The sequence below is a fragment of the Amblyraja radiata genome, chromosome 11 (assembly GCF_010909765.2).
Source record: "Amblyraja radiata isolate CabotCenter1 chromosome 11, sAmbRad1.1.pri, whole genome shotgun sequence".
NCBI lineage: Eukaryota > Metazoa > Chordata > Chondrichthyes > Rajiformes > Rajidae > Amblyraja > Amblyraja radiata.
The window spans coordinates 6,432,541-6,576,719 of NC_045966.1; the positions used below are offsets into that span (position 1 = coordinate 6,432,541).

At 46.0% G+C, this 144,179-nt stretch overlaps 1 protein-coding gene across 2 annotated transcripts; it reads right to left on the reverse strand.

The window, feature by feature from the left end:
- Positions 1-8,165: 8,165 nt before the first annotated feature.
- On the reverse strand, positions 8,166-102,443 carry gabrg2 (gamma-aminobutyric acid type A receptor subunit gamma2). 2 transcript variants are annotated; one of them, XM_033029235.1, is made up of 10 exons: positions 102,157-102,442; positions 96,850-96,998; positions 96,667-96,734; positions 84,111-84,331; positions 80,553-80,635; positions 77,948-78,085; positions 26,719-26,871; positions 18,872-19,077; positions 16,312-16,335; positions 8,167-9,054 (listed from the first exon to the last, which is right to left on the reverse strand). In XM_033029235.1, exons 1-10 carry the CDS (start codon positions 102,261-102,263, stop codon positions 8,779-8,781), a joined length of 1,425 nt encoding a protein of 474 aa, XP_032885126.1. In that variant the 5' UTR covers positions 102,264-102,442; the 3' UTR covers positions 8,167-8,778. The 2 variants fall into 2 exon arrangements, with proteins under 2 accessions (XP_032885127.1, XP_032885126.1); XM_033029236.1 differs by lacking the exon at positions 16,312-16,335 and having other exon boundaries at positions 8,166-9,054; positions 102,157-102,443.
- Between the last annotated feature and the right edge of the window lie 41,736 nt (positions 102,444-144,179).

The window sequence follows — 144,179 nt, forward strand, 5'->3', positions numbered from 1 at the left end:
TAATGTTCACAATATTTACAACACCAACAAAGAGTGTGCAACTTTAAAAAAAGACAAATCTTGAATGTGTTTCATCAATGAAGCAAAGAAAAGCTTTAATTACTATGATTACAGAGATAATTATTGCCATTTAAATATGCTAATTTGGATAGTAAATATCAAAATTTGTTCTCTCTAATTATGGATGGATGGCTTTATTGTTATTCTGTAAAGCCTTTGTCATGAAAGGCATATGTGAGATGTCTGAAGGAAATTATACTGTAAAGAATTCCACAACTATAAAACTATTATATAAAAAAATGCTTTGAAAAGAGTCATTTGATTACAGGGAATAAGTGGGACAATGTTATTTGAAGAGCATTGTAATCTTTATTTACATGAACTTTATACCTTTCAAAGTGAATGAGTTCAACACTGTACAGTATTAAACCTATTGTCTCTGGCATTGAAGGTGATGTGTAGATGGGAATCCAACAGATACTTGGATTGTTAAAATTAATTGAAAGATACAGCATTGAAAGTCAGACTTCGGCCCAACGAGTCTGTGAAGAAAGCAGTGGAGATCAAGTCAATGGATATGTTTAAGGCAGAGATAGAAAGATTCTTGATTAATACAGGTGTCAGGGGTTACGGGGAAAGGGCAGGAGAATGCGGCTGAGAGGGAGAGATAGATCAGCCATGATTGAATGGCGGAGTAGACTTCATGGGTCGAATGGCCTAATTCTGCTCCTAACACTTATAAAATTATAAGCTCCATTCACCTCAACACTGAGGGCCTGTCCCACGGTACGAGCTCATTCCAAGAGCTCTCCTGAGTTTAAAAAAAATCAAACTCGTGGTAAGCACGGAGAATGAATGTAGCGGGTACGTCGGAGCTCGGGGACGTCTCTTAGCGACTCGTAACGCTAACGGCAGGTACTCGGGAAGACTCGCTAATGGCAGGTAAGCTCGGGAAGACTCGTGAAGATTTTTCAACAGGTTGAAAAATGTCCACGAGAGCCCCGAGTACCGACGAGTGGCCATTACCGTAAATCCTCGAGTTCGAATCAGGGCAAACTCTGGAGAGCTCTTGGAATGAACTCGTACAGTGGGACAGGTCCATTACTTTTAAACTAAAGGTGATATAATCAGTTGAAGAGGAATAGTAACAATTCAACTAACACAAGGGTAATTGGAGTGGTGAAGCCTACCATATTTCTAACACAAGTTGTATTTATTTCTGCCTCACGTTGACTCCATCTACACCTCATGCTGCCTCGGCAAGGCCAGCAGCGAAGCCTCGCGACGATGGGGATGGGTCGACCCACGGTCGACAGTCGATGAGAGGGTGGAGAACTACCGACAATAGACAATGGACAATAGGTGCAGGAATAGGCCATTCGGCCCTTCGAGCCAGCACCACCATTCAATGTGATCATGGCTGATCATCCCCAATCAGTACCCCGTTCCTGCCTTCTCCCCATATCCCCTGACTCCACTATCTTTAAGAGCCCTATCTAGCTCTCTCTTGAAAGCATCCAGAGAAACAGCCTCCACCGCCCTCTGAGGCAGAGAATTCCATAGACTCACCACTCTCTGTGTGAAAAAGTGTTTCCTCGTCTCCGTTCTCAATGGCTTACCCCTTAATCTTAAACTGTGGCCCTTGGTTCTGGACTCACCCAACATCAGGAATAGGGGACAATGGACAATACGGGGAGGGGGGGGGGGGAGACAAAGGACAATAGGGACCCGGTGTGGGGAAACCGCTGTGGGGGGGGGGGGGGATAAAAGGGGGAGCCTTCGTGCTTTGTAATCTTGTCAGCGCCGTAGGTGGCTGCTATTTGTACACATTGGGTATGTAAGCAAATAGTCTCACTGAGCCTAATCACATGTGACAATAAAGTATTCCTATTCCTTTAATCAATAATGAGTTGCACCCCTGGCCACTCCCTCTTCTCCCCTCTTCAATTAGCCAAGAGATGTAGAATTGTGAAAACGCACACCTCCAGGTTCAGGAACTGTTTCTTCCCAGCTGTTATCAGGCATCTGAACCATCCTACCCACAACTAGAGAGCAGTCCTGAGCTACTATCTACCTCATTGAAGACCCTGGGACTATCTTTAATCGGACTTTACTGGACTTTAGCTTACACTAAACATTATTGCCTTCATCCTGTATCTGGACACTGTGGATGCCTCGATTGTAATCATGTATGGTGTTTCTGCTGACTGGATGGCGCGCAACAAAAGCTTTTCACTGTAGCTCGGCACACGTGACAATAAACTGAACTCAAACACAAACTCCATTGGGCAACCACTGATTAACTTGCCCTGGTGGCGACTTGGAAATGTCAGCAGATTATAAACCTGGCGACATCTTTGGTTTGCCAATACATCTGAACCTTTGTAACACTTAGCTGGCAAAACGTACCTGAAGATGTGATGGCAGCAGCCGTGGTCCTTGTTCCTGTGAGTAGAGGTATGGTGGACATTTCTAATCTCGTTCATTCTGAGTCTGCGTTGCACCATCTCCACATTGAATGTCAAATAGATCATTGCTACACTTTCAGCATTGTTGATTCATTCGGGTCCTTCGCAACATGTTTATCATTACGGGAATGTGCAGGAAGGAGCTGCAGATGCTGATTTAAACCGAAGATAGACATAAAAGGCTGGAGTAACTCAGCGGGACAGGCAGCATCTCTGGAGAGAAGGAATGGGTGACGTTTCGAATCGAGAAGAAGGGTCTCGGCCCGAAACGTCACCCATTCCTTCTTTCCGGAGATGCCGTCTGTCCCGATGAGTTACTCCAGCCTTTTGTGCCTATCATGATTACAGGAAACTGAGTTCCATGTTAATAAGGTTTTAGTTTAGTTTAAGTAAGTTGAGTGTATAGAGATACAGCATGGAAACAGGCTCTTCAGCCCACCGAATCCAAGCCAACCCGTGCACTAGATCTATGCTATATTCATTAACGCATTCAGCACACTTGGGGCAATTTACCAAAGCCAAGTAACCTACAAACCTGCACGTCTTTGGAGTGTGGGAGGAAACCGAAGCCCCTGGAAAAACCCACGCGGTCACAGGGAGAATGTACAAACTCCATACAGACAGCACCAGTAGTCAGGATCATACCCGGGTCTCTGGCGCTGTGAGGCAGCAACTCTACCGCTGCTCCACCTTGCTGCACCGATAGTCCCGGAAATACACAGAAAATCTAGAAGGAAAATGGAGCCTTGACGGAAGCAGGAGAGATCCAGGGATTGTTTTAAGCTGTCTCTGTAACAATCACTGTCTTGAAGAGAAAATAGATCTTTATGAGATGCCTTTAGAAGAGCTCGATGTGTCAGATCCATTCAACAGATCATTCACTCCCATCTTGACAAATAGAGACCAGGATCAAACTGAAAGTCTAGTTAGAAACAGCTAGACATAATACTTAGGTACAAATAGATTTAAAGACTTTTAAAGCATATCTTTATCCATGAATTTTGTTAGGGGGGTAGATTTGGATTTAGAGCACAGATCAGCACTTCAGGCTAACACCCATATAGATGATAAAGTTTGCAAATGGTGAAACATGGAACCATGGAGGTTCACAATGGGGCTGATATGGTGAGAAATATGTCATGAATTTTACAGGACCGAGGAATGTTTTGATTACAATTATTAAATCGGCGCGGCGTCCGGAGCCTGGGATCCATCGTTGGGGATCCCCGGAGAAGAAGAACTCCGACCGCCAGACCGCGGCCCACAACATCTTGAAGCCGCGGTCTGCGGAGCTTCTAGCCACGGGCGCGGCGTGGACTTACCATCCGGAGCGGGATCCCCGGAGAAGTGCTCCGACCCGCCGGCCTGCAGCCTACATCATCCTGAAACCGCGGTCTACGGTAGGGAAGCACCAATTCGGGACTTACCGTCCCGACGAGAGGGCTTATACATCTGGCCACCCGCAATGGCGACTGCGGAGTTTTATGGCCCTGACCATGGGGGAACAATGGAGGAGGACTGACTGTACTTTGTGCCTTCCACCACAGTGAAGAATGGTGGATGTCTGTGTTAAATTTTTATTCTATATTGTGTGTTCTTTTTTTATTGTACCGCTGCTGGCAAATTCATTTCACTGCACTTCATTGTGTATGTGATGAATAAATCTGATTGATTGATTGATTGATTGATTGATTGATTGATTGATTGATTGATTGACTGATTGATTGATTGATTGATTGATTGATTGATTGATTGATTGATTGATTGATTGATTGATTGATTGATTGATTGATTGATTGACTGATTGATTGATTGATTGATTGATTGATTGATTGATTGATTGATTGATTGATTGATTGATTGATTGATTGATTGATTGATTGATTGATTGATTGATTGATTGATTGATCCCCAATGTAATGTGTAACCTATCCCTTACTGGTGTTATACTGGCATAGCAGGTGCTAAACTACCTATAACGTTATTATAATTATTAATGGAAATGTTTCTTTATTAGAACGGGATGGCGCAGCGGTAGAGTTGCTGCCTTACAGTGCTTGCAGCGCCGGAGACCCGGGTTCGATCCCAACTACGGGTGCTGTCTGTAGGGAGTTTGTACGTTCTCCCCGTGACCTGCGTGGGTTTTCTCTGAGATCTTTGGTTTCCTCCCACACTCTAGATGTACAGGTTTGTAGGTTAATTGGCTTGGTAAATGTAAAACAAAATTGCCCCTAGTGTGTGTAGGATAGTGTTAATATGTGGGGAACGCTGGTCCGCGCGATATCTCTAAACTAAACTGAGCTAAACTAAACTAAATGACTATTTATGAGAAGTATGGAATGAGTCTGTGGATTTCAGTGCCTTATTGTGTCTGTACAGGGCCCTAGTGAGACCACACCTGGAGTATTGTGTGCAGTTTTGGTCCCCTAATTTGTGGAAGAACATTCTTGCTATTGAGGGAGTGCAGCGTAGGTTTACAAGGTTAATTCCGGGACTGTCATATGCTTAGAGAATGGAGCGGTTGGGCTTGTACACTCTGGAGTTAAGAAGGATGAGTGGAGATCTTATTGAACATATAAGATTATTAAGGGTTTGGACACGCTAGAGGCTAGAGGCAGGAAACATGTTCCCGATGTTGGGGGAGTCCAGAACCAGGGGCCACAGTTTAAGAATAAGGGGTAAGCCATTTAGAACGGAGATGAGGAACCACTTTTTCACACAGAGAGTTGTGAGCCTGTGGAATTCTCTGCCTCAGAGGGCAGTGGAGGCCGGTTCTCTGGATACTTTCAAGAGAGAGCTAGATAGGGCTCTTAAAGATAGCTGAGTCAGGGGATACGGGGAGAAGGCAGGAACGGGATACTGATTGTGGATGATCAGCCATGAATGGCGGTGCTGGCTCAAAGGGCCGAATGGCCTATTCCTGCGCCTATTGTCCATTGTCAGTTGTCTTGGTAATGTGCCTGGTGTTCTTTGCAAAACAAACTGATTAAAGGCAGAAGGGTAAACAGTGTAAAGGATGGGGAGGCTTTGAGATGACGGAGAGAGAGGAGGGTTACAAGAATGATGCCCATATTAGAGGCATAGTAGCTCTAAGGAGAGTTCGGACAAACTTGGATTGTTTTCTCTGGATCGTCGGAGGTTGCGGGGGAGACCTGACTGAAGTAAGTAAAATTACGAGAGACACAGATAAGGTAGACAGTCAAGACTGGATTAGTCTATTCCTTTAATATTAGTATTATCACCATAAGAGGCAGCTACAGTTGTTGAATTACAGATATTGTATAAAACTTTACATTAAACCGTAAAGGTGTGCATCAATATGGTTACAGTGCAACGCGCAAGTTTCATGTGTGCAAAGAATTCTTGAGTCTTTGTCTCAAGTCGTCTCAAAACAGGAAGTACATTTGTGTTACTTTCATTAGCGCTCTGACACCAATAGTGATGTGTACAATATTGGTGCTAAGACAGATACTTGGAACCTCTGCTGATACAAATCAAGTGTCAATATGTGTTAGCTGTGTCGTTAGCTGTGTCGTGAACTATTTCAACTTCAAGCAACGAAGCTTGTGGGAAAACCTTTTCACCCAGAGAGTTGTGAATCTGTGGAATTCTCTGCCACAGAAGGCAGTGGAGGCCAATTCACTGGGAGTTTTCAAGAGAGAGTTAGATTTAGATCTCAGGGCTTAACGGAATCAAGGGATATGGGGAGAAAGCAGGAACGGGGTACTGATTTTGGATGATCAGCCATGATCATATTGAATGGCGGTGCTGGCTCAAAGGGCCGAATGGCCTACTGCACCTATTTTCTATGGGACATGGATGGGAATACTAAGTACTGACTGGGTGAGGAACAACCAGCTTTGGAGTCTTCTTCCACAGATGCTGCTTGACTCGCTGATTTCTTCCACATTTTCTGTTTTGACCAGATTAGGTCCATACATTTCTTGCCCACCTGTGCACCTGGGTCTTAGTGCAGGACAGGCAGTGGAAGCCTGGGAACAAGGTACCTGCTTGTTCCCATTAGATGGGCAATGGTCCATTAAGTGCAGGAGATCCAATTGAGTGGGGAAACATCAAATTAATAAAGGCAAAGTCTCAAGTGAAATATGGTAATCGCAAACTCATTGTCAATCAAGCTGTCTCCCTATCAACCACAACTACTTCTGAGGAAGGATGTGTTGGCTCTGCAGAGGGTCCAGAGGAGGTTTGCGAGAATGATCCCAGGAATGATTGGGTTAACATATGATGAGGAGCGTTTGACGGCACTAGGCCTCTCCTCGCTGGAGTTTAGAAGGATGAAGGGGCACCTCATTGAAACTTACAGAATGGCGAAAGGCCTGGATAGAGTGGAGAGGATGTTTCCACTAGTGGGAGACTCTAGGACCAGAGGTCATAGCCTCGGAAAAAAAAAGTGTACCTTTAGAAAGGAAATTAGGAGGAATTTCTTTAGTCAGAGGTTGGTGAATGTGTGGAATTCATTGCCACAGACGGCTGTGGAGGCCAAGTCTGTGGATATTTTTAATCCGGAGATTGCCATATAATCTTGATTAGTACGAGTGTCAGGGGTTACGGGGAGAAGTCAGGAGAATGGGGTTGAGAGGGGAAGATAGATCAGCCATGATTGAATGGCAGAGTAGGCCCTTGATGGGCTGAATGGCCTAATTCTGCTCCTATAACTTGAGTTTCTGAGGAATTCGTATTGAGGCATGATCCAACAAGCAAATATCATTGATCCCTGTGGGCAAATTGACAGAAGATCTCATAACAAGGAAATAAAAATGAAATTGTGAATAGCATGCAGGTCTATCAGACTTTGAACTCTAACTATCGCCAATGCTGTCAATGCTGATGAAGGGTCCCCTATTAATTTAATCATTTTCTTGAGAATCCAATGTGCTGTTTAGTGATTCATGATGTAATTTTAAACCCGTGGCATAAGGACATAATTCACGACTTCTGCCGAGTTTGCCCTTGACTCATACTCGCAGCATGGTCGGCACGAGGTCATAGGTAGGTCATCGGTAGGTCGTGATGCTAGTCGTAGGTACTCGTGGCATCAAGTGGGTCGGGGCGTTTTTCTCGCCCGATGAAAAATGTCCACGAGTAAAAACGGTCGTGAATTAGGTCGTGAAAGTGGGTCAGGCCCTTTACTACACCCCACAGAAAGAGATTAGAGTCATAGATGTGATACAGCGTGCGAACAGGGCCCCACTTGCCCACGCCGGCCAACATGTCCCAGCTACACTAATCCCACCTGGTCCATATCCCTCCAGACCTGTCCCATCCATGTACCTGCATAACTGCTTCTTAAACGTTGGGAAAGTCCCTGCCTCAACTACTTCCTCTGGCAGCTCGTTCCATACACCCACCACCCTTTGTGTGAAAAAGTTACCCCTTAGATTCCTATTAAATCTTGTCCCCCTTCACCTTAAACCTATGCCCTCTGGTCCTCGATCTACCCAATCTATTCCTCTCATGATTTTATCTCAGCACCTCTATAAGATCACCCCTCATCCTCCTGCGCTCCAAGGACTCAGAGTCCCAGCCTACTCAACCTCTCCCTATAGCTCAGTCTTGGTAACATCCTCGTAAACCTTCTCTGTCTGTACCTGTAGATTAGTATCACTGTGGCTCCGCTCACAGGCTTATCAGAGAGCTCTCTATCTCTCTCTCTCTCTCCCTGTTAGACTAGTAGTATGCATGCTGAGATGAAAGCTCTTTGAGTTACCTGTGCAATGTTGCTAATCACTTTGTGTGAGTCTGATCATTATCCAACAGCACCCTTTCCAGCTTGTTCAATATCCTTTATTGCAATGGGTATGCTGATCATGACAACACGCATATATTTGAAATCGTGAATAGATTGGGTGGCTGAGGCTTGTGTTATCTCTCCCTTCTTGTTCCTTCAGCAGGAGGATGTGGCCCTGGGCAATGATCCAGCCTTGGGTACCCGGCACATGAATCCCGTGCAAACCTATCTCCAAAGTGCTGTACTGGCACTTTAAGTGCCGAGAGGACAAATTAGTATGTAGAATCGGCAAGAAAAGAGTCGAGTCAGCGAGTTTCCGTTGCCGCACCGTTTCCATTCATAATAGTCCTCCAGAGACGCAAAATAAAATTTCTTTGTCGAAAGAAAAAGTAATTCATAGCAATTTTGCCGCAGAAATAAAAACATGCACGGCTTTTTCAATCACCGATCTCTGTCAGACATACTTAAAAGTGTACACGTTTTTGCTGTTTAGTGTTTTTACAAGTGGTCTTAGTGGATCAGCAGCAGGTAAGGCCTATGTTACTGTCTGCTCGTCCAGGTCTACAGGTAAAGGTAGCCTACCCAGTAGACCAGGTTGAACAGACCAAAGGCGGTGGGGAAGAAGATGCGGGCGTACGAGTCGATCTTCCTGATGCGGATGTGTAGCCTTCCCTGCCTCCACGCTCCCCTGCGGCAGTCGTCGAAGCAGCAGAAGAAACTGGTGCAGTCCTTGCCGTCCAGACACTCGTACCCATACTCCTCATCGCGCTCCTGCTGATGCAGGGAATTATTCATCTGGACAGCAGACGAACGAGGGCGAATTTCAACTGTGGGTGCCTACAAAGCATTTCAAGAAATAATCTTTCGTTAGGCATTGTGAGAAAGAAAAAACAAAAAAAAATAATTGAATAGACAATTAGACAATAGGTGCAGGAGTAGGCCATTCAGCCCTTCGAGCCAGCACCGCCATTCAATATGATCATGGCTGATCATCCCCAATCAGTGCCCCGTTCCTGCCTTCTCCGCATATCCCCCGACTCCGCTATCTTTAAGAGCCCCATCTAGCTCTCCCTTGAAAGTATCCAGAGAACCTGCCTCCACCGCCCTCTGAGGCAGAGAATTCCACAGACTCACAAGGCTATTCAGAGCACCAGCCTAAGGTAGACACAAAAAGGTGGAGTAACTCAATGGGTCAGGCAGCATCTCTGGAGAAAAGGAATAGGTGAAGTTTCGGGTCGAGACCCTTCTTCAATCCATTAGGTTAGAGAATATAATCTCCTCGGAGGAGACGGAAAACTCCAAAGAAGTACAGGTTTGTAGGTTGATTGGCTTGGTATTAGCGTAAATTGTCCCCAGTGTGTGTTGGATAGTGTTAGTGTGCGGGGATCACTGGTCGGTGCGGGCCGGGTTGGCCGAGCGGCCTGTTTCCGCGCATGCAAAGGACATTTCACTTGAGTTCTGTGATATTATAAAGAGGCATAGAGCTATATAGTATGGAAACAGGCCCTTCGGCCCACCGAGTCCGCACCAACCAGCGATTCCTGCACACTCACACTATTCTACACACACTATGGACAATTTACAATTTTACTAATTAACCTACAAAAACCTGTACATCTTTGGAACGTGGGAGGAGACTGAAGCACCCGGAGAAAACGCACGCACGTCACATACAAACTTGCATACAGGCAGCACCCGTAGTCAGGATCAAACCCAGGTTCATATGACTTTCATATGAAGAAAGACTGGATAGACTCGGCTTGTACTCGCTAGAATTTAGAAGATTGAGGGGGGATCTTATAGAAACTTATAAAATTCTTAAGGGGTTGGACAGGCTAGATGCAGGAAGATTATTCCCGATGTTGGGGAAGTCCAGAACTAGGGGTCACAGTTTAAGGATAAGAGGGAAGTCTTTTAGGACCGAGATGAGAAAATCATTTTTTACACAGAGTGGTGAATCTGTGGAATTTTCTGCCACAGAAGGTAGTTGAGGTCAGTTCATTGGCTATATTTAAGAGGGAGTTACTGTAGATGTGGCCCTTGTGGTTAAAGGGATCAGGGGGTAGGGAGAGAAGGCAGGTACAGGATACTGAGTTGGATGATCAGCCATGATCATATTGAATGGCGGTGCAGGCTCGAAGGGCCGAATGGCCTACTCCTGCACCTATTTTCTATGTTTCTATATTTTCTATGTTTCTAGTGCTGTAATGCAGCAACTCTAATACTTGCCACCATGACTTTTGAAAGACATTTAGATAGATATTGGTGCAATGGGCCTGTCCCACTTACGCAACTTTTTCAGCGATGGCCGGCACCCGTCATAGGTCGTTGCAGGTTGCCGAAAATATTCAACATGTTGAAAATCCAGCGACGACCCGAACAAGGTACGTCTCTTTGGGTGACTGCTCGCGACCATACAGGCTTCACCCCGCCACATGTCCCCAGGTGTCGCCTGTGCGGTCGTGAGTCTTCTCCTCAGCTGCCCAAAGAGTCGTAGCGTCTTTCTGGTCGCCACTGGATTATCAACATGTTGAAAATTCTCAGCGACCTGCAACGACCTAAGACGCCGAAAAAGTCGCGTAAGTGGGACAGGCCCATAAGGTTTAGAGGACTCGGGGCCAAATGCAGGCAAATGGAACTAGCCCAATAGCCCAAGGACACGACGGGCTGAAGGGCCTATTTCCATTCTGCTTTATAATATATGCTTCTATATAATATCACAGAACTCGTGAAATGTCCTTTTCAGGCTAATAAATAAATTTATGAAAGTGACTAAAAAAGGTATTGCTATTTCTGATGCTATTGACACAGGGATTGCAAATACCGGATTAATTCTATCTAAAAGCGACTATTGACTGATGATGGTAACACAAAAACAACTGGGATGAGAAATGGTATTAATTCCCCAAATCAATCAGCAAGATTCAAGAAGCTGTTTTCGCAGTTTCTCTTCGATCTGACCTAATGGATATTTGTAGCCTGACATTTTTCAAATCGGTTGGAAAGAGTAAATTCATCATGGGGACACGTCAAATGGAAGCATATTCAGTAGACTTCCCCACCATCGAAGGGATTCTACACAAGTTGCTGCCTCAAAAAGGCAGCCGGCATCATCAGAGACCCGCACCACCCTGGCCACGCTCTCATTTCACCCCTGTCATCGGGAAGAAGGTAAAACTGTAACGTCCAGGTTCAGGAACAGCTCCTTCCCTACATCCAATTTTTTCGCCGACTCTCAACAGTCGCAGCAGGGCGCCGAAAATTTTCAACATGTTTAAAATCCAGCGGCGACCAGAAAAAGGTACGACTCTTTGGGCGACTACTCACGAGCACACAGGTGACATGTCGCGGGGTGACGCCTGTACGGTCGTGAGTAGTCACCCAAAGAGTCGTACCTTGTTCTGGTCGCCGCTGGATTTTAAGCGTGTTGAAAATTTTCGGAGACCTGCTGTGACTATGACGGGTGCCGGCAGCCGCCGAAAAAAATCATGTAAGTTGGACAGGCCCTTGAGGCTATTAAACGTCACAACCTCTAAATAGGCTCCAAACTATATAGACTTGGGGGCATTATTTTTGAGTTTGCAATATTATTGTCTAGTTATATGTTGGTTTGTATTTTTGTTGGTGTTAATCAGGAGTTTATCGGAGTACTATGGTTACATATCTGTTGTGCTGCTGCAAGTAATAGCCCTGTCCCTCGGTGCGAGTTCATTCAAGTGCTCTCCTGAGTTTAAAATAAAACAAACTCGTGGTAAGCACGGAGAATGAACGTAGCAGGTACGTCCGAGCTCGGGGACGCCTCTTAGCGGCTCGTAACGCTAACGGCAGGTACTCGGGAAGACTCGCTAACGGCAGGTAAGCACGGGAAGACTCGTGAAGATTTTTCAACGAGAGCCCCGAGTACCGACGAGTGGCCATTACCGTAGATCTCCAAGTTCGAATCAGGACAAACTCGGGCGAACTCTTGGAATGAATCTAAGAATTTCATTGTTCCGTTTCGGGACATATGATGATAGGGCGGGGGATGGGGGAAAGGAGCGAATTAATAATGTTAATATAATATCAAGGGGGGGTAGGTTAGTGCATGTGCGTGACGCCGCAGGGTGCTCCCCCCCCCCCCCCCCCCCCCCCACTCCGGAACCGCACGTTGAGGGGACGAGACCCTACGGGTCCTACTTGGTCTAGTATGACAATAAACACTCTTGACTTGACTCATTACTCTTGATTCTTGACTCATTTATTTTCTGAACATTTAAAGAGAATATTTCAAAGTGTAGTGAAATGTTTGTGAAGGTGTTTAAAACAATTGTCGTACCATGTAAACGTTTTATAATTTAGCTGAAATGGGCCACGCTTTTATTTTAGATTAGTTTAACTGCTCAGATCTACCAACTAAACTGGAAACTGCAAAAATAATGTGAAAGTTGTTGGATTGACAGAGCCCAGTAGATAAAATTAAGATTGTTGTGGCATTATAGACAATAGACAATAGGTGCAGGAGTAGGCCATTCGGCCCTTCGAGCCAGCACGGCCATTCAATGCGATCATGGCTGATCATCCCATTGATAGGCAACTAGTGTTACTTCAATAGGTTTAATTTAGTTTAGTCATACAGCACAGAAACAGGCCTTTTGGCCCATCGAGTCCGCACTGACCAGTGATCCCCATGCACTAGCACTGTCCACTAAAGACAATTTACAATCTTTACCGATGCCAATGAACCTACATTACAAACCTGTACGTCTCTGGAGTGTGGGAGGAAACCGGAGCACCTGGAGAAAACCCACGTGGTCACGGGGAGAACGCACAAACTCCGTACAGGCAGCACCCGTAGTCGGGATCGAACCCAGGCCCCTGGCACAGATTGTTCAAAAGGGAACTGCAGATGCTGGAATATCGAAGGTACACAAAATTGCTGGGGAAACTCAGCGGGTGCAGCAGCATCTATGGAGCGAAGGAACCTTCGCTCCATAGATGCTGCTGCACCCGCTGAGTTTCCCCAGCAATTTTGTGTACCCTGGCACAGATTGTTTGGATTTGAAATGGGATTTTCCTCTGTAATATCTACTGGTTGTGTCTTTATTGGAAGAGACTCTATACAGATATTTTTTATAAACTTATTAAACTCTCTTTCCACTCGAGATATGCCGTGCCAATAACCCATAGACTTTAATGAGACCGTTATATCTGGATGTACAGGTTCATAGTCTAATTGGAGGATGTATAAAAGGTTTCCGCGAAGGTTGGAAGAATAAACGTAACTGTTCTGTCTGCAGTTCCTGCTGTTCAAAGCCATTATTGCATTCAAACAGTGACTACATCTCAAAAAGCAATTCATTGATTTGTAAACCACTCCCAGACGCCCTGAGGTCAAAAACGGCACTCACTTTGTTGCAAATCCTGCCTTTTTGTACCAGTTATTCATTCCCACTATGAATCTTGTTGTTGGTTTTACAAGTCCATATATTATAAGGTACTTACAGCACAGAATCTGACCCGACGGGTCCATTCTAGAGTTTGTACTGCACACGAGAATGATCCCATGGAACATGAGGCATTCATTGTATGCCCAATGTACACCTTTGAACGCAAGTTGATTTTTTCCCCCCATTGAGATGCCATCCATATATGCTTGTGTCGTAGAGTCGTACAACACGGAGACAGGCCCTTCGGCCCAACTTTCCCATGCTGCCCATCTATAGGGGGGTTGCACGTAAGGTCACTGGGTCATAGGGCTTGACGCACGGAGCCGCTCAATCCATCTGGAGGACATCCGTAACTTCCAGTATATGTTATTAATGCAAGAAACGCGTACTTTCCTACCTGTTAAAAACCGCCAAAATGTTGAATTTTTGCGCTGAAAAAGTTTGTGGAGGTCGGGGTAAGTGTGAGAGACATGTACCCAACTTCAGAATTCCAAAAGTGAAGCGAAATGAAGGTATAGAGAAGCGAGAGCTGAAGGGACAACAGCAGCTAAAGTGCTTGGTGAACATTGGCCGTGCAGATATCGGAATTGAAAATATTGGGAATTATGGCGTTTGCTCACTGCATTTCATCAACAGTAAGGCATTATTTGTGTTTTTTCTTGATTCCTTTGGTATCTAAAAAGTCTCAGAAGTGATCAATCTGCCTGTAAATTTTTCTTCAGATGCATTTTCATTTTGTATGTAAAAACCCACTTGAGAACCATGGGCGATTAAAAAAATTTACAGCCAGATTTATCACTTCTGAAACTTTTTAGATGCTAAACGAATCAAGAAAAAACACAAATAATGCCTTAGTTGATGAAATGCAGTGAGCAAACGGCCAATGTTCACTAAGCACAACCTCCGGGAACCGCACGGAAACCTTGGGTGGGGCGCAAAGTCTCCAGAGGTTTCCGTTCAGGATTCCTAAGTGGGACAGGGGCATTACAGGCCGCCAGGGGTGGTGGTGGTGGAGGCAGATACGGTAGTGGCATTTAAGAGATTTTTTGGGTAGGCACGTGGATAGGCAGGGAATGGGGGGGGGGGTATGGATCACTTGCTGGACGAGGAGAGTTGGCCTTGGCATCATGTTCGGAAGTGACATTGTGGGCAGAAGGGCCTGTTCTTGTGCTGTACCGTTCTATGTACCATAATCGTGACAGTTTGCGGAATATGGATTTTTAGAACTGAATTGCAAGATGAGGTAACCAGAAGTGATTAGGATTTAACATTCGGACTGGGGTAACAATCCCTGGGGGATTAAGAAATTACTTGATGCTCAGAAGGAATGGCCCAGTGGGAATATAAAATAGTGGAGTAGAATATTATGACATTACTCCTATCATTACTCCGAACATGGACTGGTTATATTAGAAACATAGAAGCGTAGAAAATAGGTGCAGGAGTAGGCCATTCAGCCCTACAAGCCAGCACCACCATTCAATATGATCATCGAACATTAGTACCCCGTTCCTGCTTTCTCCCATATCCCTTGATTCCATTAGCCCTAAGAGCTATATCTAACTCTCTCTTGAAAACATCCAGTGAATTGGCCTCCACTGCCACCTGTGGCAGAGAATTCCACAGATTCACAACTGTGTGGGTGAAAAAGTTTTTCCTCATCTCAGTCCTAAATGGTCTCCCCTTTATTCTTAAACTGCGACTCCTGGTTCTGGGCTCCCCCAACATCAGGAAAATGTTTCCTGCATCTAGCCTGTCCAATCCCTTAAGAATTTTATATGCTTCTATAAGATCCCCTCTCATCTTTCTAAATTCAAGTGAATTTAACACTACCTGTTGAAACGTCCCCTATCCATGTTCTCCAGAGATGCTGCCTCAGCTGCTGAGTTACTCCAGCATGTTTTGTCTTGTTTATGTAAACCAGCATCTGCAGTTCCTTGCATCCTTCCTTTAACTAACTGGGGCAGTAGCAGTTGTATGATTTAATTACTAATAATTTAGAATTCTTCAACAAGGGCCATGATTTTGGAATAAAATAAGAACAGTTTATCTGACCCACCAGAAAAGATTTATGAAGATGTTGCCAAGACTCGAGGGCCTGAGCTACAGGGAGAGGTTGAGCAGGCTGGGACTTTATTCCTTGGAGCTCAGGAGGATGAGGGGTGATCTCATAGATCATGAGAGGAATAAATACAGTAAATGCACAGAGCCGTTACCCAGAGTAGAGGAATCGAGAACCAGAGGACATAGGTTTAAGGTGAGGGGGCAAAGATTTCATAGGAACCTGAAGAACAACTTGTTTTTTTTAACATAAAGGGTGGTGGGTGTATGGAACGAGCTGCTGGAGGTAGTAGTTGAGGCAGGTACTATCACAACATTTAAGAAACATTTAGGCAGGTACATGGATAGGACAGGTTTAGAGGCATATGGGCCAAACGCAGGCAGGTGGGACTAGTGTAGATGGGGTATGTTGGTAAGCATGGGCAGGCTGGGCCGAAGGGCCTGTTTCCAAACTATATGACACTATGAGCTTATGGTGACTGCTCAAAAACAAATTAACCATACAATTGAGATCAGGAGACACGCGTTCAAAGATAAACAGTTTTTACAGAAATATCATCATACATTGTAAAAGTATTTTTTGTTATAAATTATCAATATGAAGTACCTTTGATGAAAACATCCGTAGCAGCTTTTGTAAAAAAAGAACACAATAGAAAAATGTTTAAAGGAACATATTGTGAATACAGACAATAGATCATAGACAATAGGTGCAGGGGTAGGCCATTCAGCCCTTCGAGCCAGCACCGCCATTCACTGTGATCATGGGCTGATCATCCCCAATCAGGGCAAACAGAGCAGCAGAAAGTACAGACGCAAATTAAAGGGACAGGCAAGGGTGGCCATGGTGGTTCAGCGGCAGAATCGCTGCCTCACAGCAACCAGAGACCCAGGTTCGATCCCGACTACGGCCGTTGCCCGTACGGAGTTTGAACGTTCTCCCCGTGACCTGCGTGGGTTTTCTCAAAGAACTTTGGTTTCCTCCCACACTCCAAAGACGTACAGGTTTGTAGGTTAATTGGCTTGCTATCATGTAAAAAATTGTCCCCAGTGTGTGTAGGATAGTGTTAGCGTGCAGGGATCGCTGGTCGGCGCGGACTCGGTGGGCCGAAGGGCCTGTTTCTGCACGGTATCTTTTAACTAAATTAAACTAAGATTTAAAAATTAATTTAAAAACTCAGAAATTTTATTTATGGATTGCATTAAAGCTATTTGGAAATGGTTTTGAGAAGAAAATTTAAATGTATCTTGTTTATACTGTGCATAAATAACTGATTGATTGATTGAATTGAAAGAAACAGCATGGAAACGGGCCCTTCAGCCCATCGAGTCCGTGTTGTTCACACTGGTTCTCTGTTATCCCACTTTCTCATGCACACAATGGGCAATATACAGAGGGCCAATTAACCAACAAATTCGCACATCTTTGGGACGTATGATGAAAATTGAATACACGATAGAAACGCACGCAGACACAGGGAGAACGTGCAAACTCCACACAGACAGCACCCGAGGTCAGGATCGAACCCGGGTCTCAGACGTTGCAAGACAGCAGCTGCACCACTATGCTGCCCAATGTTTCTTTGTGATATGGATATAACACATGCACATAAATATACTTGGAATGCAACACTACCGCTTGGCTGCACGGTGGCACAGCGGTAGAGACCCAGCGCCAGCGCCAGAGACCCAGGTTCGATCCTGACTACGGGTGCTGTCTGTACGGAGTTGATACCTTCTCACTGTGTCCTGCGTGGGTTTTTTTCCGAGAACTTGGGTTTCCTCCCACACTCCATAGATGTACAGGTTTGTAGGTGAATTGGCTTGGTATAAATGTAAAAATTGTCCGTTGTGTAGGATAGCGTTAGTGTGCGGGGATCGCTGGTCGGCGCGGACTCGTTGGGCTGAAGGGCCAGTTTCCGTGTTGTATCTCTAAACTAAACCAAACTAAACGGTAGGATGGCCTGATTTACTCAGCATTATCTAGTTACTCTGCTCAATTGACAGATACATGTGTCGATTCACACATTGACGACTGTAATGAAGGTTAGGCTCAGCTGTGGGTTTGGTAGAGGTATGAAGGGCCTGTCCCACTTGACGATTTCTTCAGCGACTGCCGGCATCATTGAGTGACGTATCAGGTCACCGAAAAAGTCACGGCATGATGTGGCGTGGCGATGTATTGGATGTACGGGTGGAATATAGCGGGGAACGTATGGACAGTGCACACGGGCTAATGGGATGAACAAATTCATTCTGTGTTTCTAGAGAATGGCAATGCTCATTTCATTCTAAACCGCAGAAGAAAAAACTATCAAGAAGCAAATAAAAGCAGAAGATACACTGACAGATTTTTGCACAACTAACAATTTTTAAGAAAGAATGAAAATGCAAAATAGCACCAGGGTCTTTCAAAGAACCCATGCTAACAAATGAGGCAATGGCTCAGCTTTAGAAAGAATGTTTAGAGATAGAGGTGGAGGTTGAGATACAGCGTGGAAATAGGCCCTTCGGCCCATCGAGTCCACACCCACCTTGTACACCAGCACTATCCTACACAATTTTCAATCTTTACAAAGCCAATTAACCTACAAACCTGAACGTCTTTAGAGTGTGGGAGGAAACCAGAGCACCCGGGGAAAACCCACGCAGGTCACGGGGAGAACGTACAACCTCCGTGCTGACAGCACCCGTAGTCGGGATCGAACCTGGGTCTCTGGCGCTGTAATGCCCCTGTCCCACTTAGGAAACCTGAACGGAAACCTCTGGAGATGTTGTGCCCCACCCAAGGTTTCCGTGCGGTTCCCGGAGGTTGAAGGTGGTTGCCGGAGGTTGCAGGTGGTGGAAGCAGGTAGGGAGACTGACAAATACCTCCGGGAACCGCACGGAAACCTTGGGCGGGGCGCAAAGTCTCCAGAGGTTTCCGTTCAGGTTTCCTAAGTGGGACAGGGGCATTAGGCAGCAACTCTACTGCTGTTCCACTGTGTAATACTGCTAAGTGCTGTAAACAGTGCCAGACTACAACGTGCCATGAATTGGCCGTCACCAAATTTACACATGTACGAACGTACTCCGGGCGTTTCTCATTTAACCCTTGAAGTTCAGAACTTTAGCCTCAGGTGAACCAGGGAGTGTATGCTTGTATATGACCATGGGAAGGTACGTACTCTGTTCCGCTTCTTCTTGCCTTTGTTTTTGCTGGGCTTTCTGTTGCTGACGAAATAGTGCAAGGTCCCGTATTCGATCAAAGCGGCAAACACGAAGAGGAAACACACGGACACAAAGAGGTCAATGGCGGTAACGTAGGAGACCTTGGGGAGGGACTTGCGAGCAATGGTGCTGAGTGTGGTCATGGTCAGGACAGTTGTGATGCCTGCAACGAGATAGAAACCGTGAACAAAGATGTGATCAGTCTTATTACACAGTCATAGAGTGACACAACGGGCCCCTCGGCCCAACCTGCCCGTCCCGGCCAACATCACGGCTACACCAGTCACCACCTGCCTGCGTTTGGTCCATATCATAGAAACATAGAAAAGAGGTGCAGGAGTAGGCCATTCGGCCCTTCGAGCCTGCACCGCCATTCAATATGATCATGGCTGATCATCCAACTCAGTATCCTGTACCTGCCTTCTCTCCATACCCCTGATCCCTTTAGCCACAAGGGCCACATCTAACTCCCTCTTAAATATAGCCAATGAACTGGCCTCAACTACCTTCTGTGGCAGAGAATTCCACAGATTCACCACTCTCTGTGTGAAAAATGTTTTCCTCATCTCGGTCCTAAAAGATTTCCCCCTTATCCTTAAACTGTGACCCCTTGTTCTGGACCCTTAAACTGTGACCCCTGTGATCCCTCCAGACCTGTCCTATCCATGTACCTGTCTAACTGTATCTTAGAACTGGCGCATCGTTAGAGTTGCGGCCTTATGCCCCTGCCGCACTTAGGAAACCTGAACGGAAACCTCTGAAGACTTTGCGCCCCACCCAAGGTTTCCGTGCGGTTCCCGGAGGTTTTTGTCAGTCTCCCTATCTGCTTCCACTACTTGCAACCTCCGGCAACCACCTGCAACCTCCGGCAACCACCTGCAACCTTGGTTGGGGCACAAAGTCTCCAGAGGTTTCCGTTCAGGTTTCCTAAGTGGGACAGGGGCATAAAGTGCCTGTCCCACTCTCACGACCTAATTCACGACCTCTGCCGAGTTTGCCCTTGACTCATACTCGCAGCATGGTCGTCATGAGGTCGTAGATAGGTCGTAGCAGGCCGTGATGCTAATCGTAGGTACTTGTGGCATCAAGTAGGTCGGGGCGTTTTTCTAGCCTGATGAAAAATGTCCACGAGTAAAAAAGGTCGTGAATTAGGTCGTGAAAGTGGGACAGCGTTTACAGCGCCAGAGACCCGGGTTCGATACCGACTACGGGTGCTGTCTGTACGGAGTTTGTACGTTCTCTTAGTCACCACGTGGGTTTTCTCCGAGAACTTCGGTTTTCTCCTACACTCGAAGGATGTATAAGTTTGTAGGTTAATTGGCTTGGTAAAATTATAAATTGTCGCTAGGAAAGTGTTAATGTGCGGGGAGCGCTGGTCGGCATGGACTCGGTGGGCCAAAGGGTCTGTTTTCATGTTATATCACTGATTAAACTAAACTAAAATCTACACTAGTCCCACCTACCTGCGTTTGGCCCATGTCCCTCCATACCTGTCCTATCCATGCACCTGTCCAAATGTTGCAATAGTCCCTGCCTCAACCACCTCCCCAGGCAGCTCGTTCCATACACCCACCACCCTTGGTGAAAATGTTACCCCTCAGATACCTATTCTTATCCACGACTTGAAACTCTAATTTGCTACAGAAGATTCGAAAAGAAGGTTTTCACACATTTTCTCACTTTGCCTTAAACTGAAAGTTAGAATGATTCTAAACAAATAACACTTTAGTGCAGGAATACACCATGGTATTTTATACTTCAGGAAGGTACATTGCAAGGAAATAATTCCCTACTCATGAAACACCTCAAATAGAGAATCAGCTGTTGTGTACAAGAATGGTGTTTCCTTAACGTAACAACAAATGAGATCCTTTAAGAGCTTTAGGTGTTAAAATATGTGAAATAATTACACACAAATATTTATTTTATAGACAATAGACAATAGACAATAGGTGCAGGAGTAGGCCATTCGGCCCTTCGAGCCTGAACCGCCATTCAATGTGATCATGGCTGACCATCCCCAATCAGTACCCCGTTCCTGCCTTCTCCCCATATCCCCTGACTCCGCTATTTTTAAGAGCCCTATCTAGCTCTCTCTTGAAAGTATCCAGTGAACCTGTCTCCACCGCCCTGTGAGGCAGAGAATTCCACAGACTGATATTTAGGGCAAACTGGTTTCTGCAGCTATACAGGGCGGCACGGTGGCGCAGCAGTAGAGTTGCTGCCTTACAGCGCCAGAGACCCAGGTTTGAACCTGACCACGGGTGCTGTCTGTACGGAGTTTGTACGTTGTCCCCGTGACCTGCGTGGGTTTTTACCAGGTGCTCTGCTTTCCTCCCACACTACAAAGACGTACAGGTTTGTAGTTTCATTGACTGAGGCAAAATTGTAAATTGTCCCTGGGGTGTGTTGGATAGTGTTAGTGTGGGGGGTCTGCTGGTTAGTGTGGACTCGGTAGGCCGAAGGATCTGCTTTGGTGCTGTAAACTTCACTAAACTAAACTAGGGCTGCCACCTCACAGTGCGGGAGACCCAGTTTACATCCTAACCTCAGATGCCATCTGCGTGGGTATAGTTTGTACGTGTGGGTTTCCTCTGGGTGTTACAGTTTTCTCCCACATCCTGAACACATGTGGGTTTGCAGGCTAATTGGCCCTATGTAAATTGCCCCCAGTGTGTAGGGAGTGGATGAGAAAGTGGAAGAAGATAGAACTCTGGTGGCACAGTGGCGCAACGGTAGAGTTGCTGCCTTACAACGCCAGAGACACAGGTTCGATTCTGAGTTAAGGGCCTGTCCCACTTTCACGACCTAATTCACGACCTTTTTTACTCGTGGACATTTTTCATCATGCTAGAAAAGACGGCCCGACCTACTTGATGCCACGAGTACCTACGACCTACCTACCACCTCGTACGACATCCTGACGACCATGCTGCGAGTATGAGTCAAGGGAAAACTCGGCAGAGGTCGTGAATTAGGTCGTGAAAGTGGGACAGGGCCTTAAGGGTGCTTCTTGATGCCATGGTCATGATGCCATGATCATATTGAATGGCTCGAAGGGCCGAATGGCCTACTCCTGCACCTATTGTCTATGTTTCTATGTCTATGTTTCTATGTCTGAACGGAGTTTGCACGTTTTCCTTGTGACTGCTTGGGTTTAGTCCAGGTGCAGAGTTCCCTTAGTTCCTATCAGACTGTAGAAAGCCTTCCCATAAAAGAACTGATTTCTCATCTTAAATATTATTGTCAAATTATTTGAACTACAGATGAACAACAGATGGTGCATTATATAGTGTACCTATTATTTTTAATATTATTTGTTTGGCTGCTGTATTTTTCCTAGTATTTTACAGATTATTGCTGTCAATTCACATGGCTGTACGGTGGAGATGCTGCCTCACAGCGCCAGAGATCTGGAGTCGATCCCGACTGCGGGTGCTGTCTGTACGGAGTTTGTACGTTCTCCACGTGAGCACGTGGATTTTCTCTGAGATCTTCGCTTTCCTCCCACACTCCAAATACGTACAGGTTTGGATATTAATTGGCTTGGTATAAATGTAAACTGACCCTCGTGTGTGTAGGATAGTGTCAATGTGCGGGGATTGATAGTCCATGAGGCCTCGGTGGGCCGAAAGGCCTGTTCCGCGCTGTATCTCCAGATTAAACTAAACACAAGAAGAGTGCAGACTGGAATTTGAAGTTGCATCTTGCAATGATGACATGCATATTCTTTGATAGACTTGTGTAAAGCGCGTTGCTTTTTGGCTGCGTTGCTTTTTGGCTGCGTGTTCAAAGGCAATCAATGAGCTTAAATATCTGTCAATGTTTTAGCAGCACAGGGAAATGTAACTACCCATTTGGACCTCACTGTGGAAGCTAAAAATCCATCTGTAAAAGATCCCAAAGGATGAAACTGATCTCATTTTGGGATGTACTTGCTCACGGTTCATCACTAACTACAATGTCCTCAAAGCTTTTAGATAAAGGATGTGTACTGTCGCGGTGGTCATGGTGGCGCAGCGGTAGAGTTGCTGCCTCACGGTCGAATGCAGCGCCGGAGACCCGGGTTCCATCCCGACTACGGGTGCTGTCTGTACGGAGTTTGTGCGTTCTCCCCGTGACCCGCGTGGGTTTTCTCCGAGATCTCCGGTTTCCTCCCACGCTGCCTCAGAGGGCGGTGGAGGCAGGTTCTCTGGATGCTTTCAAGAGAGAGCTAGATAGGGCTCTTAAAAATAGCGGAGTCAGGGGATATGGGGAGTAGGCAGGAACGGGGTACTGATTGGGGATGATCAGCCATGATCACATTGAATGGCAGTGCTGGCTTGAAGGGCCAAATGGCCTACTCCTGCACACATTGTCTATTGCCTATTGTCTAAAGACATGCAGGTTTGTAGGTTATTTGGCTGGGTAAATGTAAAGATTGTTCCTAGTGGGTGTAGGATAGTGTAAATGTGCGGGGATCGCTGGTTGGCGCGGACTTGGTGGGCCGAAGGGCCTGTTTCCGCGCTGTGTCTTTAAACTAAACTAAAAAATGAAACTACTGGAGGGTGGCTTGGAACTGACATTAATCTCATGAACTCTGGTTAGTTTAGTTTAGTTTAGTTTAGAGATACAGCACGGACACAGGCCCTTCAGCCCACCGAGCCCACGCTTTGTGGATTCATGCGTTCAACAGTGATAGGAGCAGAATCAGGCCCTTCAGCCGATCAAGTCTACTCCACCATTCAATCATAGCTGATCTACTGTATCTCTCCCTCCTAACCCCATTCTCCTGCCTTCTCCCCATGACCCCTGCCCCCCATACTAATCAATAATCTATCTATCTCCGCTTTAAAATAATCCACTGTCTTGGCCTCCACAGCCTACTGTGGCAATGAATTCCACAGATTCACCACCCTCTGACTAAAGAAATTCCTTCTCATCTCCTTCCTGAAAGAACGCCCTTTAATTCTGAGGCCGTGGCCTCTGGTCCTAGACTCTCCCACCAGTGGAAACATCCTCTCCACATCCACTCTATCTGAGCCTTTCACTATTCAGTAAGTTTCAAGCAGGGGTCCCTTCATCCTTCTGAACTGCAGTGACTACAGGCCCAGTGCCAGCGAAAGCTCATCATAGGTCAACCTACTCATTCCTGGGATCGTTCTTGTAAACCTCCTCTGGACCCTCTCCAGAGCCAGCACATCCTTCCTTAGATATGGGGCCTAAAACACCTGGCAATACTCCAAATGCGGCCTGACCAGCTCCTGATAGAGCCTCAGCATTACATCCCTGTTTTTGTATTCTAGTCCTCTTGAAATAAATAATTCTCGTGTTACGTTTCCTATGATTTTCTAAAGCAGATTTGATGGCAATTTTTACCTGTCTGCATTGCTCCTGTTATCCTTATTCCATTCCAGCCATCGCTCACCAGCCTGTACCTTAGATGTCCACACCCCCCCCCCCCCCCTCCTCTCCCACCTAGCCCTATCTGCTCATCAACCCCACCTCACCTGGCTCCTCCCATCACCTACCTGCCCTGGTCTCACCCCTCCCTCTCCCCTCTTTACACCAGTTCTCTCCCCTCCACAGCATATCTGATTGTTAAGGGCTTGGACACGCTAGAGGCAGGAAACATGTTCCCGATGTTGGGGGAGTCCAGAGCCAGGGGCCACAGTTTATGAATAAGGAGGAAGCCATTTAGAACGGAGACGAGGAAACACTTTTTCTCACAGAGAGTGGTGAGTGTGGAATTCTCTGCCTCAGGGGGCAGTGGAGGCAGGTTCTCTGGATGCTTTCAAGAGAGAGCTAGATAGGGCTCTTAAAGATAGCGGAGTCAGGGGATATGGGGAGAAGGCAGGAACGGGGTACTGATTGGGGATGATCAGCCATGATCACATTGAATGGCCTAATCCTGCACCTATTGTCTATTGTCTGCACTCTCTCTGGAAACAGGCTCTCAGCCCAAAACATCGACCATCTCCTCGCCTCTACAGATGCTGCTCACTTCACTGAGTACTTCCAGCAGTTTGATTTATGCCTGAGGTTAAATTATGGTTTGTATTAAACTGATTTGACGGCGCAGTTTCAAGAACCCAAGCAAATTAACCCAACTATTACATTTTTTTTTATTGCAGCAACTTAAATTTTACTATTGAATTTAATGTTGAAAAATGTATTTTCTTTTATGATATCCAATTTATAACCTTTCAAGTTGAAGGTATTTTCAGGTTATTTCTTGTTGTTTGAAAGCAGTTCATATAGGCTACTTCTTAGACAACTAAAGCACCAAGGTATATCTTGAAGGCATAATATCTTGACTTCATGTCTAAACTCTATTGCCACTGCTGACAAAACTGAATATTAAACTTCTGACTGAAGTTCTTACCATTGTTGAATCTAACATTGAGACTGTTTCACGCCAATTACTTGCTGACTACTCATTTTTTCACCATGTCATAGAGTCTCACAGCGTGGAAACAGGCCCTTCGGCCCAACTTGCACGCACTAACCAACATGTACCATCTACACTATTCCCACCTGCCTGCGTTTAGCCATATCCCTCTAAACCCGTCCTATCCATGTACCCATCTAAATGTTTCTTAAACATTACAATAGTTCCTGCCTCAACTACCTCCTCTGGCAGCTTGTTCCATATACCCATCATAGAAACATAGAAACATAGAAAATAGGTGCAGGAGTAGGCCATTCAGCCCTTCGAGCCTGCAACGCCATTCAATATGATCATGGCTCATCATCCAACTCAGTATCCTGTACCTGCCTTCTCTCCATACCCCTTGATACCTTTAGCCACAAGGACCACATCTAACTCCCTCTTAAATATAGCCAATGAACTGGCCTCAACTACCTTCTGTGGCAGAGAATTCCAGAGATTCACCACTCTCTGTGTGAAAAATGTTTTTCTCATCTCGGTCCTAAAAGATTTCCCCCTCATCCTTAAACTGTGACCCTTGTTCTGGACTTCCCCAACATCGGGAACAATCTTCCTGCATCTAACAGTATCTAGGAACTGCATCTAGAAGTATCACCCAGAATTAGAGAGCAGTCATGAGCTACCAGCTACTTAAGTGGAGACTATCAGACTATCTTTAATCAGACTATGCTAGACTTCACCTTGCACTAAACGTTATTCCCTTTATCATACATGTACACTGTGGGGGCTTTCTGCTGACTGGTTAGCACACAACAAAGACTTTCACAGTACATATGACAATAAACTAAACTAAACTAAACCTATATCCGCAATATTTCAATTCAATCTTTTATATACATATATTTTTTTTGAAAGCAGAGTTTTTACTCCCATATTGAAAAGTGTCCATGGAAATTAAAGATGTCCAAGGAATTAACAGACATTCCTTTAGGAAGGAGATGGGGAGGAATTTCTTTAGACAGAGGGTGGTGAATCTGTGGAATTCATTGCCACAGAAGGCTGTGGAGGCCAAGATAATGGATATTTTTAAGGCAGAGATAGATAGATTCTTAATTAGTGTGGGTGTCAGGGGTTATGGGGGGAAGGCAGGAGAATGGGGTTGAGAGGGAAAGATCAGCCATGATTGAATGGCAGAGTAGACTAGATGGGCCGAATGGCCTAATTTTTCTCCTATCACTTGTGAAAGGCGTGAGAGATTTAATAATCTCATAGTCTTTTCTGGGCAACAACAGAAGATCAAATAGACCGGGGAAGCCAGCAACTGAATTACAATGTGTTGTTATAAGAATTACAATGTCTTTTCGTGAGAGGATAATTTAGATACGTATGTCCTGCACATAAAACTAATAGTTATTGGTGCCAGCACTTTGTTACCTAATGACGTTCTTGCAGGTACTGCATCCTTATTGATCCAGAATGAGACCCAGGATAAAACCACAGTCAATGTGCAAGGGATATAGGTCTGAATGGTGAAGTACCCCATTCTTCTACTCAGATCGAAGTACACTGCCATTACAACGTAATCTCCTGTAGAGGAAAAAATGAAAACATAAAATCAGTCCTTCACTTATGAAGAAAACTAAATCAAAGCAGATAGTAACATATTTAAGGTGCTTGCAATTCATTGTGCTTACAGCTGTCCACAGAGTCATAGAGTCAGAGTAATACAGTGTGGAAACAGGCCCTTCGGCCCAACTCGCCAACACTGTCCCAGCAACACTAGTCCCACTTGCCTCCCAACACTGCTCTCTCTCCCCATCCCCCACACTCGCAACAAGGGCAGAGTCCCCCTAGTCCTCACCTTTCACCCCACCAGCCGTCACATACAACAAGTAATCTTCCGTCAGTTTCGCCACCTCCAACGTGACTCCACCACTCGCCTCATCTTCCCATCTCCCCCCCTGTCTGCCTTCCGCAAAGACCGCTCCCTCCGTAACTCCCTTGTCAATTCTTCCCTTCCCTCCCGTACCACCCCCTCCCCGGGCACTTTCCCTTGCAACCGCAAGAAATGCAACACTTGTCCCTTTACCTCCCCCCTCGACTCCATTCAAGGACCCAAACAGTTGTTCCAGGTGCGACAGAGGTTTACCTGCATCTCCTCCAACCTCATCTATTGCATCCGCTGCTCCAGATGTCAGCTGATCTACATCGGTGAGACCAAGCGGAGGTTGGGCGATCGTTTCGCCGAACACCTCCGCTCGGTCCGCAATAACCAACCTGACCTCCCGGTGGCTCAGCACTTCAACTCCCCCTCCCATTCCCCATCCGACCTCTCTGTCCTGGGTCTCCTCCATGGCCAGAGTGAGCAACACCAGAAATTGGAGGAAACACCTCATATTCCGCTTGGGGAGTCTGCGCCCTGCCTATTTCCTTCGCTTCATAGATGCTGCTGCACCCGCTGAGTTTCTCCAGCTTTTTTGTGTACCTGCCTCCTCTGGCAGCTTGTTCCATACACCCACCACCACCACACTTACATTACAGGGCTTTTCAATGGCAGTTTACAGCCATTAAAAACAAATCGCTCTGTGAGTTCCGGAGCCCTCCCGGTTTGTGTGAAATGGAATGCTTCTGCAACTTAAGGTAGACACAAAATGCTGGAGTAACTCAGCGGGACAGGCAGCATCTCTGGAGAGAAGGAATAAGTGAGACAATAGACAATACACAATAGGTGCAGGAGTAGGCCATTCGGCCCTTCGAGCCAGCACCGGCATTCAATGTGATCATGGCTGATCATCCCCAATCAGTACCCCGTTCCTGCCTTCTCCCCATATCCCCTGACTCCGCTATCTTTAAGAGCCCTATCTAGCTCTCTCTTGAAAGCATCCAGAGAACCCGCCTCCACCGCCCTCTGAGGCAGAGAATTCCACAGAGAATTCCACTGAAGTTTCGGGTTGAGACCCTTCTATAATTGTGTTTTTTACGACTTTCTCAAAATCCAATTTCGATGGCCATTAATAATCGGAGATGATTTGAAGGTATAGCCTAACGCACTCACGACACACATAAGGCAGCAAAGATGAATCTTCCAGACGTCGTTTCTTGATTAATTAGTCGTTTATGAAAGTAATACAAAACAAAGAAATAACTCATAACTTTCCGCTTTTAATCGCTGTTCCATTCACTTCATATAAATCAGATAACGGCTTCTGCTTATGAAGGTATTTCGTCTCATAACATACGTGTCGTGATCATGGTAGAAAACTATTTCCCCTCATACTCCGACACGAAACTAAAAGCTTCTAATCTGCGAGTCTGCGCGAGACTCCTCTAACAAAAGAACACACCGTTACTACATATGAAATCCCACCTACAAAAATACAGAGAGATAAAGACTAAAATATAAAAAATGTTAGGCATGGCTATAATATACTGACTTAAGCTCAATGGCTCCTACACCTTCTTCAGACTCTGTCTGCGCCCTTTATGTGGTGACTCTTTGCATACATTGGTTGTACAAAAGAAAGAATATCACTTTGAAGGCCCTGTCCCACTGTACGAGGTAATTCAAGAGCTCTCCCGAGTTTAAAAAAAAATCAAACTCGTGGTAAGTACGTAGAATGTACGTAGCGGGTACGTCGGAGCTCGGGACGTCTCTTAGCGGCTCGTAACACTAACGGCAGGTACTCGGGAAACGCGGTAAGCTCGTGAAGACTCGTGAGGATTTTTCAACATGTTGGGTGTATGGAACAAGGTGGGTGTATGGAACAAGCTGCCAGAGGAGGTAGGTACACAAAAAAGCTGGAGAAACTCAGCATGTTGAAAAATGTCCACCAGAGCCCCGAGTACCTATGAGCGGCTATTACCGTAATTCTCTGAGTTCGAATCAGGGGAAACTCGGGAGAACTCTTGAATTAGCTCGTACAGTGGAGCAGCCTCTTGATTTGTCACTTGTGACAGTGAAGTAAAGTATCATTCAAATATTGTATCTCTAAAACCAGTCAAACTTTACTGAAATATACACCTAAACCAGGTAGTGCAAGTATTTAATATATTTTATATACCTCTATTAGCAATTAAAATCTCAAGGAATGAAATTCCACACACACACATAAAAAACAATTTATCAATGTCAACGGGATGGTATAGTGGTGATTAAGACCATTAATTATTCACTTACTCCAAAATAAACCAACCTCTGTTGATCTTTTCTGCATTGTTTCTAGAGTGTACCTCTTGTGCACACTGAAGTCATAATAATAGGCAATAGACAATAGACAATAGGTGCAGGAGGAGGCCATTCGGCCCTTCGAGCCAGCACCGCCATTCACTGTGATCATGGCTGATCATCCACAATCAGTACCCCGTTCCTGCCTTCTCCCCATATCCCCTGACTCCGCTTTCTTTATACCCCTGTCCCACTTAGGAAACCTGAACGGAAACCTCTGGCGACTTTGCGCCCCACCCAAGGTTTCCGGGCGGTTCCCGGAGGTTGCAGGTGGTTGCCGGAAGTTGCAGGTAGTGGAAGCAGGTAGGGAGACTGACAAAAACCTCCGGGAACCGCACGGAAACCGCACGGAAACCTTGGGTGGGGCGCAAAGTCTCCAGAGGTTTCCGTTCAGGTTTCCTAAGTGGGACGGGGGCATTACGAGCTCTATCTAACTCTCTCTTGAAAGCATCCAGAGAACTGCCTTCTGAGGCAGAGAATTCCACAGACTCACAACTCTCTGTGAAAAAGATTTTCCTCATCTCTGTTCTAAATGGCTTGCCCCTTATTCTTAAACTTAATGTGAAGAAGCTGGAAATTTGAGCAAAACACTAAATGCTGGAGTAACTCACTGGGTCAGGCTGAGGACATGGATAGGCGCAAATTCAGGCTGAGTCCCTTCAGAGTCTGAAGAAAGGTCACAATCTGAAACGTCACCTAACCATGTCCTCCAGAGATGCTGCCTGACCCGCTGAGTTACTCCAGCACTCTGTGTTTTATGCCAAGCTAGAAGTGGAACGAAGCTTGGTTGTTAAGGGCTTGGACAAGCTAGAGGTAGGAAACATGTTCCCGATGTTGCGGGAGTCCAGAACCAGGGGCCACAGTTTAAGAATAAGGAGTAAGCCATTTAGAACGGAGACGAGGAAACACTTTTTCTCACAGAGAGTGGTGAGTCTGTGGAATTCTCTGCCTCAGAGGGCGGTGGAGGCAGGTTCTCTGGATGCTTTCAAGAGAGAGCTAGATAGGGTTATTAAAAATAGCAGAATCAGGGGATATGGGGAGAAGGCAGGAACGGGGTACTGATTGGGGATGATCAGCCATGATCACATTGAATGGCGGTGCTGGCTTGAAGGGCCAAATGACCTACTCCTGCACCCATTGACTATTATCTGTTGAAGCTGAAAATAGAATCTTGAACTGAACACAAAGTGCTGGAGGAACTCAACGGGTCACCCAATCAGTCTGAAGAAGGGTCCTGGCCCGTAAAGTAATCTGTCCATTCCCTCCATGGATGCTGCCTGACCCGCTGAGTTCCTCCAGCAATTTACTCTGGCAAGCGCTGTCTTTGATTCCGTGCGCAATAACCGTTTTGATCATCTCCCCTACAGTACCTCGACTAAACCTCCGTCCACTCTCCTGTCCCCCTCTGACCCCCAACCCTCACCCTTGTCGTGCTTTCACCACCCCCCCTAACCTCCCCCTTTCCCATAAAACAAACCCAGCCAACCAACTCTTTCACCGCGCTGACATTAAGGGCCAGGTTATTGGCCCCACTCCGTGACTCGAGGTCCTTGATCACTTTCCTGCACTTTGTCTCATCACCATCACGGGCGGCACGGTGGCGCAGCGGTAGAGTTGCTGCCTCACGGCGCCTGAGACCCGGGTTCGATCCTGACTACGGGAGCTGTCTGTGCGGAGTTTGTATGTTCTCCCCTCGACCTGCGTGGGTTTTCTTCGAGATCTTCGGTTTCCTCCCACACTCCAAAGACGTACAGGTTTGTAGGTTAATTGGCTTGGTATAAATGTAAAATTGTCCCTAGTGTGTGTAGGATTGTGTTAATGTGCTGGGATCGCTGGTCGGCGCGGACTCAGTGGGCCAAAGTGCCTGTTTCCGCGCTATATCTCTAAACGAAACTAAATTGTTGTAGATCCGGCCGCCAACGGTGGAATCATTGGAGAACTGGAGCCTGTAGAAAGGTTTCAGATAATTAAATCTTTATTTAAATGCTTGGCCAAATTGAAAGGGTAAAAAATAAAAATATCCAGCATACAAAACATGGCACAAATTCCCGGGGCGGGCACTGTGGTGCAGCGGTAGAGTTGCTGCCTTACAGTGCCAGAGACCCAGGTTCGATCCTGACTACGGGTGCTGTCTGTACGGAGTTTGTACGCTCTCCCCGTGACCACATGGGATTTCCCCGAGATCTTCCGTTCCATCCCACACTGCAAGGGCATACAGGTTAATTGGCTTCGGTAAAGAGTGTGAATTGTCCCTAGTGTGTGTAGGATAGTGCTAGTGTACGGGGTGATTGCAGGTCGGTGAGGATGGTGGGTCGACCTACCCGTATCCACGCTGCATCTCTCAACTAAAGAATTAATTTTAATTCTTCTCTATCAAGTCAAGTCAAGTTTATTTGTCACATACACATACAAGATGTGCAGTGAAATGAAAGAGGCAAGGCCTGTGGATTGTGCATAAACTATAGAATAGAACAGAATAGAACAGAATCAGTATTTACATATTAGGGAAAAAAACAGCAATTTTAAAAAGACAGTAAATGTGTCCCTGGTGAGACAAGAGCTTACAGCCCTGATGGCCTGTGGGATGAAACGCCGTCTCATCCTCCCTGTTTTCACAGCATGACAGCGGAGGCGTTTACCTGACCCTAGCAGCTGGAACAGTCCATTGCTGGGGTGGTAGGGGTCCCCCATAATGTTGCTGGCTCTGGATCTGCACCTTCTGACAGAACATCCGAGTTATTTTTGTAGATGTGCTGGATTTCTCGATGCGGACAAGTTTCCAATTACAGCCAGTATCAGATGGTAATGGCAGTGCAGTAGTGGCTAACTGATGGTTTCACATGCACCTACTCCATCCGCGTTTCATACATTTATTTCTCTATCTTGGATATTAAATGATGAATCAGTCAAAGGTATACTTTATTACAAAATATAATGATTTAACAACTAATTTAGGAAAATGCTGTATTTAGTATTTGAAACGTGGAATCTGAAACAGCTTGCTTGCCTTTTCTACTCATCTCAACTGATATGAAACTACAATGATGAAGTGTTCAAATGTAATATTTCACAGCCACACAAATTCTTGTTATACAATTCCATAAACCAAATGGGATAAGTCCTCGTATTTCTTCTCTGCACTCTTTCCTGCTTGAGGCAGGGTGACCAAAAACAAAGAAACATAGAAACATACAAAATAGGTGCAGGAGGAGGCCATTCGGCCCTTCGAGCCAGCACCGCCATTCATTGCGATTATGGCTGATCGTCCCCAATCAATAACCCGTGCCTGCCTTCTCCCCATATCCCTTGACTCCAGTAGCCCCTAGAGCTCTATCTAACTCTCTCTTAAATCCATCCAGTGATTTGGCCTCCACTGCGCTCTGTGGCAGAGAATTCCACAAATTCACAACTCTCTGGGTGAAAATGTTTTTTCTCACCTCAGTCTTAAATGGCCTCCCCTTTATTCTAAGACTGTGGTCCCCTGGTTCTGGACTCGCCCAACATTGGGGACGTGATTTTCCATGTGCAGCTCCACAAACGGATTGTACAACTGTAACGTCATGCCCTGATTTCTATACTCATCACTGATGATGGTCAGCGTGCCAAATGCTTCCTCACCACCCTATCTACCTGTGATGCCACTTTGGAACGATGTGCTTGTACACCTAGAATCCTCTGCTCTGCAATACTTCACGGGCCCGAACCATTCACCATGGAGGCCCAGCCCTGCTTTGACTTCCCAAAGTCCAACATCGCACACTTATCTATCTATATTTAAAACTGTGTGTGTTTCTGCCTGTCTTGTGGGGCTCTTGGTTTTCCCGTTGACCTTTCCTTCCTGATCCCCAACCCTTTCATGATCATCTCTCTCAATTCTCCACTACGGACATCCCACCCTCTCAAGATCAAGGGCGGAACGGTGGCGCAGTGGTAGAGCTACTGCCTTACAGACCCGGCTTCGAAGCGGACTACAGGTGCTGCCTGTACGGAGTTTGTACGTTCTCCCCGTGACCTGCGTGGGTTTTCTCCGAGATCTTCGGTTTCCTCCCGCACTCCAAAGACGTGCAGGTTTGTAGGTTAATTGGCTTGGTATAAATGTAAAATTGTCCCTAGTGTGTGTAGGATATTGTTAATGTGCGGGGATCGCTGGTCGACGCAGACACGGTGGGCCGAATTGCCTGTTTCTGCGCTGTATCTCTAAACTAGATTAGATGAGGATGATTCAGCCGCAGAAATCATCATCATCATAAAGTGAGAAGAGGTTTCAGGGAATAAGCCCAAAGGCAGCAAGGTACTTTGTTTACCCGCAGCAATAGGGCGCCACGGTAGTGGTGTGGTAGAGTTGCTGTGTCACAACTCCAGAGACCCGGGTTCGATCCTGACCACGGGTGCTGTCTGTACAGAGTTTGCACGTTCTCTGTGTGACCGCGTGGGGTTTCTCCGGGTTCTCCGGTTTCCTCCCACATTCCAAAGACGTACAGGTTTGTAGGTTAAATTGGCTTCTGTAAATTGCCCCTAGTGTGTAGGCTAGAACTTGTGTGCAGGTGATCGATGGTCGGCATTGACTCGGTGGGCCGAAGGGCCTGTTTCCCCCCCCACCTCCCGTACCTCTAAACTAAACTAAACATTAATATACGGTCATTTTTCCCGCCTGCATTTGATGACGATTGTTTCAGACGATCACGGGGTCAAATAGTTGAATCCGGATTCAATCTCATTATTGGAAATTGACAATCCAGCCATTTGACCTGTCCTTAGAAACATACTGCAATTGTACAGGGTCTTGGTTAGACCACACCTGGCGTATTGCGTACAGTTTTGGTCTCCTGATCTGAGGAAAGACATTCTTGCCATAGAGGGAGTACAGAGAAGGTTCACCAGACTGATTCCTGGGATGGCAGGACTTTCATATGAAGAAAGACTGGATAGACTCGGCTTGTACTCGCTAGAATTTAGAAGATTGAGGGGGGATCTTATAGAAATTTACAAAATTCTTAAGGGGTTGGACAGGCTAGATGCAGGAAGATTATTCCCGATGTTGGGGAATTCCAGAACTAGGGGTCACAGTTTAAGGATAAGAGGGAAGTCTTTTAGGACCGAGATGAGAAAATCATTTTTTACACAGAGGGTGGTGAATCTGTGGAATTCTCTGCCACAGAAGGTAGTTGAGGCCAGTTCATTGGCTATATTTAAGAGGGAGTTAGATGTGGCCCTTGTGGCTAAAGGGATCAGGGGGTATGGAGAGAAGGCAGGTACAGGATACTGAGTTGGATGATCAGCCATGATCATATTGAATGGCGGTGTAGGCTCGAAGGGCTGAATGGCCTACTCCTGCACCTATTTTCTATGTTTCTAAACTTAGGTGGGGAATAAGATATTGTTGAGGCCAGTGAAGGTTTGTGGCATCTTAAAGTGAGGGCACTACTAACTATAGCTACAAATATAGATCCACCACCGATTTTCCAGCGCCCTTGGTTCCAGAGCCTTTCTGTGGATTCTCCGTTTTGCCGGACAAACTGAGATCACGGGTTCCGAGAGGAGTCCAACTGTGTAGGAAAGAACTGTGGATGCTGGTTTAAATCGAAGATAGACAAAGCATGCTGGAGTAACTCAGCGGGACAGGCAGCGTCTCTGGAGAGGAGGAATGGGTCGAGACCCTTCTTCAGACTCGAGTCTATCTTCGAGAGGATACCAGCCCACAAAGTCGGCCTTGGAAGTTGGCTGTGGGAACGGATCTGCCAGCTCCATCCACCAGTTCCAGAGCCCAGGCCACAGAGGTCCCGATGAGGGACATTTTCGAGGGGGGGGGGGGTGAACCTCTGGGAAGGGATTTCAAGTGCTCTCTTGTAAGTTCACATGCTGGAAATTTTTCTGAAGTCATGAAGTTTGCAAGAAAGTTCAGAATTTTCAAGATGAATATATGCAGAAATATTTCGTTCAATCATCTTCATTATAAACATCAATGGGCACGGTGCCTTACAATGCTGTGTACGACAGTGGTCGCAACTGAAGTGTGGATGGCCGTTGGCTCGCTAGGAGCTCATCCGCCCTTTGACAGGTCTTGTTCTTGGTCCTGCTGGGGGTCCACAGCCCCATCCTAATAGCCCTGTCCCACAGTACGAGTTCATTCCAAGAGCTCCTCCGAGTTTAAAAAAATCAAACTCGTGGTAAGCACGGAGAATGAACGTAGCGGGTACGTCGGAGTTCGGGGACGTCTCTTAGCGCTAACGGCAGGTACTTGGGAAGGCTCGCTAATGGCAGGTAAGCACGGGAAGACTCGTGAAGATATTTTAACACGTTGAAAAATGTCCACGAGAGCCCCGAGTACCGACGAGTGGCCATTACCGTAAATCTCCGAGTTCAAATCAGGGCAAACTCGTGAGAACTCTTGGAATGAACTCATACCGTGGGACAGGGGTTTCACCTAGCAAACCAGGTGGGGGAGACGGTATAGTGGCCGACTATCCGACCATGGAGCACGGGATGACATGGTACCCGTGGCGGTGGGAACTCCCCCCGACCTGATCTTCCTTTCAAAGTCACATTTTGTTCTGCACGTGAATTGCAAAGTTCAACCATCGATGCAAATAAACGACCCCAGACTTGGCGACTGTAGATGAATCCATGCCATTTATAATCTCCACTACACATATAAGCGTGCCCCCCCATTACATGGTATTACAGTACTACACATCTTTACACTAACATGGTCAGCCGACTCTCACACAAGCCGCGCCCAGCTGGATATGAATGGCCGGCAGTTTAAATGTTCCGGATTACTTATGGAATAGAGATGAATCTTTCACTATGTGTGTTGTCGTGGATCATTTACAAACAGCGACTTAATGAGAGGCCAAAGTCTGCCAATACAGTAATTTGAAGGAAACTGCTGCATATTTCGACAATAAAATCGTGGGGTTTTTTTCTGCAGTTTAATCCATTAAAATCTCAATAGAAATACTTCAAATTGACAACTGGGACAGACACAAACTCATTGTCCTTTATCTGGAAAACATAATTTAATTCACAGTTTTGCATACTGTTTTCCCACAAAAAAACCTGTTGATGAAATCTAATTACTCCGTACTTGCAAATACCATTGGTTCACAGTATGATCTGAATGATTTCACCGAGATCATGCCATGTTGCAAGCTGTCCAATGTTAATTATCTCCTCCTGATTTCCTTTTCAAGGGAATTATTTATGATTGACGGGAAGAGGCAGCATGGAAACAGGCCCTTCGGCCCACCATCCATCTGTTCACACTAGTTCCATGTTATCCCACTTTCACCTCCACTCCCCACACACTAGCAGCACCCGGAGAAAACCCACGCGGTCACGGGAAGAACGTGCAGGCAGCAGCCGTAGTCAGGATCGAACCCGGGACCCCGGCGCTGTGAGGCGGCAACTCTACTGCTGTGCCAATGTGCCACTGTGCCACCTTCTTGAACTTGCCACCTCAAGTTTAGTTCAACCTAATAGCCCTGTCCCACGGTACGAGTTCATTCCAAGGGCTCGCCCGAGTTTTAAAAAAGTCAAACTCGTGGTAAGCACGGAGAATGAACGTAGCGGGTACGTCGGAGCTCGGGGACATCACTCAGCGGCTCGTAACGCTAACGGCAGGTACTCGGGAAGACTCGCTAACGGCAGGTAAGCACGGGAAGACTCGTGAAGAGTTTTCAACACGTTGAAAAAAGTCCACGAGAGCCCCGAGTACCGACGAGTTGCCATTACCGTAAATCTCCGAGTTCGAATCAGGGCAAACACGGGAGAGCTCTTGGAATGAACTCGTACCGTGGGACAGGGGTTTTATGCTACTCTTGCCAGCACATGAATAGATGAAGTCACTCGTTCCACTGTCCTCCTGATTAAATATTACTGATTGTTTGCCTCGTTGTCACCTTCCCCTCAGCTGACAATGAACCCTTCTACATTTCCTTATCGCCATCTGCATTGATCTGTCACTTTCACACCTCACCCTTCCTTATCTCTAGATTTCCTCTCCCCTGAATCTGTCTGATAAAGGGTCTCGACACGAAAAGTCAGCTATTCTTTCTCTCCAGAGATGGTCATCAGTCAAAGGAGCAGAATTAGGCCATTCGGCCCATCAAGTCTACTCCGCCATTCAATCAAGGCTGATCTATCTCTCCCTCCGAACCCCATTCTCCTGCCTTCTCCCCATAACCCCTGACACCTGTACTAATCAAGAATCTATCCATCTCTGCCTTAAAAATATCCACTGACTTGGCCTCCACAGTCTTCTGTGGCAATGAATCCCACAGATTCACCACCCTCTGACTAAAGAAATTCCTCTTCATCTCCTTCTTAAAAGAACGTCCTTTAATTCTGAGGCTATGACCTCTAGTCCTAGACTCTCTCACAAGTGGAAACATCCTCCACCTGGAGTATTGCGTACAGTTTTGTCTCCAAATCTGAGGAAGGACATTATTGCCATAGAGGGAGTGCAGAGAAGGTTCACCAGACTGATTACTGGGATGTCAGGACTGTCTTATGAAGAAAGACTGGATAGACTTGGTTTATACTCTCTAGAATTTAGGAGATTGAGAGGGGATCTTATAGAAACTTATAAAATTCTTAAGGGGTTGGACAGGCTAGATGCAGGAAGATTGCTCCCGATGTTGGGGAAGTCCAGGACAAGGGGTCACAGCTTAAGGATAAGGGGGAAATCCTTTAAAACCAAGATGAGAATAACTTTTTTCACTCAGTGAGTGGTGAATCTCTGGAACTCTCTGCCACAGAGGGTAGTTGAGGCCAGTTCATTGGCTATATTTAAGAGGGAGTTAGATGTGGCCCTTGTGGCTAAGGGGATCAGGGGGTATGGAGAGAAGGCAGTTACGGGATACTGAGTTGGATGATCAGCCATGATCATATTGAATTACTCCAGCATTTTGTGTCTATCATCGGTGTATACCAGCATCTGCAGTTCCCTCCTACTCACACTCACACTCTCTCTCTCTCTCTTCCCTCTCTCTCTCTCTCTTCCCCCTCTCTCCCTCTTACCCTTCTCTTTATCTCTATCTCTATCTCTCTCTCTCTCTCTCTTCTGTTGTACTTTCTCTAATTTTCGGCCAAAATCCAACTGTGCGCAGTGGTAGTGGCCCTTGTACAACCTACCAACAAGATTCTACAATCTTTGAAACACCTGTCATGATATAACAACTGCTGGCCTCTTCCCTGAGGGATCTGGAACAAAATGTTTTCATCTGGCAGAGAAGGTGCTTGGCACATCATTGCGTAGGAGACAGCTCAAACTGACAAACGTCAGCTGGGGTAGGCTGCAAGGATCCGGGAGCGTGGAGATGTAACTTGGTGAAAAGCTTCACCGTCACAGAGCTGTCTGGGAGACGGAAGTTCTCCAGGGTCACACGTCATTGCTGAAGAACATCAATGACAGTGTGCTAGGTGAGGCATAGACATTGAGCCAGGTTTTTGCAGATAAAGATAGCTTTAAAAAAATGTTGATCTTGGGTTATAAAGCTTCTGATAGAATGGTTCCTATCTCCTTACGGTGGTATTTTATTTCTTGCATGCGCCGAGGTATAGTGAAATTCATTTTTGTATACAAGTTCAGCATGTATCACTATACATAAGCACTTAGATACATCATAGATAAGCATCTCAGATACAGTACAAGTGTATAGGGGCAGTCACGGTGGCACAGCGGTAGAGTTGCTGCCTTACAGCGAACGCAGCACTGGATATCCGGGTTCGATCCTGACTACGGGTGCTGTCTGTACGGAGTTTGTACGTTCTCCCCGTGACCTATGTGGGTTTTCTCCGATATAGAAACATAGAAAATAGGTGCAAGAGTAGGCCATTCGGCCCTTTGAGCCTGCACTGCCATTCAATATGATCATGGCTGATCATCCAACTCAGTATCCTGTACCTGCCTTCTCTCCATACCCCCTGATCCCTCTAGCCACAAGGGCCACATCTAACTCCCTCTTAAATATAGCCAATGAACTGGCCTCAACTACCTTCTGTGGCAGAGAGTTCCAGAGATTCACCACTCTCTGCGTGAAAAATGTTCTTCTCATCTCGGTTCTAAAGGATTTCCCCTTTATCCTTAAACTGTGACCCCTTGTCCTGGACTTCCCCAACATCGGGAACAATCTTCCTGCATCTAGCCTGTCCAATCCCTTAAGAATTTTGTAAGTTTCTATAAGATTCCCCCTCAATCTCCTAAATTCTAGCGAGTACAAGCCAAGTCAATCCAGTCTTTCATCATAAGAAAGTCTTGACATCCCAGAGTCGCTGCCTCTCTACGCCAGAGACCCGGGCTCGATCCTGACTACGGGTGCTGTCTGTACAGCGTTTATATACGTTCTCCCCGTGACCATGTGGGCTTTCCCCGGGATCTCCTGTTTCCTCCCACACTCCAAAGACGTAGGTTTGTAGGTTTGTAGGCTACGGTAAAGAATGTACATTTTCCCTAGTGTGTGTAGGTTAGTGCTCATGTGCGGCGATCGCTGGCCGGTGCGGACTCGGTGGGCCGAAGGGCCTGTTTCCGTGGTGGATCTCAAAACTAAACTAAACTAAAAACTCTTAAATTCATCATGGTCACACTGGCCAGCTTGTCCCAGCTACGCTAGTCCCACCTGCCTGCATTTGGCTCATATCCCTCCAGACCTGTCCTATCCATGTACCTGTCTAACTGTTTCTTAAACGTTGGGATAGTCCCAGCCTCAACTACTGAACCTCCTCTGGCAGCTTGTTCCATACATCCACCACCCTTTGTGTGAAAAGGTTACCCCTCAGATATGCTATTTCTGAAAATGATCAGTCCCGTCATCATCTTCCTCAAAACCTCGTCTGTAACACACCTTCTCTCTGAAAGTAGTTTTAATTTGAACTGCGTCGCTGAAAAATCTACTCAGAAATCCGTTCAGCCATGAATGAGCTAAACCACACTGAGGTTTACCGGTGTCCACTCAATATACCAACTCGGTTGGGAACGTGTGTAATTCTTGGCATGAAGCAAAATAAATGAATGAAGCAGTTTCCTTCTGGCAAGTCACCTATCATTTATGTCTTAATCTATTCATTCTTCAATGAGGTTTGACAGTCCAATATCAACTTTCACAAACAGAAAACAGTCCCATCGTAGTTTCCTGAATCAGGGAAAGGGCTGTAATTTGACGAGCTTTTTTTTTGCAGGCACTTGCAAGCAATGATCAATACTCACGATAGACACAAAATGCCGGAGTAACTCAACGGGACAGGCAGCATCTCTGGAGAGAAGGAATGGGTGACGTTTCGGGTCGAGACCCTTCTTCCGACCAAGGGTCAGGGGAGAGGGAGACACAGAGATATGGAGGGGTGAGGTGCGAAAACGGAAGATCAAAGGGGCCGAAGTTCAAGGAAAGGATTCTTCTTTAGTCAGAGGGTAGTTAATCTGTGGAACTCATTGTAATGCAATGTAAATGCCAGCGCCCCTTGAGGCCAGGAGTACAAGCTGGTGAGTTGGCCAGTGCCTCGTGATTGAGGTCGTGACCTTCTAGAAGTTTCTGTCAGTGTGGGAAATAAACGTTTCTTACAAGATGGTCGTTGGTGTCGGGCGTTTCATTGTGCTAGCCACAACAGGGACATACAGCAAACATAACATGGTGTCAGAGTATAAAATGGAGGGACTCAAGCCACCAGGACCACTCTCCATCCAAGAAGAAGAAGAATGAGTGGCTGAGGGCCGAAAAAGACTAAAAAGAAGAAGAAAGTTTGGAGTGATCTGAGGATGGTCAAAAGCAGCGGAGGGCCAGCCGATCGTGGCTTCCGCAAGGGGAAGCCCACCCTCCTGCGTGACAGACGATCGGGCGGGGGAGACGGCGAGGAGGTCGCCCCCCGTTACGGCCAGAGATCGCCAGGTGGGATCGGGATCACCAGCGAGGAAAAGATGTCACGATTCCCCGAATCCCCGCGATCGACGGAGGAATCGCAGGTTTCCATAGACGGCCTCTCCCGGAGGGAGTAATGGCCGCCATGGCCACCTTCCCACCACGCTGCCCCGAACCATCACCCGCGCCCGCGTGCAGATAACGACCGACGCTGCCGCCATGTTCGAGAACTTCAAGGAGCCAAGCGGAGCGCGCAGCACGACCTGAGCAGCAGTTTTAAAAACGCTAAGTGACCAATTTAAAGAAGTGAAAGTTAAGAAGCCAAGAAGTACAGATGATTTGCCGAAGTTTCTGCAGGAGCTGAGTTATTATGCAGGAAACAAAAGAGTAAAAGCATTGCTTTTAAGTTGGATGAAGTACGTACCAGCAACAGAAATCGAAAGAGCAACAAACGTTTCTTTTGAAGGGGGAGTCCACCTCCCAGATGGAGCAAGTCTCCGAGCCGAGGCGGAGAGTCAGCTCAGGACAGAGCCCTGTAGCCCAGGATAGAGACCTTTAGCCCAGGTAGAGACCAGGTAGAGCCCTGTAGCCCAGGATAGTCCCCTGTAGCCCAAATAGAGACCTGTAGCCCAGGATAGTCCCCTGAAGCTGGGGATATGCCACATGAAGCCAGACGCGGCGAGAAATCTAGATGGAGGAGCCAGTCTCCAAGACGCAGCGAGAGGCAACGAGACAGAACGCTCGAGTTTCTAGGTTTTGAGGTTAAAGTGTAAACCAGCAGCAGTCTTTATTGATTCTAATGTAAAACTTTATGTGTATATTAAAGATCATAAGCAGAATTTAACAGCAGCGTTCTTTATTGATTCTAATGTAAAGATTTATGTGGATTTAAGTCCATAAGCAGAATTTAAATCAAATGCAAAAGAGTATTGAAGGAAAATATATGGGAAATGTACAAATGTCCTGCTGAATAAATGAAGCCAACTCTAAATGGCTTTAATAGTACTGTATTGTCATTTATATGCCGTGGATGTCCATTTAAATTAAACCCCAAAGTTGAAGGGGGGGATGTAACGTTTGTATTTGTCATCAATATTAATATTGAAAATAGTTTGTTATCCACAATAAATTGATTCAAGGTTAAATTTATTAGTATTGAAAAAATGGTGACCCCCAGAGTTGAAGGGGGAGATGTAGTGCAATGTAAATGCCAGCGCCCCTTGAGGCCAGGAGTACAAGCTGGCGAGCTGGCCAGTGCCTCGTGATTGAGGTCAAGTGACCTTCTAGAAGTTTCTGTTAGTGTTGGAAATAAACGCTTCTTACAAGATGTCGTCGGTGTCGGACGTGTCTTCATTGTGCTAGCCACAACAGGGTCATACAGCAAACATAACATTCATCGACACAGAGGGCTGGGGAGGTCAAGTCGGGGGATGTACAGTGGCTTGCAAAAGTATTCATACCCCTTGAACTTTTCCACATTTTGTCACGTTACAACCACAAACGTAAATGTATTTTATTGGGATTTTATGTGATAGACCAACACAAAGTGGCGCATAACTGTGAAGTGGAAGGAAAATGATACATGGTTTTCAAATTTTTTTACAAATAAAAAACTGAAAAGTGTTGTGTGCAAAAATATTCAGCCCCCTTTACTCTGATACCCCTAAATAAAATCCAGTGCAACCAATTGCCTTCAGAAGTCACCTAATTAGTAAATAGAGTCCACTTGTGTGTAATCTAATCTCAGTATAAATACAGCTGTTCTGTGAAGGCCTCAGAGGTTTGTTAGAGAACATTAGTGAACAAACAGCTTCATGAAGCCCAAGGAACACACCAGACAGGTCAGGGATAAAGTTGTGGAGAAGTTTAAAGCAAGGTTAGGTTATAAAAAAATATCCCAAGCTTTGAACATCTCACGGAGCACTGTTCAATCCATCGTTCGAAAATGGAAAGAGTATGGCACAACTGCAAACCTACCAAGACATGGCCGTCCACCTAAACTGACAGGCCGGGCAAGGAGAGCATTGATCAGAGAAGCAGCCAAGAGGCCCATGGTAACTCTGGAGGAGCTGCAGAGATCCACAGCTCAGGTGGGAGAATCTGTCCACAGGACAACTATTAGTCGTGCACTCCACAAATCGGGCCTTTATGAAAGAGTGGCAAGAAGAAAGCCATTGTTGAAAAAAAGCCATAAGAAGTCCCGTTTGCAGTTTGCCACAAGCCATGTGGGGGACACAGCAAACATGTGGAGGAAGGTGCTCTGGTCAGATGAGACCAAAATTGAAGTTTTTGGCCTAAATGCAAAACGCTATGTGTGGCCGAAAACTAACACTGCACATCACCCTGAACACACCATCCCCACTGTGAAACATGGTGGTGGCAGCATCATGCTGTGGGGATGCTTTTCTTCAGCAGGGACAGGGAAGCTGGTCAGAGTTGATGGGAAGATGGATGGAGCCAAATACAGGGCAATCTTGGAAGAAAAACAGTTAGAGTCTGCAAAAGACTTGTGACTGGGGCGGAGGTTCACCTTCCAGCAGGACAATGACCCTAAACATACAGCCAGAGCTACAATGGAATGGTTTATATCAAAGCATATTCATGTGTTAGAATGGCCCCGTCAAAGTCCAGACCTAAATCCAATTGAGAATCTCTGGCAAGACTTGAAAATTGCTGTTCACAGACGCTCTCCATCCAATCTGACTGAGCTTGAGCTATTTTGCAAAGAAGAATGGGCAAAAATGTCAGTCTCTAGATGTGCAAAGCTGGTAGAGACATACCCCAAAAGACTTGCAGCTGTAATTGCAGCGAAAGGTGGTTCTACAAAGTATTGACTCAGGGGGGCTGAATACTTTTGCACGCCACACTTTTCAGTTTTTTATTTGTAAAAAAAATTGAAAACCATGTATCATTTTCCTTCCACTTCACAATGATGCACCACTTTGTGTTGGTCTATCACATAAAATCCCAATAAAATACATTTACGTTTGTGGTTGTAACGTGACAAAATGTGGAAAAGTTCAAGGGGTATGAATACTTTTGCAAGCCACTGTATATATATATTTTTTTTAAATTTATTTGAAGTAAGTACAATACAGTGGTACCTTTTTACAGGTTCCGAAAATTATGTTAACATACTACATTCTCTGTATAACTTCCTTTTTTTAAATTTTTTTTAATTTTTTTTTTAAATTAATTTTTAATTTTTAAATTTTTTTTAAAAACATTAAAAAAAAAAAATAATATTTTTAAGGCAGAGATACACAAATTCTTGATTAAAACGGGTGTCATGGCAGGAAGGCAGGAAAATGGGATTAGGAGGCAGAGATCAGCCATGATTGAATGGCCAAGCAGACTCGATGGGCCGAATGGCCTAATTCTACTCCAAAAACTGGTGAACGTGTGTGAAAATGTAGAAAATGTCATTGTTAGCTAAGGGAAGGCGAGGCTGGGTTAAAACATGCTTGCAGGGCTGGAGAGCAGGAAGAATCACAGAGAGAGAGGGTGTTGCAGAACCCTCGTCGGGGAGAGGAGGAGAACTTCTTCAAAGTTGACAAACCTTGAAGAGATTTCGCAGTGGAGCAGACAAAATGTATAGGAAGGAACTGCAGATGGCAGTTTAAATCCATGATAGACTAACAATGATACATTTTCCTTGATCTTCGTCCACTTTGACATCTCGTTTTCACACCTTACCATTTACCATATCCCTGCGTCTCCCTCTCTCCCCTAACTCTTGCTATTGAGGGAGTGCAGCGTAGGTTCACAAGGTTAATTCCCGGGATGGCGGGAATGTCATATGCTGAGAGAATGGAGCGGCTGGGCTTGTACACACTGGAGTTTAGAGGGATGAGAGGGGATCGTATAGAAACATATAAGATCCCGATGTTGGGGGAGTCCAGAACCAGGGGCCACAGTTTAAGAATAAAGGGTAAACCATTTAGAACGGAGATGAGGAAACACTTTCTCACACAGAGAGTTGTGAGTCTGTGGAATTCTCTGCCTCGAACAGCGGTGGAGGCCGGTTCTCTGGATACTATCAAGAGAGAGCTAGATAGGGCTCTTAAAGGTACAAGGGATATGGAGAGAAGGCAGGAACGGGGTACTGATTGTGGATGACCAGCCATGATCACATCGAATGGCGGTGCTGGCTCGAAGGGCCGAATGGCCTACTCCTGCACCTATTGTCTATTGTCTCAGTCTGAAGAAGGGTCTCGATCCGAAACATCACCCATTCCTTCTCTCCAGAGATGCTGCCCGTCCCGCTGAATTACTCCATCATTTTGTGTGTCTATCTTCGGTGTAAACCAGCATCTGCACTTCCCTCCTGCACATCAACACTCGAGATGGGGCTCCCTCTGTCACTGCTGGAGCTCAGCTCCGTGCTGTGCTAAGTTGCCGGTAAGAAATCATTTGCTTCTTCTGCGACATCAAACGGTCAGGGAAACCGCAGGGCATCAGCGAATGTGAAAAGCCAAATGAGAATTGGGACACAATGCTGACAGAAAATCAATGATCCTTTTTATTTGCTTGAAAATTGCCGGCAAGCTTTCCATGTTTGGAAATGTAGCCAATTCTCCAGCCACTCCTGCAAAGGGCTCCAAGGAAACTCCCAACAATATTCTCGCATTCACCCATTAGGTACTTTGCGTGGAACTCATTGCCACAGAGGGCTGTGGTGGCCAAGTCAATGGATATTTTTAAGGCAGAGATAGATAGATTCTTGATTAGTACGGGTGTCAGGGGTTACGGGGAGAAGGCAGGAGAATGGGGTTAGATTGATCCGCCATGATTGAATCGCAGAGCAGACTTGATGGGCCGAATGGCCTAATTCTGCTCCTAGAACTGATGAAGTTATGAAAAGATATATCCTATTCCTATTTAATAGGAACCTGAGGGGTAACCTTTTCATACAGAGGGTGGTGGGTGTATGGAACGGGCTGCCGGAGGTGGTAGTGGAGGCAGGTAGCATCGCAATGTTTAAGAAACATTTGGACTGGTATATGGGTAGGACAGGTACACAAAATTGCTGGGGAAACTCAGCGGGTGCAGCAGCATCTATGGAGCGAAGGAAATAGGCGACGTTTCGGGCCGAAACCCGGATAGGACAGGTTTAATGGGATACAGGGCAAACGCAGGCAAGTGGGACCACTGTAGATGGGACATGTTGGTATGTGTGGACAAGTTGGGGCGAAGGGGCTGTTTCCACGCTGTATGACTCTATGACCTATATTTATGACTCAGATGCCCCTGTCCCACTTAGGAAACCTGAACGGAAACCTCTGGAGACTTTGCGCCCCACCCAAGGTTTCCGTGCGGTTCCCGGAGGTTGCAGATGGTTGCCGGAGGTTGCAGGTAGTGGAAGCAGGTAGGGAGACTGACAAAAACCTCCGGGAACCGCACGGAAACCTTGGGTGGGGCGCAAAGTCTCCAGAGGTTTCCGTTCAGGTTTCCTAAGTGGGACAGGGGCATAAGACTCTATTTCTCCCTCTGGCTTCACAATTCATTTCTCCTCTTCTCTCCTGATGGAACATGGAACAAACAGCATAATTTTGGGCACTTTGGCCCACAATATCTGTGCTGAATACAATACCAAGACCACCTCTTAGAATCACCCGCACACTAGTTCTATCCTGCACACTAGGGACAATTTACAGAAACCAATTCACCTACAAACCTGCACGTCTTCGGAGTGTGGGAGGAAACCGGAGCACCCGCGTGGTCATGGGGAGAACATGCAAACTCCCCACAGGCAGCACCAGTAATCAGGATGGAAGCCGCATCTCTGGCTTTGTAAGGCAGCAACTCGACCGCTGCACAGCCGTGCTGCTCTGAAGGTGTTCCACAATCAGCCTGCAACAAGTGTTGAACAAGTGGTGCGGCACAATGGTGCAGCGGTAGTGTTGCTGCCTCACAGCGCCAGTGGCCCAGATTCCATCCTGACTACGGGTGCTGTCCGTGCGGAGTTCGTGCATTATCCCTGTGACCTGCGTGGGTTTTCTCCGGGTGCTCCGGTTTCCTCCCACACTCCAAAGACGCGCTGGTTTGTAGGTTAATTGGCTTCGGTAAAAATTGTAAATTTGGCCTAATGTGCAGATTAGTGCCGGCGTAGAGGCGATCGCTGGCCGACATGGACTCGGTGGCCTCTAGGGGCCCGCTTCCGCGCTGTATCTCTAAACTATAAAGCAAAGCAATCGGTTTCGCAACAGAGAAAAAAAATCTACTCAAAAGTTCCCAGTCAAGACAAGCACTTTCTGACCTCCACAGACATGGGGCAGGAAAGAACACGGCCTTTAAGATGCACTTCCAAATAGTTTGTACTCATAAATTGTTCCCTTTCAACCTGTTTATTAGCCCAGTTGGTGTCGCCTAAATGATTTGCCTTGGCAGCATTCGAGGCGGCAGTGCCCAGGAGAGGAGACAGAACTTCATCTTTTTGCCAAAAGGACTAGAAATAAATCCTTTAGATTATGGAAAATATCCAGCGCAAACCCATCAAGTACACTCACGGAGAACAAGTGGTTGATGCAATCGCTGGTGGCAATATGAATGGTGGCAAGTCACTTTTAAGATGATCTTCGAAAGAAGCTGAACATTCAAATTAATGCTTCTATTCTTCCTCATCAACAGACCACAGTCTGTTCGAATTGCCAAGAACACTTCTTCCTCAATAACGTTCAAGAAGGAACTGCAGATGCTGGAAAAATCGAAGGTAGACAAAAATGCTGGAGAAACTCAGCGGGTGAGGCAGCATCTATGGAGCGAAGGAATAGGTGGCGTTTCGGCGTTGAGACCCTTCTTCAATAACAATAGGTACGGGAGCACCTCGAGGCTGCGTGCTCAGCTCACTCACTCTATGCTCATGACTGTGTAGCCGGACACAGTGCAAACTCCATCTTCATGTTTTCCGACCACACCATGGTTGTTTTAGTCGAATTAGAGATGGTCAGAGCATAGAAGTGAGATCGATTGGCTGACCAAATGGTGCCAGCACAACATAGAAACATGGAAACATAGAAAATAGGTGCAGGAGTAGGCCATTCGGCCCTTCGAGCCTGCACCGCCATTCAATATGATCATGGCTGATCATCCAACTCAGTATCCTGTACCTGCCTTCTCTCCATACCCCCTGATCCCTTTAGCCACAAGGACCACATCTAACTCCCTCTTAAATATAGCCAATGAACTGGCCTCAACTACCTTCTGTGGCAGAGAATTCCACAGATTCACCACTCTCTGTGTAAAAAATGATCTTCTCATCTCGGTCCTAAAAGACTTCCCTCTTATCCTTAAACTGTGACCCCTAGTTCTGGACTTCCCCAACATCGGGAATAATCTTCCTGCATCTAGCCTGTCCAACCCCTTAAGAATTTTGTAAGTTTCTATAAGATCCCCCCTCAATCTTCTAAATTCTAGCGTGTACAAGCCGAGTCTATCCAGTCTTTCTTCATATGAAAGTCCTGCCATCCCAGGAATCAGTCTGGTGAACCTTCTCTGTACTCCCTCTAAGGCAAGAATGGCAAGAACAACCTGGCTCTCAATGTCGGTAAGACCAAGGAACTGATTGTGGACTATGGGAGAGGAAGGATGAGGACCCACAAACCCGTCTATGTCGATGGGACGATGGTGGAGAGAGTCAAAAGCTTCCAATTCCTGGGCATGCGTAATTCTGAAGATCTTTTCCTGGACCCAGCACACTGATGCAATAATAAAGAAAGCACATCAACGCCTCTACTTCCTAAGAAGATTACGGAGATTCGGTATGTCAGAGAGGATTCTCTTGAACGTCTACAGGTGTACAGTTGGAGAGCACATTGACTGGTTGCATTGCGGCCTGGTTCGGCAACTTGAACGCTCAGGAGAGAAGAAGACTGCAAAAAGTTGTGAACACTGCCCAGTCCATCAACGGCTCCGACCTCCCCACCATCGAAGAGATTTACCAGTCGCTGCCTCAAAAAAACAGCCAGCATCATCAGAGACCCACACCACCCTGGCCACACACTCATTTCACCCCTGCCATCGGGAAGAAGGTACAGGAGCCTGAAAACTGTCACATCCAGCTTCTTCCCTGCAGCCATCAGGCTATTAAACACTAAAACCTCCAAATAACCTCTGAATTAGATAGATTATTACTGTTATCATTGTTAATCCTGGCTAAATTGGACCAGCTAGGACTTCAAAATGGGGTTAGGTTTCATGGATGCTGGGAGATTTGGTCAAATTGGAATTACTCTCTGAAGAGCTGGGACAGGTTGCGAAGAGGTGCCAGAGAGTCTGGAGCTTAGATACAATTTGCAAGCAAAGAATGGGAAGCCTTGCAAACCCTGTCAATCTGGTGCTAAATGCATAGAATGGATTGGATGGCTGCAAACCAGACATACACCTTGTAAATAGCTTGTAGATAAAGTTGCAGAGTCTGGCTTTGCTAAGTGTTGATTGGATTGCGTGTTGAGCCTTGTCAGGGTAAATGTTTCCATGTTGACTTCATCTCGAAGTCCGTTTTGAGTATAATGTAATCAACTGTGGTATTATTGGGTTCTGTTCTGGTCGCCGCTGGATTTTGAAAATTTCAAAACTTTTCGGCGACAGTTGGCTTGACGCCCATGAGCGTAGCTTGAAGTCGGTGCTGTCATAGTTGTCGCCAGGTTAACGTAGGTTGTCGCCGGTGCTGACTTCATTTTTGTTGGTGTTAAAATAATAGCCCTGTCCCACGGTGCGAGTTCATTCCAAGAGCTCTCCTGAGTTTTAAAAAAATCAAACTCGTGGTAAGCACAGAGAATGAACGTAGCGGGTACATCGGAGCTCGGGGACGTCTCTTATCTGCTCGTAACGCTAACGGCAGGTACTCGGGAAGACTCGCTAATGGCAGGTAAGCACGGGAAGACTCGTGAAGATTTTTCAACACGTTGAAAAAATGTCCACGAGAGCCCCGAGTACCGGCGAGCGGCCATTACCGTAAATCTCCGAGTTCGAATCAGGGCAAACTCGGGAGAGCTCTTGGAATGAACTCGCATAGTGGGACAGGGCTATAATGATTCTATTTCAAATTTTATGTCGTAGGGGGTGTCCAGTCGCCGGTCTTTCGGCGACCTGCTCCGACGATGACAGTCGCCGGCAGTCACGTAAAAATAGCCTAAGTGGGACAGGCCCATTACAGTGCGAGAGACCCGGGTTCGATCCTTACTACGGGTGTTGTCTGGATGGAGTTTGTACGTTCTCCCCGTGACCTGCGTCCGAGAACTTCTGTTTTCTCCCACATTCCAAAGATGTACAGGTTTTTTAGGTTAATTGGTTTGGTGCATTAAAAAAATGTAATAATTGTCCCTAGCGTTGGATAGTGTTAATGTGCGGGGATCGCTGCTGGTCAGCGCAGATTCGGTGGGCCGAAGGGCCTGTTTCAGCGCTGAATCTCTAACCTAAAGATGCAGCTTCACCTGCTGAGGTACTCAAGTTACTCCAGCACTTTGTGTTTTGTTTGCGGTTGTATTGAGTCAGATACATTAATGGTTAATTCTCTGCACAGAGACCTGATCTATTAACACAGAGATACAAATTTCAATCCCAGCAAGCAATTAAAATAAATTGAAATAATTTGCAATAAATAGCTAGTGTCAGTAACGTTAACAATAAAATGACTGATTATTGTAAAAGGCCGTTTTGTCTGCTAAGGGCCTTTGAGAAAGAAAATCTGTCATCCATGCAGTGTGATCCACAAGTAACAACAGCCTACCCTTAATCATTCATCATGCTTCTCCACAGATGCTGGTATAAACCAGCGTTTGCAGTTCCTTGTTTCTGCAGACACAGGTGATTCCAAAGACGTACAGGTTTGTAGGTTAATTGGCTTTGGTAAATGTGAAAATCGTCCCTAGTGGGTGTAGGGTAGTGTTAATGTGCGGGGATCGCTGGTCGGCACGGACCCGGTGGGCCGAAGGGCCTGTTTCCGCGCTGTATCTCTAAACTGGCTGCGGCGCGGCGGAGACTTTAAATCTTCGACCGCCGGCCTGCGGCCTACACCAACCAAAGCCGCGGCCTCCGGTGGGGAAGAGCCGACTCTGGACTTACCTGGACTTTTGCCAGTCTGCACATCTGGACGCCCGCAGCGACGGCTGCAGAGGGTTGAGGTCCCGACCACGGGGGGAAATGGAGGAGGACTGGCCAAACTTTGTGCCTTCCACCACAGTGATGAAAGCCGTGGTGGATGTTTGTGTTAAATTTTTATTGTGTTTTTGTGCGACCAGAAAGTAGCCGGTTCGAATCCCGCTTGGAGTGCATACTGTCGTTGTGTCCTTGGGCAAGACACTTCACCCACCTTTGCCTGTGTGTGAATGTGTGTGAGTGATTGGTGGTGGTCGGAGGGGCCGTAGGCGCAGAATGGCAGCCACGCTTCCGTCAGTCTGCCCCAGGGCAGCTGTGGCTACAGAAGTAGCTTACCACCACCGAGTGTGACTGAGGAGTGAATGAATAATGCGATGTAAAGCGCCTTGAGTATTAGAAAGGCGCTATATAAATCCCATCCATTATTATTATTATTGTATCGCTGCTGGCAAATTCATTTCACTGCACTTTATGTGTAATGTGATGAATAAAACTGTATTGTATTGTATTGTATTGTAAACTAAACTGTCCTCTGAAATAGAGTGGGAAACCAGTTTACAATGGAACTGGGAATGGGCCAACAATGCAGACTTTTACAATGAGGGTGGATTTGGAGAGACGTTTGGATAGGCACATGGATATGGAGGGATTGGGGAGGTATGGTACATGTGCAGCAGATCAGAGTTGGTCTTGGCATCACTTTCAGCACAGACATAGCGGGCTGAAGGATCTGTTCCTGTTCTATGTTCTAAATATTTAAAAAGAAACAGCGAGGAGAATGATTTAATAGGATCTTGAGGGACAACTTTTTCACATGAGGGTGGTATGTATATAGAATAAGCTGCCAGAGGAGGTAATTGAAGCAAAGGTAGACAAAAATGCTGGCGAAACGTCACCTATTCCTTCGCTCCATAGATGCTGCCTCACCCGCTGAGTTTCTCCAGCATTTTTGTGTGCCTGTAAAATTTAGTTTAGTTAAGGGATACAGAGTGGAAACAGGCCCTTCGGCCCACCGAGTCTGCACCGACCAGCGATCCCCATACCAGCCTACACACTAGGGACTGTTTCACATTCATACCAAGCCAATTAACCTACAAACCCGCACGTCTTTGGAGTGTGGGAGGAAACGGAAGATCACGGGGGAAACCCAGGTGGGTCACGGGGAGAACGTACAAACTCTGTATAGACAACACCCGTAGTCAGGATCGAACCCGGGTCCCTGGCGCTATAAAGCTGTAACTCTACCGCTGTGCTACCGTACCACCCATCGATAGCAACGACGAGTTGCGCATTTCTCGATCGTGATGTGAATCCTGCAGAGTTATGATGACCAATGAGATAGGACATTCTTGCTATTGAGGGAGTGCAGCGTAGGTTTACAAGGTTAATTCCCGGGATGACGGGACTGTCATATGCTGAGAGAATAATAATAATAATAATAAATTTTATTTATGGGCGCCTTTCAAGAGTCTCAAGGACAAGTCTCCAGAATGGAGCAGCTGGGCTTGTACACTCTGGAGTTTAGAAAGATGAGAGGATATCTCATTGAGACATATAAGATTGTTAAGGGTTTGGACACTCTAGAGGCAGGAAACATGTTCCCAATGTTGGGGGAGTCCAGAACCAGGGGCCACAGTTTAAGAATGAGGCCATTTAGAACGGAGACGAGGAAACACTTTTTCTCACAGAGAGTGGTGAGTCTGTAGAATTCTCTGCCTCAGAGGGTGGTGGAGGCAGGTTCTCTGGATGCTTTCAAGAGAGAGCTAGATAGGGCTCTTAAAAATAGTGGAGTCAGGGGATATGGGGAGAAGGCAGGAACGGGGTACCGATTGGGGATGATCAGCCATGATCACATTGAATGGCGGTGCTGGCTCGAAGGGCCGAATGGCCTACTCCTGCACCTATTGTCTATTGTCTATTGTCAATGAGTTTTGACCTGAATTGATATTCTGAGGAAACAATTAATTCTGACATGTGTTATTAGTAAATCGATTGCCAGTAAATTTGATGAATTATTTACAGGGAGAGAATCTGGAGTCTCCATCAAAAGTATCAATCTGTTCTTTCTGCAAATTCCACTTCAGTGCTTAGGTGATGCTTGGCCAACGAGAGAGAATATGTGGATGAAAAACCAGCGAAATAAATATTTAACAAATCTGACGGCAAACAACCGTGTCTGAACAGCATCTGCAAAAATCAGCACGCACGAACAATTAATAAAAATAATCACTGATAATTTAGCCAGTACTCTAATCATCACTGCAATTTGTGTCTGATTATACTCTGCTGAATTTATAATTGAGAATTAAAGACTTGGAGAGTGTCTGAAGGTGTAATTCACCACGGTGCCCCACACAACAAATATGCGCGCGGCAAGAATAATCTAGGACACTCGATAAAAATATGCCACCATTTACGTAAACTGCGCAAGAGAGCAAGGTGTCTATTGGTGACCCGACCTCTTATATCACAGTAAGAGATGTCATGCATGACAACCCAGTGATAGGGTGCAGAGGAGGGTTAGAAGAAGGACGACTTCTGAAGAAGGGTCTCAACCCGAAACGTCACCTATTCCTTCGCTCCATAGATGCTGCCTCACCCGCTGAGTTTCTCCAGCATTTTTGTCTACCTTCGATTTTTCCAGCATTTGCAGTTCTTTCTTAAACAAGGGTTAGAATAACGTTGCCTGGATTGGAGGGTATTAGCGACAGGGAGAGGTTTTCTCTGTCTGTCAGAGGTTTGCGGGGAGACCTACTAGAAGTTCATAAAACTATGAGAGGCATCGATAGACAAGACAGATATACCCTATTTTTCCAGGGTGGAAAAATCAAAGGTGAGGGGGGCAAAGCTCAAAGGAGTGTGCAGGGTAAGTTCTTTTTCGGGGAATCGAGGACCAGAGGACGTAGGTTCAAGGTGAAGGGGAAGAGATTTAATAGGAATCTGAGGGGTAACTTTTTCACACAAAGAGTGGTGGGTGTATGGAACAAGCTGCCAGAATATGACAGGTCATGAATAGGACAGGTTTGGAAGGACATCGACCAAATGCAGGCAGGTGAGACTTGTGTAGCTGGGACATGTTGGCTGGTGTGGGCAAGTTGGGCCGAAGGTAAAATTGTAACTTGTCCCTGGGTGTGTGGGATAGTGCTAGTGTACGGGGATCTCTGGGCTCAAGGGCCCATTTCTGCGCCTTATCTCTAAAGTCTAAAGTCAAAGAGGATAGATGACGTTTCGGGTCGTGATTTGTCAGGTTTATAAAGGGCCTGTCCCACGAGCATGCGACTGCATGCGGCAAGCGCGACCAAATCGGAAGCGGGGGCCGCACGGAGGTCGAGTGATCCCGTACGAGTTGACGTGAAGTTCTAGGGAAGCCCGCGGGAAGTTCGCGCTAGGCGTACGCCGTCAAGATGCTGCGTACGGCGTCAAGACGCTGCGCACGCCCGTCGAGGCGGTGCGTACGGCCTCAATGCGACTGCGGGCCGACAGGCAGTTGCCGCGCGTAATTTTTGGACAGTGTCAATTTTTCGGAGCCCCGCGCGATGTCGGGACCAGCTCCGCACAACTCCATACGGCTCCGGCGATCGAAGTGGGACCGGCCCCGCGAGGCCGTACGGCTCAAGCGACCACGTTAGGTCGCGCTTGCCGCATGGAGTCGCGTGCTCGTGGGACAGGCCCTTTAGCATTGTTCTGTTGTGCGGAGACGCGAGGCTGAACGATATCCTTCTGTATCGTATTAAGTAAAATATCTCTGCAGTAAAGCATATCAGTCAACACCTACTCAAACCGCACTTGGTGGTGACAGTGAATGATAAAAATCTTCAATCAATATCTCTGTTTTGGAGTGATAAATCTGGATTCAAGAAACACTGCCAAATAATTTTCTCTTATGGAAATAAATCTTTGCTTGTTTTTCTTTCGTGACTCAGAGCTAGGCTGTTTGATAATTTTAGGAAAATTGCCTTCTTTATACAATTATAAGGCATTGCCTGTCAAAAATAAACTTGTCATGAAGTTTGAAGGATTTCAAAGTACTCTCCAGAAACAAGCTGTGGTAATAGCATGACTTACAAACTTTAACTCGCTGCTATAATTTACCACCGCCATCCACGCTTACGGCATCTTTGCATACATCCATTAGGGTTGTCAGGGTTAGCAACCCCACACTAGAGTCTGCATCAAAGCTGTCAGATGAAACACTCACTAACGCAAATGTACTCAGAAAGCAAAGAACTGCGGGCTGTTTCAAAATCAGAATTTAAAAAAAAAGAATACCATAAATATCCAACGTAGACAAAAATGCTGGAGAAACTCACCCGCTGAGTTTCTCCAGCATTTTTGTCTACCTTCGATTTTTCCAGCATCTGCAGTTCTTTCTTAAATAAATAGCCAACGATTCATCCAGCGCCTGAACAGAGAGAAACAGAGTTAACATCCACCAGTCAGAGTATTGAGTATAGAAGTTGGGAGGTCATGTTGCAGTTGCGTAAGACGTTGGTGAGACCTCATTTGGAGTATTGTGTTCAGTTCTGGGCACCAAGTTACAGGAAAGATATTGTCAAGCTTGAAAGGGTTCAGAGAAGATTTACGAGGATGTTGCCAGGACTAGAGGGTGTGAGCTATGGGGAGAGGGTGAGTAGGCTGGGCCTCTATTCCTTGGAGCGCAGGAGGATGAGGGGGTGATCTTATAGAGGTGTATAAAATCATGAGAGGAATAGATCAGGTAGATGCAAAGAATCTCTTGCCCAGAGTTAGGAGAATCGAGGACCAGAGGGCATAGGTTCAAGGTGAAGGGGAAAAGATTTAATAGGAATCTGAGGGGTAACTTTTTCACACACAAAGGGTGGTGGGTGCATGGAACAAGCTGCCAGGGGAGGTAGTTGAGGCTCAACATTTAAGAAACAGTTAGACAGGTACATGGATAGGACAAGTTTGGAGGGATATGGGCCAAACTAGTGGTAGCTGGGACATGTTGGCCGGTGTGGGCAAGTTGGGCCGAAGGGCCTGTTTCCATGCTGTATCACTCTATGACTCTATTTACAGCAGGTTGATACTTTATTTCTCTCTTCACAGATGTTGACCAACCAGCTGAGTATTTCCAGCATTGTTAATATTGAAAGTTCAATACAATGCTTAGCTTGACTGCCGACTTTTTAAAGATGTATTTTATGAAAGGTTATATTTTATTTTTTAAGAACCACCTTACCCAACAGACATGTAGTTGTGATCACTCTAAAGAAGGGTCCCGACCCGAAACAACACCTATCCATGTTCTGCGGAGATGCTGCATGAACCTGGAGCCATGTCTCCGTGATCCCAACTATATCATAGTCATTAATAGCTATCTGCACATTCAACTCATCCACCTTATTACGAATGCTCCTTGCATTGAGACACAAAGCCTTCAGGCTTGTTTTTACAACACTCCTACCCTTATACAATTATGTTGAAAAGTGGCCCTTTCTGATTTTTGTCCTGGTTTTGTCTGCATGCCACTTTTACTTTTCACCTTGCTACCTATTGCTTCTACCCTCTGTCTCTATGCTCACACATTTAAGAAACCCTTTCCCTTTAACTCCATCCTCCACTATCCCATTCGACGCCCCACCCCCCTTATTCCAAGTTACTCCAACACTTTATGTCCTTTTTTTTTTGCAACTCACCAACTGCAGTTCCTTGTTTCAACTGTTTATATGGGGTGGGAGATTGCAACCTTCACCTGGTCCACCCTGTTTCGACGAATGCAATCAACCCGGCGTGCACAAACAGAAGATCAAACAGAACAAGTTGCCTTACAACTTTAGCCTGTGCACGCCATACGCAAGAAGAAGAAGACTGTTTACAGCATGTTCAGCATGGACATTGTGGGCTGAAGGGCCTGTTCCTGTGCTGCACTGGTCCGTATTCTATCTTCTATGAATTCTAAGCCACACAGAGATGAACAACTGACGTTGGTCTAACTGCACCTCTTCATTAATGAAAACAAACTCTGATCGAGTTTTATTCTGTAGGAAGGAACTGCAGATGCTGGTTTACACCGAAGATAGAGACGAAGTGCTGGAGTAACTCAGCGGGGCAGGCAGCATCTCTGGAGGAAAGGAAAAGGTGACATTTCGGGTCGAAACCCTTGTACAGACCCTGGTGTCTGAAGAAAGGGTCAAGACCTGAAACGTCACCTTTTCCTTTCCTCCAGAGATGTTGCCTGATCCGCTGAGTAAAGGGCTTACCCCACTTTCACGACCTAATTCACGACCTCTGCCGACTTTGCCCTTGACTCATACTCGCAGCATGGTCGTCACGAGGTCGCAGGAGGTCGTAGGTAGGTCGTAGGTAGGTCGTGATGCTAGTCGTAGGTACTCGTGGCATCAAGTAGGTCGGGGCATTTTTTCAACATGACGAAAAATGTCCACAAGTAAAAAAGTTTGTGAATTAGGTCGTGAAAGTGGGACAGGCCCTTTACTCCAGAAGGAACTGCAGATGCTGGTTTAAACCGAAGATAGACACAAAATGCTGGAGTACTCCCAGCGGGCCAGGCAGCATCTCTGGAGAGAAGGAATGGGTGACGCTTCGGGTCGAGACACGTCTTCAGACCTAGTATATCTACCACATCACAATAAATGGAGTTCAGCTGCTTCCTGAAGTCCAACCATTCTCCCGTTCAGTTTAATGATCAGATAAACGTTTCCCTGATGTATTGTTTTAGTGCCATCGTTTTACCAACTTTAGGGACTTATTCCCCCCTCCTCCTGTAAAATGTACATTGTTTTATTTATGCTCCAAGTAATTAAAAATCAGATAGAGTTAGCAGCCAGTTATTTCCCAGCGTCAAGATTCTCATTTGCTTTAATAATCTATATGAACTTTTACCTTGATGGTCAATAATTTTATAAACTCATTAGCGTAATTCTCCGTGAAATCAGATGTTTGAATCTAAATTGAATCAGTCTTCCACTTAATTGAAATGTAATATCTTTGTGATAAAATGTCCCATTCTGTTCTGTTCTGTATTTATAGATGCCTACTATATTGTGTTGTGCTGAAGCAAAGCAAGAATGTCATTGTCCTATCTGGGACACATGACAATAAACTCTATTGAATCTTGAATCTTGAATCATTATTAAAAGCATTACAATGTCCATATTATTTCTACTTGGGCGTTCGGATAATATAAAGTGCTCTGTGTAAAACTCATAAGCCTGCAGGTTCTTGATTTATTTCCAGGAACTTACGACAAGGGGTCTGTGAGACCCTTACTCAACGCCACGCCGTTTAGTTTAGTTTAGTTTAGAGATACAGTGCGGAAACAGGCCCTTCGGCCCACTGAGACCGCACCGGCCAGCGATCCCCCGCGCACTAATGCTAACCTATATTTTATCATTAATGTTTTATTATTAATGTTTTATTATTATTATTAATGTTTAGTGTTTTCTGAGTCATTCGTAACTGTCACTGTATGTCATGTTGTTACTTGTGGGCAGAGCACCAAGGCAAACTCCTTGTATGTGAATACTTGGCCAATAAACTTACTTACTATAAAACTTGCTTAATATACACACTTGGGGCAATTTACAATTATACAGAGCCAATTAGCCTACAAACATACACGTCTTTGGAGTGTGGGAGGAAACCAGACATTCCGATTCCGGAGAAAACCCGCACAGGTCACGGGGAGAACGTACAAACTCCGTGCAGACAGCACCCGTAGTCAGGATTGAACCCGGGTCTCTGGCGCTGTAAGGCAGCAACTCTACCGCTGCGCCACCGTGCCGCCTCTGTGGTCCCTGCTGCTCTCCTGAACTACGACCATGTTCTGACTTTCGAACCCTCCCCCCCCCTCACCTGTTCAAACTAGTTTATTGTCGTCACATGTACCGAGGTACAATAAAGAACTTCTGCGTACACCTGGTCCAGTCAAATACTATACATGAATCCAATCAAGTCATCCACAGTGCACAGATAAAGGTTAAAGACAATAGACATTAGACAATAGGTGCAGGAGTAGGCCATTTGGCCCTTCAAGCCAGCACCGCCATTCAATGTAATCATGGCTGATCATCCCCAATCAGTACCCCGTTCCTGCCTTCTCTCCATATCCCCTGACTCCGCTATTTTTAAGAGCCCTATCCAGCTCTAATGTAGGGCACAACATTCAGTACAGGATATAACATTGGAGTCCGAAGTCTGATTAAAGATAGTCCAAAGGTCTCCAATGAGGTAGATGGGAGGTCGGTACTGCTCTCTAGCTGGCGAGAGGACGGTTCAGTTGTCTGGTAATCGCCCGGGAAATACTGTCCCTGAATCTGCAGGTATGTTTTTACAAACTTCTGTATCTCCTGCCTGATGGGAGAGGGGAGAGGAGGGAGTGACCAGGGTGAGACTGGTCCTTGATTATGCTGGTGGCCTTGCTGAGGCAGCGTGAGGTATAAATGGAGTCAATGGAAGGGAGGTTGGTTTGTGTGATGGTCTGGGCCGTGTCCGTAATTCTCTGCAATTTCTCGCGGTCTTGGATGGAGCCGTTCCCAAACCGTGCTGTGATGCGGCACGATCAAATGTTTTCTATAGACAACCTGTTTCCTCATCACTCAACCTATCTACCTATCACTCACTGCCGCCTCCACCACAATCAGTCAGAAGGGACCCGACCCAAAATGTCACAAATCCATGATCTCCAGAGATGCTGCCTGACCAGCTAAGTTACTCCAGCACTTTGTATCTTTTTTTTTGTAAACCGGCATCTGCAGTTCCTTGATTATCCGTTTTAATAACATATACATTTCTTTGTATTTAATTATTTCTTCTGTGTTGCTGAAAACATTTGCTGTGGCTTTACATTTACATGCGTCAGAGGATCACCTGCACCTCCTCCAACCTCATCTATTGCATCTGCTGCTCTAGGTGTCAGCTGCTCTACATCGGTGAGACCAAGCGCAGGCTTGGCGATCGCTTCGCCCAACACCTCCGCTCAGTTCGCAATAACCAACCCGATCTCCCGGTGGCTCAGCACTTCAACTCCCCCTCCCATTCCCAATCCGACCTCTCTGTCCTGGGCCTCCTCCATGGCCAGAGTGAGCACCACCGCAAATTGGAGGAGCAGTGCCTCATATTTTGCTTGGGTAGTTTACACCCCAGCGGTATGACCATTGACTACTCCAATTTCAGGTAGTCCTTGCTTTCTCCCTCCTTCCCCTCCCCCTTCCCAGCTCTCCCACAGCCCACGGTCTCCGCCTCTTCCTTTCTTCTTCCCGCCCCACCCACCCCCACATCAGTCTGAAGAAGGGTCTCGACACGAAAGGTCACCTATTCCTTCGCTCCATAGATGCTGCCTCACCCGCTGAGTTCCTCCAGCATTGTGATCTGCCTTCCATTTAACCACAGTTCGGTGAATCTTGTTGTCTGACACTTCCTATTATTTTAAACGTTGCTGAATTTTCTTTATCTGCTTCATGACATTTATTATTCTCGGTCCTTTCTCCTCCCACATAAACAAGCTTGTAAATGATATCAACTTGGGAGGTGAAGTTCGCAGCGTAGGCTGGGAAATAAAACTGCAGAGATATGTGGACAGGTTCAATGAATGATTTAAAAGTGGAATTAGAGAGTCATAGTCATACAGCGTGGAAACAGGCCCTTCGGCTCAACAGCATCCATCATGCCCCACCTACATTATTCCCACTTGCCAGAGTTTGGCCCTTATCCCTCTAAACCTGTCCTATCTATGTACCTGTCTAAATGTTTTGTAATAGTTGCGGTAGACCCTGACTCAACTGTCGCCTCTGGCAGCTCGTTCCATGCATCCACTGCCCTTTGTGTGAAAAAGTTGCCCCTCAGATTTCCTGACCCCCGAAGGAAAAACGTTCCCGATCTTGGCAGGGGAGTCCAGAACCAGGGGGTCACAGTTTAAGAATAAGGGGTAGGCCATTTAGGCATGAGATGAGGAAATACCTTTTAACCCAGAGAGTTGTGTATCTGAGGAATTCTCTGCCACAGAAGGTGGTGGAGGCCAATTTACTGGATGTTTTCAAGAGAGTGTTAGATAGAGCTCTTTGGGCTAACTGAATCATGGGATATGGGGAGAAAGCAGGAACGGGGTATTGATTTATGATGATCAGCCATGATCATGTTGAATGGCGGTGCTGGCTCGAAGGGCCGAATGACCTACTCCTGCACCTAGTTTCCATGTTTCTATTAGTATCAAATCTTTCCCCCTCACCTTAAACCTATGTCTGGTGGTTCTCGATTCCCCTATTCTGGGCAAGAGACTCTGTGCGTCTACCCGATCTATTCCTCTCATGGGGGACCAGGCCTCCCGTCTGGGCTATGGGTGAGTGGTGGAACATTGCAATGGGGGAACGGGTTACGTTGGGGGAGCGGGTGAGTGGTGGATTCTTGCGTTGAGGGAACAGGTTACTTTGGGGGAACGTGAGTGGTGGAAATTGGTTGCGTTGGGGGAATGGGTGAGTGGTGGATTCTTGCGTTGGGGGAACGGGGCCCAACGGGTCCCACTTGATCTAGTTACTATTAAATCTTCCCCCCTCTCCCCCCCCCACCTTAAACCTATGTCTGGTGGTTCTCGATTCCCCTACTCTGGGCAAGAGACTCTGTGCGTCTATGCGATCTATTCCTCTTATGATTTTATACACCTCTATAAGATCACCCCTCATCCGCCATGCATGCAATCAGGAGCGCATTTACTTTCGACCCAGCAAGACACATCAGAGGATTTTCTTACCAGTGAAAGGCTCGGAAGTGTGTAGGAGCAGAAAGATTAAGATGTCCTTGCACACAAATCACTGGGAGCCCGAGCGGAGGAACAGACATGCAATCAAAAGACTAATAGATGTTCGCCTTTATCGTGTGTGCGTAGAATAGCAAAGGGAGAAATGTTCTTCAAACCTTAATAATACTATCCTTTGAGAGGGACTGACAAATTTCTAGGTGTTAAAGGCTTGAATAGAGGAAATTGTGCTTGTGTTGCCCTTAGAATTCAATTAAGTAAAGGAAATTGACCTAATTAAGGTGATTAAACTGATGAAAGATCGCAATGCAGTGGTGAAGACATATTAGCTCTATGCAATCGAGATCAAGAGGGTATGATCTTAAAAATAGAGACAGGCCATCCGGAACGAAGGCAGAATATTGATTCATTTTGCGTGACAAATGTTGCGAAACGGATTAAATGAAAGGTTTCCAATCTGCCATTGAGAGATTTGATTTGATCAGGGCATCATGGATTAGAGACAAGCCAAAACAGGGCTGACAAGCTGACGGCTACAAGCTAATTAAAAGGTGGACAAGGATTAAGGAGCTAAACCAGCAATCCTATTTCTGATATTACAGCAGCCCAATTTTTGGAATATTTCAGTTTGTGCAGCGTTAATCTCAAGATATTCCACTTTCTTTTTTTTTTAAATTGCAAAAATTCATCGGGTTTGGAATGTTCAAACTGCTGTTCAATCCCTAATTTTCCGATTTGAATTTGGGAATGACAATTCATGAATTCCTTACAAAAGATTTGTACAAAAGGGTCTCGACCCGAAATGACACCTCTCCATGTCATCCAGTGATGTTGCCCGACCTGCTGAGTAACTCCAGTGCTTTGTGCCCTTTTGTGTAAACCAGCGACTGCAGTTCCTAGTAGCTGGAGTAATTTAGCAGGTCAGGCAGCATCTCTGGAGATGATGGATAGGTTATGATTTGGGTCGGGAATGTCACCTATCCATGTTCTCCAGAGATGCTTCTTGATCCACAGAGCCACTTTGGGGCTTTCTTGTTAAACCAGCATCTTCAGTTCCTTGTGTCTATACAAATAAGAACTGTTGCCTTGCAGTGCAAGAGATCCAAGTTCAATCATGACCTTGGGTGCTGTCTGAGAGGAGTTTGCACGTTCTCCCTGTGAACGCATGGGTTTCCTCCCACATCTCAAAGACGTGTAGGTTTGCAGGTTAATTGGCCCTCTGTAAGTAGCCCCTAGTGAGTTGGGAGTGGATACACATGGGATAAGATAGAACTAGTGTCTAAAAAAAGGAACTGCAGATGCTCATTTACAAAAAAAGACTCAAAGTGCTGGAGTGACTCAACAGGTCAGGCAGCATCTCTGGAGAACATGGATAGGTGATGTTTCATGTTGGGATCGGGATAGTCTGATGAAGGGTCCCGACCCGAAACATCACCTATCCATGTTCTCCAGAGATGCTGTCTGGCCCACTGAGTTACTTCGGCACTGGGGCAGCACGGTGGAGCAGCGGTAGAGTTGTTACCTTACCAGAGACCCAGGTTCGATCCCGACCACGGGTGCTGCCCGTATGAAGTTTGTACCTTCTCCCCGTGACCACGTGGGTTTTCTCCGAGATCTTTGGTTTCCTCCCACACTCCAAAGACGATTAGGTTTGTAGATTAATTGGCTTGGTATAAGTGTAAATTGGTGTAAGTGTAAATTGTCCCTAGTGTGTGCAGGATAGTGATATGTGGTCTGTGCGGTGGAGAGCCGGAGGGCCTGTTTCCGCGCTGTATCTCTACACAAAACTAAACCAAGCACTTTGTGTCTTTTTAATCGAACTGGCGTGAATGTGTGACTGATGTTCAGCATGGACTCGATGGGCAGAAGGGCCCATTTCCACACTACATCTTTCAAGCAATCAAACCCAAATGAACTGACAATTTTATTTTTGTAAGAATTTCAGTTACATGCAGTTGCATGGTCCAACATCATAATGTTAACTGTGATCACACTGGCTCCATTATCCACCCACTTTATATCATAAATATAACACCAACGCTTCCCTGGACAGTAACTTATCTGATGCACCACTTGTTTTCTTAATGTACATTAATCCACTGTGGTGGCATCACGCTATAGAAGCAGAATATTTCACTTTTATTTACAGTCATAATGAGCCAGAAAGTTGGAATGTTGCTGATCAAACAATTATTCCCAAAGAATAGATTTATCCCAAAAGAAATAAAGAATTTAGCAGGGAGAAGTGTCCATCAATTCAAAACTCAATTCTTAGCTTAAAGGGCCTGCCCCACGTACGCGATGTTTTTCAGCGACTTGTCGGTACCCGTCATAGTCACGGCAGGTCGCCAGCTTGAAAATCCAGCGGCGACCAGAAAAAGGCACGACTCTTTGGGCGACTGCTCACGACCATACAGGCGTCGCCCCCCACGTGTATAAGATCATGAGAGGGTTAGATGGTGTAAATGCACAAAGTCTTTTAGCCAGAGTAGGGGAACCAAGAAATAGAGGACATCGGTGAAGGGGGAAAAAAATTAATAGATATTTTGGACTTTAGCTGTTAGAGGCACAGTGTAGAAACAGGCCCTTCAGCCCATCATGTCCACGTCGACCAGCGATCACCGCGTATAGCAACCAACACACTCGAGGGACAATTTTACAACATACCAGAAGCCAATTAACCTACAAACCTGCCCGTCTTTGGAGTGAGGGAGGAAACTGGAGCACCCGGAGAAAACCCACACGGATACAGGGGAGAACGTGCAAACTCCGTACAGACAGCACCCGTAGTCAGGATCGAACCCGGGTCACTGGCGATGTAAGGCAGCAGCTATCAGCTGAAACCACTGTGCCGCGCTTCTTAACAGAAAGGATAGATAAGGTGGCCATAAGGAATTTAAACTGAATGTAGAATAAAACTCAGGGGGAAAAAGACAGAAATATGATTGTAAAACGAACGAGAGGGAGAAAGCAAAAATGATTCAGAAATTCTATTTTAGGTTCTGAGGTGAAATGGAAAAATAAAATATGCGAATGAATGAAATCAGTGGGGAAAAAAAAACAAATCCACGCGTAAATTGTCAGAGCAGCGGGAGCGATTAGCGCGTGGCCTAATAACTGTTCTGTGTAAAATGTACAAAAATTAAAAAGAACATATTGAATTAATTCAACTTACAGCACCTGGGATTTTCACCATGACGTTCTGTTGACATGGTTAAACGGCGGCAAGCAGGACTAGGGAGTAAATGGGCTCAATTGTGAAGTCTATAGGGGAAGGCGGGGAGGAACAGGCTTACAGTAGTTATTGTGCATGAGAGAGTGCACAATGAGGCATAAAGTGGCAGCACAAATTTATGCACAGGAGTCAAAAATAGAAAAGGATGCAAGGCTGAGGTCATTTCATGCAGACACACAGATAGCAACTGGTAAATGGCACGGTGCATAAAAGCAAAAATCATTTTCGCCACAGAAGGCTGTGGAGGCCAAGTCAGTGGATATATTTAAGGCAGAGATAGATAGATTCTTGTGTTCAAAAGGGAACTGCAGATGCTGGAATATCGAAGGTACACAAAATTGCTGGAGGAACTCAGCGGGTGCAGCAGCATCTATGGAGCGAAGGAAATAGGCGACGTTTCGGGCCGAAACCCTTCTTCAGACTGAAACGTCGCCTATTTCCTTCGCTCCATAGATGCTGCTGCACCCGCTGAGTTCCTCCAGCAATTTTGTGTACCTTAGATAGATTCTTGATTAGTACGGGTGTCAGAGGTTAGATAGAAACATAGAAACATAGAAAATAGGTGCAGGAGTAGGCCATTCGGCCCTTCGAGCCTGCACCACCATTCAATATGATCATGGCTGATCATCCAACTCAGTATCAAAAAGGCCAAAAGGGACTTTTGCTCCAAACTGGAGGATGAGACAGATGTTCGGCAGCTGTGGCGGGGCCTGAATGCAATCACCTCCTACAAGGCGAAACCAGGAGGCAGCTCGAATGTCGGTGAAACATCACTCCCTGACGAGATCAATGCGTTTTACGCACGCTTTGACAGGGAGAATACTGATGTGCCTTCCCGATCCCCTATTCGCTGTGATGGCATTTCAGTCTCAGTCACAGAGGCCGATGTCAGGAAATCCTTCAGAGCGGTGAACCCCCGAAAAGCACCTGGTCCTGATGGTATACCCGGTCGTGTTCTAAAAACCTGTGCGGACCAACTGCTGGGAGTTTTTACGGACATTTTCAACCTCTCACTTCTGAGGTCTGAGGTCCCCACCTGCTTTAAAAGGGCCCAAGAAGAGTAAGGTGACGTGCCTCAATGACTATCGACCAGTGGCACTAACGCCGGTGGTGATGAAGTGCTTTGAGAGGCTGATCATGGAGCAAATCAACTCCTACCTCGACAAAAACCTGGACCCACTGCAGTTCGCTTACCGCCACAACAGATCAACGGTGGATGCGATCTCACTGGCCCTCCACTCCGCACTGGACCACTTGGACAACAAAAACTCATATGTCAGGCTGTTATTCATCGATTACAGCTCGGCATTCAACGCAATCATCCCCTCCAAACTGGTTACCAAACTCGCAGAACTGGGTCTCTGCGTATCCCTCTGCAACTGGATCCCCGACTTCCTCATCCACAGACCACAGTCTGTTCGTATTGGTGGAAATGTGTCAGCCTCAATAACAATCAGCACGGGAGCACCTCAAGACTGCGTGCTCAGCCCCCTGCTGTACTCACTCTATACCCATGACTGCGTAATAATAATAATAATACATTTTATTTATGGGCGCCTTTCAAGAGTCTCAAGGACACCTTACAAAAATTTAGCAGGTAGAGGAAAAACATGTAAGGGAAATGAAATAAATAGTAGAGACATGACTAGTACACAAAGTAAAGACAGAATTCAATACAAAACACAATACGAGGCAATTAATGCACAGATGAAAAGGGAGGGGGACGTGGGGTTAAGGATAGGCAGAGGTGAAGAGATGGGTCTTGAGGCGGGACTGGAAGATGGTGAGGGACACGGAATTGCGGATCAGTTGGGGGAGGGAGTTCCAGAGCCTGGGAGCTGCCCTGGAGAAGGCTCTGTCCCCAAAACTGCGGAGGTTGGACTTGTGGATGGAAAGGAGACCGGCTGATGTGGATCTGAGGGACCGTGAGGGTTGGTAGGGGGAGAGGAGGTCAGTGAGATATGGGGGGGCCAGATGGTGGAGGGCTTTGTAATTGAGGATCAGGATTTTGTAGGTGATCCGGTGGGAGATGGGAAGCCAGTGAAGTTGTTTGAAGACTGGATTGATGTGATGCCAGGATTTGGTGTGGGTGATGAGTCGGGCGGCTGCGTTCTGGACCAGTTGGAGTCGGTTGATGTAGGTGGAGCTGATGCCAAGGAGAAGTGAGTTGCAGTAGTCCAGTCGGGAGGAGATGAAGGCATGGATGAGTCTTTCAGCAGCGGGCGGTGTGAGAGAGGGTCTGGGTTAGGCGATGTTGCGGAGATGAAAGAAGGAGGTTTTAATGACATGGCGGATGTGAGGCTCAAGGGAGAGGGTGGAATCAAAGGTCACGCCAAGATTGCGGGCCTGGGGAGATGGGGAGACAGTGGTGCCGTCGATGGTGAGAGTGGGGTTATTGATTTTGCTGAGTGTGGCTTTGGAGCCTATGAGGAGGAATTCTGTCTTATCGCGTAGCCAACCACAGTGCGAACTCCATCATCAACTTCGCTGATGACACCACTATTACACAATACACAATACAATTTATTTGTCACTTGAACCTCATAGAGGCTCAAATGAAATGTTGTTTCTGCAGTCATACACACATGAAAAAAGACCCAAGACACAACACAATTTACACAGACATCCATCACAGCGCATCTCCTCCTCGCTGTGATGGAAGGCAAAAAAACTTATCTCTCCCCTGCACTCCCCATTCCACTCCCGATGTCAGAGTCAAAGCCCCCGGCGGGCGATGGCAATTGTCCCGCGGCCATTAACGCCGCGCCAAGCGATGCAAGGCCACGCTCCGGGTCTTGTTGTTGGAGCCCCCGGCGGGCGCTAGCAAAGTCCCGCAGCCGTTGAAGCCGCGCCGGGCGATGTAAGGCCCCGCTCCAGGTCATCCTCGACCCCGCTACTCGGGCGGGAGAAGTCGCCGTTGCGGAAGCCCCGAAAAGCAGTCTCCCAGCAGGGACCCGCGGGCTCCCGATATTACTGTCTGCCAGACCTGCGGTTGGAGCCTCCGAATCTCCGGGGGTCGGATCACAGCCGAGCGCCACCACAGCTCCACCCGCTCCGGACTCGGCCAGCTCCATGATGGTGAGTAGCTCCGCAGCTCCGTGACTGGAGCCCCAGGTCGTTCCTGCTGGAAGCCGCTCCACGTTGCAGCCCCAACGACAACGGAGACCCGACAGGGAAAAGGTCGGGTTCTCCGTGCAGGGGAAAGATTTTAAAAGTTTCCCCCCCCACCCTCCGCCCCCCCCACACACACACACACCCCATCAAAAAAATAAAATAAAAACTACATTAAAACGGGACAAAAAATAACAAAAAGACAGACGGACTGCAGAGGCCGCTGCGACGTGAGTCGCGCCGCCCACCGCCCACATGGGGCGTATCACTGATGGAGATGAGTCAGAATGTAGAAGGGAGATCGAGCAACTGTCCATATGGTGCCAGCGCAATAACCTGGCCCTCAACACCAGCAAAACCAAGGAACTGATTGTGGACTTTGGAAGGAGTAGGAGGGGAACCCACAGCCCCATTTATATCAACGGGTCGATGGTTGAAAGGGTCAAGAACTTCAAATTCCTGGGCGTGCACATCTCTGAAGATCTTTCCTGGTCCGAGAACACTAACGCAATTATCAAAAAAGCTCATCAGCGCCTCTACTTCCTGAGAAGCTTACGGAGAGTCGGTTTGTCAAGGAAGACTCTCTCTAACTTCTACAGGTGCACAGTAGAGAGCATGCTGACCGGTTGCATCGTCGCTTGGTTCGGCAATTTGAGCGCCCTGGAGAGGAAAAGACTACAAAAAGTAGTAAACACTGCCCAGTCCATCATCGGCTCTGACCTTCCTTCCATCGAGGGGATTTATCACAGTCGCTGCCTCAAAAAGGCTGGCAGTATCATCAAAGACCCACACCATCCTGGCCACACACTCATCTCCCTGCTACCTTCAGGTAGAAGGTACAGGAGCCTGAAGACTGCAACAACCAGGTTCAGGAATAGCTACTTCCCCACAGCTATCAGGCTATTAAACCTGGCTCGGACAAAACTCTGATTATTAATAACCACTTTCTGTTATTTGCACTTTATCAGTTTATTTATTCATGTGTGTATATATTTATATCATGGTATATGGACACATTTATCTGTTTTGTAGTAAATGCCTACTATTTTCTGTGTGCTTAAGCAAAGCAAGAATTTCATTGTCCTATACAGGGACACATGACAATAAACTCACTTGAACTTGAACTGTACCTGCCTTCTCTCCATACCCCCTGATCCCTTTAGCCACAAGGGCCACATCTAACTCCCTCTTAAATATAGTCAATGAACTGGCCTCAACTATCTTCTGTGGCAGAGAATTCCAGAGATTCACCACTCTCTGTGCGAAAAATGTTTTTCTCATCTCGGTCCTAAAAGATTTCCCCCTTATCCTTAAACAGTGACACCTTGTTCTGGACTTCCCCAACATCGGGATCAATCTTCCTGCATCTAGCCTGTCCAACCCCGTAAGAATTTTGTAAGTTTCTATAAGATCCCCCCTCAATTTTCTAAATTCTAGCGAGTACAAGCTGAGTCTATCCAGTCTTTCTTCATACGAAAGTCCTGACATCCCAGGAATCAGTCTGGTGAACCTTCTCTGCATTCCCTCTATGGCAAGAATGTCTTTCCTCAGATTAGGAGACCAAAACTGTACGCAATATTCCAGGCGTGGTCTCACCAAGACCCTGTACAACTGCAGTTATGGGGAGAAGGCAGGAGAATGTGGTTAGGAGGGAGAGATAGATCAGCCATGATTGAATGGCGGAGTAAACTTGATGGGCTGAATGGCCTAATTCTTCTCCTATCTCTTATGATCTTATGAAATGATGGTCAAACAAGCGGAAAGTGTAGATTGATTATAACTAGAGAATTTAACCTGTATAGATTTGGATAAGCAGACTGGTTTAGTTTAGCAACAGCGCGGAAACAGGCCCTTCGGCCCATCGAGTCTGTGCCGACCAGCGATCCCCGTACAATAACACTATCCTCCACTCTAGGGGACATTACAATTTTCACTGAAGCCAAGTAACCTACAAACCTGTACGACTTTGGGGTGCGGGAGGAAACCTGAGCACCCGGGGAAAACCCACACGGTCACGGGGAGAACGTACAAACTCCATACAGACAGCACCCGTAGTCAGGATCGAACCCCGGTCTCTGGTGCTGCAAGGCAGCAACTCTACCGCTGCGCCACCGTGCCACCCCTGTGTTAAATTTCACTGAAAGACTGCTCATCACCAGAAGGCATGTAACTCGTAGAATTCATCACTGTGCTGGCACCGGGCCCGAGGATGTAACATGATAACAGCTATCTAAAACTTCAGACAGCGCTCAATGAAAGTGTCAATTAGGAGAATAGCAATGGCTTGCAGCCACCCCAGGAGGATGGGGAACTTAAGGACACTCATAATCTGTACAAGAATGAGTGTCATATCCGAGCGTAACTAAGGGGAAGATACTGATGAAGAGAAATGTTTGTTCAGCATTAAATAAAATGCAACTGGCATCTGGTGATCATTGCATCAAATTACCCCATTTCCAGAAGGAAAGACATTCAGAAGATTCACTTGAACTTAGTTCAGTTTAGTTTCGAGATACAGCGCAGAAACAAGCCTTTCGGCCCACCGAGTCCGCACCAACCAGCGATGCCCACATATTAACACTACCCTACACACACTAGGGACAATTTACTTTTATACCAAGCCAATTAACCTACAAACCTACACGTCTTTGGAGTGTGGGAGGAAACCAGAGATCACGTTGAAACCACACGCATGTCACGGGGAGAACGTACAAACTCCGTACAGACAGCACCCGTAGTCAGTGTAGAATAGGCCGTGCCTGTGTCCAAACGTCAACCAAATGCATGTTTGTGAAAGGAGAAAGGTTTAGTAGGAACCTGAGGAGAGATCTGGGTTTTTAGAATGAACTGCCAGATGAGGTAGTTGAGGCAGGTACTATAACAACATTTAAATGACATTTAAACAGGTACATGATAGAAAAGGTTTAGAGGGATATGGACCAAACGCAGGCAGGTGGGACTAGCATAGATGGGGCATCTTGATTGGCATGGAGCAGTTGGGCTGAAGGGTCTGTTTCTGTGCTGGATGACTATAACAGCTCAGGCAGCAGCAACATAGTAGGGCTGGCAGTACAAATACCATTACCCTAACCGGTGGAAGCCAATTCATACCCCCTAGAGTTACGTTCCTGTAATCTTGGAGAGTAGATTGCTTGACACAGTGTAATTTTTAGGATGGTGCAACAGTAGAGTTCCTGCCTTAAGGGGTTGTCCCACTTGGGCGACCTAATTGGCGAGTTTAGAAGAGTTTAGGAGAGTTTGAAAAAATGTCATGTTGAAGACCTCCTTCGACCTCCTTCAGTTGTATGACTGTTGAAGACTAGCTACAACTAGCTACAACTAACTTTGGAAAAATTGGACACCGAATAGTGGAGAGTGAAGACGACCTCCATCGATCTCCTTCGACCTCCCTTCGACTATGATGAAGACTATCTACGACTACCTTCGACTACCTTCGATTACCTACGACTAACATGCCGACCTACTACGACGTACTACTTTGATTAAACCTACGAGTAAAAAAAGTATTGATTTTTTTCCATGGCATCCTTTTTTTACTCGCGGGCATTTTTCAACGTTGAAAAATACGCCGCGGCCTAGCTGAGGCCTCGAGTACACGGGGACTACTCTCGAGCATGAAGGAGAGTTACAAAGACCTCCTACGACCTCGTTCCGACCATGCCGCGAGTATGAGTCTAGGCCAAACTCGCCAGAACTCGTGGATCAGGTCGCTCACGTGTGACAGGCCCTTTACAGCTCCAGATCCTGACTACGGGTGCTGTCTGTACGGAGTTTGTACGTTCTCCCCGTGACCTGTGTGGCTTTTCTCCGGGTGCTCCGGTTTCCTCCCACACTCCAAGGAGTAAAAGAGTAAAAAAAAAAAGGTTAATTGTCCCTAGTCTGTGTAGGATAGTGTTAATGTGCGGAGATCGCTGGCCGGCACAGACTGGGTGGGCTGAAGGACCTGTTTCCGTACCGTATCTCAAAGCTAAACTAAACTAAACCAAGCATTCTTTTGTGTCTTAATTTGTACACCAGCATCTTGTGTCCACTCTGTAAGGAGTGCATGATGTCTATAATATGCCTGCAATTAATGAGGTTGGATCTTATCCTGATGTACGGAGCTAACACACAATGAATTGAATTTCTTCAATAAGCAGCCAGCATGGGATTGGCGTTCCAGCTATCCTGCCATCGATAGCATCAGGTTAATCGTGTGTTATGACCTCTCTGCACATTCTCAAGGTTAACAAATATACCACCCACAATCTCTCAGTTTTAATTTTAAGGCTCATTAAATGAATTTGTGAACGGTGCAGTCCGTTAAAATTATAAGATGCATTAATCAGTGTTTCCAATTGCACCTAAATTTAGACGGTCAGATCAGCTGTTGCAGTCCACATGCCATCTACACTAGTCCTATTAGTTTAGGTTTAGTTTTCAAGATACACTGGAAACAGGCCCTTCGGCCCACCGAGTCCATGCCGACCAACGATCACCATACACTAGATCTTTCTGACACACTAGGGACAATTTACAGAAGCCAATTAACCTACAAACCTGCACGTCTTTGGAGTGTGGAAGGAAACCGGTGCACCTAGAGGAAACCTGGCAGTTACATGGAAAACGTGCAAACTCCACACAGACAGCACCCAAGGTTCGGATTGAACCCAGGTCTCAAAATGAATCAAAATAACATCAGTGGCCATTGAATGGCTTAAAATGGATATCTCGTTAAGGTCCAATATGTGCTGCTTATAAATTAACAGTTATATTCTTCCTCTGTGTGTGTCCTTCGCCAAACAGTGGCTCTCAATAGATACTTTCATTAAAAATAAATTTTCAAGTTAAAATTCAGACAAACTCAACCTTAAAGTAAAACAATTAAAATAGTAACTATACGTGGAAGGTGGTCAAACTGATATTTGCTGCAATGCAGTCCAACAATATGATGCCATTGGCCATTGTTACAACATTAAGGAATTGAGAAATAACCATTCTACAGAGTTTAGCTTCTCTTTGATATGGAAATTGTAAGGTTCAAGTTAAATTAAACCATTATAGAGTCACACAGCATGGAAACATGCCCTTCGGCCCAACTTGCCCGCAGCGACCAACATGTCCCATCTACACTAGTCCAACCTGCCTGATTAGCACATATATCTGTCTAAACCTGTCATCTTTGTTTTGCCTAAATATCTCTTAAACGTTGTGATGGTACCTGCCTCAACTACCACCTCCGGCAGCACGTTCCACACACCCACCACCCTTTGTGTGAAAAAAGTCACCCCTCAGGTTCCCATTAAATCTCTCCACCCTCATCTTAAACCTATGTTCTCTGGTTCTTGATTCCCCTATTCTGGACAAGAGACTGCGCATCTACCTGCTCTATTCCTCTGATGATTTTGGACACCTCTGTCAGATCACCCCTCATCCTCCTGCACTCCAATGAATAAAGCCCTTGCCTGCTCAACCTCTCCCTGTAGCTCAGTCCCTCGAGTTCTGGCAACGTCCTTGTAAATCTTCTCTGAGCCGTTTTAAGCTTGGCGACATCTTTCCCACAACAAAAATTCAACATTAAGAAACTTTGAGAACTAACTAACTATACACATAGAAGTAGCTTGGCTTCTCGTTGATAAGGCAATTGTACAGGTCAAGATAAGCTCAAATATATCTTCCAGGGCACAATGCAAAAGGCCTAGGTGCACTGGCACAGGCCAAACTAAACTAAAACAGAGAGGGAAGAATGGTGAATGTTGGAATAATTAACATTGGACGCGAGTTACTATTGTACTGTAGCTGCTTTATTAGCAATAACTTGTTAGACAAGGAGAACAGACAAGCAAGAAACAGAAGTTTAGGGGTAACATGAGGGGGAACTTCTTTACTCAGAGAGTGGTAGCTGTGTGGAATGAGCTTCCAGTGGAAGTGGTGGAGGCAGGTTCGATTTTATCATTTAAAAATAAATTGGATAGGTATATGGATGGGAAAGGAATGGAGGGTTATGGTCTGAGTGCAGGTAGATGGGACTAGGGGAAAATAAGTGTTCGGCACGGACTTGAAGGGCCGAGATGGCCTGTTTTCCGTGCTGTAATTATTATATGGTTATATGGTTATAAGAGACTGTCCTCACGATACTAAGCATGCAGTATTTTTATATCATTTTTGATAGCATGGAAGCAAGGGTAGTCACATACACTATTGTGATCCAGCATTCAGTAACTTTACACTGAGAAACAGGCTTCTTTGTCTATGTGGGCAGATTTGGGAGTCTCAGTGTAGCCTTGAGTTCATTGTCTCTTCTTTTCATTATGCGAATGTTTGACTCTATGGGCCACACCTGCACCAGGCCTGTTTAGCGATTCACTGGAGTAAAGTTCGATTCCCACAGAGTGAAGCGCTGCCCATGTTGAAATACAACTCAGTTCTTCCCACAGCTCCCACATGAACAACGATTAGTTGACATTTGTCTGTGTGTTTGGCATGGCGTGGTTTCTAACTTTGATCTGACAAAGTCAAAGCTACTGTGACCAACAGGAGATGAAAGTTAAGAAGTCTGAAGAAGAGTTTCAACCTGAGATGTCGTCAGAGTCATTGAGTCATAGAGTGATACAGCGTGGAAACAGGCCCTTCGGCCCGACTTGCCCACACCGGCCAACATGTCCCAGCTACACTGGTCCCACCTGCCTGCGTTTGGTCCATATCCCTCCAAACCTTCCTACCCATGTACCTGTCTAACTTTTTCTTAAATATCGGGATAGTCCCAGCCTCAACCACCTCCTCTGGCAGCTTGTTCCGTACACCCACCATCCCTTGTATGAAAAGGTTACCCCTCAGATTCCCATTAAATCTTTTCCTCTTCACCTTAAACCTATGCCCTCTGGTCCTCGATTCCCCTACACTGGGCAAGAGACTCTATGGATCTACCCGATGTATTCCTCTCATGATTTTATACACCTCTATAAGATCAACCCTCATCCTCCTGTGCTCTAAGTAATAGAGTCCCAACCTACTCAACCTCTCCCTATAGCTCAGACCCTCTAGTCCTGGCAACATCCTCGTAAATCTTCTCTGTGCCCTTTCCAGCTTGACAACATCTTTCCTAAAACACGGTACCCAGAACTGAACACAATACTCTAAATGTGGTCTCACCAGCATCTTATACAACTGCAACATGACTTCCCAACTTCTATACTCAATACGTTGAGTGATGAAAGTCAATGTACCAAAAGCTTGCGTCTCCACCTTCAAGGAACCATGCACCTGCACTCCTAGATCCCTCTGCTCTACAACAGTCCCCAGGTCCCTACCATTCACTGTGTAGGTCCTGCCCTTGTTAGACATCCCAAAATGCAACACATCACATTTCTCTGTATTAAATACCATCAACCATTCCTCAGCCCACCTGGCCAATTGATCAAGAGCCTGCTGCAATTTTTAACAACCATCTTCACTATCTGCAAAACCACCCACTTTTGTAACAGTCTGTTCATGTTCTCCGGGGAAGCTGCAGGACCTGCTGAGTTACTCCAGCACTTTGTGGCCTTTTGAAAGTTAAGACAAGGGGCGTTCATGAATGGGATTTGGGCCTGTTTATCGGTAAAGCATCTGAGTGAGTTGGTCAAATGCAACCAATGAAGAAAGAGGCACCTGTCATAAGTTTGGAAGTTTATATGTTCTAGGAGCAGAATAAGGCCATTCAGCCCATCAAGTCGACTCTGCCATTCAATCATGGGTGATCTATCTCTCCCGCTCACCCCAGTCTCCATAAAGGGCCTGTCCCACTTTCCCAAGTTACTCACGAACTCTCCCGAGTTTTCCCCTTGATTCGAACTTGGAGAATTGCGGTAGAAGCCGTTCGTAGGTACTCGGGGCTATTTTTTTTACTCGTGGGACATTGGAGAATTGCGGTAGAAGCCGTTCGTAGGTACTCGGGGCTATTTTTTTTACTCGTGGACATTTTTCAACACGTTGAAAAAACGTCCCGACTTACCTGATGCACCGAGTTCCTACGCTGGCATTACGAGCCGCTACGAAACATCTACGAACTCCATCGGCCTCCTACGGGTTCGCTACCGACATTACCCGACATTCCCCGAGTTTGAATCAGGGGGAAAACTCGGGAGAGTTTGTGAGTAACTTTGGAAAGTGGGACAGGCCCTTAATGGAGAATGGGGACTATTATTGTTATTATTGCATATTATCATTTTTTGTATGTATGTTTGCATGTATATATGTGTGTGTGTGTGAGCATGTGTATATGTGCACACAATTAACTTTTTTTCTTGTTTATTATATTGTTTACAGTGTACTATGTGCTGCTGCAAATAAGAATTTCATTGTTCTATCTGGGACACATGACAATTAAACACTCTTGACTTGGCTCTTGACAACAGCCTTCACCCTGTAAACTCTGACACCCTAATGCCCCTGTCCCACTTAGGAAGCCTGAACGGAAACCTCTGGAGACTTTGCGCTCCACCCAATGTTTCCGTGCGGTTCCCGGAGGTTTTTGTCAGTCTCCCTACCTGCTTCCACTACCTGCAACCTCCGGCAACCACCTGCAACCTTGGGTGGGGCACAAAGTCTCCAGAGGTTTCCGTTCAGGTTTCCTAAGTGGGACAGGGGCATTACTAATCAGAAATCTGTCAATCTCCGCCTTAAAAATAGCCAGTGACTTGGCCTCCACATGGCAATGAATTCCTCCATAATCACCTCTGCACCTATTCATCTTATTTCCATTGTCAGGAGACAGGGAGATTGGGCAGAACAAAACAGACCATCATGAGTCATGAAACAAAATTCCTCTAAATATTGATGTCAAAGTTTTATCAACAGCACACAGACCAAAATCATCGGCTTGAAGCTTCCAGTTAACAAAATGTACCGCCCACAATCTTGCCATTTTAATTTTAAGGCTCATTAAATAAAGTTGTGAAGAGTGCAGTTTTCTAAAAATTATAAGATGCAACTGTTCCATATAAACAGTAGGGTCTCGACCCGAAACGTCACCCATTCCTTCTCTCCAGAGGCGATGCCTGTCCCGCTGAGTAATGCCCCTGTCCCACTTAGAAAACCTGAACAGAAACCTCTGGCGACTTTGCGCCCCACCCAAGGTTTCCATGAGGTTCCCGGAGGTTTTTGTCAGTCTCCCTGCCTGCTTCCACTACCTGCAACCTCCGGCAACCACCTGCAACCTCCGGGAACCGCACGGAAACCTTGGGTGGGGCGCAAAGTCTCCAGAGGTTTCCGTTCAGGTTTCCTAAGTGGGACAGGGCCATTACTCAAGCATTTTGTGTCTACCTTCCATATAAACAATTGCTTGCTTACACATTTCTCAATTGATGCGCTCCCTTGATGGTACAAAAAATATTTTGCAAGTTCACTGAGAGTTTTAAATAAAAGTGATTTACCTGAAGTTGTCTTCACAAACTCTGTGGTGTTTCGCAATCCAATGAAAGTAAACTGGTACAGTCTCCAAGAGCGAGTGTCGCCAATCTCAACTGAACTTTGCTTCCACTGGTATATTATTTCATCTTTCGGATAGCCGTCTGGAATGGAGAGGCAAACAAGTTCACAATGTTAGTCTTTAATGTTAATTTCAAAAACTTTAATGCTAATTTAAACTTTTCATGTACAGGTACCTTGTTGTGTGTTATGACTGTTGGCAGACCAATTTCCTTCCGGGGATGAATAAAGTTCTATCAGAACCATATAACCATATAACAATTACAGCACGGAAAACAAGCCAACTCGGTCCTTCTAGTCCGTGCCGAACACTTACTCTCACCTAGTCCCATCTACCTGCACTCAGACCATAACCCTCCATTCCTTTCCCGTCCATATACCTATCCAATTTATTTTTAAATGATAAAATCGAACCTGCCTCCACCACTTCCACTGGAAGCTCATTCCACACAGCTACCACTCTCTGAGTAAAGAAGTTCCCCCCTCATGTTACCCCTAAACTTCTGTCCCTTAATTCTCAAATCATGTCCTCTTGTTTGAATCTTCCCTACTCTCAATGGGAAAAGCTTATCCACGTCAACTCTGTCTATCCCTCTCATCATTTTAAAGACCTCTATCAAGTCCCCCCTTAACCTTTGTATCGTATAGTATCGTATCATATTGTATATACCGCCTGGATGATACTTGCCAATTTCCAACTCTACATTAATCTCACCTGCTGGAGAAACTCAGCGGGTGCGGCAGCATCTATGGACCGAAGGAAATAGGCAACGTTCGCTCCATTCCAATCCTTCGTTCCATAGATGCTGCCGCACCCGCTGAGTTTCTCCAGCATATTTGTCTACCTTCGATTTTCCAGCATCTGCAGTTCCTTCTTAAACATTAGTCTCACCTGCCTGCATTTGGCCCATATCCCTCCAAACCTTCCCTATCCTTGTACTTGTCCAAATTATTTTTAAATGTGAGTGTATCTGCCTCAACTACCTCCTCTGACAGCTCGTACCATATATCCTACAAACATTTATTTTTAAAACGTTTCCCCTCAGAGCAGCACGGTGGAGCAGCGGTTGAGTTGCTGCCTTACAGCGCCAGAGACCCAGGTTCAATCCTGACTTTGGGTGCTGTCTGTACATTCTCCCTGTGACCCCGTGGGTTTTCTCCGAGTGCTCTGGTTTCCTCCCACAAAGCACAGGTTTGCAGGTTAATTGGCTTTGGTAATATTATAACTTGTTTGAATGTTTCTGCTCTTCAAGATCTGTGACAAATAATAGCCTATCCATGTATATGCAAGATGGAATACGAGTTGCCTTATAAGACTCCTTTTGATTTTGATATTAGGCATTTGGCATTCACCAGTTTGTAAGTTCGAGGAGCAGAATTAGGCTATTCGGCCCATCAGGTCTACTCTACCATTCAACCATGGCTGATCTATCTGTTCCCTCTCAACCCCATTCTCCTGCCTTCTTCCCTGCCACCCGAAACGTCACCCATTCCTTCTCTCCAGAGATGCTGTCTGTCCCACTGAGTTACTCCGACCCTTTTGTGTCTATCTATCCTTATTAATAATCTATTAATCTCCGCCTAAAAAATATCCATTGCCTTGGCCTCCACAGCCTTCTTGATCCTTCCTAGAATCACACAAGAGGAGGCAAGTCCAACTGCTAAATGCACTAGTTTAAAGTTGACCATACCTTGCTTTTACCATAATTTTTTATTTTTCCAACAATAGAAATTATTAATATTGAGCATTTTCTATAAAAGGTGACTAATATTGCTGCCAGTTTACATAATTACATGCTTGACATTTATAAATTAATGCGTACAGATTTTTATATAGAAGATTATTGGCTTTAGGGCAAATTACAAATTCAGTTTTAGTCAATATATTTGCTGGAGTTTAGAAGAATGAGGGGGGGGGGGGGGGCTCACTGAAACATACAGAATATTGAAAGGCTTGGATAGAGTGGATGTGGAGAGGATGCTTCCACTAGTGGGAGAGTCTAGGACTGGAGGTCACAGCCTCAGAATTAAAGGACGTTATTTTAGGAAGGAAATGAGGAGACAACTTATTTAGTCAGAGGGTGGTGAATCTCTGGAGTTCTTTGCCACAGAAGGCTGTAGAAGCCACGTCGGTGGATATTTTTAAGGCAGAGATAGATGTTTGATTAGTACGGGTGCCAGGGGTTATGGGGAGAAGGCAGTGGGATGGAGTTTGGAGGAAGAGATAGATCAGACATGATTGAATGGTGGAGTAGACTTGATGGGTCGAATGGCCTAATTCTACTCCTATCACTTATGATCTTGCGACCTTGTGACAACAAAGAGGTACCCGGCAGTGTGGGGGGGGGGGGGGGCACTGTGAACAATGGGGGACTATTGCCACTAAATGGAATGCTTTAAAACGTTGTCATCGCCCTTTACATGGTGACTCTTTGTATACCTTGTGTATGGTGTACAAAACAAAGAATCTCACTGTGACATGTCACATGTGATAAAAAAGTATCAATGCATTCATTCACAAAAACGTACGGGTGGTGAACTAATACTTACAGCTTGAGAACGCCAGTGAACAGGAGTGTTCATCCATTGGGAAGTTATGCAGTTGAAGCTGGCATTCTGCATCAATGGTCAACCTAATAATAGTGAAGTGGCAACAGTGAAACATTTGGGAGAGAAATTCTATTTTTGCCATGAATATTCTTATTATAGCAGCTGTACATTGATATGAAAAAGCACTGGAATTAATTACATGTTTATTTTATTTTATTAGCTTAGTTTAGTTTAGTTCATAAGTTATAGGACAGAATTGGGGAATTCGCCCCATCTAGTCTACTCCGCCATTCAATCATGGCTGATCTATCTTTCCCTCTCAACCCCATTCTCCTGCCTTCTCCCCATAACCCTTGACACCCGTACTAATCCAGCATCTATCTATCTCTGCCTTAAAAATATCTATTGACAAAAATGTGGTTCTGTTCCATTCTGTTTGTAGATTGTTTGGTTGTTTGTTTGTTTGTCTTTTTGCACAAAGTCCGCGAGCATTGCCACTTTTCCTTTCACTGCACATCTCGTATGTGTATGTGATGAATAAACTTGACTTGACTTGACTTGACGACTTGACCTGGCCTCCACAGCCGTCTGTGGCAATGAATTCCACCCTCTGACTAAAGGAATTCCTCCTCATCTCCTTCCTAAAGGAACGTCCTTTAATTCTGAGGCTGTGACCACTGGTCCTAGGCTTTCCCACTAGTTTGGAGATACAGCGTGAAAACAGGCCATTCAGCCCACCAAGTCCGCACCAACCAGCAATCATCTGTTCATTAGCCCTATCCTACACTCCAGGAACAATTGACAGAAGCTAATTAACCAACAAGCCTGCATGCCTTTGGAATGCGGGAGGGAACTGGAGCTAAAATGTGACCCATTATGACATGATTATTGAGTGGTGCTTTGAGCCGCTAAGTAAGAGAGAACGGATTCCATTGCGATAATAACCGTGGGTAGAATGATACTCACCTTTTTCTAGTGAGCCATGAGTCATTTAGAACGGAGACGAGGAAACACTTTTTCTCACAGAGAGTGATGAGTCTGTGGAATCCTTTGGCTCAGAGGGTGGTGGGGGCAGGTTCTCTGGATGCTTTCAAGAGAGAGCTAGATAGGGCTCTTAAAAATAGCAGAGTCAGGGGATATGGGGAGAAGGCAGGAATGGGGTACTGATTGGGGATGATTAGCCATGATCATATTGAATTGCGGTGCTGGCTCGAAGGGTCAAATGGCCTACTCCTGCACCTATTGTCTATTGTCTATTGTCTATTGCACCTTGTGGCTAGGACAAGATATTCCACAAATCGTGAAATGCCACAAATTGCAAGCACATCACTATTAGCCTTGCAGAAACACCAGCTCTCCCTGAAGCTCCAATATACTTTTAAGAATTTGCAGCATTTGGAAACTTCAATTTAAGTTAATCTCATTAAGCCTCTTTAACCACATCAGTATGCTTTTAATGATGTGATTATTTTTATTGCAATCCCAATTAACTTCTCTGGCCTAGAATGGGAACTATTTCATCTACTAAGTGCCAGCGATTCAACATAAAGATTTTGAGCTTCAAAAATGTAAAGCTATTTCTCTTCTTACTCCCTTTCTGTGTCTCTAATTGCAATCTTACTTTCCTGAACCAGGACCAGTTTCTGTACATAGACTGATCAATTCCGTCTGATCGTTATCCGTTTTATTAAATTTTTAAGATTAGCATAGAGATTCAGCGTGGAAACAGCCTACAGCCCAATGAGTTTGCGCCGACCCGCGATCACTTGTTCACATAGAAACATAGAAACATAGAAAATAGATGCAGGAGTAGGCCATTCGGTCCTTTGAGCCAGCACCGCCATTCAATGTTCTATGATCATGGCTGATCATCCAAATTCAGTACCCCGTTCCTGCTTTCTCCCCATATCCCTTGATTCCATTAGGCCTAAGAGCTACGTACATCTAACTCTCCCTTGAAAACATCCAGTGAAATGGCCTCCACTACCTTCTGTGGCAGAGAATTCCACAGATTCACAACCCTCTGGGTGAAAAAGTATTTCCTTATCTCAGTTCTAAATGGCCTTCCCCTTATTCTTAAAATGTGGCCCCTGGTTCTGGACTCCCCCAATATCGGGAACATTTTTCTTGTATCCAACCTGTCCAGTCCCTCAAGAATTTTATATGTTTCTATAAGATCCCCTCTCAACCATCTGAATTCCAGTGAATATAAGCCCAGTCTATCCATTCTTTCATCATATGTCAGTCCTGCCATCCCGGGAATTAACCTGGTGAACCTACGCTGCACTCCCTCAATAGCGAGAATGTCCTTCCTCAAATTAGGAGACTAAAACTGCACACAATACTCCAGTTGTTTAAGAAAGAACTGCAGATGCTGGAAAAATCGAAGGAAGACAAAAATGCTGGAAAAACTCAGCGGGTGAGGCAGCATCTATGGAGCGAAGGAATAGGTGGCATTTCGGGTCGAGACCCTTCTTCAGTCTGAAGAAGGGTCTCGACCCGAAACGTCACCTATTCCTTCGCTCCATAGATGCTGCCTCACCCGCTGAGTTTTTCCATCAATTTAGTCCACCTTACCACAATACTCCAGGTGTGGTCGAACCATGACCCAGTAGAACTGCAGTAGGACCTCCTTGCTCCTATACTCAAATCCTCTCGCTATGAGGGCCAACATGCCATTTGCTTTCTTCACTGCCTGCAGATGCTGCAAATTCTATCTTACACATTAAGGGCAATTTACACCATAGATAGACACAAAATGCTGGAGTAGCTCAGCGGGCCAGGCAGCATCTCTGGAGAGAAGGGATGGGTGATGTTTTGGGTTAAGACCCTTCTTCAGACTGAGTTACACCAGCATTTTGTGTCTATCCTGGTTGATGTCTTCCTATCCCCAACCCAGGAAGTCTAAGACCAATTGCTGTTCTACCTATTGCCATTTGGACTATGTTCCTGACTGACTCTTGATTCAATCTTCAAAATCTCTGACCTTTAGGTATCTGCCACACACTTGACAATCCTACTGAGCCATTTAATAGCAAGCAGATCTGTAGTTAGAGGTGCACGCAGCGAAATAATCCCAATTTCACAGGAAATGTTCAAGCAAATAGTTCTCCATTGTCAGTCTGGATAACCGGAACTCAGAACTTGAAGATGTAATGACATTTAACAATAACAAAGTTAACTATGTTACTTAGCTACAAACAAGTGCTGGAGTAACTCAGCAGGTCTGGCAGCATCTCTGGGCGATCTGGGGATCGGTGACGGTTTTGACCCAAAATGGGCGGCACAGTGGTGCGACATTCCAAAGACGTGCGGGTTTGTAGGTTAATTGGCCTCTGTAAATTGTGTGTAGAATGGAACGAGTGGGCGCCCATAGGTCCTGTTTCCATGCTGTACTTCGAAAACCTAAAGATGTTGCCCGACCTACTTTGTGTCCTTTTGTGTATTAGCCAGCATCTACACAGTTCCTCGTTTCAACCCGCGCACTCATTTATGGTACAGTTAGAGTTAAAATGTCCTTGTATATTGTCAAGATGATAACATGTAAACTAGGGTTACCTTAGTGTGTATAATATTCTTCCATCGTTCCAAATCCTAAGCATTCGATTTGGGGTAGTGATCCAGTGGGCATCTGCCTTCTTTGAATTTCTGAAGAATGTGTCAGGTATCCAGATTTTCCCTACCATGTTGCTGTTGAGGCCAAGAACTTTCATCGTGCCATTAAATTTCAGGCGCCGATCATACCACGTTTGGGCGAAAAAGATGTCAATGGTATATTCCTGTTGAATAGATCCAGGATGTCATGCAATCAATAATCTTATTAACAGAGAGAATTTCAATAGCATGCATGAATCGTTTAGACTTCAGAGATACATCACGGAAACAGGTCCTTTGACCCACCGAGGCCGCGCAGACCAGCGATCATCCCCGTACATCAGCACGAGCCTACACACAGAGTAGGGACATTTTACAATTTTTACTGAAGCCAATTAACCTGCAAACCTACACATCTTTGGAGAGTAGGTGGAAACCGGAGCACCCGGAGGAAACCCACGTGGTCACGGGGAGAACGTGCAGATGGCAACTGTAGTCAGGATGGAACACGGGTCTCTGGCGCTGTGAGGCAGCAACTCTACCGCTGCGCCACCGTGCCCCCCAGACCTACACATTCTTATGCCCCTGCCCCACTTAGGAAACCTGAACGGAAACCTCTGGAGACTTTGCGCCCCACCCAAGGTTTCCGTGCGGTTCCCGGAGGTTCCCGGAGGTTTTTGTCCGTCTCCCTACCTGCTTCCACCACCTGCAACCTCCGGCAACCACCTGCAACCTCCGGGAACCGCACGGAAACCTTGGGTGGGGCGCAAAGCCTCCAGAGGTTTCCGTTCAGGTTTCCTAAGTGGGACAGGGGCATTACACATCTTCTTACACATTTCTCGTGACTTTGTCAATGTCAACTCATGGTGTTAGATCACCCATTGAGCAATCACTATGTCAAGTTCAATAGCAAACCCAGTACACACAGAGAAAATGTCTAGGCCAATGGTCTGCCTAGGCCCACGTGATCTCCAGGTTTCCAACCATTTCAACTCCCCTTCCCATTCCCACACTCAACATTGTCCTTGGTCTCCTCCATTGTCAGAGAGAGGCCACACGCAAACTGGAGGAACAGCATCTCATAATTCGCTTGGGTAGCTTACAGCCCAGCGGTATGAGCACTGAATTCTTCTAATTTTAAGTAACTTCGACTTACAGCCCCCTCGTTTCCCCGCTCCCCCATTGCCCCCTTCCTGCAGCCTAGTCGTTGAACCAGTTCCACAGGTCTCCATATTGTTTCCCTCCTTACCTAGCCAACAATGGGCCAACCATGCAACGCCAACAGCGCCTCATATTTCGCTTGGGCAGCTTACAGCCCAGGGGTAAAAATTTTGATGTCTCTAACTTCAAGTAACCCCTGCATTCCCTCTCTCTCCATCCCTCCCCCACCCAAGTCACACCAGCTTTTTGTTCTCACCTAGCAAACAGCTTACAATGGCCTGTTTCCTTTGTCATCGTTACTTTTTTGCATATCGTTCATTCGTTTGTTCTATATCTCTCTACGACATCGTCTATATCTCTTGTTTCCCTTTCCCGTGACGTTCAGCCTGAAGAAGGGTCTCGACCCGAAACGTCACCCATTCCTTCTCTCCGGAGATGCTGCCTGTCCCGCAGAGTTACTCCAGCATTTAGAGTCTATCTTTGGTCTAAACCAGCATCTGCAGTCCCTTCCTGCACACACCGCCCTGCCCGAGTTCATTTATGGCCGACCTTGCTTGTTCCTGGCCTTTTGTCACCTCCAGCTCTTCACCTCCCCCCACCCCCTACTCTCAGCCTGAAGAAGTGTCCTGACCCGAAACGTCACCCATCCTTTTCCCCCAGAGATACTGCCTGACCCGCTGTGTTACTCCAGCACTTTTTGTCTATCTTTGGCATAAACCAGCATCTGCAGTTCCCAGTTTGTACACGAGAATGTCTCTGGTCTACAATAGTCTATCCATGTATGTGCACATGGGATTTGAGTTGCCTAAAAGGACACCTTTTGATTTTAACACTCATAAGTAATAGGAGCTGAATTGGGCCATTTGGCCATTTGGCCCATTGAGACTATTCCACCATGGCTTATTTAACTTTCCCTCTCAAGCCCATTCTCCTGCCTTCTCGCCATAACCCCTGACACACCAATGCCCCTATCCCATTTAGTAAACCTGAACGGAGACCTCTGGAGACTTTGCGCCCCACCCAAGGTTTCCGTGCGGTTCCCGGAGGTTGCCGGAGATTGCAGGTAGTGGAAGCAGGTAGGGAGACTGACAAAAACCTCCGGGAACCTCAATCTCCACCTTAAAAATGTCCATTGCCTTGGCCTCTACACCCTTCTTGAGCCTTCTCCTGACACTTACAATCACACCATTGGAGGCAATTCTCAATGCTTAATGCACTGGTCTAAAGTTGTCCATTACATGCTGTTGCCAACATTTTTTATTTTTCCAACTATAGAAATTAATATTGAGCATTTTCTATAAAAGGTGACTAATCAGTTTTGCTAATATTGCTGCCAGTTGACATAATAACATGCTTGACATTTATGATTTATAATGCATACGGATATTTACATGGAAAATTATTGGCATTAGGGCAAAATACAAATCCAGTTTTACAGTCATATTTGTGGTAACATGTTGTTTAAGAAGGAACTGCAGATGCTGGAAATTCGAAGGTAGACAAAAATGCTGGAGAAACTCAGCGGGTGCAGCAGCATCTATGGAGCGAAGGAGATAGGCAACGTTTCTGAAGAAACCAGACTGAAGAAGGGTTTCGGCCCGAAACGTTGCCTATCTCCTTCGCTCCATAGATGCTGCTGCACCCGCTGAGTTTCTCCAGCATTTTTGTGTACCTTTGTATAACATGGACACAAAGTGCTGGAGTAACTCAGCGGGTCAGGCAGCATCTCTGGAGAAAAGGAATAGGTGACGTTTCCGGTCAAGACCCTCCTTCAGACTAAGAGTCATGGGAGAGGGAAACTAGAGATATGAAGAGGTACAAAGTGCAAATGAATGAAAGGTATGCAAAAGGACAAATCAAGGCCAGCAACGATGATCAAAGAACGGTGGAGCCCACAATGGTCCATTGTTGGCTGTGGGGTGGGTGATAACAAGTGAAACTAAGCAGGACGACAGTAAAACTAGCAGGAAGACGAGCGTAGACACAAAAAGCTGGAGTAACTCAGAGGGTCAGACACCATCTCTGGAGAAAAGGAATAGGTGACGTTTTGGGTCGAGACCCTTCCTCAGCCGACTAGGGTGGGGGAGGGATGGAGAGAGAGGGGAATACAAGGATTACTGTAAGTTAGAGATCAATATTCATACCGCTGGGATGTAATATAACTAAATAATATTGGAAAAAATATACTTCTGAAGCAGGTTAATATTAAATGAATGCAACTTTTTGTATTTCCATCTGTAGTACAGTTCTAACATATGTCTCACTAAACCAATAATGTCCAAGCCAGAAAGAGATACGTGTTAGGTGCATTTCTTCACTGATGTCTTACAATCTGTGAGGCTGGGGCACCAGTAGAATAGATGGTGAACCAGGCGTGGACTCCTATATGGCGAGACCAAGCACCGGCTCTGCGATCATTTCGCTGAACACCTCCACTCAGTCCGCCTTGGCCTACGCGATCTCCCGGTTGCTAAACACTTAAACTCCCCCTCCCATTCCCATAAGAACCTTTCTGTCTTTGGCCTCCTCCATTGTCAGAGTGAAGCCCTATGCAAATTGGAGGAACAGCACCTCATATTTCGCTTGGGCTGCTTATATTGAATATTGACTTCTCTAACTTCAAGTAGCCCTTGCTTTCCCTCTCTCTCCATACCTCCCCCATCCTAGTTCTCCGACCAGTCTGACTGTCCTCCTGATTAACTTTTACGTGGTATGCCTCGTTGTCAGCTTCCCCCTAGCTAACAATGGTCTATTCTAAACCTTCCTTGATCCCCATCCCCTTTGATCTCTCGTTTTCACACCTTGCCCTTCCATATCTTTCTTTTTCCTCACCCTTGACTCCCAATCTGAAGAAGGGTATTGACCCATTCCTTTTATCCAGAGATGCTGCCTGGCCCGCTGAGTTACTCCAACTTATCTTTGATTATCCTGTTGCTAGCTTTAGTGAAGAGAAATGAAACAGGAAGGCTTTCCAGTTTATATATATAACAGGCAGCGGAGACTTACCATAAAAAATGTCCTTATGTCATCATATTGATTTATGGGGAACTTCTTTGTTTATGATTTATATTCATAGCGGCTAATATATCAGCGCCGTGGCTGAGAAGGCTGAGAACGGAATCATTTCTGCACAAGCTATTTCCAAAAGATAGATTGCCAGACACCTCCGCTGAAAACTAGCTGTGCATTCAAAATGGTATGAGGCAACAAATTAACTACCCTCCAAACCTGTAGTATCCTTCATGAAACTTATCAGATCATAATGTACATTTCATCTGCCTTCACAAAGAAGGGCAAGAAAGGAAGTCTAATTGTGAAATATATCAATGATGAGGGTGAAAGTGTATTGCCTTCATTCACGTGGATGTTTACCCATGGAGAAATGTATATATATCATTTTTTAAAATTAATTAAAACCAGTCATTGAAAAATAAAGATGATAATTTATTCATTAGAACTGAGAGATGTTCATAAGTTCAGACTGTAAGTTCATACGTTCTAGGAGATGAATTAGGCCATTCGACACATCAAGTCTATTCCTATGGCTGATCTATCTTTCCCTCTCAACCCCATTCTCCTGCTTTCTCCCCATAACCCCTGACACCCATACTAATCAAGAATCTGTCAATGTACACCATAAAAATATCCATTGACTTGGCCTCCACAGCCGTCTGTGGCAATGAATTCCACAGATTCACCGCCCTCTGACTAAAGAAATTCCTCCTCATCTCCTTTCTAAAGGTACATCCTTTTATTCTGAGTCCAAGCTTCTGGTCCTAGACTCTCCCACTAGAAACAACCTCTCCACATCCACTCGATGCAAGCCTTCCACTTAGGTAAGTTTCAATGCGGTCTCCCCTCATCCTTCTAAACTCCAGCGAGTACATGCCCAGTGCCATCAAACGCTCATCATATGCTAACCCACTCGTTACTGGGATCATTCTCGTAAGCCTCCTCTGGACCCTCTCCAGAGCCAGCACATCGTTCTTCAGAAGGCATCACGCATGCATTAGTCAGCATCTCAGTAACAAGGTCAAGGTTTCAAGATTTCAAGGTTAGTTCATTGTCACATGTACCAATTAAGCTACGGTGAAATTCGAATTAGCATACAGCCATACTAAACGAGAAGCAACAAGGCATACAACTACATAAAAGTTAACATAAACATCCACCACAGCGGGTTTCCCACGTTCCCCACTGTGATGGAAGGCATTAAAGTCCAAGCCTCTTCCTCTTTTATTCTCCTGCGGTCAGGGCTGTCGAACCATCTGCCAAAATATGCATGATCTCACAATAATGCTGTCAGTAATAAAATGGCGAGAAATGCTATCAACAGGAAACATGTGACAGATAAAAATGCTGGAGAGACTCAGCGGGTGAGGCAGCATCTATGGAGCGAAGGAATAGGTGACGTTTCTGGTCGAGACCCTTCAGGGAAGGAATAGGTGACGTTTCTGGTCGAGACCCTTCAGGGAAGGAATAGGTGACGTTTCTGGTCGAGACCCTTCAGGGAAGGAATAGGTGACGTTTCAGGTCGAGACCTTTCAGGGAAGGAATAGGTGACGTTTCAGGTCGAGACCCTGAAGGGTCTCGATCCGAAACGTCACCTATTCCTTCGTTCCATAGATGCTGCCTCACCCGCTGAGTTTCTCCAGCATTTTTATCTACCTTCGATTTTCTCCAGCATCTGCAGTTCCTTCTTAAACAGGAAACCTGTGGTCGGTTTTACGTAAGTCAATGAAAATTAATATATTCTGCTTCTTAAAATTGGAAACATGGAAGTGTTATTTACTGGCTTGAACCTACACAGCTGCTGCTAAATGGAATTTTAAAGGGCTGTTTTATTAAACACTAACATTTGGTTCTTCAGGGACATGGATGATGCAGCTTGTCACATCTATAATGCAATAAATCAGATTACAGGTCATTGATTTTACATCACATTTCCTCAGAAAGTAAGGATCAATTTCAGCCTCTCCATTGAAAGCAAACATAGGGTGAATACCATCCCACTACCACACAAACCAACCTCCCTTCCATTCCATTCCGTGTATGTCTTACGCTGCCTCAGCAAGGCCAGCAGCATCATCAAGGACCCGGCCACCACCTCTTCTCCCCTCTCCCATCAGGCAAAAGGTCTAGAAATGTGAAAACGCACACCTCCAGATTCAGGGACAGTTTATTCCCAGCTGTTATCAGGCAACGGAATCATCCTACCAACATCTAGAGGGCAGTCCAGAACTACTATCTAGCTCATTGGAGACCCTTGGACTATCTTTGATCGGACTTTACAGGGTTTAACTCACAATAAACAATATTCCCTTATCATGTATGTATCATCATCATCGGCGGTCACTCAAAACGAGTATGACTGTCCTCTCATAGAAACATAGAAACATAGACAATAGGTGTAGGAGTAGGCCATTCAGCCCTTCGAGCCTGCACCGCCATTCAATATGATCATGGCTGATCATCCAACTCAGTATCCTGTACCTGCCTTCTCTCCATACCCCCTGATCCCTTTAGCCACAAGGGCCACATCTAACCCCATCTTAAATATAGCCAATGAACTGGCCTCAACTACATTCTGTGGCAGAGAATTCCATACCACTCTCTGTGTAAAAAATGTTTTTCTCATCTCGGTCCTAAAAGATTTCCCCTTTATCCTTAAACTGTGATCCCTTGTTCTGGACTTCCCGAACATCGGGAACAATCTTCCTGCATCTAGCCTGTCCAACCCCTTAAGAATTTTGTAAGTTTCTATAAGATCCCCCCTCAATCTTCTAAATTTGATAGATCCTTGATAGATCTGGGTCAGGATCCAGTGGCATAGAGTCCAAGACGACCGGAGACCCTTTTCTGCCGCAGCCTTCATCCGCCTTCCCAGCCGTTGTGACGCTCCACTAAGGTCAGCCATCGTCCTCCGCCTGTTCCACCGTTGAGGTCTTGGTTGGATTGCTCTTTGTCAGAGACCTCCCCCTCGACCTTACCGCCATGGGTGGCCCTACCAGGAGCATAGCTCCAGACGGCATCGTTCTCAGGATCTCAGGACCACACAAGCTTCTCCACCACGACAAGGTGACAATGCACGGAGGTATGTATACACTGTAAATGGCTCGATTGTAATCATGTAATGTCCTTCCACTGACTGGTTAGCACACAACAAACGTTTTCTACTGTACGCATGACAATAAACTAAACTAAATTTTAACAAACGCACAGTCTTGCCCTGTGTTTGAGAATCGAGACATAGAGGACATAGGTTTAAGGTGAGGGGGGAAAGATTTAATAGGTGCCTGAGGGGTAACTTTTTTACACGAAGGGTGGTGGGTGAATGGAATGAATTGCCAGAGAAGGTAGTTGAGGCAGAACATAGCATAGAAACATAGAAAATAGGTGCAGGAGTAGGCCATTCGGCCCTTCGAGCCAGCACCGCCATTCAATATGATCAAGGCTGAGAGAGAGTTGTGGAGGCCTCACACAGAGAGTGGTGAATCTCTGGAATTCTCTGCCACAGAGGGTTGTCGAGGCCAGTTCATTGGCTATATTTAAGAGGGAGTTAGATGTGGCCCTTGTGGCTAAGGGGATCAGAGGGTATGGAGAGAAGGCAGGTACGGGATACTGAGTTGGATGATCAGCCATGATCATATTGAATGGCGGTGCAGGCTCGAAGGGCCGAATGGCCTACTCCTGCACCTAATTTCTATGTTTCTATGTTTCTATGATCATCCAAAATCAGTAACCCGTTCCTGCTTTTCCCCCCATATCCTTTGATTCCTTTAGCCCTTAGAGCTAAACCTAACTCCCTCTTGAAAACATCCAGTGAATTGGCCTCCACTGCCTTCTGTGGCAAAGAATTCCACAGATTCACAACTCTGGGTGAAGACTTTTTTCCTTATCTCAGTCCTAAATGGCCTACCCCTTATTCATAAACTGTGATCCCTGGTTCTGGATTCCCCCAACATGGGGACCATTTTTCCTGCATCTAGCATGTCCAATCCCTTAAGAATTTTACATGCTTCCATAAGATCCCCTCTAATCCTTCTTTTTCCAGAGAAACAAGCCCAGTCGACTCATTCTTTCATCATATGTCAGTCCCACCATCCCGGGAACAAACCTGATGGTCGTAGACTGCACTCCTTCAATAGCAATAATGTCCTTCCTCAAATTAGAAGACCTGAACTGCGCACAATACTCCAGGAGGGTCTCACCAGGGCCCTGTACAACTGCAGTAGGACCTCCTTGCTCCTAAACTCAAATCCTCTCGCTCTGAAGACCAACATGCCATTAGCTTTCTTCACTGCCTGCTGTACCTGCATGCTTACTTTCAGTGCCAGATGTACAAGGTCACCCAGGTCTCGTTGCACCTCCCCTTTTCCTAATCTTGAAACCATTCAGATAATAATAAAGGTTGTGCATGTGATACATAGAGAAATCTTTCAGAGACCATCCAAACTACTATTTTTAAAGTTTAGAGTTTAGAGATAGAGTGCGGAAACAGGCCCTTCGGCCCACCGGGTCCGCGTCAACCAACGACCCCCGCATATTAACAATATCCTACACCCACTAGGGACAATTTTTACATTCACCAAGCCAATTAACCTACAAACCTGTACGCCTTTGGAGTGCGGGACGAAACTGAAGATCTCGGAGAAAACCCACGCAGGTCACAGGGAGAATGTATAAACTCCGTGCAGACAGCACCCGTAGTCGGGCTCGAACCCTGGTCTTCGGCGCTGCATTCGCTGTAAGGCAGCAAGTCTACCGTTTAGCCGCCGTGACCGCCCATTTATTGTTGCTTTTTGCATATCTTTCATTCGTTTGATCTAAATGCCTTTGATATCTCTCGTTTCCCTTTCCCCTGGCTCCCAGTCTGAAGAAGGGCCTCGACCTGAAACGTCACCTATTCCTCTTCTCCAGAGATGCTGCCTGTCCCGCTGAGTTACTCCAGGTTTATGTGTCTATCTACTATAAACAATCTACAAGTACATCATAATTTTAAGGGTAACCTAGTCAATACTTTTGAGTCAAAAGGGTACAAAAGTGCTGGAGTAACTCAACGGGACAGGATATGGATAGTTGACGTTTCGGGTCAAGACCGTACTTCAAACTCACGTACCGTGTCGGGGCGTTTCTTCACACCCTCAACTGTGAAATCTCCTCAAGTTATGCCTACTTTGGAGAAGTTCTCCTCCTCTCTCTGCCAGGAGTTGTGCGAGAGCCCCTCTCACTGTTCCCCCTCAGTGATCCAGAGATGCTGCCTGGCCAGCTGAGTTACTCCAGCACTTTGTGTCCTTCTTTGGAGTCCAGCGTCTGCAGTTGCTTGTTTCTACAAGACTCTTGGGTCAAATGTCAATGCCAACAAATACAGGGAAGGGAATTGCAGTTCAGAGTCGAGCAGTAGGCACTGCATAACATTTTCCTCATTTTCTGTGACTATCCAGCACTGACTTTACATGAGTTGGCAATGGGAGAATAACTCCAGCAAACTAATGGCAATGATACAAAATTAACAGCATAAATTACTTAGATAAAAGGCAGTGTTTTTTTTAATAAACCTGAGTCAGTTTTTGTTCCGGGCTATTTGACAGCTTTCCAATTGAAAGTTGCAAACATTAGACCTTTAATGCTGACATCGCTTTTCCAAAATGTCTCCAATTTAGAATGTTTGAATACATAGACAAAGCTATATATTTATTTTCCACGACATTTACAGTTTAGTTTAGTTTAGAGACACAGTACGGAAACAGGCCCTTCGGCCCACCGGGTCCGCACCAACCATTGATCCCCGCACATTAACACCATCCTACACACATAAGGGACAATTTTTTTACATTTACACCAAGCCAATTAACCTACAAACCTGTCGGTCTGTGGAATGTGGGATGAAACCAAAGTTGTCGGAGAAAACCCACGCAGGTCACGGGGAGAACGTACAAACTCCGTACAGACAGCACCCGTATTCAGGATCGAACCCGGGTCTCTGGCGCTGTGAGCGCTGTAAGGCAGCAACTCTACCGCTGTGCCACCGTGCCACCCTATATGAGACGACTGAAGCAGGGTCCTTGAACCAGTGTTCAATGATGATGTTGACAAAAAGGAAAAGCATGGAACTTATTATGGGGTAAAGACAGCAACTCTACCGCTACGCCACCATGTCGCTCCATGTTAAATCTTTTAGCAAATTGAAATCGATGCATTGTCGAAACATGAGTTAATACATGAATTTTTATTTTTTTTTCAAAGTTAGCATTTTACATTTCCAATTTGAGTGTTGATTGAAGATTAGAAACATAGAAACATAGAAAATAGGTGCAGGAGTAGGCCATTCGGCCCTTCGAGCCTGCACCGCCATTCAATATGATCATGGCTGATCATCCAACTCAGTATCCTGTACCTGCCTTCTCTCCATACCCCCTGATCCCTTTAGCCACAAGGGCCACATCTAACTCCCTCTTAAATATAGCCAATGAACTGGCCTCAACTACATTCTGTGGCAGAGAATTCCAGCGATTCACCACTCTCTGTGTGAAAAATGTTTTTCTCATCTCGGTCCTAAAAGATTTCCCCCTTATCCTTAAACTGTGACCCCTTATTCTGGACTTCCCCAACATCGGGAACAATCTTCCTGCATCTAGCCTGTCCAACCCCTTAAGAATTTTGTAAGTTTCTATAAGATCCCCCCTCAATCTTCTAAATTCTAGCGAGTACAAGCCGAGTCTATCCAGTTTGACTGCATTTAATTATCTGCTTAAATTATGAGCAATGATCCAAATCCAAGTGGGACAGGCCCATAATTCTCTCTTGAAAACATCCAGTGAATTGGCCTCCACTGCCTTCTGTAGCAGAGAATTCCACAGATTCACAACTCTCTGGGTGAACATGTTTTTCTTCATCTCAGTCCTAAATGGCCTACCTCTTATTCTTAAACAGTGACCCCTGGATCTGGACTCCCCCAACATCGGGAACTGTGGCCCCTGGTTCTGGACACGCCCAACATTGGGAACATTTTTCCTGCATCTAGCTTGTCCAGTCCCTTTATAATGTTATATGTTTCTATAAGATACCCCCTCATCCTTCTAAACTCCAGTGAATACAAGCCTAGTCTTTTCAATCTTTCCTCATATGACAGTCCCGCCATCCCAGGAATCAATCTCGTGAACCTACGCTGCACTGCCTCAATCACAAGGATGTCCTTCCTCAAATTAGGAGACCAAAACTGTACGCAATACTCTAGATGTGGTCTCACCAGAGCCCTATACAACTGCAGAAGAACCTCTCTACTCCTGTACTGAAATCCTCTTGTTATGAAGATGCCCCATCTACACTGGCCCTACTTACCTGCGATTGGCCCATATCCCTCTAAATCTTACCAATCCATGTAGTATCCAAATGTGTTCAAAGATGGCTGAGGTGGCAAATGCATTGGGTATTTTGAGATGGATAGCGCATACCAAAAAGCTTTTCACTATACCTCTGTACAATGACAGCGTTTGATAGCGTTGGGCTTCTACGCACTGGAGTTTAGAAGTTTGAGGGGGGACCTCATTGAAACTTACAGAATAATGAAAGGCATAGATAGAATGGATGTGGAAAGGATGTTTCCACTAGTGGGAGAGTCATAGCCTCAGAATTAAAGGGCGCTCTTTTAGAAAGGAGGTGAGGAAGAGGAGGGTAGTTAATCTGTGGAACTCATTGCCACAGAGGGCTGTGGAGGCCAAGTCAATGGATATTTTTAAGGCAGATTTTTGATTAGAACGGGTGTCAAGGGTTATGGGGAGAAGGCAGGAAAATGGGATTAGGAGGCAGAGATCCACCACTGGTGGAACGGCGGAGTGGACTCGAAGGGCCGAATGGCCTAATTCTACTCCTATAACCTGTGAACTTGTAGACGTGGCAATAAGTAACTGAACTAAAACACAAACTCCATATAGACAACACACGGAGTCAGGATTGAACCCAAGTCTCTGGCGCTGGGAGGCAGCAGCTCAATCAGGGTTGGATCCCGACTACAGGTGCTGTCTGTGCGGAGTTTGTACGTTCTCCCTGTGACCTGCGTGGATTTTCTCCGAGATCTTCGGTTTCCTCCCACACTCCAAAGACGTGCAGGTTTGTAGGTTAATTGGCTTGGTAAGAATGCAAATTGTCCCTCGTGTGTATAGGGTCGTGTTAATGTGCGGGGATAATTGGACGGTACGGACTGGGAGGGCCGAAGGGCCTGTTTCCGCGCAGTATCTCTAAACTAAAAACAGAGGTGCCACTGTACTGGTGATGATTTTCTTCCTGTCAGTTCATAGTAATTGAGAATTTTAACATTAAAGATCTCAAAGCACAGAAGATTGATATTCGCATTACTTACCATTTTGATCGCATTCACTGGTCCAATGCTGTTTATATACATGTCGGTGCCAATAATGGTAGGCTTCACTGCAACAAAACATGGCAAGTTATTGAGGATCATCTCCGCCTTATTCTGAGACACTTAAATACTTTATTTCTCGCTAGATACACTTTGAGGAAAGGAATGAACAAGTGTACTCACCTCCTATATCGGGCCTGAGTTTGTTATCATAGCCTTTCAATAAATTGTTCAAAATAAGAGTGACATCGCTTTCATAAATCTTCGGAGTCAGTACCCATGTTTTATTAAGCGTCAAGTCTTCATAGTCTTCATCTTCATTTTTGCTGGAGCTGGGAAAATGAGTAAATGTCGCCAATCAGTGAAGTGATGGGCTTGTATACGCTGGAATTTAGAAGGATGAGAGGATATCTTATTGAAACATATAAGATTATTAAGAGATTGGACACGCTCTAGGCAGGAAACATGTTCCCAATGTTGGGGGAATCCAGAACCAGGGGCCACAGTTTAAGAATAAGGGGTCGGCCATTTAGAACGGAGATGGGGGGAAAATCTTTTCACGCAGAGGGTTGTGGATCTGTGGAATTCTCTGCCTCAGAAGGCAATGGAGGCCGATTTTCTGGATGCTTTCAAGAGAGAGTTAGACAGAGCTCAAGTCAAGAGAGTTTATTGTCATGTGTCCCAGATAGGACAATGACGTTCATGCTTGCTGCAGCACAACAGAATATTGTAAACAAAAATACAGAACAGTTCAGTTCTATATACACATAAATAAGCTCTTAAACTCCTTTATAAGTTCCTGATGCTGGGGAGTCCAGAACCAGGGGCCACAGTTTAAGAAATAAGGGGTAAGCAATTTAGAACGGAGATGAGGAAAAACTTTTTCACCCAGAGAGTTGTGAATCTGTGGAATTCTCTGCCTCAAAAGGCAGTGGAGGCCACCTAGTCTCTGGATGCTTTCAAGAGAGAGTTGGATAGAGCTCTTAAAGATAGCGGAGGCAGGGGATATGGGGAGAAGGCAGGAACGGGGTACTGATAGTGGATGATCAGCCATGATCACATTGAATGGCGGTGCTGGCTCGAAGGGCTGAATGGCCTACTCCTGCACCTATGCCTATTGTCTATTGTGATATGAAAGAATATTAAAAGTATATACTTTCAGTCGACTTCCTCCTGCATCCAGTTGCAATAAAGTTTTCCTCCCACACTTTTCTCATTGCATCTGCTCTTTCATGTATCAAGGCTAGAGTGAGCGTGAGTATGAATAGGAATGTGTGAAATTGGAGAGAAATTGAAGTTGGTGAGAACACAGTTGGGAAGGAAATATTACTTCATGCAATATGTAGATAGCAACAAGAAAATAATATATTTTTAATGATGACAGGAGAAGTAAGGTTGATGATGTAAGGTGACCAGACATAAATCATTCCTTTAAGCTTCAGTTAAGTTTAGTTTAGTTTGGAGATACAGCGCGGAAACAGGCCCTTCGGCCCACCGAGTCCATGCCAGCCAGCGATCCCCGCACTTTAAAACTATCCTAGGGTGGTGAATCTGTGGAACTCATTGCCACAGAAGGCTGTTGAGGCCAAGTCAGTGGATATTTTTAAGTCAGAGATAGATAGATTATTTATTAATACGGATGTCAGAGGTTACGGAGAAGGCAGGAGAATGGGGTTAGGAGGGAGAGATAGATCAGCCATGATTGAATGGCGGAGTCGACTTGATGGGCCAAATGGCCTAATTCTGCTCCTATCACTTATGATCTCGTGACCTTATGACACATTAGGGCTGATTTATATTTATACCAAGCCAGTTAACCTACAAACCTGTACGTCTTTGGAGTGTGAGACCGGAGAAAACCCACGCAGGTCACGGGGAGAATGTACAAACCCTGTACAGACAGTACCCATGGTTAGGATTGAACCCAGGTCTCTGACGCTGTAAGACAGCAACACTATGCGCTGTGCCACCATGCCGCCCGTTAAGCTGAGAGGGAAAAGCTTAAACGAGATGTGCAGGGCATGTTTACCACACAAAAGGCCATGGGTGCCTAGAACGTGCTTCCATGGGCACTGTAGTCAGGATCGAACCTGGGTCACTGGCACTGTAAGGCAGAAACTCTACTGCCATCCCCACCACCAGCCCTATCTCCCACCACCCACCACACAGAGTCATAGATTCATACAGTGTGGAAACAAGGCCTTCAGCCCAACTTGCCTATGCATACCAACATGGCCCAACTACACTTAAAGATGATGTGGAGTTTGCACGTTCTCCCCATGACCATGTGGGTTTTCTCCAGGTGCTCTAGTATCGCCCCACACACCAAAGACGTACAGGGTTGTAGGCTAATTGGCTTCACTAAAATTGTAAATTGTTCCCAGTCTGTGTAGGATGGTGTTGATGTGCGGGGATCGCTGGTCGGTGCGGACTCGGCTGGGCAAAGTGCTGTATCTCTAAACTTAAACCTGCTTTCAACAAAGGTGGCATCAGAGTGGTTTAATGAATGGAGAGGATGTTTCCACTAGTGGGAGAGTCTAGGACAAGAGACCGCAGCCTCAGAATAAAAGGACGTACCCTCAGAAAGGAGATGAGGAGGGATTTCTTCAGAATGTGGTGAATCTGTGGAATCCATTGCCACAGATGGCTGTGGAGGCCAAGTCAGTGAATGTTTTTAGGCAGAGATAGATAGATTCTTGATTGGTATGGGTGTCAGCGGTTATGGGGGAGAAGGCAGGAGAATGGGGTTAGGAGGGAGAGATATATCAGCTATGATTTTTGTTTAAGAAAGGACTGCAGATGCTGGAAATTCAAAGGTAGACAAAAGTGCTGGAGAAACTCAGCGGGTGCAGCAGCATCTATGGAGCGACGGAAATAGGCAACGTTTCGGGCCGAAACCCTTCTTCAGACTGATCAGCTTTGATTGAATGGCGGAGTGGACTTGATGGGCTGAACGGCCCAATTCTGCTCTTTTAACTTCTGACCTTATGAATGCAAGTTGAAATGCCCACCCCTGTACAATAAATACCCCAATGCATTTCCTATGTGAAGTGAGGCATCCACTCAGGTCCCTTCTGTCCTGGGCCTCTTCCACTGTCAGAGTGAGGCCCAGTCAAAATTGGAGGAACAGCACCTCATATTTCGCTTGGACATCTTACGCTCCAGTGGTACGACCTCAAGTTACCCTTGCCTTCCCTCTCTCTCTCTCCCTCCCCCACCCTAGTTCTCCGACTAGTCTCACTGTCCTCCTGATTAATTTTGTGATGAAGGAATGGGTCGACTGGGCTTGCATTCGCTGGAATTTAGAAGGATGAGAGGGATTCTTGTAGAAACATATAACATTCTTAAAGGATTGGACAGGCTAGATGCAGGAAAAATGTTCCCGATTTTGGGGGAGTCCAGAACCAGGGGTCACAGTTGAAGAATAAGGGGTCGGCCATTGAGGACTGAGATGAGGAAAAACTGCTTCACCCAGAGAGTTGTGAATCTGTGGAATTCTCTACCACAGAAGGCTGTGGAGGCCACATTTTTCAATAGAGAGTTAGATTAAAATCTTAGAGCTAAAGGAATCAGGGGATGTGGGGAAAAAGCAGGAACGGGGTATTGCTTTTGGATGATCAGCCATGATCATATTGAATGGCGGTGCTGGCTCGAAGGGCCAAATGGCTTATTTCCCGCACCTATTTTACTATGCTTCTATGTGTACTGATTGGATCCCTCCTTGTCATCTTCCCCTCAGCCAGTCAAGAACCATTCTACACTCCCTTGATCACCATCTGCCGTTTTCACACCTTACCCTTGTCCACACATCTCTAGTTTCCCTCTCCCCTGACTCACAGTCTGAAGAAGGGTCTCGACCCAAAACGTCACCCATTCCTTCTCTCCAGAGATGCTGCCTGACCCGCTGAGTTACCCCAGCACTTTGTGTCCATCTTCTATGTGTCCCCAGCATTTTGTGTCTATTCACTCTGGTCCCTTTGATGATGGGAATATTAAGCACCATTGCTATCCTCTATTCCCCTCCTGCCCTGGGTATCTCGGGGGCTTCAATTCCATTTGCAAATATAATCTATGTCATCAGAGAACGTGGAAATCCCGAGGGCGGATGGATTCTCAATAGAACTGTGTGTGGCCTGCTATCCGTTTTTTAGGCCATTTTTTGTTGTTGTTTTTTAACTCTATACCACTTTAAGAGCCAGCAGCGATTTGCACCAAGCTGGATATCTAACCTAGATTTATCTGCATCTGCAGCCCCGGCGTTAACGTCAATGACTAAACTACAAATTCAAGTTTTATGTGTTGCAAAGATAACAAACATAAAAACACACGCGTCTGCTCCCAGCCCTGGCTACTCGTCTAAGCACCGTGTGAAAAATGAACGGAGCAATTGTCAACGGTGCGTGTGCAGGTATGTAGGGCGGCCAGGATCTACAGCATGTAGGAAAGCCCACCGGCGATGGGGGGGGGGGGGGGGAGGCAAGAGATACAAGCAGGAACACTGACATCAGAAAGCATTTGAAGGTAAAGCGAGGCGGCCGTGAGCGCATATTATTGTTCCCACACCATCACCCGGGCATGTGGCTCTTGATTTTTAATCAGAGGAGAGGAGGCAGGCAGGCAGTTAAATCCTATGATCCGTTTCCCAGCGCCAATAATACACGAACAAAGGAATCCGAGAATGTAATCCAAGCGGGCGACGTGCTAAATCCACGGTCGGATATATATTTATAAATACATAATGAAATATATAAATATATATCCGACGCTCGATCATACGTATATATATATGTATATACATTCACACATATATATACACTATATATAGTATTGTGCGTGTGTGTGTGTGTGTGTATATATATATATGTACACACACACATATATGCACAATAATATATATATATATGTGCACATAAATATATATCTATTATATATACACACACATATACACAATATATATATATATACATATATACACACACACATACGCACAATAACATATATAAATGTACATATATATATATTATACACACACACACAATTATACACTATATATATATCTACACACATACATACGCACGGTAATACATATATGTACACACACACATATATATATATATATAAACACACATACACACTATATACATCTACATACATACGTACAATAATATATATATATATACATAAATTATATACACACACACAAAAACGCACATATATACATATACCCACTTATATATATAAATATATACGCACAAATGTATGTGCACACACACACATATAACGCACAGATATCAGTGAGCCAAGTTTAAATGCACACAGGCCAGATTATTATCCATAATAACGGGACTCTCCTCTGCACCTGATGGGATTCTGAATACCTATCCACGATCCGCCTCTCGTTCACCGGTCACAATGGGGTAAAAGGCTCCCGATTATATATTTTTGCCAAGATATGAACACACGCCAAAGCAACACACTGCAGGGACTTACCAGGGTGTGAAACAGGCGACGAGGAACGTCCAGAAGATTACCTTCCGAGGCGACGGGACTGCAATGGACGCGGTGGGACTTTTGAGCCATGTTGTGCTTGAAGCCATCTCTCTCGTCTGTCTCCCCCTCGCTGCTGCTGGCCCGTCCTCTCACGGCGAAGATTCAGCCAGATACATAGCGCAAAGCCGAGTGCATTTGTTCCTCGCTTGTAGCCTGCGACCAGCACTCTGAGGAAGACAATTTAAACGTCAGATCAGGCAATCCCACTGTCTCGCAGGCAAACAGTGACACAGTTGCAATAGGGGCAAGTGTAGGCAGAAGTTTATTCTTTAAGGGCAAACGAACACAATATATCATCAGCATCTTTCCATGGCGTTGGAGGAGGTGCTGCATTTTTTTTATTGGGCTTTAGGGGATGGTGTGTCCTTATGACATGATTACAATTACCTAATATTCGATTTGGTTTGAGCTGGTGGTATATTCTGGATGTGAAATGCAGCTCTTCGGCAAAACCCAAGATAGATCTTGTGGTAAATCTATCGCCACAGTCAGTGTGGTTGGGGATTCTGCTGATTTGCCTGTTTTTTTCCCCAGCTTGGTTTTGCACGGGGCTGCTCAATGGGTAATGGATGTATTTCTGCCTCAGAGCAGGGGAGAGGTAGAGGGAGCAGGTTAGAGGGCGAATCATGTCATAGCATCGTCTTGTCGTCCAAGTTTAAATACACGATCAGAGTCAAACCTTCACCAGATTCAGATTCAATTCAGATCAGTTTATTGTCACGTGTACCGAGGTACAGTGAAAAGCTTTTGTTGCTCGCTAACCGGTCAGCGGAAAGACAATACATGATTACACTCGAGCCATTTACAGTGTAGAGATACATGATGAAGGAATCATTCCTTTATAAGTTCACGATGTTGGGGAGTCCCGAACCAGGGGCCACAGTTTAAGAAATAAGGAGTAAGCAATTTAGAACGGAGATGAGGAAAAACTTTTTCACCCAGAGAGTTGTGAGTCTGTGAAATTATCTGCCTCTGAAGGCAGTGGAGGCCAATTCTCTGGATGCTTTCAAGAGAGAGTTGGATAGAGCTCTTAAAGGTAGCAGAGTCAGGGGATATGGGGAGAAGGCAGGAACGGGGTACTGATTGGGGATGATCAGCCATGATCACATTGAATGGCGGTGCTGGCTCGAAGGACCGAATGGCCAACTCCTGCACCTATTGTCTATTGTCTATTGTCTATTGTCTATGGAATATGCTTTAGTGCAAGGTAAGATATGTTGCTGTAAGAGTAGAGATTTAGGAGTGTGGAGCGATTGTAATATGTGATTGTAAATCTGCAAATAGTGGCTTGGGTTGGGAACCATTTTAGTTTAGTTTGGTTTAGAGATACAGCGTGGAAACAGGCCCTTTGGCCCACCGAGTCCGCACCGACCAGCGATCCCACTAACACTATCCCACAAACATCAGGGACAATTTTTTAAAATTTATATTAAGCCAATTAACCTACAAACCTGTTCGTCTCTGGAGTGTGGGAGGAAACTGAAGATCTCGGAGAAATCCCAAGCAGAGAACGTACATACTCTGTATAGACGGAATCCGTAGTCAGGATCGAACCTGGGTCTCTGCCGCTGTAAGGCTGCAGCTGTGCCGCTGCGCCACTGTGCCGCCCTCACAAGGTCATAAGGTCATAAGTGATAGCAGCGGGATTAGGACATTCCGTCCATCAAGTCTACTCCGCCATTCAATCATGGCTGATCTATCTCTCCCTCCCAACCCCATTCTCCTGCCTTCTCCCCGTAACTGCTGATGCTCGCTTGCATGTAATGGTTCATTCCCATCTGACGGAGCGCCAGTGAGAAGGAATTTGTTGCGGTGGCACATGTAATGCTCGCAGTTACCAAACATAATCACCGTGATATTCGTCCTCTGTGGTTACAAGAAGTTGCATTGTGTGTGTGAGTGGTCTAAAGGGCCTGTCCCACTTACGCGATTTTTTTGGCGACTGCCGGCAGCTGTCACAGTAGTAGCAGATCGCCGAAAAAGCGGCGACTGGACCACCCCCCCCCCCCCCACGACAATGTCTACGACAAGCTACAACAACCTACCACCTAGTCTACGTCAAGCTAGGGCAAGTTATCGACAACCGCCGACCCATTAGGACGTCCACCTACGACCACACCAAAGTCAACTTACATCCACATATAAGCTACGACAAGCTACGACCCTGTCGGCGACAACTGAAGACAATTCAGTCGCCGGTTGACGTAGGTAGTCGCCAATGGAATTCACCGAAGTCAGCGCCCGGCGACAACCAACGTCACCTGGCGACGACCAACGTCACCCTGGCGACAACCTACAACAGCGCCTACTACAGGACAAGACAAGCTACGTCAAGCCCTCAGTTGCCGAAAAGTTTTGAACATTTCAAAATCCAGCGGCGACCAGAAAAACGTTACAACTCTTTAGGCGACTTGAGGAGACGACTCACGACCGTACAGGCGTCACCCCGCGACCATGTGGCGACAGCCTAGTCACCTGTAGTCGCCCAAAAATACGCCTGTGGGACAGAGGCTTTAAGAACCTAATATTGGCTTTCATCCTTACAATCTTACTGACCTGTATGCAAAAACAAAAAGAATATCACTGCCCCATGATACATGTGGTACTAAAGAACCATTGAACATACTTCAAGACAATTGCCATTGACTCCAATAGAACGATTACCGTGGTCTATTTCACATTGATAGGCAAGATCAGAATGAGTGAGTTTATTTTTGAACTGAAAGATACAGTTTGGAAGCAGGCCCTTCGGCCCACTGAGTCCATGCTGACCATTGAACATACATTCACATCTGTAAGTAAAAATCCTGGAAATGCTCATTTTTTTAACCCGAATGTCATCTGTTTTTGAATAACTTTCCCCTTCTGACCAAGATTATCTTCCCTATTGAAGCACTCAAATGAATTCCACTCTGCACAATCTTCTAAGAGTTATTTCAGTTCACTTCTTCTTGCGTATGGCGTGCACAGCCTAAAGTTGTCGGTCAACTTGTTCTATTTTATCTCTTTGTTTGTGTACGGCGGGTTGATTGCATTTGTCGAAACAGGGTGGACCACGTGAAGGTTGCAATCTCCCACCCCTGAGAGTTCACTGAGAGTTATTCCTTGTTTAATGATAGTGGCATTTAAGAGGCTTTTGGATAGACGTCTGAAGTGCAGGGTATAGTGGGATATGGATCATGTGTAGGCAGATGAGATCATTCATATCATTGTTCATTCGATTCTGAACATGAAGCCAAGATCAGTTCATCTTGACTAAATTGGCCAGCACAAACATTGTGGGCCGAAGGGCCTGTTCCTGTCCTATACAATTCTATGTTCTATCGGTCATGATGGCCAATGTAGTAGATAATAGATACCTGCAGTGTAATACTGTGAAGTAAACAGGACACTGGCAGTCAGTTATAGACCACAGAGATCGCTGGAAGCCAACCTGAAACCGATCCATTTATTCCTATTTCGCTTGGGCAGCTTACAACCCAGCAGTATGATTTTTTGATTTCTCTAACTTCAAGTAACCCCTGTTTTCTCCCTCTCTCTCTCTGTGCCCACCTCCTCAGTTCCACTAATGTCACTGTTCTCCTGATGAATGTTACTCCCCTCAACTAACAAAGAACTAGATACATAGAAACATAGAAAATAGGTGCAGGAGGAGGCCATTCAGCCCTTCGAGCCAGCACCGCTCCATTGTGATCATGGCTGATCGTCCCGTATCAATAACCCGGGCCTGCCTTCTCGCCATATCCCTTGACTCCACTAGCCCCTAGAGCTCTATCTAACTCTCTCTTAAATCCATCCAGTGACTTGGCCTCCACTGCCCTCTGTGGCAGGGAATTCCATAAATTCACAACTCTCTGGGTGAAAAAGGTTTTTCTCACCTCAGTCTTAAATTACCTCCCTTTTATTCTAAGACTGTGGCCCCTGGTTCTGGACTCGCCCAACATTGGGAACATTTTTCCTACATCTAACTTGTCCAGTCCTTTTATAATTTTATATGTTTCTATAAGATCCACCCTCATCCTTCTAAACTCCAGTGAATACAAGCCTAGTCTTTTCAATCTTTCCTCATATGACAGTCCCGCCATCCCAGGGATCAATCTCGCGAACCTACGCTGCACTGCTTCAATCATGAGGATGTCCTTCCTCAAATTAGGAGACCAAAACTGCACACAATACTCCAGATGTGGTCTCACCAGAGCCCTATACAACTGCAGAAAAACCCTATACAACTGCAGAAGAACTATCCTACATTTTCTGTTTAAGAAGGAACTGCAGATGCTGGAACAATCGAAGGTAGACAAAAATGCTGGAGAAACTCAGCGGGTGAGGCAGCATCTATGGAGCGAAGGAATGGGTGGCGTTTCGGGTCGAGACCCTTCTTCAGACATTTCATCCTACATTTCCTGATCATCGTCTGCTTTGATCTGTCCTTTGCACACCTTACATGTTCTTTGTACCCTCCAATACCTCGAGTTTCCCTCTCCCCTGACTCTCAGTCTGAAGAAGGGTCTCGATCCGAAACATCACCCATTCCTGCTACCCAGAGAAGCTGCCTGTCCCGCTGAGCTACTCCAGCATTTTGTGTCTATCACCCATTCATTCCTACTTCCTGTTTAGTTTAGTTCAGAGATACAGCACGGAAACAGGTCCCTCGGCCCCCCAGGTCCGTGCCAACCAGCAATCCCCGCACACTTACACTATCCTACACACACCAGGGACAATTTATCCAAGCCAATTAGCCTACAAACCTGTACGTCTTTGGAGTGTGGGAGCAAACCAGAGGTCCCAGGGAAAACCCACGCAGGTCACAGGGAGAAACATAGAAACATAGAAAATATGTGCAGGAGTGGGCCATTCGGCCCTTCGAGCCTGCACCGCCATTCAATATGATCATGGCTGATCATCCAACTCAGTATCCTGTACCTGCCTTCTCTCCATACCCCCTGATCCCTTTAGCCACAAGGGCCACAACTAACTCCCTCTTAAATATAGCCAATGAACTGGCCTCAACTACCTTCTGTGGCAGAGAATTCCAGAGATTCACCACTCTCTGTGTGAAAAATGGTTTTCTCATCTCGGTCCTAAAAGATTTCCCCCTTATCCTTAAACTGTGACCCCTTGTTCTGGACTTCCACAACATCGGGAACAGTCTTCCTGCATCTAGCCTGTCCAACCCCCTTAAGAATTTTGTAAGTTTCCATAAGATCCCCCCTCAATCTTCTAAATTCTAGCGAGTACAAGCCGAGTCTATCCAGTCTTTCTTCATGTGAAAGTCCTGACATCCCAGGAATCAGCCTGTACATCCCAGGAATCAGAACGTACGTGCAGACAGCACCCGTAGTCAGGATCAAACCCGGGCCTCGGGCGCTGTAAGGCAGCAACTCAACCGCTGCGCCATAGTGCCCACCCTAAAGTTCAAAGTTCGTCGCACTTTAAATGATTTTGTGTCCAGTATGGATCAAAACAAAAGCTGTTCAGATGTTGATCCTTAACGGGGATAATGTGGAAAGATTCAGAATACATTGACCTGAGAGTGGTGTGACTAATTAGGTAATTTAATTGGAGAGTAAATTAATGGGCAATTAAAGACGCTTAAAGTATGATACAGATTCAAAACCACACTTCTCACGTGAAAGATTAAGTCTTTAATCTTGCCGTAATGAATAGGATTCACGCGTTGCATGAGTCTCGGAGGGGAAAGCGGCCCCCCAAGGCACGCAGCAATCAGGCTTGAGAGACAAACCAGTTACTGAGACGCGGGAGACATTGGGTGCAGAGGTGGTGAATAATTCAGGCAGGATTTCACACAAGCCTTGAGCGTGGATGTTAGTGAATCACACAGTGCAGGCTGCCAACGGCAAGATGGTCTCCAGTTTCAGTTCCCGTCCTTTCAGGCACAAAATTGCTGGCGTAACTCAGCGGGACAGGCAGCACCTCTGGAGAGAAGGATGGAAAGAAGGTCGACGTTTTCGGGTCGAGACCCTTCTTCAGACCGAGAGTTGGGCGAAAGGGAAAAACGAGAAATGCGGAATGTGATGGAGAGAGATATAGAAGAAATGAATGGAAGAAATGCATAAAGGTAACAATGATAAAGGAATCAGGCTGTTTGCTAGGTGATAACGAGAAGCTGGTGCGACTTGGGTGGGGGAGGGATGGAGAGAGAGGGGATGCAGGGGTTACTTGAAGTTAGAGAAATCAATATTCATACTGAGTTGTAAGCTGCCCAAGCAAAATATGAGATGCTGTTCCTCCAATTTGCGTTTAGCCTCACTCTGACAATGGAGGAGACCTAGAACAGAAAGGTCAGCGTGGGAATGGGAAGGAGAATTAAAGTGTTTGGCAAACGGGAGATCAGGTAGGTCCAGACATGCCGAGCGAAGATGTCCAGCGAAGATATGTCTACTTTCAGATTGTTTCGTTCAGCTTAGTTTCGAGATCTAGCTTGGAAACAAGCCCTTTGGCCCACCGAATCCTCGCTGGCCCTGCAATCGCCCATTCACTACCGCTATCCTACACACAAGGGACTGTTAACAATTTTGATTCAAGCCATATTAACCTACTAATCTGTATATCTTTGGAATGTGTGAGGAGACCGGAGCAACCGGGGAAAACCCACGCAGTCCAATTCAACTTTAATGTCATTGCACAAATACTGAGTATCGGTACAACGAAATGCAGTTTTGCGTCAGTCCGTAGTAGTGCAATATAGAAATTTAAAAAAAAAGAGGATACAGAACAATAGAAAATGCAGAATAATTAAACAATGGGGACGGAGGGACCGGAGGAATCTATCGGCGGGACTCCGAGTTCAGCAATGCGACGGTATGATTGTAGAAGCTGTTCCTCATCCTACTGGTACGAGACCTGAGGCTCCTGTACCGCCTCCCTGATGGGAGGAGGGCAAACAGTCCATGATTGGGGTGGGAGGGGTCTTTAATGATCTTCCCAGCTCGTTTCAGACACCGTTTTCGGTGGAGGGCATCCATGGCAGGGAGCAGGGCGCCGATGATGTGCTGCGCGGTTTTCACCACCCGTTGTAGTGCCTTCCTGTCCGCAACAGTGCAGCTGCTGTACCATACCGTGAAGCAGGCGGTCAGGATGCTCTCGATGGTACACCTGTAGAAGTTGGTCAGGATCTGGGGGGACAGGTGGGCTTTCTTGAGCCTCCTCAGGAAGTAAAGGCGCTGCTGTGCCTTTTTGATCAGCTTGGAGGTGTTGAGGGACCAGGACAAATCCTCTGAGATGTGTACCCCGAGGAATTTGTAGCTGGAGACGCGCTCCACCTCAGTCCCGTTTATATGGATGGGGGTATGTCTGCCCCCTCTGACCTTCCTGAAGTCGACAATAAGTTCCTTCGTCTTCTTGGAGTTGAGGACGAGGTTATTATTGGCACACCAGGTTGTCAGGTGCTGGACCTCCTCTCGGTAGGCTGACTCATCGTTGTCACTGATCAGTTCTACCACCGTGGTGTCGTCAGCAAACTTAATGATGGCGTTGGATCCGTACTTAGGGATGCAGTCGTGGGTGAAGAGGGACTAGAGGAGAGGGCTGAGCACACAGCCCTGTGGCACGCCGGTGTTCAGTGTTATAGTGGAGGAGGTGAGGTTGTTGACCCTAACAGACTGTGGTCTGTTGGTGAGGAAATCCAGTGTCCAGTTGCAGAGGGAGGTGGAGATGCCAAGCCCGCTGAGTTTGGTGATCAAGCTGGCGGGGATGACAGTGTTGAAAGCGGAGCTGAAATCAATGAACAGCAACCTGATGTAGGAGTTGTTGTTGTCCAGGTGGGTCAGGGCAGAGTGTAGGGCCGCCGATATGGCGTCCTCTGTAGACCTGTTGGCCTGGTAGGCAAACTGATGGGGGTCCAGTGTGGGGGGGAGGCTGGCTTTGAGGTGAGCCAAGATCAGCCGCTCAAAGCACTTAGCAATGACAGGGGTGAGTGCCACCGGGCGGAAATCGTTGAGGCTCCCTGTGGCTGACTGTTTGGGCACTGGCACGATGGTTGATGTCTTGAGGCAAGTGGGGACAACACCCTGGGCCAGTGAGTGATTGAAAATGTCGGTAAAGACTTGGGATAGTTGTCCAGCACATGCCCTAAGCACCCGGCCAGGGATGCCATCGGGGCCGGCAGCTTTGCGCTCATTCACCTTGCTCAGTGCATCTTGTACAGCAGAGGTGGAGAGACTGAGGGGTTGTTCATTTGGGGGTGGAGCAACTTTGATGGCTGGGGTTTTGTTATCACGGTCAAAGCGAGCATAGAAATGGTTTAGCTCGTCAGGAAGGGTGGCGTTGTCTGGGGGAGGGGTGTTAACTTTCTGGTAATCGGCAAGGGATTTGATTCCTTGCCACATGCGCCTGGGGTCAGAGTTGTTATGGAAGTGCTCCTCAATCCGCCGTTTGTGATTGAGTTTGGCATTCCTAATTCCCATTTTCAGATTGGCCCTGGATGAGCTGTATCCCTCAGCGTCGCCAGATCTGAAAGCGGCATCGCGAGCCTTCAGTAGGAGTCTGACCTCCCTGCTCATCCACGGCTTCTGGTTAGGGAAGGTCTTTATTTCTTTGTGTGTAGTGACATTATCGGTGCAGAATTTTATATAGTCCATAACTGTTGAGGTGTATGAGTTGATGTCCACTTGTGAATTGAAGGTGGACTGGGTAGCAAACAGACTCCAGTCTGTCTGCTGAAACTGCTGCTGTAAAACAGAGACAGCCCCCTCAGGCCAGACCTTCACTGTCCTCGTGGTAGGTTTCACACGTCTGATCAGAGGTGTGTATTTGGGGAGCAGGAACAGAGAGAGGTGGTCAGACTGACCAAGGTGGGGGAGGGGGAGGGCTTTGTAGGCTTCAGTAATATTAGTGTAAACTAAGTCCAGAATATGGTTTCCTCTGGTTGGGCAGGAAACATGCTGATGGAACCTGGGGAGTACAGTTTTGAGGTCGGAGTGGTTGAAATCACCCGCAACAATAAATGTTCACAGGGAGAACGTACAAACTCCAGACAGTCAGCACCCGTAGTCAGGATCGAACCCAGGTCTCTGGCGCTGTAAGGCAGCAACTCCATGCCGGCCACATTTGATTGAAATGAACGAGGTTTCAAGTCACAAGAAATCTTTTCTCATTAATTTGTTTTTGACGCACAGTCTCTTGCCCAGAGTAGGCGCATCGAGGACCAGAGGACATGCGTTCAAGGTGAAGGGGAAAAGATTGAATAGGATTCTGAGGGGTAACCTTTTCACACAGAGGGTGGTGCGTGTATGGAACAAGCTGCCAGAGGAGGTAGTTGAGGCTGGGACTATCCCAACTTTTAAGAAGCAGTTAGACAGCTGCATGGAAAGTAAGCATGCAGGTACAGCAGGCAGTGAAGAAAGCGATTGGCATGTTGGCCTTTATAACAAGAGGAGTTGAATATAGGAGCAAAGAGGTCCTTCAGCAGTTGTACAGAGCCCTAGTGAGACCACACCTGGAGTATTGTGTGCAGTTTTGGGCCCCTAATTTGAGGAAGGACATTCTCGCTATTGAGGTAGTGCAGCGTAGGTTTACAAGGTTAATTCCCGGAAAGGCGGGACTGTCATGTGCTGAGAGAATGGAGCAGCTGGGCTTGTACACTATGGAGTTTAGAAGGATGAGAGGGAATCTCATTGAAACATATAAGATTGTTAAGGGCTTGGACACACTAGAGGCAGGAAACATGTTCCCGATTTTGGGGGAGTCCAGAACCAGGGGCCACAGTTTAAGAATAAGGAGTAAGCCATTTAGAACGGAGATGAGGAAACACTTTTTCTCACAGAGAGTGGTGAGTCTGTGGAATTCTCTGCCTCAGAGGTGGTGGAGGCCGGTTCTCTGGATACTTTCAAGAGAGAGCTAGATAGGGCTCTTAAAAATAGCGGAGTCAGGGGATATGGGGAGAAGACAGGAACGGGGTACTGATTGGGATGATCAGCCGTGATCACATTGAATGGTGGTGCTGGCTCGAAGGGCCAAATCGCCTACTCCTGCACCTATTGTCTATTGTTCATTGTCTATTGATAGGACAGGTTTGGAGGGATATGGGCCGAACTCAGGCAGGTGGAACTAGTGTAGCTGGGACATGTTGGCTGAGGTGGGCAAGTTGGGCCGAAGGGCCTGTTTCCACGCTGTATCACTCTAAGATACAAATAAGGTCAAGATACTAAAATATAAAAGGAAATAGTTCTGATAACTTATTTCTGAACTGTTTCTTCTTTTTAACATCCAAGCTGCACACATACTGTAATTATCCTGAATTAAACAGAATTATGTCAGATCTTTCTTGACCATTTAGTAGTTGTTAAACAGTGGAGCAATCTCCCACCCCCTTCTTCCCCCATCCTCATTGCATCTATTTCTCCCCTCCCCCACCCCGTCCACCCACATTCTTCACTTCATCTTCACAAATCGCAACTCATCAATCCTTTTGTATCACACCTTCAGTCTTTTATTCTCTGGCATGTTGTCCTTCATAACAAGAGGAGTTTGAGAATAGGAGCAAAGGGGTCCTTCTGCAGTTGTACAGGGCCCCAGTGAGACCACACCTGGAGTATTGTGTGCAGTTTTGGTCTCCACATTTGTGGAAGGATATTCTTGCTAATGAGGGAGTGCAGCGTAGGTTCACGAGGTTAATTCCTGGGATGGCGGGACTGTCATATGTTGAAAGAATGGAGCAGCTGGGCTTGTATACTCTGGAGTTTAGAAGGATGAGAGGGCATCTTATTGAAACATATGATTATTTAAGGGATTGGACACGCTGGAGGCAGGAAACATGTTCCCGATGTTGGGGGAGTCCAGAGCCAGGGGCCACAGTTTAAGAACAAGGGGTAGGCCATTCAGAACGGAGACGAGGAAATACTTTTTCACCCAGAGAGTTGTGAGTCTGTGGAATTCTCTGGCTCAGAAGGTAGTGGAGGCCAATTCTCTGGATGCTTTCAAGAGAGAGTTAGATAGAGCTCTTAAAGACAGCGGAGTTAAGGGATATGGGGAGAAGGCAGGAACGGGATACTGATTGTGGATGATCACAGTGAATGGCGGTGCTGGTTCGAAGGGCCGAAAGGCCTATTCCTGCACCTATTGTCTATTGTCTATTTTCTATTGCCTTTATTCAACCATCTGCCTAACATCCCCCCCCAAAGGGAGTGAGCCTGGTCCTTTATTATGATGCTGCTGGCCTTGCTGAGACAGCGTGAAGTATAGATGGAGTCAATGGGAGGGAGGTTAGTTTGTGAGATGGTCTGGGCTGCGTCCACAACTCTGTGCAATTCCTTGCTGTGACGCATCCACATTAAAATGCCTTCTGGAGTACAATCTGTGCACGAGATACAATGTAAACACAGCTTGTACCTCATCAGATTTGCAGATGGTCATCGCATTTGCAGAATAAGGCCATTTAGACCCGAGGTGAGGTAAAACTTTTTCACACAGAGAGTTGTGAATTTGTGGAATTCTCTGCCACAGAAGGCAGTGGAGGCCGATTCACGGGATGCATTCACAAGAGAGTTAGATACTCTTAGGGCTAGCGGAATCAAGGGGTTTGGGGAGAAGGCAGGAACGGGGTACTGATTGTGGATGATCAGCCATGATCACATTGAATGGCGGTGCTGGCTCAAAGGGCCGAATGGCCGACTCCTGCACCTGTTGTCTATGTATCTATGAACATCTAGTCAAAATGCATCAGCCGTTAAAAATCTGTCTGTCGTTATAACGTCTCCTGGTTGAGGAAACCCTTAAATCAATATCGTCTCAGGTGTCATACAATAGGTTTACAACATAGTTTATGAATGACATGAGAAATAATTCACTTCAGTTTGATAGAGTGGCATCTGGAATCATTTTACATTGCTGAATATTTTGAGTTGGGGAGAAACTCCACTAATGGATTCTTTTCACGGTAGTTTCGTTTAGTTTAGTTTAGAGATACAGCGCGGAAACAGTCCCTTCGGCCCAGCGAGTCTGCGCCAGTCAGCGATCCCCGCACACTAGCACTATCCTGTACACACTAGGGACAATTTACAATTTTACCGGAGCCGATTAACATACAAAACTGCCCGTCTTTGGAGCACGGGGGCAAACCGGAGCGCCCGGGAAAACCCACGCAGTCACGGGGAGAACGTACAAACTCTCTAGACAGCGCCCGTAGTCAGGTTTGAATCTGGATCTCTGTCACTGTAAAGGGCCTGTCCCATGAGCATGGGCCTGCATGCGGCAAGCGTGACCTAACGTGAGCCGTACGGCCTTGCGGGGACGGTCCCACTTCGATCGTCGGAGCCGTATGGAGTTGTGCGGGGCTGGTCCCGACATCGCGCGGGGCTCCGAAAAACTGACACTGTTCAAAAATTCCGCGCGGCAACGGCCTGCCGGCCCAAAGCCACATTAAGGCCGTACGCACCGCCCCAATGGGCATACGCAGCGTCTTGACGGCGTACGCCTAGCGCGAACTTCCCGCGGACTTCGCTCGAACTTCACGTCAACTCGTACGGGATCACTCAACCTCCGCGCGGCCCCCGCTTCCGGTTGGGTTGCGCTTGCCGCATGCAGTCGCATGCTCGTGGGACAGGCCCTTAAGGCAGCAACATTTCTATGCCGACCCCTTATTTTTAAATAAAACAAGATAATACTGCTGCAATTTCACAAAAGGCTACAAAGAAGAATTGACGTCATGTTGAGCTGAACAATATCCAAATGCTAATACTTCACCTAGCAGGCATTTACTGTACATCCATGTCAACAAGGGGCCTTATGCCTTTTGACGGTGGCTCCTTTGAAACTGGGTTGGAACAAAGAGATAAACGTGAACAGACATGCTATTCTCGCCTTTCAGCTGTTATGGACGCTATAAATATCTCAAAAGCCATTCTGATGCTTTATCTATTTTTATCCCCCATGTCAAATGACTAACATCCAAAGTAAATGTGTCTTTCAAAGTTTTCAGATGCTGCACAGTCATTATTCACATGCGATGAACCACAGGAAACGGACCTCTATTTCCCATTAGACACAAGGAACTGCAGGTGCTGGTTGGTGGGTGAATCTGTGGAATTCATTTCCACAGACGGCTGTGGAGGTCAAGTCCTTGGGTATTTTCACAGCGGAGATTGACAGGTTCTTGATTAGTACAGGCGTCAAAGGTTATGGGGAGAAGTGCATGAGAATGAGGTTGAGAGGGAAAGATAGATCAGCCATGATTGAATGGCGGAGTAGATTTGATGGGTCAATAGACAATAGACCATAGACAATAGGTGCAGGAGTAGGCCATTCGGCCCTTCGAGCCAGAACCGTCCATTCAATGTGATCATGGCTGATCATCCCCAATCAGTACCCCGTTCCTGCCTTCTCCCCAAATCCCCTGACTCCGCTATTTTTAAGAGCCCTATCTTGCTCTCTCTTGAAAGCTTCCAGAGAACCGGCCTCCACCGCCCTCTGAGGCAGAGAATTCCACAGACTCACCACTCTCTGTGAGTAAAGGTGTTTCCTCTAAATGGCTTACTCCTTATTCTTATACTGTGGCCCCTGGTTCTGGACTCCCCCAACATCAGGAACATGTTTCCTGCCTCTAGCGTTTCCAAGCCTTTAACAATCTTATATGTTTCAATGAGATCCCCTCTCATACTTCTAAACTCCAGAGTGTACAAGCCCAGCTGCTCCATTCTCTCAGCATATGACAGTCCCGCCATCCCGTGAATTAACCTTGTAAACCTACGCTGCACTTCCTCAATAGCAAGAATGTCCTTCCTCAAATTAGGGGACTAAAACTGCACACAATACTCCAAGTGTGATCTCACTAGGGCTCTGTACAACTGCAGAAGGACCTCTTTGCTCCTATGTTCGATTCCTCTTGTTATAAAGGCCAACATGCCATTCGCTTTCTTCACTGCTTGCTTACTTTCATAGACTGATGTACAAGGACCCCCAGATCCCATAGCACTCCCCTTTTCCCAACGACGCCATTTAGATGGTAATCTGCCTTCCTGTTTTTGCTACCAAAGTGGATAACCTCACATTTATTCGCATTAAACTTCATCTGCCATGCATCTGCCCATTCCCCCAACCTGTCCAAGTCACCCTGCATTCTCATAGCATCCTCCTCACAGTTCACACTGCCACCCAGCGTGTCATCTGCAAATTTGCTAATGTTACTTTGAGAGGATTCAAGGTTTCAAGGTCAGTATATTGTCACGTGTACCAATTAAAGTACAGTGAAATTCGAATTAGCATACAGCCATACTAAAAGAAAAGCAACAAGTCATACAACTACATAAAAGTTAACATAAACATCCACCACAGTGGATTCCCCACGTTCCTCACTGTGATGGAAGGCCAATCTTTTTATTTTATTCTCCGGGCAAATGAACCATCCGCAGTCAGGCCCACAACAAACCACTTACAGCCGGTGGTCGAAGTACCCGCGTCGGGGCGATCGAAGCTCCTGCGGCTTGGAGTTCCCGAAGTCGGTCTCTAACCAGAGAACGCAAGCTCCGTGATGTTAAAGTCCGCAGGCTCCCGCGGTTGAGGCTTAGAGGTCGATCCCCGACAGGGATCGTGAGCTCCGTGATGCTAAGTCCCGCAGGCTCCCGCGGTGGAGCTCCCGAAGTCGGTCTCCGGCAAAGGCCGCCAACTCCTCGATGTTAGGCCGCGGTCCGGACGCAGATACGATGCTGAAAAAAATTGCATCTCTGTCGAGGTAAGAGATCAGAAAAAGTTTTTTTTCCCAACTCCCCACCCCCCCCCCCCCCCCCCCCCCCACCTCCCACATAAAACAAGCTAAAGAACACTAAAAACATACATTTAACACGCACAGACAACAAGAAAGGAAGGGTCAGACAGGCAGTTGACGAGGCCGAATCTCCTAATTTGCTCCTATGACTTACGAACATGAGCAAACAAAAGCTATTCAGCTATTCCCCTTTCCTCCATCCCCATCCACCCGTATTCCTTTCCTCTGGCTTCACATTTCATCCTCTTTCCTTACCTTGCAGTCTTCTTTTCATGTCTACCCATCTGCCGACCAACAAACCCCCTCCCCCTCACCTGTATCCACCTATCACTTGCCAGGCCTTGTCCCACTCCCACCTCTCCTCTAGATTTCACCCCCTCCCCCCCCCCCTCCACCCACCACCACTGAAGAAGGGCCCCGACCCCAACATCATCTATCCATGTCTTCCAGAGATGCTGCCTGACTCGCTGAGTTACTCCAGCATGTTGTGTAGTTTCTTTTCCATTTTCTTTTCCCCAGAGTTATGAATTTCGGGCTGCTTGGTTTGGAACCACTTGGGCCCACACCAAATCCAGTGCAAATTGAAGAAATGCACTGATCTCACAAACTTGGATGGAATGAACATGTGGTAACGACTTTGCTATTGTTTTTTCAAGATTGGTACAAGAGTCACAGACATACAGTGTGATATCTCATGCCACAATTTCCACCAAGATTTGCAAACCAAAACTAAGGTATGTATTACTAAAATAGCAGAAGTACCCATCAACGTGCATGTCAATTATTAAAGAGAAACAATATATTTTTCTCCAAGTGTTTAAGACGATTTTTTTCTCCTCCAGTTTGACAATAAGTAAATTAATTCTGATCGTGTTCTGGAAGGGAAGACACTCTGACTTTTTCTACTTGTAACATAATAATCCTTGACTTACATAGAAACATAGAAAATAGGTGCAGGAGTAGGCCATTCGGCCCTTCGAGCATGCACCGCCATTCAATATGATCATGGCTGATCATCCAACTCACTATCCTGTACCTGCCTTCTCTCCATACCCCCTGATCCCTTTAACCACAAGGGCCACATCTAACTCCCTCTTAAATATAGCCAATGAACTGGCCTCAACTACCTTCTGTGGCAGAGAATTCCAGAGACTCTGTGTGAAAAATGTTTTTCTCATCTCGGTCCTAAAAGATTTCCCCCTTATCCTTAAACTGTGAACTTACGTTGAAAAGTTACCTGAGTAGTGAAGGAAATAGTCTTACTTTTCTTTAAATTATTCTCCGTGCCCATCGGGCAAGAGGTACAGAAGTGTGAAAACGCACACCTCCAGATGCAGGGACAGTTTCTTCCCAGCTGTTATCAGGCAACTGAACCATCCTACCACAACCAGAGAGCAGTCCTGAACAACTATCTACATCTTTGGTGAACCTTGGACTGTCCTTGATCGGACTTTGCTGGCTTTACCTTGCACTAAACGTTATTCCCTTTATCATGTATCTTTACACTGTAAATGGCTTGATTGTAATCATGCATTGTCTTTCCGCTGACTGGTTAGCAAGCAACAAAAGCTTTTCACTGTATCTCTGTACACGTGACAATAAACTAAACTGAAATAAACCTAGCTAAAATTTCAGATTCATATTTTCATCATAGTTTGTGATTCAAAGTAATAAATGCAATTTTATACTTAAGGGCCTGTCCCACTTTCACGACCTAACTCACGACCTCTGCCGAGTTTGCCCTTGACTCATGTAAACAGGCAGCAGAGACCGTGTATGATTTAAACACATCTTTAATCAGCACTAAAACTTAACAACGTTGAGGATAACAGATTGTCAGTGCATCCTAGCTGCTCAGACTGGCAGTGCCAGGGACGAGTGTTAGTATAAGTGTTATAGCGGGGTGGAGTTAGTGATGCTGGCTTATGTGTGATTGGTTCACATGCATCATCAATCTACAACTCATACTCACAGCATGATCGTCATGAGGTCGTAGGAGGTCGTAGGGAGGTCGTAGGGAGGTCGTAGGGAGGTCGTAGGGAGGTCATAGCAGGCCGTGATGCTAGTCGTAGGTACTCGTGGCATCAAGTAGGTCGGGGCGTTTTGTCTAGCATGATGAAAAATGTCCACGAGTAAAAAAGGTCGTGAATTTGGTCGTGAAAGTGGGACGGGCCCTTTAAAAATAAGTGTTCCATTATATACCAACAATAGACATTACAACAGGTTAAGTCTCTTCTGCGCAAGCTTGATCTGCTAAAAACAATGTTCATAGCGATATAAGGGTGATATTCTAATTCATTTATACCTGTGAATAATTATTAATGGAGGAAATTTGTGTTAATTGCATTTATTTTTGTTCTGTGCCTTTACAACTTAGAGACATTGCAAATGTCAAAAATGTGGTCAGATACAATTAAAAAAAATCTAGTTCTCACATTCAAATGCATTTGCAACAGTAGATTACTAAAGATATGCCAAGTCCTGTTGCTTAATGTTAACGCATAAACAATAGTGTACCTCTTCCATAATTATCCTTTATCATCATATTTTACAAGCTGAGGATTTTTCTGCAATTGTTATTCTGATGTCTCCAACTGCACACAAACTCAATATTTCATATTTGGTGCATCACCTAAATTACAATCTCCTTGCTGTTACAACATCTTGACTTAGAGCATAGAACAGGATCAGGCCCTTCGGCCCACGATGTCTGTGTCAAACATGATGCCAAGATCAACTCTATCTCATCTGCCTTCACATGGTCCACACCGTAGATAGACACAAAAGGCTGGAGGTACTCAGCGGGACAGGCAGCATCTCTGGATAGGTTCAGTTTAGTTTATTCGCACGTGTTCCTAGTGAAGAGCTTTTGTTGCGTGCAGCAGAAACCAGTCAGCAGAAAGACAACACATGATTACAAACAATAGACAATAGAGATAGGTGCAGGAGAATGTCATTCGGCCCATCGAGCCAGCACCACCATTCAATGTGATCATGGCTGACCATCCCCAATCAGTACCCCGTTACTGCCTTCTCCCCATATCCCCTGACTCCGCTATTTTTAAGAGCCCCATCTAGCTCTCTCTTGAAAGCATCCAGAGAACCTGCCTCCACCGCCCTCTGAGGCAGAGAATTCCACAGACTCACCACTCTCTGTGAGAAAAAGTGTTTCCTCGTCTCTGTTCTAAATGGCTTACTCCTTATTCTTAAATGAGCATTTACAGTGTATAGATGATAAGGGAATAACATTGAGTGCAAAATACAACCAGCAAAGTCCAATCAAGGATAGTCCGAGGGTCACCAATGAGGTAGATAATAGTTCAGCGCAGCTCTCTGGTTGTGGTCTGATGAAGGGTCTCGACACGAAACGTCACCCATTCCTTCTCTCCAGAGATGCTGCCTGTCCCGCTGAGTTACTCCAGCGCTTTGTGTCAATCTTCGGTGTAAACCGGCATCCGCAGTTCCTTCCTACACACGATCACATACTCCTCCACTACAATGATTAAATTCAATGACGATACAATGATCCTTTATTCTCACGTACCTAGGTACAGTGAAATGCCTTGTTTTTTGCAGAGAACCCGGTAAATTCATACGGTAGATCTCACCTCAGCAGTACACAAGTGCCGCTACATTTTGGCGTGGACAGTTACAAAAGTTAATCGAACGTCCTTACCTACTGGCTGCCGCCATACGTGGGTACCCCCCCCCCTTCATTATCTGCGCCTCCCCCCCACTCCCCTGACCAGGTCCCCCTTCATTCTGTCTAAACATCTGCCTATCTAAAAGCCCTTAAACTCCACTATTGTATTAGCTTCCAAGACCACCTTTTCTTTTAATCAAACTAAACTATTCTAAGTGAAAAATATACATTGTACAGGAACTGTGTAAAAAAATAATTCAGATATTCTCGGAGGCTATACATATATTCAGCTCATCGTTACGTACTGTTTTTCACAATTTTTACCCCCACCCTTGCCACTCATGTGGCCCCCCTGGGGTGATATCCCTTCCCTTGTTTGTGGGGTGCCTCCACCGGACTCTGCCCCCCCCATGTCCAGCAGCGGAAGGGCCTCAGACTGTTGTCCTCCCCCACCGAGCCTTGGCATTGGCTGCAGTGAGCTTCAGTCCATCCCTCAGCGCGTACTCCTGCAGTCTGCAGCGGGCCAGTCGGCAACATTCCCCGACGGACATCTTGCTCCGCTGGGAGCCGAGCAAAGAACGTCGTTCACTGAGTGGATGACCTGGCGGTGGAAAGCATCTTGTCCGGGAACATTACCATCCGGTTTGGGAATTGCTCTGCCAAGGACAAGAAGGCTCTGCAGAGAGTAGTGCGTTCGGCCGAACGCACTATGGGAACTTCACTTGCCCCCCTGCAGGAACTATACATCAGGAGGTGCAACTCCAGAGCCAACAATATCATGAGAGACCCCTTCCACCCCTGCAACGGACTGTTCCAGCTGCTATGGTCAGGCAAACGCCTCCGTTGCAATACGGTGAGAACGGAGAGGTTGAGAAAGAGTTTCTTCTCAGAGGCCATTCGGACTGTAAACGCCTATCTCACCAGGGACTAACTCTACTGAACGTTTTTCCTTCCATTATTTATTATGTAAAAGAATATGTGTGTTATGATTGTGTTTATAGTTTGTTTGGTTGTTTGGTTGTTTGTCTTTTGCACAAAAGTCCGCGAGCATTGCCACTTTCATTTCACTGCACATCTCGTATGTGTATGTGACAAATAAACTTGACTTGACTTGACTTGACTTGATCTTCCAGCACCACTCGATGTCCGGCTCCGAATGCATCCCTGGGAACAGTCCGTAAATCACAGAGTCCTCTGTGACAGAGCTGTTCCCGATACCCACCTCCCTCTGTGTAAAAGAAAACTTGCCCCGCACATCCCATAGAAACATAGAAACATAGAAAATAGGTGCAGGAGGAGGCCATTCGGCCCTTCGAGCCAACACCGCCAATCATTGTGATCATGGCTGATCTTCCCCAATCAATAACCCGTGCCTGCCTTCTCCTTTAAACTTTCTCTCTCCCACCTCAGCCCTCCAGACTTTGACATTTCCTTGAATTACCAAATATGCAGAAACATGTTTTTACCAGAAATTGAATGATAGAATCGAGTTAGTGCATCAGTTCCGTTAGGTTCATGTCCAGTTTATTTATTCTGTGTTTTTACTCCAGGTGCTGTCAGATTGCCTAATCATTTGAGCGATGCTGCTTTTGAAATTCATATCCATAATATTCTTAAGGTACACAAAAAGGCCAAAAGGGACTTCTGCTCCAAACTGGAGGACGAGACAGATGTTCGGCAGCTGTGGCAGGGTCTGAATGCAATCACCTCCTACAAGGCAAACCCAGGAGGCAGCTCGAATGCCGGTGTAACATCACTCCCTGACGAGCTCAATGCGTTTTACGCACGCTTTGACAGGGAGAATACTGATGTGCCTTCCCGATCCCCCATTCGCTGTGATGGCATTTCAGTCTCAGTCACAGAGGCCGATGTCAGGAAATCCTTCAGAGGGGTGAACCCCCGAAAAGCACCTGGACCTGATGGTATACCCGGCCGTGTTCTAAAAACCTGTGCGGACCAACTGGCGGGAGTTTTTACGGACATTTTCAACCTCTCACTTCTGAGGTCTGAGGTCCCCTCAGCTTTAAAAGGGCATCAATTATACCGGTGCCCAAGAAGAGTAAGGTGACGTGCCTCAATGACTATCGACCAGTGGCACTAACGCCCGTGGTGATGAAGTGCTTTGAGAGGTTGATCATGGAGCAAATCAACTCCTACATCGACAAAAACCTGGACCCACTGCAGTTCGCGTACCGCCACAACAGATCAACGGTGGATGCGATCTCGCTGGCCCTCCACTCCGCACTGGACCACTTGGACAACAAAAACTCATATGTCAGGCTGTTATTCATTGATTACAGCTCGGCATTTAACACAATCATCCCCTCCAAACTGGTTACCAAACTCGCAGAACTGGGTCTCTGCGCATCCCTCTGCAACTGGATCCTCGACTTCCTCGTCCACAGACCACAGTCTGTTCGTATTGGTGGAAATGTGTCAGCCTCAATAACAATCAGCACGGGAGCACCTCAAGGCTGCGTGCTCAGCCCCCTGCTGTACTCACTCTATACCCATGACTGCGTAGCGAACCACAGTGCGAACTCCATCATCAAGTTCGCTGACGACACCACTATTGTGGGGCGTATCACTGATGGGGATGAGTCAGAGTACAGAAGAGAGATCGAGCAACTGTCCATATGGTGCCAGCGCAATAACCTGGCCCTGAACACCAGCAAAACCAAGGAACTGATTGTGGACTTTGGAAGGAGTAGGAGGGGGACCCACAGCCCCATTTATATCAACGGGTCGATGGTTGAAAGGGTCAAGAACTTCAAATTCCTGGGGGTGCACATCTCTGAAGATCTTTCCTGGTCCGAGAACACTAACGCAATTATCAAAAAGCTCATCAGCGCCTCTACTTCCTGAGAAGATTACGGAGAGTCGGATTGTCAAGGAAGACTCTCTCTAACTTCTACAGGTGCACAGCCGAGAGCATGCTGACCGGTTGCATCGTGGCTTGGTTCGGCAATTTGAGCGCCCTGGAGAGGAAAAGACTACAAAAAGTAGTAAACACTGCCCAGTCCATCATCGGCTCTGACCTTCCTTCCATCGAGGGGATTTATCGCAGTCGCTGCCTCAAAAAGGCTGGCAGTATCATCAAAGACCCACACCATCCTGGCCACACACTCATCTCCCTGCTACCTTCAGGTAGAAGGTACAGGAGCCTGAAGACTGCAACAACCAGGTTCAGGAATAGCTACTTCCCCTCAGCCATCAGGCTATTAAACCTGGCTCGGACAAAACTCTGATTATTAGCAACCACTTTCTGTTATTTGCACTACCAGTTTATTTATTCATGTGTGTATATATTTATATCATGGTATATGGACACATTTATCTGTTTTGTAGTAAATGCCTACTATTTTCTGTGTGCTTAAGCAAAGCAAGAATTTCATTGTCCTATACAGGGACACATGACAATAAACATAGAAAGTAGGTGCGAGAGTAGACCACCAGGTCCGTCGAGCCCGCACCGCCATTCGCTCATGGCTGAACACTAAACAGACACACTTACCCACAAACAGTAGACACAAGACACAGAACACAAGACACTACCCTCCTCTTTATACCGCTATCACCCCTCTCCACCCCAAGAACCTCGTGATCTCCTGGGGGAGGCAAAAAACCGGATAAAAACCCAGGTCCAATTCGGGAAAAAAATCCGGGAAATTCCTCTCCGACCCCAATCCAGGCGATCGACACTTGTCCAGGAGATCACTCAGGTCTTACTATACTCAGGTCTTACTATACAAACTATATAAACTCACTTGAACTTGAACACTTAACTCAGCGGGTCAGGCAGCACCTCTGGAGAGAAGGAATGGGTGATGTTTCGGTGCGAGACCCTTCTTCAGACTGAGAGTCAGGAGAGAGGGGGGGTCTAGAGATGTGGAGGGGTAAGGTGTGAAAACGACAGATCAAAGCAGATGATGCTGTGTAAAATGTAGAATGGTTCATTGTCAGCTGAGGGGAAGGTGACAAGGAGGCAAACGAACAGTAAAATTAATCAGGAGGATGGTGGAACTAGATGGAGAACTAGGGTGGGGGAGGGAGGGAGAGAGAGAGAAAGCAAGGGTTACTTGAAGTTAGAGAACTCAATATTCTCTTGATTGTTTCTCAATATCTTTATGATTTCAGAAAATGTGCAGATAAAATTAATCAGTTCCTGCAAACACATTAAGAAAGGCAATTATATTTTCTGGATAATGTAATATGTTATTTTGGTCAGTTAACCCTCGAACCAGAATTATTCTCAATATGTTTAGCTTCATCACAGCAGCAATTGCTGCCAAAATAATTTCATAGCTTTGAACAGAATTCTAAAGGACAATAGACAATAGACAATAGACAACAGGTGCAGGAGTAGGCCATTTGGCCCTTCGAGCCTGCACTGCCATTCAATGTGATCATCCCCAATCAGTACCCCGTTCCTGCCTTCTCCCCGTATCCCCTGACTCCATTATCTTTAAGAGCCCTATCTAACTCTCTCTTGAAAGCATCCAGAGAACCTGCCTCCACCGCCCTCTGAGGCAGAGAATTCCACAGACTCATCACTCTCTGTGAGAAAAAGTGTTTCCTCGTCTCCGTTCTAAATGGCTTATCCCTTATTCGTAAACTGTGGCCCCTGGTTCTGGACTCCCCCAACATCGGGAACATGTTTCCTGCCTCTAGCGTGTCCAAGCCCTTAACAAACAAGGACACAAGGTGGTGAGGGGTGCTGTCTGTATGGTGTTCGTATGTTCTCCCCGTGACCTGCGTGGGTTTTCTCCGAGATCTTCGGTTTCCTCCCACACACCAAAGACGCACGGGTTAGTAGGGTTGGTGAATTGGCTTGGTGTATGTGTAAATTGTCCCTAGTGTTAGGATAGTGTTAGTGTGCGGGGATCGCTGGTCGGTGCACGCTCGGTGGGCCAAAGGGCCTGTTTCCGCACTGTATCTCTACACTGAAATAAACTGAACTACTGATGTTTAAGAAAGAACTGCAGATGCTGGAAAAATCGAAGGTAGACAAAAATGCTGGAGAAACTCAGCGGGCGAGGCAGCATCTATGGATTCTTTCTCTCCATAGATGCTGCTTCACCCGCTGAGTTTCTCCAGCATTTCTGTCTAAACTTCAAATTTTCTATACTTTATGGCACCGAAATATAGTCTCACCTTTTTAATGTGTGGAAGATTTTCCTTGAAACACATATGAATTTAACTTATGAGTCATTGCTCCCCCTCCTACAGTGTGACTTCACTCACAGCTGTCAGCTATTGAGAATCCAACAATATAATTACAGTTTATTGCTGGATTGATATCCCACCATTAAATGTCAATGGATGTTACGTTAGCACAATTGCATAAATTAAATAAATTACAAAGCATGTATATCTTACCAAGAGTTGGGGAATCTAGAACCCGGGGACATGGGTTTAAGGTGGGGGGGAAGATTTAATCGGAACCTAAAGGGCCTGTCCCACGAGCATGCGACTGCATGCGGCAAGCGCGACCTAACGTGGTCGCTTGAGCCGTACGGCCTCGCGGGGCCGGTCCCACTTCGATCGCCGGAGCCGTATGGAGTTGTGCGGAGCTGGGCCCGACATCGCGCGGGGCTCCGAAAAACTGACACTGTCCAAAAATTCCGCGCGACCATGGCCTGCCGGCCCGCAGCCGGATTGAGGCCGTACGCACCGCCTCGACGGGCATACGCAGTGTCTCGACGCCGGACGCAGCGTCTTGACGCCGTACGTCACGCGCGAACTTCCCGCGGACTTCGCTCGAACTTCACGTCACTCACTCGACCTCCGCGCGGCCCCCGCTTCCTGTTTGGTCGCGCTCGCATGCTAGTGGACCGGCCTTGTACGGGGATCACTCGACCTCCGCGCGACCCCGCGCGGCCCCCACTTCCGGTTTGGTCGCGCTCGCCGCATGCAGTCGCATGCTCGTGGGACAGGCACTTTAGAGGTCAAATTTTTTACACAAAGTGTGGTGAATGTATGGAACGAGCTGCCAGAGGAGGTAGTTGAGGCAGGTACTATCACAATGTTTAGGACACATTTAGACAAGTACATGGATAGGAGAGGCTTAGGGGGATATAGGCCTAAGATTAGTTTAGTTTAGTTTAGAGATAGAGGATGGAAACAGGCCCTTCGACCCACTGAGTCTGCACTGACCAGCGATCCCTGCACAATAACACTATCCTACATACATACTGGGGACAATTGACATTTTTACCAGGCCTATTAACCTGAACGCCTTTGGGGTGTGATGGGAAACCAAAGATCTCAGAGAAAACCTACAACTTACATACAAACGCCGTAGAGACCAGCGCCCATAGTCAGGATCGAACCCGGGACTCGTGTCTCTGGCACTGTAAGGCATCAACTCGACCGTTGCGCCACCGTGCCACCCTGGGTAGGACTAGTATAGATGGGGCATGTTGGTCGGGTTGTGGGCAAGTCGGGCCGAAGGGCCTGTCTCCACGCTGTGTGACTAGCGGGTCAAGAGTGTTGGAGTTGATAAACCAAGGCGGGTAATGTCTGAAGAAGGGTCCTGATCCAAAATGTCACTTAAAAAGACTTCAATAAGATACGTTATCAGAATCTTAGAACTCACAAGTATTTATTTTTCTTTAATAGAAATAAATTTAATTTACAATTAAGTGTTTTGGACGTTTGATGTACAAAATATTTTACAAAATAAATGTATTCAAAATTCAAAAACTGGAAAGAACTATAAATGTAACTAAATGATCATACAGTCTGAAGAAGGGTCTTGACCCGAAACATCGCCTATCCATGTTCTCCAGAGATGCTGCCGAGTCCACTGAGTTACTCTGTGTCTTTTTAAATTGTATGAAATATTTGCTTTATTAAGGTGAAAATGTATGAATGCTGCAATTTCTGAATCTGCTTACCAAATTCCCACCAACAACTTAAAATACATTCAGATGTTTGTTTCTGTCTACGTGCAACCTTTATAGCCCTGTCCCAAGGTACAAGTTCATTCTAAGAGCTCTCCCGAGTTTGCCCTGATTTACGGTAATGGCCACTCGTCGGTACTCGGGGCTCTCGTGGACATTTTTCAACGTGTTGAAAAATCTTCACGAGTCTTCCCGTGCTTACCTGCCGTTAGCGAGTCTTCCCGAGTACCTGCCGTTAGCGTTACGAGCCGCTAAGAGACGTCCCCGAGCTCCGACGTACCCGCTACGTTCATTCTCCGTGCTTACCACGAGTTTGATTTTTTTTAACTCGGGAGAGCTCTTGAATGAACTCGCACCGTGGGACAGGGCTATTATATGGAATATCTTATACATTCATAGGTTCGAGGAGCAGAATAAAGCCATTTGGCCCATCATTTATACTCCGCCATTCAATCATGGCTGATCTATCTTTCCCTCCCAACCCATTCTCCTGCCTTTTCCCCATAACCCCTGACACCCGTACTAATCAAAAATGTGTCAATCTCCGCTTTTAAAAATATCTATTGACTTGGCCTCCACAGATTATGCCCAAATGCAGGGATTTAACATTTTTTTCCAGAAAATATATTTCTTGGTAAAATGTAGCTTTGCATTGTGGACACTTGTCAGTTATATTGAGCAGCGTACAGGATTAGAGTTTCTATTTTTACCCCAGAGCTTCAGTATGTCTCTCTGATTTTGGATTATCCTAAACCTTCATTCAACCATGGGGATAGATTTCCATTTTGCTGCTGCTTGGATTTTGTATACAATAGACAATGTCGTTAGCTTTCTTAATACATTAAAAAAAACGCAAAGAATAGTATCAAAGGGATAGTGAATAAAATTTATACTGGTAAAAAGCCGGTGTACAAAGTGTGTGTGTCTCTGCGTGTCTCTGCGTGCCTATTGTGTGTCTGTCTTTAACATCGGGAGCCTGGGATCTCTCGATGAGATCGCCAGTGGTGGAGCTCCATCCGGCGCGGCCTTGTTGGCTTCGGAAGCCGCGGTCTCCGGTAAGGGAAGCAGCCGTTCCAGGGTTCCCACGCCGCTGAGAGGATTCTCCCGACGCCGGAGCACCATCACCCGGCGAGAACGGCCTGGAACATCGGGCCTCCGTAAAGGCAACTGCGGAGGCCTCAATAGGCCCGACTATGAGTGGACATGGGATGGGGACTGGACATTGTGCCTTCCCTCATAATGGGAACCATTGTGGGGGGATGTTTTTATGTTTAAATGTCTTTATTACTGTTATGTTTGTATTCTTTCTTTATGTGCTGCATGGCAAGAAGCATTTCACTACACCTAGGTGTATGTGACCAATAAAATAACCTTTGAACCTTTGAACCTTTGAACCTCTATCTGTCAGGAATAACAAGTGCACTTCTTTCACTCAGACTGGAGTTTAGTTTGGTTATACGGTGTGGAAACAGGCCCTTCGGCCCACCGAGACCGTGCCGACCAGCGATCACCTGTACACTAGTTCCATGATATCCCAGACTTGCATCCTGCACCGTGGGGCCAATTAACCTACAAACCTGCACGTCTTTGGAATGAGGAAGGAAACTGGAGCACCCGGAGAAAACCCACACGGGGTCACAGGGAGAATGTGCAAACTCTGTACGGACAGCACCTGCAGTCAGGATCGAACCCGGGTCTCTGGCGCTGCGAGACAGCAACTCTACCGCTGCACCACTGCGCCGCCATCAATATAGTCTGCAGATCGAGCAATATCTGTACACCATCAGCTGCTGCCATCTTTGTGACAAGGCAGACTTGTCAAGTCTAGAGTGTTTTATTGTCATATGTCCTAGGAAGAACAATGAAATTCTTACTAGCAGCAGCACAACAGAATGTGTAAACATAGCACACTGTAAACAATATAATAAATGGGAAAAAATCTTTCAGTGTGTGTATATACACATACGCACATATACACACATATATATGCGGCAATCCGCAAAGACCGCTCCCTCCGCAACTCCCTCGTCAATTCTTCCCTTCCCTCCCGCACCACCCCCTCCCCGGGCACTTTCCGTTGCAACCGCAAGAAATGCAACACCTGTCCCTTCACCTCCCCCCTCGACTCCATTCAAGGTCCCAAGCAGTCGTTCCAGGTGCGACAAAGGTTCACCTGTATCTCCTCCAACCTCATCTACTGCATCCGCTGCTCTAGATGTCAGCTGATTTACATCGGTGAGACCAAGCGTAGGTTGGGCGACCGTTTCGCCGAACACCTCCGCTCAGTCCGCAATAACCTACCTGACCTCCCGGTGGCTCAGCACTTCAACTCCCCCTCCCATTCCCAATCCGACCTCTCTGTCCTGGGTCTCCTCCATTGCCAGAGTGAGCAACAGCGGAAATTGGAGGAACAGCACCTCATATTCCGTCTGGGGTCCTTGCGTCCCTATGGCATCAACATTGAATTCTCCCAATTTGGCTAGCCCTTGCTGTCTCCTCCCCTTCCTTCACCCTCGAGCTGTCTCCTCCCACCCTCCCATCCGCCCGCCCTCGGGCTCCTCCTCCTCCTCCCTTTGTCCTTCTTTCTTTCCCCACCCCCTATCAGTCTGAAGAAGGGTTTCGGCCCGAAACGTCGCCTATTTCCTTCGCTCCATAGATGCTGCTGCACCCGCTGAGTTTCCCCAGCAATTTTGTGTACCTTACACACATATATATATGTCTGAAGAAGGGACTCGACCCGAAACGTCACCAATCCCTTCTCTCCAAAGATGCCGCCTGTCCTGCTGAGTTACTCCAGCTTTTTGTATCTATCGTCAGTTTAAACCAGCATCTGCAGTTCCTTTCTACACTGCGCATACACACACACACATATGTATGTGTGTGTGTGTGTGTGTGTGTGTGTGTGTGAGTGTGTGTAGGTAGGAAGGAACTACAGATGCTGGTTTGAACTGAAGATATATACAAAAAGCTGGAGTATGTATACACACATACGTATACTTAAAAGACAAACAACAGTAATAGTGCAATAATAACAATAATAGTCTAGTTCAGAGCTTAATGGAAGTTGTAGTGTTTAATAACCTGATGGCAGCAGGGAAGAGGCTGACTGAAGGAAAATATACAATGTGTCACATAATGTTGACAATTGCTGAGAAAGCTCTGTTCTCCACAACCAGAAGACCTGTAGGCACTGTTGGATGTCGTGACTCCCACTCATACCCTAAACCAGCAAGGAAACTGAATAGGGACCTGGACTGTATATGACAGTATTTAAAACTGCATTTTCCAATAAGCAGTATTGTGCATATTATTTACCTGAACAACTCAAAGAATATTTGATCTCAATAACCTTTTTGGATTTGAGGAACATATAGAACACATTAGTGAAGCTTTCCCTCCAAATGTAGCAGCTACAGCTGTGGAAGAATGTGAAGGCTTTAGAGTGGATGTGCAGATGTATTTTCCTTCAATATTTCAAGACTGGTCAGATTGGAGAAGCTAGGTTTTCTTTCTGAGCAATGAGAATATTTAGTAGGTTGAGAGTCAGGAAATAAAGGGGAACTGTCTCCAATTACAATCAAAATGCAATGATTTAGCAGCGCCATAGAGAATCCTAGAGTCTTACTGCGAGGAAACAGACCCTTCGACCCAACCTGCCCACACCAGCCAACACCTCCCATCTCCACTGGTCCCACCTGCCTGCGTTTGGTCCATATCTCTCTAAGCCTGATCTGTCCATGTACCTGTCCAAATGTTTCTTAATCACTGCGATAGTAAACTGCCTCAACTACCTCCTCTGGCAGCTCATTCCATAAACCCACCACTCTTTGTGTGAAAGAGTTACTCCTCAGGTTCCTATTAAATCTTTTCCCCTCACCGTAAACCCATGTTCTCTGGCACTCCATTCCCCAACTCTGGGCAAGAGGCTCTGTCTGTACGTCAGCCCGACCCATGATTTTATTCACCTCTATAAGATCACCCCTCATCCTCCTGCTCCCCAAGGAATAGAGTCCCAGCCTGCTCAACCTCTACCTGTAGCTCTGGCCCTCGAGTCCTGGCAACATACTCCGACATCTCCATTGATGCTGCCTCACCCGCTGAGTTTCTCCAGCATTTTTATCTACCTTCGATTTTTCCAGCATCTGCAGTTCTTTCTTAAACCTACATCTCCTCTGCACCCTTTCCAGCTTAACAACGTCTTTCCCATAACATGGTGCCCAAAACTGAATACAGTTATTGGCAAATAAGCACAAAATGATATACTCTGCAATAAAAAGAAAACGTAAGGGCCTGTCCCACTTTCACGACCTAATTCACGACCTCTGCCGAGTTTTCCCTTGACTCATACTCGCAGCATGGTCGTCACGAGGTCGTAGGAGGTCGTAGGTAGGTCGTAGCAGGCCGTGATGCTAGTCGTAGGTACTTGTGGCGTCAAGTAGGTCGGCGGCGTTTTTCTAGCCTGATGAAAAATGTCCACGAGTAAAAAAAGTCGTGAATTAGGTCGTGAAAGTGGGACGGGTCCTTAAGGAAAGATTAGAATTTGGCGTACGCTTCCTGTTAGGATAAAGGAAGCAGATTCCATAAAATAAACTAGTCTGGGTCACAGACAATGAAAAAAGGGCCAGTTTCTCCATTGCAGCTCTAACTATATAGAGTAATGTTATATTACTCTAACATAACACTATCCTATGTTATATTACATGCATTTTACATTGAGGATGATCAGCCATGATCACATTGAATGGCGGTGCTGGCTCAAAGGGCCGAATGGCCTAATCCTGCACCTATTGTATATTGTAATATATATACTATATCTATCTATATACAGAGTATACTATATATATATATAGTATATAGAATATATGATCTATATACTATATCTTTCTTCTATAGAGATAACCAAGTGCATTTTCGCATGGCAATCATTGGAAAGTCAACTTCAAAGTATTTCTTTGGAAGCATATTTCAGTCTCTGTAATGTTGTGTCCAAACCAGCGCCAAGATATATAACTTAACAAATTATACTCTTATATACTCCAGTGTTCTCCAGAGTATACAGTATACTCAGTACCCGCAAGAAATTGCATTGAATTGTGGATGCAGCCCAGACCATCACACAAACCAACCTTCCTTCCAGTCTGTAGACCCGAAACGTCACCCATTCCTTCTCTCCAGAGATGCTGCCTGTCCCGCTGAGTTACTCCAGCTTTTTGTGCCTGCCTCCCTTCCTTCGACTTCATTGACACCTCACGCTGCCCCGGCAAGGCCAGCAGTATAATCAAGGACGAGTCGCACCCTGGCCTCTCCCTCTTCTCTCCTCTTCCATCAGGCAAAAGGTATAGAAGTGTGAAAACGCACACCTCCAGATTCAGGGACTGTTTCTTCCCAGCTGTTTACAGGCAAATGAATCATCCTACCACAACCAGAGAGCAGACCTGAACTACTATCTAGCTCATTGGTGACCCTCGGACTATCCTTGATCAGACTTTGCTGGCTTTACTTTGCACTAAACGTTATTCCCTTATCATGTATCTGTACACTGTGGACGGCTCGATTGTAATCATGTATTGTCTTTCCGCTGACTGGATAGCACACAACAAAAGCTTTTCACTGTACCTCGGTACACGTGACAATAGACTAAACTGTAACTGTAACTATACTATACGTTGATCCAGTGGTATCCTTAATTTAACGTTCCAATAAAATATTATTTATTTAAATGAGAACTGGCTACGATATTTTCTAAGTTCAAAGATCTAAATGCTATTGCATTCGCTGACGTTTCTAAGTTATATAAGCAAAGGAATCCATAAATAACATTTACCATACATGCAAATATCTTAAGACTTTATTCATCACATCATGGAATATTTTTCCATAAATTATGTTAGGTGAAACTGCAGTTGTAGCTTTCAAAATGGAACAGGGTGTCTGATTGAATTAACAAAGGCTGTGGAATCTGTTACAGAGGCGTTATGATGATGATATTAAATGAGTGGCCAAAATGTGTCAAAAGGAAACTACGAGGATGCTGGTTTAAACCGAAGATAGACACAAAAAGCTGGAGTAACTCAGCGGGTCAGTCAGCATCTCTGGAGAGAAGGAAAAGCTGACGTGTCGGGTCGTGACCCTTATTCAGAGTGGCATATCCTTACACTGAGCTATCATAAGGTTCTTTGGAACTATTTGCCACAACTGCAGACTTGGGTTGTAAATTCTGCACAGCGATCCATAGCATCATTGACCTTCATCACTGATGCCCCATTAAAACGAATCATAATTCTTTATCGTGTCTGAAGGGAAAATTATGAATAATTCACTTTTTAACATCTTTTTAAACGCTATCTGTGGGAGGATAAAATTTGCAGTAAATTACTTGAAGTTTTAGGTTGATGGGTAGCCAGCTGTGTCACCTGTGAGCTGATTACATTGTCCTATAACTATCGTGCTTTGGAATCGACAGGAAAATATGTTAACCCACTCATTCCTGGGATCATTCTTATAACCCTCCTCTGGCCCCTCTCCAATGCCAGTACATCCATCCTCAGATATGGGGCCCACAACTGCTCACAATACTCCAAATATGGTCTGACCAGTGCCTTATAGAGCCTGAGCATTACATCCCTGTATTTATATTTTAGTCCTCTCCAAATAAATGCAAGAACATTGTAGGGCGACATTTCAGGTCAGGACATACTAGGTTAACCTATGATGAGCGTTTGTCGGCACTGGGCCTGTACTCGCTGGAATTTAGAAGAATAATGGGGGACCTAGTTGAAACATGCAGAATAGTGAAAGGCTTGGATAGAGTGGATGTGGAGAAGATGTTTCCACTAGTGGGAGAGTCTAGGACTAGAGGTCACAGCCTCTGAATTAAAGGACGCTCTTTTAGGAAGGAGATGAGGAGAAATGTGTTTAGTCAGAGGGTGGTGAATCTCTGGAATTCTTTGCCATAGAACGCTGTGGAGGCTAAAGGGCCTGTCCCACGAGCATGCGACCTGCATGCGGCGAGCGCGACCAAACCGGAAGCGGGGGCCGCGCGGAGGTCGAGTGAGTGACGTGAAGTTCGAGTGAAGTCCGCGGGAAGTTCGAGCGTGACGTAGCGTCAAGATGCTGCGTACGGCGTCAAGACGCTGTGTACGCCGTCAAGGCGGTGCGTACGGCCTCAATGCGGTTGCGGGCCGGCAGGCCGTTGCCGCGCGGAGTTTTTGGACAGTGTCAGTTTTGTCGGAGCCCCGCGCGATGTCGGGACCAGCTCCGCACAACTCCATACGGCTCCGGCGATCGAAGTGGGACCGGCCCCGCGAGGCCGTACGGCTCAAGCGACCACGTTAGGTCGCGCTTGCCGCATGGAGTCGCATGCTGGTGGGACAGGCCCTCAAGTCAGTAGATATTTTTAAGGTGGAGATTGACAGATTCGTGATTAGTACGGGTGTCAGAGGACATGGGGAGAAGGCAGGAGAATGGGGTTGAGAGGGAGAGATAGATCAGCCATGATTGAATGGCGGAGTAAACTTGATGTGCCGAATGGCCTAATTCTGCTCCTAAACCTCATGAACATGAACAGAGAGACAAGGACGAGAACATAGAGACAATAACATAACATAGAATCAAAGACAAGAACATAGCAACGTGGTCAGGATATAGACAATACACAATAGGAGTACGCCATTTGGCCCTTCAAGCCAGAACCGCCATTCACTGTGATCATGGCTGACCATCCACAATCAGTACCCCATTCCAGAGGCCAATTCTCTGGATGCTTTCAAGAGAGAATTAGATAGAGCTCATAAAGATAGCTGAGTCAGGGGATACGGTGAGAAGGTAGGAACGGGGTATTGAATGTGGATGATCAGCCATGATCACAGTGAATGGCGGTGCTGGCTCGAAGGGCCGAATGGTCTACTCCTTCAACTATTGTCTATTGTCTATTGGTGGGCCGAAGGGCCTGTTTCCATACTATATATCTAATCTAAAAATCTATAATCCAATCTAATAGTTTGGTGCATTCATTAAAGCCCAGAGCTGAACAAATTTACACAATAGACAATAGACAATAGGTGCAGGAGTAGGCCATTCGGCCCCTCGAGCCAGCACCGCCATTCAATGTGATCATGGCTGATCATCCACATTCAGTACCCCGTTCCTGCCTTCTCCCCATATCCCTTGACTCCACTATCTTTAATAGTCCTATCTAGTTCTGAGGCAGAGAATTCTACAGACACACTACTCTCTGTGTGAAAAAGTTTTTTTCGTTTGGCTCAACAAAGAAGTGAATATACACTGCCACAGGGTGACTTATATTAAAGCTGTAATCAAAGGAACATTTGAACTTTGATGTTAACTTCAAGATTTTTTTAATATTTTACATTATTTACTGGTGTTTAAACCTTGTAAATATCGTGATCATTGCTCAATGACAAGCTTCCAGCATTCAGCATTTTAAACTCCCCGCAGGTTTTTAAATTGCTTTATTCAAATTTATGTAAATATTAAAGTAAATTAACGATGGCATTAAAACAAGCCTGTTTTTGAGAGAATTACAGTAATAAAAGGGGAGTGGAATAAAAGCAAAATATCAACTACTTACTGGCGACGTCATGCACTGAACAGATGGGCATACCTTTACGCCATTGTATGGCACTTAGCAATTTTACATCGGAGTCACGTGAGTGACTACGTGAAGAAGCCCGCCAGGACGCATGCGTGTCATATCGCTTTCACGCTTGCGAAATGACAGGCGGGGTGGAGCGTTCCCCCGGAGCGGTAAGTTTGAAACCGCGACCTGCAGGTAAGTGATTTACTCTGCGGTAGCTTTTGTCCCCGCGCTGTTTTTACACAGGGGGGGGAAGCTGGACAAAATAGTGTCCACAAGTGCTGCGAGTAAAGCTGACTGGGGAGGACCGTGAAGTTGCGGGAGCCAGCAGCAGCTGAAGGCACAAGCCCCGTAAGGGATCAGCTGTGCCGACTTTTTGTCCCGCGCCGGCCAGAACACCACGGCCGGGCGGGAGACTATTCAGAATGGGGCCGTCGACTTTTGACAAGTCGTAAACGGAGGAGGCGGGGTGGAACGACGTTCCCCCGTAGCGACAATTTAAACCAGGACCTGCAGGTAAGAGCTGCGGTCTTTTTGTGTTTTCCCATGCTGATTACAGGTGGAGAAACCAACGAGGGCTGCGACAAAGCTGGTGAGGGAGGACCAGCCAGCAGCAGCCAGCGGCACTCGGATCACCGATAGTGGGATCAGCTGTGCCAGATGTCGCCTCCGCACCGGCCAGATCCACGCGGCCGGGAGGTAAGGCTAGACACAAAACAAACAAGGTTGTGGACTCAGAGGAGTCCGACTTTGAACAACCGCGGGCGGCCAGCGACCGAGAGCGCTGGAGCCGGATGGAGCGGTGTGTGGAGCATTTGCTCCAACGTGACAGACTCCGGGAGATGGAGTCGGGTCACTGTGGGCCCTATGATAAACCCACAGCAGTACCTCTTTAAGGGCTGCACAGTGATTCTACCTCATCAGAGGAGAGCACTGCGGGTCAGTTCTGGGCTGACCTGGAAGAGGGGTCCGCAGAAGGAAAGACAAGTGTGCAAGGGGTGCAGGGACTGTGCAAACCTGGGACCACAAAACCACCAATACTATTGTTTGGAGGCAACCTATCGAAGCAAGTCAAGGAGCTCGATGAGGAAGCAAAAACCCTGGGACTAATAAAAGGGACTCCAACAAAAACCCACTACAGCCAAAGACAGCACCCCTACGCACCCACCAGCAGAACTGGTTAAAGCTCGAAGGCCGGTACTCAAAACATGAGTCTTTTTAGGCCATGGCCCAGGCCGGCCTTCGTGGAAGATGCGGGGACCTCTAACGCCAACCAAACCGAAAATCCAGACACCAGCGCAACAACAGCAGCGAAGAACCTACAAAAAATAAGTAAACCTGCCACTGGTAACTATGGAGGTAGGTGGGTCTGGTTCCCTACAAAATACAGGGAGCAAGGAGGTTACACTCTTTCTGAATGCATGGAGCATGTTAACAACCGATACTTACATCTTAAGCAGTATCCAGGGATATACAATAGAGTTTATACACAAGTACAGCCCTCCAGTTCAACATATACCGAACCGAATGTTCGTGCTTTCTGATAAAGAAAAATCAAAAGCGCAAGCTGAACTGGAGCGGCTTTACGTAAAAGGTGTAATTGAGAAAACTCAACACGAACCATTAAAATTCGTGTCCAATATATTTACCAAAAACAAAAAAGATGGTGGTTGTCGCATCATCATAGATCTGACCAAATTGAATACATTTGTACAATATATTCACTTCAAAATGGAAACCTTTGTTACTGCTAAACAATTAATTTCCAAAGGTTACTTCATGGCCAGCATCGATTTAAAAGATGCTTACTATTCAGTGCCTATACGAGGTGACCACAGATGTTACTTAAAATTCAACTGGATGGGACAACGCTGGCAGTATAAAGCACTGCCAAATGGCTTATCATCAGCCCCCAGGCTGTTGACAAAATTTTGAAACCAGCCCTAGCGTTTCTACGGAAACGTAAACACATGGTCATGGCATATTTAGATGACATACTCATTGTGGGCAAAACTTTGGAATTGGCCAAACAAACTGTAACAGCCACAAAACAGTTATTTGAAAAACTGGGATTTATTATCCATCCAGTTAAATCTAAACTAACGCCTTCCACTACTATGGACTATTTGGGGTTCACCATTGACTCAGTTCACATGTCGGTGACTCTGCCTAAGGGAAAGGCTAGAGATTTAATAGAGGCTTGCAATAACCTCATTGACATCAGCAAACCATCCATCAGATTGGTAGCAAAAGTAATTGGCAAAATGGTGGCTGCCTTTCCAGCCACACAATTTGGACCTCTACATTACCAAAACTTACAGAGAGCAAAAATACAAGCACTCAAAATCAATGCAGGTCACTTTGACAGACCTATGAAACTACCAATCAAAGCTAAAATGGAACTAAAATGGTGGATAGATCTGGCTTTGTTCCAATCCAATCATTGTCAGTAGCCTTCCATGGTACTACAAACTGATGCCAGTGCACTTGGGTGGGGAGCCACCAATACCATCACCAGCTGTGGAGGTAGATGGACTGCTCAGGAGGCATCATTATTACTCACACTGGGCATAAACTACCTGGAAATGTTGGGTGCATTCCATGGCCTAAAGTCATATTGTACTGGGTCATATCACCAGCATGTTAGACTACAGATAGACAATACCACCGTGGTAGCATACATTAACCACATGGGTGGAAACAAATCGATATCATGTGACAATCTGGCTAATACAATTTGGCAATGGTGTATCCAGAGAGATATTTGGATATCAGCTACTTACCTACCAGGAAGACTAAATTTAGTGGCAGACACCAGGTCACGCAAATTTAATGAAAACACCAAATGGATGTTGAATAAAAAAGTATTTGCTGATATTACAGCAAAATATGGAACACCAGATATCGATCTATTCGCATCCAGACTTAACCACCAGTTATCAAATTATGTTTCATGGGATCCAGACCCTGGGGCAGCGGTGACAGATGCATTTTCGCTGCATTGGGGGGAAATTGTTTATTTACGCATTCCCTCCTTTCTGCCTCATCAGTCAGGTATTAAGGAAAATACAACAAGACTCTGCGTCTGGTATTTTGGTAGTACCCGATTGGCCTACTCAATCATGGTTCCCAGTGGTATTAAACATGGTATTAGAACCATGTATCACCATCCCACATAGACCAGATTTATTGCTACATCCCGTAACAAGGGATAGCCACCCATGCCATAAACATTTGAACTTATTAATTTGTAGAGTTTAAAAACACCTCTACTACAACTGGGACTGACGGACCGAACAGTGAACATGATCTCGGCGGCCCAAAGACAGTCAACCAAAAAACAGTATCTGGTCTATATCAGGAAGTGGGAGATGTACTGCCATAAAAACAACATCACCTACAGAGACATGAACATCCCGTCTGTTCTGGAATATCTGGCAGGCCTCCACTATGATGAGGGGCTCAGTTACAGTGCCATCAACTGCGCCAGAAGTGCCCTATCGACTTACCTATGGCAGGGGACAGAGCGTTACTCTGTTGGGACTCACCCACTGGTAACAAAACTTATGAGGGGAATTTTTAATACTAATCCCCCAAGAACCAGGTACTCCCAAATTTGGGATGTAAGTATTGTCCTGAAGATGCTCAGGAATTGGTCTCCAGCAACAGCTCTGTCCCTACACAGACTGACATTAAAAACAGTCATGCTAATGGCATTGGTCACGGCACAGAGGGTACAGTCACTGCATAAACTAAGACTGGACAACATGACTTCCTCAACAGTAAATATTACGTTTCATATCTATGAGTTAGTAAAGCAGAACAGACAGGGATCAGCAGGCCTCAATATACAATTTAAGTCACACCCAACAGATGACCGTCTCTGTATAGTAAGACATCTGTCGTTATACATGGAGACAACGAAAATCCGAAGAGCCAATGAGAAGGCACTTCTGGTCAGCCACAAGCAACCACACAAAAGAGTGACGGTCCAGACCATCTCAAGATGGCTGAAACAGGTGCTAACACTGGCTGGGGTGGATACTAATATTTTTAAATCTCATTCCACCAGGGCTGCAGCTACTTCGGCAGCGATACAGTTGGATGTACCAATGGACCAAATCCTCAAGGCTGCAGGATGGTCTGGGGAAAAAACATTCCAATTATTTTACAACAAACCAGTAATGAAACCTGGAACGTTTGCAGAAACAATTTTAAGTTCTGTAAATTAATTTAAACCCATAAAAAGGGGTTATAATTTTGTGTTAACAAATTTAATGATTTCAATGTCGAATTCATGTCTAAATTATGTTAACACAATTCCTCCTACAGTCATCAAGGCAGACGTGATGCATGGACTCGTTTCCACGGCATGAAATCACAAAGCTTTAAGATCTTCACGTAGTCACTCACGTGACTCCGAAGTAAAATAGTAAGATTAAACGAGAACTTACCAGTTTGAAGTTTGATCTGTATTTTATGAGGAGTTACGATGAGGGATTACTTGCCCTCCGCTCCCACCCTTGATCATATACTTAACTGGTATCTCTTCTCTAATCTTACTATGTTTAGTCATTACCGTTATCTGTGATTTCACACCGCTGCTTTGAAGAATGACACGCATGCGTCCTGGCGGGCTTCTTCACGTAATCCCTCATCGTAACTCCTCATAAAATACAGATCAAACTTCAAACTGGTAAATTCTCGTTTAATCTTACTATTCTATCCTTGAAGTGCAGGCAGTTTCGAAAAATAGTTCAAGTCAATTAAATGCAATATGGACAGAGAATACAGCCCCGTGTATTTTCATCCTGTTCGCAGGCATTGTATCACGCAGAGTATTAAAGGGAAAATATTATGTAAACTTATCTACACATTTTGGTCCAACTAAGGGGCGGCACGGTGGCGCAGCGGTAGAGTTGCTGCCTTAAGGGCCTGTCCCACCAGCATGCGACTGCATGCGGCGAGCGCGACCTAACGTGGTCGCTTGAGCCGTATGGCCTCGTGGGGCCGGTCCCACTTCGATCGCTGGAGCCGTATGGAGTTGTGCGGAGCTGGTCCCGACAACGCGCGGGGCTCCGAAAAACTGACACTGTCCAAAAATTCCGCGCGGCAACGGCCTTTCGGCCCGCAGCCGCATTGAGGGCGTACGCACCTCAATGCATATGGCCTCAATTGACTCGACGGGCGTACACAGCGTCTCGACGCCAAACGCAGCGTCTTGACGGTGTACGCCTAGCGCGTGGCATTGCGCGATGACATCACCGCCCGACGTGCCGTTGCGTGATGACATCACCGCCTGACGCCGTGCGACATCCAAATTAAGTCGGCCCGCCTCCTGCCCAGCTGATTGGTGAGTATGATGTCGGGACCGGCCCCGTGAGGCCGTACGCCTCAAGTCACCACGTTTGGTCACGCTAGACGCATGCAGTCGCATGCTGGTGGGACAGGCCCTTTACGGCGCCAGGGTCCTGGGTTCAATCCTGACTAGGGGCGCTGTCTGTACGGAGTTTGTACGTACCCTCCGTGACCTGCATGGGTTTTCTCCGGGGGCTCCGGTTTCTTCACACACTCCAAAGATGTAGAAAGGTTTGTCTGTTCATTGCCCAGTAAAATTGTAAATTGTCCGTTGTGTGTTTAGGGATCGCTGGTCGGCGCGGACCCGGTGGGCCGAAGGGCCTGTTTCCGCTGCTGTATCTCTAAACTAAACTAAACTAGTTATCCATGTTGGAAGCTTATATATTTTAATAATTCTCATTAAGCTGGGAATGGAACCTTACAATGGAATTTAATTAATTTTCAAATTTTTATTGTCGCCTACTGCACATATATTTGTTATTCTGATAAATGTTCTGTTAGTTATTATCTGTGTCTCATTTGTTTGCTCAAGAAGTAGCATGAGGTAGAAGCATGCAATTTATTTAACTCAATCATTTTTGAAATCCAAATCAGCTTTTAATTAATTTTGGTTCAATCTCCGCTTCCCTTGTCAACAAGTCAACACTAAATGATTGCCCTTTTATTTCTATACCTTTACATGCTTGCTTTAAATGTATTGTCAAAGACAGGGCAGCACGGTAGAGTTGCTGCCTCACAGCGCCAGAGAACCAGACTCGATCCTGACTTCGGGTACTGTCTGTGAGGAGTTTGCACGTTCTACTTGTAACAGCGTGGGTTTCCTCCGGGTGCTCCGGTTTCCACCCACATCCCAACAAAGTACAGGTTTGTAGGTTTGTCAGGACTTTCATATGAAGAAAGGCTGGATAGACTCGGTTTGTACTCGCTAGAATTTAGAAGATTGAGGGGGGATCTTATAGAAACTTACAAAATTCTTAAGGGGTTGGATAGGCTAGATGCAGGAAGAATGTTCCCGATGTTGGGGAAGTCCAGGGCAAGGGTTCACAGTTTAAGGATAAAGGGGAAATCCTTTAGGACCGAGATGAGAAAAACATTTTTCACACAGAGAGTGGTGAATCTCTGGAATTCTCTGCCACAGAAGGTAGTTGAGGCCAGTTCATTGGCTATATCTAAGAGGGAGTTAGATGTGGCCCTTGTGGCTAAAGGGATCAGGGGGTATGGAGAGAAGGCAGGTACAGGATACTAAGTTGGATGATCAGCCATGATCATATTGAATGGCGGTGCAGGCTCGAAGGGCCGAATGGCCTACTCCTGCACCTATTTTCTATGTTTCTATGTAGGTTGATTGTTGATCACTGTAAAAAAAAAAAATCCCCTAATGTTTAAGGAGTGGGATAATATAGAACTAGTGTGAACGGGTGATCGATGGTCGGCGTGGACTCAGTGGGCCGAAGGGCCTGTTTCTGTGCTGTATCTCTAAACTAAACTAACTTGCAGTAATGAGTAAATGTATCAGGGAATGTGTGCATAAACAGTCTTCGCAAGTATTCTCTCCAGTAAGAACTATTTCCATTCCCTAATAGACTTCAGTGTGTCTTTTTCAAATATTCCTTGAACTTCATTAATGCCTGCTACGCCATTAATAATTTGGCAAGAAATGTCTGTGTCCTAAACAACATTCAAAAACCGATGGTCTTGAATTACTGTTCTTCAGTCACAGAATCGGTGAGTCATAACCATTCATATCAAAGACCATCAGCCTGAAACCGAAGATAGACACAAAACGCTAGAGTAACTCAGCGGGTCAGGCAGCTTCTCTTTAGAAAAGGAATAGGTGACGGTTCAGGCCAAAACCTTTCTTCAGTTTTGGGTCGAAACGTTTCCTGAATCTGCAGAAGGGTCCCGACCCGAAACATCACCTATTCCTTTTCTCCAGAGATGCTGCCTGGCACGCTGAATTACTCCAGCATTTTGTGTCTACCTTTGGTGTAAACCAGCATCTGCAGTTCCTTCCTAGACAGATTGAAACCTACCTCTGCTTAATTTTCCTCAAGTTCACATCCATATATCCCTCTGTTATCATCTCTTCCACAGCCAACAATGAACCATTGTGGGCTTCACGTTCCCTTGATCACTGGTGCCAGCTCTGACTTGCTCTTAACCTTTTCATACCTCTTGTTTTCCTCTCCCCTGACTCGCAGTCTGAGGTCTTGCAAGAAAAATGTTCCTGATGTTGGGGGGGGGGGTGTCACACAGTTTAAGAATAAGGGGTAGGCCATTTAGGACAGAGATGAGGAAAAACCTTTTCACCCAGAGAGTTGTGAATCTGTGGAATTCTCTGCCACAGAAGGCAGTGGAAGCCAATTCACTGGATGTGTTCAAGAGAGAGTTATATTTAGCTCTTAGGGCTAAAGTTCCTGGTTCTTGGTTTCTTGCTCCTCCAAAATATTCCAAATGGAATTTAAACTGGAGGTGGAATCAAGGGATATGGGGAAAAAGCAGAAAAGAGGTACTGATTGTGGATGATCAGCTATGATCATATTGAATGGTGGTGCAGGCTCGAAGGGCCGAATTGCCTATGCCTGCACTTATTTTTCTATGTTTCTAAGTAGGGTCTCGACCCGAAAAATGTCACTTATTCCTTCTCTCCAGAGATGCTGCCTGGCCCGCTGTTACTCCGGCAGTGTGTGTCCGTGATCAGAAATAAGCTGGCTAGAAAGACTAAACCTTTAAGAGACCCTA

Bases quoted from the DNA above. Each gene is read 5' to 3' on its own strand.
- gabrg2 (XM_033029235.1), bottom strand. From the start codon at position 102,263: ATGGCTTCAAGCACAACATGGCTCAAAAGTCCCACCGCGTCCATTGCA. The intron at 78,086-80,552 runs GTAAGTATTAGT...TCTCCATTCCAG, and splicing joins TTCACTGGCGTTCTCAAGCT to ACGGCTATCCGAAAGATGAA. The intron at 19,078-26,718 runs GTAACAAAGTGC...ATCTCGTTGCAG, and splicing joins ACCTGCAAGAACGTCATTAG to GCATCACAACTGTCCTGACC.